The following is a 144,179-nucleotide window of genomic DNA, read 5'->3' as shown; positions in this document are numbered from 1 at the left end:
AAGTTGTCCATATCAGTGTGAAATCGTCTCCTTTTGTTGGTTATATGGCCATGCATTGACATTATGTGTTTGACATTTTGGGTTGGCAAATTTTGTGCATGTAATTTGGTACGAAGGGAGGGTGCTAGATCTAATGGTCGAACCCAACCACTGACTTCACATCGACTCTCTCGCTTGGAGGTTGTAAATTCACATGATCGGTGCTGAGAATTACCCTTGATACCCTAATTTTGATTCTCAAGAATGGTGTCAATAGGGTTTTAGAGGCCTCTTTGAAGAGCAAGCATTCATATTTGGTTTTAGACTTGATTCATGGCTTGGACCAGGACTCCTGGTTGAACTTTGTTGAAATAAGGATGCTGGAACTGTTTTAAAAATTTTCATTTTTTTTTTATTGTCGTGTGTTGTTGTAAATTTTTCTTCTTTTATATATTTATGTTTTTCTGAGGACGACCCTTGAACATAGGGTCAAAAAATTCATTCACATTAGATTTCCAATGTCTTATGAAAAGAATTCCCTATTATTCTTATTGTTTTTGATGTTTGTGATGGAGAAACAGTGTGGTCTTCGTCCACATTTAAATCACTTTGACTCATAAAAAGGCACTAGAACTTTTAGTTTCCAATTAAATTAGCATCTTAAAAATATCAGTGATGTTACTAGTTATGATAGAGCAGCACTGCTTATGATATTCTTTATATGGTCTTTTGATACAGATATGTATACGGTTATTTCAGTTAATTCATCCCCCTCAACCTTCCCTAAAACTTTCAACTTATTGCCTTTAGTGTCATAGCATTATAGTACTAATATAGTATATGCATATAGTATTGCTTGGTCACCCTTTTGACAGTGTACATGATCATGGTTTCTTTGGATCTAGTTCACATCTGCCTAAATATTTCATGAAAGTTACAAATCAATACCCTGAGCTTTTGTAATAGCAATAGTTGTAGTAGCATTAGTAGCAGCGTGCACGTATCATTTTTAGTTTTTTTTTTCAACATCCCCTTCAAAATCCAACCTTCCAACTTAATACACAAATCGATTCTTAAGATACGGTCTTTTGATGGTCTAAATGCACATAGTATCTTTTGATAGTTCCAATTTGCTATGAATATTCTTTCAAATTTTACCTTCATACACTTAGCCTTAATATTGCTAGTATCACAATAATTGTAGTGGTAGTAGTGAAGATGCATTGTTAGTGTTGCATTAGCAGAAGTAGTTGTAACAGTAGTAGTAGCAGTATTAATAGCAGTAGTGGAATGTACATCTTGCCTTTTGATCAGATGCATATCCCTTTCATGATGCCCCGGAAGTTTCACCTTGGCACGGTAAACCGTTCCAAAAATATTGCTTATTTGCGCAAATGACCCCCTTTTGACTTCCTTCCATCTTAATACTCCAAGCCTTACAAGGTATTGACATTAAATTAGTAATTGGCGTCGTTTTGTAGTAGTAATAGCATTAGTATAAGTAGTTGAGGTCATAGTGTTATTAGTAATATGTATATATTATCTTTTTGTCAATTGATCTTCCCCTTTAAGTAGGCTATTATCTGAAGGTTCCAACTTAATACCGAAATCCATTCTTGAGATACGCTCTTTTGACATTCTGTATACACAGTTTTTTTTGCACTTGGTATCTACCAAGTGATATATAGCGATCACAAATTCTATCGGTCGGTCTGTTGGTCTGTCTGTCTGTGTGTTATAATTTTGTTCGAACTCCCACTCAACATTCTGTCAAATTTTAAACTTAATATGCTTAGCCTGAATTGTACTGCGATCATAGTAGTATTTGTAGTAGTAGGAACAGTAGAAGTAGTAATGGTGTATTATTATTAGTGGTAGTATCAGTTGTAGCAGCAGCATTAACAGCAGCAGTAGCAAGTAATGGCTTTTGGTCAACTGAATAACCCACTCAAGATAATCCCTGAAGTCTTCTTTTGATATGATAGCCCGTTCTGAAAATTTTGCTGATTGCCCTCAGATTTCTATTTCAATTTCCTCAGCCCTAGCAGTAATTGCTACAGAAGTAGTAGTTTTAGTGACAATAGTGTTAGTAGTAGCTGTGGTAGCAGTAAAAGCAGCGATAGTTGTAGCAGTATTAGCATGCAAATTTTGTCTTTTTGGTCAATTGATCAACTCTCTTATCATCTCCTGAAAGTTCTAAATTAATATGCTCAGTCCTTCCTGAGTTACGACCTTTTGACAACTCACAAATAGAAGTTCAAATGAGGATAAATCCTTTTAATAGTCAGTGATAAATTTTCAGAAGCAACACTAGATTTTATGGTCACATATGCAGTGACCGTCTTCGGTAATATTACTGATGACAGTCACTACATATGTAACCGAAATATCTAGTATTTTTTTGTGAAAAAATAGTGGGGTCTTCAAAATTATCTTTGACAACCCATATACACATAATGCGTTTTAATTTAGTTCAACACTCCTCTCAAAATTCCTTGAAAGACTCCTCTTAATACCCTTTGTATTCTGGGAAAGTAGTAACATAACATGCATACCTTTTCTCAATAACATATATTATTTAAACAATGAACAAATCGCTTAGCTTACAGACGTTGCCCTGAGGCCTCTGGGGGGGGGGGAGGTTTCTGTGGATATTCCAAACCAATAATAACTGAGCCTTTCGACAATGCTGAAAAAATAGAGTTCACTAAACTTTGTTTGGATGTTTGGTTTTGGGAAATGATGGGCGTGGAGAGTTGAAAAAAAAGATGCATTGTTAGTGTTGCATTAGAAGAAGTGGTCGTAACAGTAGTAGTAGCAGTTTTAATTCTGGTTGCTCTCAAATCACTTTTGACTTAAAAAAGGCCCTATAACTTCCAGTTTCAAATCAAATAAGCCCTATTTAAAGTTTATACGAAAAACCATTCCATATAGTTTTATCTTACGCCCCTAGGCTCTTTGTCTAAGCCCCCAGGGCATAACTCACTAGACTCACCCTGGGGCTCTTGAGGTTATGTCAATCCTGGAGGCATTGTTGTATTTAAGAATTAACGACACTTCTTGACTACTAAGGTCCCTGCGTCGGCCCTGCAGTGAATTCCTGCAGCGTGATTCGATCTCTGGGTCCCGTATTACCAAGCTAAGGTCAAATCCACTGCGCCACCACAGGACGGCATTGTTGTATTATTTTCGGACCATTTTGCTATTAAATGGATGTCTGACAATTTTAATCAGTGTTTTGTGACAGAGGGGTAGTTACAGGGGATACTAGTTGACCTCCATCACTTTTGACTCTTAGAGGGGAACTAGAACTTCCAATTTATAATGAGCCATCTCTAAAGTTTTTACAATCATCCCTTCCATAAGAACGTTAAATGCCCCCAGGGTTTAACTTACAACCGTTGTGCCCAGGCTTGGGTGGTTTGTAAAAACCCCACAAGCTTTGCTGTATGATCTTTGGACTGTTTTAAATAAAATGTCCATCTCAAAAACTATGTTGTCTGCATTTCGGGAAAACATAAGGAGGGGGGGGTGGATGTCCTCTGATTTCTTTGACTTTCAAAAAGTGCACTGAAACTACTAATTAAATTTCCAATGCAACCCCTCTGAAGTATATGAGACCATTCTTTCAATAAAAACCTTTCATACTCCCAGGGCTTAACATACAAACCGTTCCCTGAAGGCCGGGTTGTTGTCATCCTCAAAGACATAATATCTGGACCCTTCAACTACGCTGGATATGAACTGCTATCTCAAAATTTTGATTGGATGTTTTGGGGAGAATGATAGACGTGGAGGAGGCGGAGGCTGGCTGCTCTCCACACAAAGGATTCAGGATCCTTTGTTTGAGAGGGCGATGGTTCGAATCCTATTGTACCCAATAATTTAGTTTGGGACGGGGGTCAGTGGAGTGACTCTGTAAGCTCAGCCAGAGTCAACCCAGCTCTAAATGGGTACCTGCAGAAATCTGGGGAAGGTAAACAGGAAGGGTGTATGAAAGCACAGGATGGTTGGCCCTCAACCCCCCATTGCACTTCATGGCTGAAGGGCCAAGAAACGAAGATCAGCGTCACCGGTAAGGACTGTAAAGTCTGATGCCGTATTCTTTACCTCTTACCTTTATCTGGTTGCTCTCAAATCACTTTTGACTCTTAAACAGACCGCTATAACTAACGATTTCAAATCAAATGAACCTCAGATGAAGTTTGTACGACCAGTTTTCCAAAAGAACCTTATATGACCCCAGGACATAGCTTAAAAATCTTGCCCAATCTTGCCAACCTTAGAGAAATTGTTATATGTTCGTCGGACTCTTTAAAATAAAATAGCTGTCTCAAAATTTCAATCAGATACGTTCAGTGAAAGAGGGGTAGCCTAGTCGGAAAGGAGATGGGCTAGTTGCTCTCCATGACTTTTGACTCTTAAAAGGGAACTATAACTTCCAATTTTCAACCAAATGAGACTCCTTTAAACGTTATATAGCTATCTCTTCTTCAAAAACCTTAAGTGCTCCTGGGGTATAGCTTACAACCCCAAAAACATTGTTCAACCCGCAAAGCCTTGCAATACATTTCAAAATTTCAATTGAATGCATTTCGGGAAATTATGAGGTGTGTTTGTGTGGAGGGGGGTGCTCTATGGGGTAATCTTCAATGGGATAAATACCTCTAGGGCATAGCTTACAACCCCACAAACCTTGTTTTAACCCCCAAGGCCTTGCAAAATGATCTTTGGACTATTTTGAATAAAAATACTATCTCAAAATTTCAATTGAATGTGTTTTGGGAAATTGTGACGTGTGTGTGTTGGGTGCGGGTTGCTGCCCTCCGATCACTGATACTCCTAAAAAGGGCATTAGAACATCTGATTGCCAATCCAATGAGCCACCTCCAAAGTTTATACGCCCAATCTTTCTATAAGAACCTTATATGGCCCCACGGTCCTGGGCCTTACAACCGATATCCTGAGGGTTGTGGGGTAGGAGGTTGGTTATCCTCAAAAACATAATTTCCAGAGCTTTCAATTACGCTGAACCAAATGGCTATCTACAAATTTCAATTGAATGAGTTAGGAAAAATCTTGGGTGTGACAGGAGGGGGTGTGGGGGGCTAGCAATTTTTTGGTAGAAAAATTTATTCGTGAGATATATCGGTTTGAAATTTTAAAGGGGTTGACAACTTTAGTGGTATTTTTTAGGAGTATCAGTGGTCGGAGGGCAGCAACATGCACCCAGCACACACACTTGTTACAATTTCCCAAAAAGCATTCAATTGAAATTTTGAGATAGTATTTTTATTCAAAATAGTCCAAAGATCATTTTACAAGGCTTTAAGGGTTGAAACTAGGTTTCTGGGACTTTAAGCTATACCCAGGGGCATTTACCCCATAGAGGATTACCCCACAAAAGACCCCCCTCCCACGCACACACACACCTCATAATTTCCCGAAACACATTCAATTGAAATTTTGAAATAGCATTTTTATTCAAAATAGTGCAAAGATCATATTGCGAGACTTTGGGGGTTGAAAAAAGATTTGTGGGGCTGTAAGCTATGCCCCAAGGGCATTTAAGGTTTTTGCGAAAGGGAGAGCTATATAACCTTTAAAGGAGTCTCATTTGGTTGAAAATTGGAAGTTATGGTTTCCTTTTACGAGTCAAAAGTCATGGAGAGCAACTAGCCCCCCCCCTCCTTTCCGACTAGGCTACCTCTCTTTCACCAAAAGCATCTGATTGAAATTTTGAGACAGCTATTTTGTTCAAAATATTCCGACGAACATATAACAAGGCTTAAAAGGTTGGCACAACCCCTCTGAGACCTGAAGCAAGAGTTTTAAGCTATGTCTCGGGGTCATATAAGGTTCTTCTGGAAAACTTGTCAGATAAACTTCATCTGAGGTTTATTTGATTTTAAATTGTAAGTTATAGTGCCCTGTTTAAGAGTCAAAAGTGATTAGAGAGCAATCAGCCTACCCCTCCTCCACGTCTATCATTCTCCCTAACACATCCAATCAAAATTTTGATATATCAGTTTTATCCAGCGTAGTTGAAGGATCCAGACATTATGTCTTAGAGGATGACAAAAACCTAACAGCCCTCAGGGCACGGTTTGTATGTTATGCCCTGGGAGTATGAAAGGTTTCTATTGAAAGAATGGTCTCATATACTTCAGAGGGGTTGCATTGGAAATTTAATTAGTAGTTTCAGTGCACTTTTTGAGAGTCAAAGAAATCAGAGGATAGCTACCCCACCCCCCACCTTCATAATGTCTTCCCGAAATGACGACAACAGAATTTTTGAGATAGACATTTTCTTCAAAACAGTCCAAAGATCATACAACAAGGCTTTCGAGGTTGTTACAAACCACCAAAGCCTGGGCACAACGGTTACAATTTATGCCCCGGGGGCATCTAACGTTATTATGGAAGGAATGATTTTAAGAACTTTAGAGACGACTAATTACAAATTGGAAATTCTAGTTCCCCTCTAAGAGTCAAAAGTGATGGAGGTTAACCAGTATCCCCTCTAACTACCCTTCTTTCACAAAACACTTCTGATTAAAATTAAATAAAAAAAAACAAGTTATTTTAACTGAAAGTAAGGAGCGACATTAAAACTTAAAACGAACAGAAATTACTTAGTATATGAAAGGGGCTGCTTCATCATCAACGCTCCACTCTTTACACTAAAGTTTGACTCTTTCTCTCAACTCAACTTTTTAAAACAGTAAAAAACTTTAGCGTAAAGAACAAGGCGTTGATGAGGAAGCAGCCCCTTTCATATACGAAGTATTTTATGTTCGTTTTAAGTTTTAATGTCCCTCCTTACTTTCAGTTAAAAAAACTTGTTTTTTTATTTAATTTCTGATCGTTTTGAATTAATGCATGTTTTGATTTTGGCTCTCCGCAGAGGAATAATTAAAATGAAATTTGCATTTTTATTTTTTTGGCTAAATGGCTTTCTCATAGTTTTGATCGAATGATTTTGAGAAAACAAGGAGCAGGAGAGGAATTCTAGTTGCCCTCCGATTGTTTGGTTACTTAAGAAGGCAACTAGAACTTTTAACTTTTTACGAATGTTTTTATTAGTAAAAGATATACGTAACTTATAAATTAGCTTACGTAACGAACTTCTGTATTCTCATGTTTTTATTACATTCTAGCTGTTTGTGTGGTGCTTCGTGCCACACCAACACCTAGTTGGTGGGGGCGCTTCGTAACCTAGAAGGCAACTAGAACTTTTAACTTTTTACGAATGTTTTTATTAGTAAAAGATATACGTAACTTATAAATTAGCTTACGTAAAGAACTTCTGTATTCTCATGTTTTTATTACATTCTAGCTGTTAGTGTGGTGCTTCGCGCCACACCAACACCTAGTTGGTGTGGGCGCTTCGCACCCCCACCCCCCCCAAGCCCCCCACGCGCATAAGTCGTTACGCGCCATATTAGTTAGGTGCCATTGTAGTTGTGTCCCTGTGTCCCACCTGTGAATATAGATATATATATATATATATATATATATATATATATATATATATATATATATATATATATATATATATATATATATATATATATATATATATATATATATATATATATATATATATATATATATGGTTATAAATAAGTAAAAATACTTGCGAATATACAATATTCTTGGCTTTCCCATGGTCTCTGCATATACAAAGCCTTATATACTTTTAATGACGACATATGAAAACGCTCTTTTTAAAAACAAACAAACATGCATACATACAACTTATTTTTTTATAGATAGATAGATAGATATACATATACAATACAAATTAACTACGTAAAACTTGCGAATATGCAACATTCTTCGGGGACCCATTGTTAGTGCATATAAATAGATTGTCAGGCTTACCGACCCTCGAACATGCAACGTACAATTGTCCATGGGAAAAACAATCTGTATTAAGATCTACACCGCATTTTTCTAATGATTGCCCTTGAGCTTTGTTGTTGGTGATTGCAAATACTAATCGAGTTGGGAATCGCAATCTTTTAAATTGAAAAGGCAGATCCGTTTAAATCATGGGAATGCGAGGAATAAGAACAGCCTCACCCTCAAAAGGCCCTGTCAAGATTGTTGCCTCTATTGCGTTTTCCATTCTTTTTTTTTTATGGCAAGTCACGTGCCATTGCTAAGCTTTGGTGGGTTGATGTTTCGTAACAATATTATTAGTACGCCTATTTTTAGTTGTAGCACGTATGGTGGAAACCCTGGGAGATCCAGGGAATTTAAGAATTCAGATGGATAATTACCCGCCTCATTTGGTTCCAGAACTGTGTCGACTGACTTGTAAAGGACTGCCTGGTCTCGAATCGTGGTCAAAACAATATTGTTGATTTCGTGGACGTCTTTATTCTTGGTTGCCAGAATCGCTCGTTCACTTAGCCATTTATGATTTGTATAATTGGTTAGAATATTCGGAAATACTTTTTCAACCAATTCATTTTTGGACGTCACTAAATTACAGAATTCAGCAGGCAGTTGTATACGTCCTGAAATTGAGTCTACTGGGAGCTTTCCGTTTCCAATTGCCAGCAATTGATCTGAAAATGTTTGACCAGAGTCATCGTTTGTCAATCGGACACGCACATTTGTAGTTAATTTTAATGTCTTTACGTGTATTAGAAATTTTCCAACGCTATGTCAATTGCCAACGCTATGTCATTTTTTGATCGAATTGATGCCAGAATCAATTTTATCACAAATGTTTTACCACTACCTCCTGGCGCATCCAAAAAGAAGATTTCTCTAACGTTTTTATCGATACAAAGCATTATCTTATCATAAATGTCCTTTTGATCAGACGTTTTGATCAACTTAGAAATGTTATTTTGTACATACAACAATAGATCACTCGTGCTGTAACTTTATTCACGATCCAATTCTACACATGTTGAAACAGCAGCGTTACGATTAGGTGAAGGCATTCCCAAACCCTGAAGAGGTTTGTTTGCCATACATACCTATAAATCTTCAATAATAACTAAAGTGTAGTTATAAATTTCTGATGTAAAATCAAAAGTCGAATCTGACGTCTCTAGCCGTTTTCGATGGAGTATATCCTCGGCCATTTTTTATTTACATTTTTCCCATAGCTCTGTAGGAGCTGAAGGAGAGCAAGTTGTTAGTATGATTCCAAACATTGCACGAATTTGACTTGGAGTTGACGTTTTGCACGCGTCATTGATGCAGTTATCCTAGTGTTAGTCATTCTCCGATTCAGAGCTTGGCATGCACTATGGTAAGTGTCATGTATAATACCGTTTACAGTTCTCAAATACTCAAAGGACGTCGGACCGGGTACATTCACAAAAAGCAGGCGGAGAAAGAAGCATTCATGGGGTGAATGGTGTAGAGTCTTCCTATCGTGGTATCTTTGAAGATGGTAGGTTGGCCATCGACTGACTTACCCTGTTTTCGACGTTCAAATACTTTATTTTTAGCATTCCACATGTAATACGAAGGCACTTCAGTATACAGCAGTTTTTCTGCAAAAGAATAATTTTGACATAACGAAAAGAAAGCAGTTAACGTTGCATTTGGTGGATTCAGGGCTCTTTGTCGCACGTTGGATTCCGAAAAATAAACACGTTGTTCATTCTGTAAATGTACCGCTAAGTGAACAACAGCTGGACTTCTTTCATGTATCGGAAATGAAAGAATTCGCAGAACAGCTTCATTGCTGCTAATGTATCTTCCAGCCTGATATTGTACGATTTCATCGATATCACTGATTTCGGACTGCAAACCAAAAACTGCCATGTCCCTGCCTTTGGTGACGTATTTACATATGTATTTCATTGCCTTTACGGAGTTACAGTATTCAACGTTTATGTGTGCATTAAATGTTTTTGACAATAAAGGTGAATATGGAACAACCCAATGATTATCTACTTCGATGGTGGTACCGTTATACTTCTTTATTAATGCTGTTTTACCGCCATCTTCAGTAGATCTTCTTCTATATTGTGGGTAACCATCATTGCCAGTAATTGTGCTGGGTACTAAAAGTCGAGGACATTGATTTGTGCACCTTCCTTTGGCCATGCATGGTGATTTTTCATTCAGTGCACCGCAAGGTCCATGTATCAGATTTTTTATAACAATATCATATAAGCCCTTATCGACATTTTCATCAGGAATTTCAGCGGAAATCACATTGTCAATTTCATTAGAAGTAATTTTATCACGTAGCCAGATTAAAATATGTGCGTGTGGCAATCCTCGTTTTTGCCATTCCACTGAGTATATCCAGGATCGCACTGACCCAAACACTTTAAGTTTTACTATGTAGTTTATCAGTGATTTCAACTTTTGACGGAAGACACAGGCCGTAATGTCATGTCTGTGAGCCGCCGATTGTCCTTGAAGTAAAAGCTGCCGTATCTCGTCCCAAGATTGATTACATGTAAATGTAATAAATAAATCTGGACGACCATAGAGACGAATATACGCAATAGCATCTTGAGCATATTCATGCATATGACGGGGACTGCCAGCATGTGATGAAGGTAAAATCGTTAATCTTCCAACGTTTGTGGTATTACCGTCATTTACAACTGCATCTCACAAATGAATGTATTGTTCAGAGCGGAGCTTGGTCTGATTCAGACGGATAAATAGCAAACGTTTTGATTCAATTTTTGCATATATATCAACGATGTATTGGTGAAACAATTGATGGCATTTTAAAATATAATTGTCTTCATCCTGACGAATCATTAGTCTATAGGAATAATAATGCATTGCACCGCATTTCTTATTCATTTCTTTGTTAGTGGCTGGATTCATCAATTTAATATTAAAGTGATAGCCGTCGGCTCCATCCCAAAAAATGATAAGATATTGTAAGGCATCGTAGCATCGATGAGTTTTAGCAATTCTTACCAACTGAGTGTTTCGCTTATGAAGAATAATATCTCGAGGTAAAAACTGATCACCGACCATAACGACTGCCACTTGTCGATAGTTGGAGCATTGTATCTACACACATGTTGGCCAGTAGGCGTTTTATCAGCGGCAATAACAATTTTATGCGTATCAGTAGGCATCAAATCGATTGCCGTTTGGAACAGACGCACTAAATTATTATTTTCGTGGAAAATATGGTGCAATTGGGAAACGAAATTCCTTTCAACGTTGGGAGAAATTTCGCAACGTGCATTCAATTCAGAATTTCTATCACTGATGAAGTACAGTTGTAAAAATTTATGATTTTCACCTGAGAATAGTAGAAGGGACCCTGCTCTATGATAAATTTGCCCTTTTATTTTGAAAGTAGGCATAAATTGATCTTGATTTTCGATTTGGGCACCAAACAGTGTCATTTGGAAACATGAGTTATATTTTCTGATGTTTAAAAAAAACGCTTAGATTCTGACGTAGTTCCAGCAAGCAAAGCCTTCGATGGCTCTGGTGGTGCAGCCAGTTGAGGAAGTTTAACTTTTCCTGAGGCGCAACACATTCCCATTGTTACACCATTAAATTTCAAGGCCTTGCAATAGGGACAAATTTTAGACTTAGTCCCGATGTGAACACATCAACTCAAGCTATAATCATCGAATGAGCTGTATCTGAATGCCAGGCAAAAATTTTCAGGTTGCTCTTGTGATTCCTCGGCACGCTTTCTTTCGGTGATTTCTCTTTGAGACGCAAGCCTGTTTTCAGGCTTTTGTTGTGATTCCTCGGCACGCTTTCTTTTCATACTTTCTCTATTAGCCGCAAGTTTTTTGGCATTAACTCTTTGAACAGCTTCCTCGGCTGTTTCTTCTGCCATTGTAGGATTTATACTAAAATTTTTCTTTGAATTAATTCTTTGAGCAGCTTCCTCGGCACGCTTTCTTTTGGTAATTTCTCTTTGAGACGCAAGCCTGTTTTCACACTGTTGTTGTGATTCCTCGGCATGCTTTCTTTTCTTACTTTCTCTATTAGCCGCAAGCCTTTTGGCATTCTCTTTGAGCAGCTTCCTCGGCTGTTTCTTCTGCCATTGTAGGATTTATACTAAAATTTCTCTTTGAATTAACACTTTGAGCAGCTTCCATTGCTGTTTCTTCTGTCATTTTAAGATCCATATTAAAAATTTCTCTTTGAAAGGCCTTCTTATACACTTATAATGACGTCATATACAGTCGACAATCATGACGTCAGTCGACAAACAACTTCATGACGGCATACGGCTCAATCCTTATAATGACGTCAGTCGACAAACATGACGTCAGTGGACAAACATGACGTCAGTACAAAAACAACTTATTTATATATATATATATATGGATATGAGGGGGTGCAGCCCCTCGTCAGTATCTCGCTCTTTACACTAAAGCTTAAATTTTGTCCCAATTCATTAAGAATGATCCCTGAATCACAAAAGCCGTAGAATAAATAGTTGAAATTACTACAAATACTTTGGCGTAAAGAGCGAGGTATTAGGAGGAGGTGGGCCCCTCATATGCGTCATAATTTCTTTTCGTTTTAAGTTTTAATGCTGTTCCCTACTTCCAGTTGAAAAAACTTTTTCATATTTATTTTTTCCTTGTTTTTTTTTTAAATAATACTAGAAAATCCTTCGCTCCCTTCATGGAAATTTTCTTCCCCTATGACAAATTCCTTGATGGAAATTTCCCTTAACATATCCCCCTCTTCTCAACCCCTCCCCCCAACCAAAAAATCCCCCTGAAAACGTCTGTAAACTTCCCAGTACCCATTACTATATGTAAGCACTGGTTAAAGTTTGCAACTTGTAGCCCCTCCCACGGGGACTGTGAGGGAGTAAGTCGTCCCCAAATACATAGTTATACGGTTTTTCGACTGCGTTAAATAAAATGGCTATCTCAGAATTTTGATCTGTTGACTTTGGGAAAATAATTAGCGTGGGAGGCGGCCTAGGTGCCCTCCAATTCTTTTGGTCACTTAAAAAGGGCACTAAAACTTTTCATTTCCGTTAGAATGAGCCCACTCACAACATTCTAAGACCACTGGGTTGATACGATCATCCCTGGGAAAAAAAAAACAAAACAAAAAACAAACAAACACGCAACCGTGATCTGCTTTGTGGCAAAAAATACAAAATTCCACATTTTTTTAGATAGGAGCTTGAAACTTCTATAAGAGGGTTCTCTAATTTGCTGAATGTGATGGTGTGGTTTTCATTAAGATTCAAGGACTTTTAGGGGGCGTTTCCCCCTATTTTCTAAAATAAGGCAAAATTTCTCAGGCCCTTAACTTTTGATGGGTAAGACTAAACTTGATAAAACTTATATATTTAAAATCAGCATTAAAATGCAATTCTTTTGATGTAACTATTGGTATCAAAAATTGGTATCGATCTTTTAGAGTTTTGGTTACTATTGAGCCGGGCTGCTCCTTACTACAGTTCGTAACCACGAACTGTTTGACAGTAAGATATCCATTTAAAAGTAAAATGCACCGAAGAAAATATAACAATGCCTCCAGGGTTGACATAACCTCAAGTACCCCGGGGCAAGGTTAGTGAGTTATGCCCTGGGGGCATATAAGGCTTTTATTGAATGGGTTTCTGTATAAACTTTATATGTGGCTCATTTGATTTGAAACTGGAGCTAATAGGGCCCTTTTTAAGAGTCAAAAGTAATTCAAGAGCAGCCAGACCCTCCCCCCTCCTATTCCCATCATTTCCCAAAATCAAATATCTAAATAAAGTTTTGCGACATCTATTTTTTCAGTATTGTTGAAAGGCTCAGTTATTATGTGTTTGGAATGTCAATCCCCCCCCCCCCCTGAGGCCTCAGGGGAACTTCTGTAAGCTAGGTGATTTGTTCATTGTTTACATAATTTATGTTATTGAGAAAAGGTACGCATGTTATGCTACTACTTTCCTAAAATACAAAGGGTATTACGAGGAGTCTTTCAAGGAATTTTGACAGGAGTGTTGAACTAAATCAAAACGCATTATGTATATATGGGTTGTCAAAGATATGTTAAAGACCCCAATGCCTTTCCAAGACGATAAATAAAATTTCAAACGAGGATAAATCCTTTTAATAGACAGTGATATTTTTTGACAAAAAACACTAAATATTTTGGTTACATGTGTAGTAACTGTCATCAGTAATAATAACGATGACGGTCACTGCATATCTGACCAAAATATCTAGTGTTGTTTGTGAAAGTTTATCACTATATTAAAAGGATGTATTTTTATTTGAACTTTTATTTGTGAGTTGTCAAAAGATACTAACTCAGAAAAGACTAAGTATATTAATTTAGAACTTTCAGGAAATGATAAAGGAGTTGATCAATTGACCAAAAAGACAAAATTTGCATGGTACTACTGCTACAACTATCACTGCTTTTACTGCTACCACAACTACTACTACCACTATTATCACCATAACTACTACTTCTCTAGCAGGTACTACTAAGGCTGAGAAAATTGAAATAAAAATCTAAAGAAAAACGTTGAGGGTAACCGGCAAAATTCTTAGAACGGACTATCATATCAAGAGGAGACTTCAGGGGGTATCATGAGTGGGTTATTCAGTTGACCAAAGCCATTAGTTGCCATTGCTGCTTTTAATGCTGGTGCGACAACTGTTACTGCTAATATTAATAATACACCATTGCTGCTACTACTGTTCCTACTGCTGTTCCTACTGCTAGAAATACTGCTATGATAGTATCACAATTCAGGCTAAGCATATTAAGTTTAAAATTTGACAGAATATTGAGGGGGGGAGTTTGAACAAAATTAAAACACACTGTGTCCATGCACATTGTCAAAAGAGCGTATCTCGAGAATTGATTTCAGTATTAAGTTGGAACTGACAATACTCAAAGGCGGAGATCAATTGACAAAAAGGTAATATATGCATCTTACTAATAACACTACTATCTATGCTACTTATACTAATACTATTAATACTACAAAACTACGCAAATTATTAATTTAATTTCAATACCTTGTAAGGCTTGGAGTATTAAGATAAAAGGAAGTCAAAAGGGGGTCAAATGCACAAATCAGCAATATTTTTGGAACGGCTTACCGTGCCAAGGTGAAACTACCGGGGCATCATGAAAAGGATCTGCAACTGATCAAAAAGTAAGATGTACATTCTACTGCCGCTATTAATACTGCTACTACTGCTGTTACTACTACTACTACTACTACTAATGCAACAATTACGCTGCAACTTCACTACTACCACTACAATTACTGTGATACTAGCACTATTAAGGCTAAGTGTATGAAGGTAAAATTTGAAAGAATATTCATAGCAAATTCGAACTAACAAAAGATACTATGTGCATTTAGACCATCAAAAGACCGTATCTGAAGAATCGACTTGTGTATTATGTTGGAACGTTGGATGTTGAAAAAAAAACTTAAAAATGATATGTGCAGGCTGCTACTAATGCCACTACAACTATTGCTATTACACAAACTCAGTGTATTGAGGTGTAACTTTCATGAAATATTTAAGCAAATGTGAACTGGATCAAAATGAACCAAGATTGTGTATACTGTCAAAAGGGTGACCAAGCAATACCCATAATACTACTATAATGCTATAAACAATTTATGCATAAAGCAATACTATAATATACTATATGCATTTAGACTGTAAAAAGAGCGTATCTCAAGGATTGATTTGTGTCTTAAGTTAGAACATCGGGTATTGAGGGGGATCTGAAAAAAAAATAAAGATGACATTTGCATACTGTTACTAATTCTACTACTGCTATTACAACTATTGCTACTGCACAAGCTAAGGGTATTAAGGTGAAGCTTTCAAGGAACATTTAGGCAGATACTGAACTTAATCAAAACAAACTATGATCATGTAGATTTTCGAAAGGGTGACAAAGCAATATCACAATAACAGCTTGCATTATTAAGTTAGACTTTTCAGGGTAAGTTGCGGTGGATTTTGAACTAGCCAGAAGACACTATGTATGCTTTTAATGCTACTTCCATGGTTACTATAACTAATAGTTTTGTGCCACTCTTATTATTTTTGTTTATAAAGATCTCTGTGCTAGATTAGGTGCTGAGGCCTGTCAATGCTTGTGTCCTTACCACCCTTTGATTAGACTATATTAATTGTATTGTTTGTGTTATTTTGTTTTTCTTCGCTTAATGTTTTTACTCCGCTTAAATTGTCATTATTATTAATTATTAATAAAAATAAGGGCAATAAGTTTAAACTCTTAGGGGGTGCTTAGGGGATGTTTCAATTAACTGAAATAACCAGATACATGACTGTTTTAAAAGACCATATAAACAATATCATAAGCAGCGCTACCCTATCAAAACTAGCAACATCATTGATATTATCAAAGTACTTTATTGATTGGAAACTAATAGCTCCAGTGCCCCTTATAAGAGTCAAAAAGATTTAAATAGGGACGAAGACCACACTGCCTCTCCATCACAAACATCTAAAATAAAAATAACAGTAGGGAATTGTTTTCATAAGACAGGGAATTTTAATTTGAATGAATATTTCGACCCTATGTTCAAGGGCCGTCCTCAGAAAAACATAAATATATGAAAGAAGAAAAATTTACAATAACATGTGACCAATAAAACTAAAATGATTTTTTTTTTAAACAGTCCCAGCATCCTTATTTCAGTGAAGTTCAACCAGAAGTCCTGGTCCAAGCCATGAATCAAGTCTAACACCAAATATGGATGCTCTTCAAATGGGCTTACAAAACCATATTCACACAATCCTAGAGAATCAAAATTAGGGTATCAAGGGTAATTCTCAGCACCAATCGTGTGCATTTACAACCTTCAAGTGAAAAAGTCGATGTGACGTCAGTGGTTGGGTTTGACCATTAGGTCTAGTACCCTCCCTTCGTACCAAATTAAATGTACCAAATTATGCCAACAAAAAATGTCATACACATAAAGTCAATGAATGGCCATAAAACCAACAAAAGGAGACGATTTCACACTGATATGGACTACTTTTAACCTCCATCCCATAAAAATGATGAAGATTCACCCTCGGAGAGGGTGTATCCCCTGAAAAACCATCTGTTGGTTCTATTGAAAGGAAGCTCAACAAATATTATTCTAGGGGAGGACCATGTAAATGGATGACTAGTGGTATATCAATCAATTTGTCTTAGTAGTGTTTCGTCATGAAAATCATCATAAAAAAACGAGATGAAGGTATCCTTGCCAGTGGTTAGTCCCAGGCACATTGTCACTGCAACTTGAGCTAGGTTTTAATTTAAAAAAAAACTAAAACATACAGAAATCTAACCATTATTTTGGTTTTAAAATTATAAATCTAAATGTATACACGAAGGGGTAAGGGTGGCAAGTTATCAACCTTGTCTTCTGATCTTGAACAGTTTATTAGGACCAACCTCCCCTTTCGGTATCATTAAGGTGTCATCGCAAATGTGGAAAAATACCTCAAGCTGATGAAATTATCTCTGCTCATGGTATCAGCCACCGGGGAATATCGCATTCCATTCTCCCAGTACAGTCTAATAGCCGGAAGTTTGAGAATTCTCATAAGCATTTGAACTCCAAGAAATCTGCGCAGCTCCTAAAAGGAAAGTTTCAGGGCAAGATTCTTCTTTTTCATGGTATTCAGATTCGTTTGGTCCACACTGTTTGAAAGAATATCTTCTGTGATAAACATTTGGAAGAGATCAAGGGGCGTTTGTACCTCGTCATAGTGTGGCATAGAACCCTTCCATGTAATATCTGGAGGTTTGGGCTCCGTTTTTATTCACTTGTATTGCTTTGCCTCCTTCGCTACCTTCTTTTTTCCTACTGGTTTTGCCTCACCTGACCCGAGGAGCATCAGTCGGAGTTACTAGACTGGCCACTGCTTTGGAAGGAGCATTTTCTTGAGCTCTTGTAAGGACAAAGGGTTCAGCAGGTGCAGTAACTGCTACTGACTGTATTTTAGAAGAAGCTGACACTGGTGCTGATCATGTGCTGGAAGAACTGTTTGACACTATTATACCATTCAAGCCCGGGAGAGGCAAATCGAATTGATCCTTGTCATCACCATTGTCTAACTCGAACCTACCAAGCATTACTAAGGGGATTTCGTCTGTGTGGTCGATATCCTCTTCATCTCTTCTGTCTTCATTGCCATAACAGTTGAAAGAACGTAAAGGCTGAAATTTTTGATCTGGATTGTCTGGTGCCCAGTATGGGTCGTCGTCGTTGGAAGAGATATCGAGATCTAAATCACAATCAGGTATGAATGAAAGCCTTGCTGCTGCTTCTGCAGTCATTTTTTTGGTACCTCTTCTACTTCTTTCCTTGATCAGTCTCTCTTCCAAGGACTTGGGATCATTACATCTCATGGAACCAGAGCTCGTGCTTGTATCAGCTGAAAAGAAATTCAAGGTAAATGCATCATTTAATAATAACAATAATAATAATATATGGCAATAAAATAGGCCATTGGCCTTAACGCTTGCCTGAAGCATCCCATAAAATAGCTTTTTTACCCTTGTTTCAGTAAAAAGGAGGAACTAAAGGAAAATGTGCCAATTCTCTATCATAAAAATGAATTGCTGCCGCGTTTGCAGTACAAATCTGCCTAGGCATGGTGTGGCACTGAATGCCTGACGTGACCATTTGGTAACTGATCATTAGTAACCTTGTTTACGGCTAAACTACAACTCAGAATTAGACTTGTGATATCTCATTCGAAAGAACGCATTCCTAGCAAAAAAATAAGATCGATTCGATTAGCATTTGCAATCACCATTAACAAAGCTCAAGGTCAATCATTAGAAAAATGTGGTATAGATCTTAATACTGATTGTTTTTCCCATGGACAATTGTACGTTGCATGTTCGAGGGTTGGTATACCTGACAATCTATTTATATGCAGCGACAATGGGACAGCGAAGAATGTTGTATATTCGCAAGTTTTACGCAGTTAATTTGTATTGTATCTATCTATCTATCTATATATATAAAAACGAGTTGTGTGTATGCATGTTTGTTTGTTTGTAAAAAGAGCGTTTGCATATGACGTCATTATTAGTACATACGGCTTTGTATATGCACAGACAATGGGAAAGCCAAGAATGTTGTATATTCGCAATTTTTACGTAGTTTAACTCCTGCAGACGAAATGAATGCTTGCCTGAAAAATTCTAATTTATAGGCACACGTAAAAATATTAAAATTAACTACAAATATGCGTGTCCGATTGCAAAACGATGACTCTGGTCAAACATTTTCAGATCAATTGCTGGCAATTGGAAATGGAAAGCTCCCAGTAGTGGGAGAGCCAAAAATGTTGTATATTCGCAATTTTTACGTAGTTAGAAACACATATATAAATCTATCTATATTCACAGGTGGGACACAGGGACACAACTACAATGGCGCTTAACTAATATGGTGCGTAACGACTTACGCGCGCGGGGGGGATTGGGGGGGTGCGAAGCGTCCCACCAACTAGGTGTGGGGGCGCCACCCCAACAGCTAGTATATATATAAAAATAAGTTGTCTGTCCGTTACGCCAGATTATATCTTATCTATATATAAAAAAGAAACTAAACTGAAAAGCAAACTGAAACTAAAAATGTAGAAACTGGGAATTGCATAAATATTTCTATATATTTTGACAATAGATTAAATTAATTCGAAAACCTTATAACAGATATTTATAATTTTGAGGTTTATTATAAATTGTTGAGTGTCAGCATGCTTGGCACGTAAAATTTTTTCTAACAGTCAATGTTAGAATGAACACTGACAAATTGAAAAACATTGAAAAAAAATAGAATGTTACCAAATCCTACAACAGAAGAAACAGCCGAGGAAGCTGCTCAGAGAATTAATGCCAAAAGGCTTGCGGCTAAAGAACACAAAACTGCGCAATTAGAAGAAGATCAACCTGGACAGCGAGAGTCAAAACGTATCAAAACTGAAAATGATAGCGATGATGATTGGGTTTGGGATTTTGACTTGGATAAGGTTATCAATGCCTACCAGATTTTACTTAAGAAAACAAAGGTTCGGCGATATGTATTTACATCTGACAAATAAAGAAGAAAAAGAAAACTGAAACTACAAATGTAAAAACTGGGAATTTAAAGTAATTCGAAAACCTTAAAACAGATACTTAAAATTTCAGGTTTATTATAAATTGTTGAGCTTTAGCATACTTGGCACGTGAAGATTTTTCCAACTGTCCATGTTAGAATGAACAATGAAAGACAGACCAACAGAATTTGCGATTGCTATATGTCACTTGGTTAACACCAAGTGCCATAAAAAGGTAAAAAACTAAAAAGAAAAAAAGGTAAAAAAACTAAAAAAGCTGCAAAACTAAAAAAAAAGAAAAACTGAAACAGAAACTATATCTATGTCTATATATATAAAAATAAGTTGTATGTCTGTTGACTGACGTCATGTTTGTGTGTCGACTGATGTCATGTTTGTCAACTGACGTCATTATGAGGATTGAGCATTATTCCGTCATGAAGTTTTTTGTCGACTGACGTCATATTTGTCGACTGACAAAATTACAGACCGGGACACCGGGACTCAAAGGACTACCGGGAAACATGGAATATAAATGACGAACGGGACACTCAAAGAGAAATTATAGACTGGGACACCGGGAAACAAATAACGACCGGGACACAGGGAATATAAATGACGACCGGGACACAGGGACAGAATTACAACGGGGACACCGGGGGGCACAGGGGGGATATATAAATGACCACCGGGACACAGGGAATGTTCAATTAGCAATCACCATCAACAAAGCTCAAGGGCACATTCGATTAGCATTTGCAATCACCATCAACAAAGCTTAAGGTCAATCATTAGAAAAATGTGGTATAGATCTTAATACTGATTGTTTTTCCCATGGACAATTGTACGTTGCATGTTCGAGGGTCGGTAAACCCAACAATCTATTTATATGCAGCGACAATTGGACAGCGAAGATTGTTGTATATTCGCAAGTTTTACGCAGTTAATTTGTATTGTATCTATCTATCTATCTATCTATATAAAAACGAGTTGTGTGTATGCATGTTTGTTTGTTTGTAAAAAGAGCGTTTGCATATGACGTCATTATAAGTACATAAGGCTTTGTATATGCACAGACAATGGGAAAGCCAAGAATGTTGTATATTCGCAAGTTTTACGTCGTTCAAAACACATATATAAATCTAACTATATTCATAGGTGGTACACAGGGATCAACCCCTGCAGACGAAATGAATGCTTGCCTGAAAAATTCTAATTTATGGGCATACGTAAAAACATTAAAATTAACTACAAATATGCGTGTATGATTGCAAAACGATGACTCTGGTCAAACATTTTCAGATCAATTGCTGGCAATTGGAAACGGAAAGCTCCCAGTATACTCAATTTCAGGACGTATACAACTACCTGCTGAATTCTGTAATTTAGCGCCGTCCAAAAATGAATTGATTGAAAAAGTATTTCCGAATATTCTAAACAATTATAAAAATAATAAATAGCTAAGTCAATGAGCGATTCTTGCACCCAAAAATATAGACGTCCACAAAATCAACAATATTGTTTTGACCAAGATTCGAGACCAGGCAGTCCTTTGGATCTGCCTTTTCAATTTAAAATATTGCAATTCCCAATTCGATTAACATTTGCAATCACCATCAACAAAGCTCAAGGTCAATCATTAGAAAAATGTGGTAGAGATCTTAATACTGCTTGTTTTTCTCATGGACAATTCTACGTTGCATGTTCAAGGGTCGGTAAACCTGACAATCTATTTATATACAGTGACAATTGGAAAGCGAAGAATGTTGTATATTCGCAAGTTTTACGCAGTTAATGTGTATTGTATCTATCTATCTATCTATAGAAAAACGAGTTGTGTGTATGAATGTTTGTTTGTTTGTAAAAAGAGCGTTTGCATATAACATCATTATAAGTACATAAGGCTTTGTATATGCACAGACAATGGGAAAGCCAAGAATGTTGTATATTCGCAAGTTTTACGTAGTTCAAAACACATATATAAATCTAACTATATTCATAGGTGGTACACAGGGACAAAACTACAATGGCGTCTAACTAATATTGCGCGTAACGACTTACGCGCGCGGGGGGGCTTGGGGGGGGCCCAAGTGCCCCCACCAACTAGGTGTTGGGGTGGCGCGAAGCGCCACCCTAACAGCTAGTATATATATATATATATATGACTGTATTAAAAGACCATATAAACAATATCATAAAGAGCGCTACCCTATCATAACTAGGAACATCATTGAAATTATCAAGGCACTAATTTGATTGGAAACTAATAGCTCCAGTGCCCCTTATAAGAGTCAAAGTGATTTAAATAGGGACGAAGACCACACTGCCTCTCCATCACAAACATCTAAAATAAAAATAACAGTAGGGAATTGTTTTCATAAGACAGGGAATTTTAATTTGAATGAATATTTCGACCCTATGTTCAAGGGCCGTCCTCAGAAAAACATAAATATATAAAAGAAGAAAAATTTACAACAACATACGACCAATAAAACTAAAATGAATTTTTTTTAAACAGTCCTAGCATCCTTATTTCAGTGAAGTTAAGCCAGAAGTCCCGGTCCAAGCCATGAATCAAGTCTAACACCAAATATGGATGCTCTTCAAAGGGGCTTCCAAAACCATATTCACACAATCCTAGAGAATCAAAATTAGGGTATCAAGGGTAATTCTCAGCACCAATCGTGTGCATTTACAACCTCCAATTGAAAGAGTCGATGTGACGTCAGTGGTTGGGTTTGACCATTAGGTCTAGCACCCTCCCTTCGTACCAAATTATGCCAACACAAAATGTCATACAGATAAAGTCAATGCATGGCCATAAAACTAACAAAAGGTGACGATTTCACACTGATAAGGACAACTTTTAACCTCCATCCCATAAAAATGATGAAGATTCGCACTCGGAGAGGGTGTATCCCCTGAAAAACCATCTGTTGGTACTTTTGAAAGGAACCTCAACAAATATTATTCTATGGGGACCTTGTATATGGATGACTAGTGGTATATCAATCAATTTGTCTTAGTCATGTTTCGTCATGAAAATCATCATAAAAAAACGAGATGAAGGTATCCTTGCCAGTGGTTAGTCCCAGGCACATTGTCACTGCAACTTGAGCCAGGTTTTAATTTAAAAAAAAACTAAAACATACAAAAATCTAACCATTATTTTGGTTTTAAAATTATAAATCTAAATGTATACACAAAGGGGTAAGGGTGGCAAGTTATCAACCTTGTCCATTGTTTACATATAAAATTGGTTATTGGGAAATATACGGACGTTTTTCAAGGGGATTTTTTCTGTCAAGGGAAATTGGGGAAGGATGTTACATAGGAGGATCTTTTCATTGAAGAATTTTTCATTGGTGAAATAGACTTTATCTCTGAAGAAGGTGCCAGATTTTCCAGCATTACTTAAAAAACTATCAGAAACTAAATAATAAAAGCAAGGTTTTACAAGCAAAAGTAAGGAGCAACATAAAAAATTAAAACGAATAGAAATTATTATTTATACGAGGGGCTTTTGCCTCTAGTCAATACCTCACTCTTTACGCTAAAGTTTTTTTTAGTACTCTCAAAAGAGTAATAAAGCTAAATGCGTAATAAAGCATTTATGTTGTAGCTTTAAATACATTAGAAACAAAAGAGGTTTCGTCTCCTCGCCCACTTTGTTATACCCTGTTATTCATCCGGTAAAAATTCATGTAAGTGCTTATGGTGACTGTCAACCTCAACTAGGGTTTGGGAGGTTTTTTTAAAGAATTTTCATAGGTTATCAATTTTGGTATGGAATGAGTGAATGGAAAGAGCGTCGCGGCTAATTGACTGAGAATAAATAATTGCCGGGATTGTATTACTTTAAAGGTGCGTATAATAAAAGAGAAATTGGAATAACATGTTTAGACAACAACAGTGTTTGAAAGGGTAGATTAGAACTATCAAATGCGGTTAAATTGCCTTCCAGCTTCATAGGTCCTTCTCACACGTTTTTTTCTATACAAATATGAGGTACACGAACAACGGTTTGTCGATGATATTTGTTCGGAGGGGGGGGGGGGGGTCTTTTCAAAAACTTTAAAATTACTTCGAAATTTATTTATATGTATTTTTCTCAGATTTTTACGAGTCGGGTAAAAATATCAGGGAAGGGATCAAACCCTGTAGCTTCCGTGGATACGGCAGTTTATACTGATAATCAAATAATATCACACACCTTTTTTCCAATAAAACTAACGGCTACAGAGTACTGTATTAATATATCAAGCAGACCATAATATCCATTTATTAAGGGGGGGGGTGAGGTTAGGCCAACGTTTTCAAATTATCTATGAAAAGTACTTGAGAGAAATTTGTAGAGGGTTTATGTTTATGTTCTATTAATAGAAATAATGTGATAGAAATTAGGAACTCCACGTAAAGAGCGAGGGTTTGAACTGCAGCCTTCTTATTTAGGAAAATTTAATCTTTATTTTGAAAAGCAAACTCACTAAATTAGCCCAATTTCTAAAAGTAAAGCTACAGAAATTCGGTTCGTAGTATACCAAAGCTGGTAGCCCACTCCCATTATTAATGATAGCACTTAATATTACATTCGAAATAAAACAAAACATAAGAAGACTATCTTATGGAATTAAAATCAAAAAGTGGCATTAAAAGTGAAAGTATCATTCATGTACACGATCCTGCGTATGAGGGGGGTTTGTTCTCCCACCTCTAAAATTCCCATTCTTTGCATTATTCCCGCTTGCGATTTTGACTCATCATCACCAGTACTCCAAGAATGTTTGCTCTAAGTTAATAACAGTGTGAAGTTCCTTTTCTTTTCTTTTTGCTTTTTTTTGTTTTGTTTTTTTTTAGCGTCAAGTATGGAAGATCTTGTTAATAATAACTGGTAATCAAGACATTCTAACTAACAACTCACTTCTATATAGCAGCCTAAAATACTTTCAGTAAAGCTCAAGGCTAACTTTAGCCTAAGAGGGGGGGAGTGCTGATGGGTGGTAATGTTTGCTTTATTACCTTAAAAATATATTCCTGAAGTATTTTCTTCACTTATGTGAACATTCCATTTTTCAGGTTATTGGTCTTACTGAAACATGGCTAAATGAGCATAACTCTGCTCTCTTGGATATTCCAGGGTATACATTTTATCATAGGAATCGTCAATTTAGTCAACATGGAGGTATTGGAGCTTATATACGGAGCGATATCGAGGTTTTGGTAAAAAAAGATCTAGTACTGTTTCGCGAGACGTTATTTGAGCCACTTATCCTTCAGCTCAGGCTTATGCCAAAACATGTTTATGTTGTTGTACTATATAAACCACCATCTGGGTCTATACCGGCCTTTTTGGATATTTTGGAGGAACAGTTGGATAAACTACCGACTGGTTCGCACCCATTCTTCATGCTTGGGTACTTTAATATTGACCTTAACGATATGAATTCGAATACTCCTATGGAGTATTCGAATACTCCAATACAGCTTTGCATGTCATTAAATAAAAAAAATAATGTTTTTAGCTGAAAGTAAGGAGCGACATTAAAACTTAAAACGAACAGAAATTACTCCGTATATGAAATGGGTTGTCCCCTCCGCAATCCCTCGCTCTTTACGCTAAAGCTTTTAATTGTTTTAAAAAGTAGAATTGTGGCAAAAAGTCAAACTTTAGCGTAAAGAGCGAGGGATTGTGGAGGGGACAACCCATTTCATATACGGAGTAATTTCTGTTCGTTTTAACTTTTAATGTCGCTCCTTACTTTCAGCTAAAAAAAATATTTTTTTTTTGTTTAATTTCTGAACGTTTTTGAATTAATGCATGTTTGGTTTTGGCTCTCCGCACATAAATTATTAAAATGAAATTTGCATATTAATTCCTTTTTTGGCTAAATGGCTTTCTCTTAGTTTTGATCAGATGATTTTGAGAAATAAGAGGTGAGGAAGGAGGCCTAGTTGCCCTGTAATTTTTCGGTTACTTAAAAAGGCAACTAGAACTTTTAATTTTAACGAACGTTTTTATTAGTAAAAAATATGCGTAACTTAAGAATTAACTTACGTAACAAACTTTCATAACCTTATATTTTTATTATGTATACGAGGGGGTTTGTACCCTCGTTAATACCTCGCTCTTTGTACTAAATCGTAAGTTTTGTCCCAATTCTTTAAGAATGACCCCTGAATCAGAAAGGCCGTAGAATAAATAGTTGAAATTACTAAAAATACTTTAGCATAAAAAGCAAGGTATTTATCTCCTCCTAAATACCTCGCTCTTTATGCTAAAGTATTTTTAGAACCCCTCATATGCGTAATAATCTCTGTTCGTTTTAAGTTTCAATGCTACTTCTTCCTTTCATTTGAAAAAAACGTTTTCATGTTTATTTTTCATTGTTTTCTTATAGTAATGCTAGAGAATCCTGCGCCCTTTTCATTGAATTTTTCTTCCCCCATGACATATTCCTCCAAGGAAAGATCCTCCAACATAGCCCCCTTTCCTCAGCCCCACCCCCAAATAAAATAAAATCCCCCTGAAAACGTCTGTACACTTCCCAATAACCATTACTATATGCAAACACTGGTCAAAGTTTGTAACTTGCAGCCCCCTCCCCCAGGGATTGTGGGGGAGTTAGTCATCCCCAAGGACATAGTTATTATGGTTTCCGACTATTTTGAACAAAATGGCTATCTCAAAATTTTGATCCGTCGAATTTGGGAAAAAAATGAGCGTGGGAGGGGGCCTAGATGCCCTCCAAATTTTTTGGTCACTTAAAAAGGGCACTAGAACTTTTCATTTCCGTTAGAATGAGTCCTCTTGCGATATTCTAGGACCACTTGGTCGATACGATGACCCCTGGGAAAAAAAAAAATAAAAAAAAAACAAACAAATAAACACGCACCCGTGATTTGTCTTCTGGCAAAAAATACAAAATTCCACATTTTTGTAGATACGAGCTTGAAACTTCTACAGTAGGGTTCTCTGATACGCTGAATCTGATGGTGTCATTTTCGTTAAGATCCTACGACTTTTAGGGGGTGTTTCCCCCTATTTTCATAAATAAGGCAAATTTTCTTAGGCTCGTAACTTTTGATGGGTAGGACTAAACTTGATGAAACTTATATATTTAAAATCAGCATTAAAATGCGATTCTTTTGATGTAGCTATTGATATCAAAATTCAATTCTTTAGAATTTTGGTTACTATTGAGCCGGGTCGCTCCTTACTACAGTTCGTTACCACGAACTGTTTGATATAGTTTATTTCCCACTATTAATATTTGTACGCGTGTTACCACTTTAACAGCAAAGCTACTTGATAATATTTTTTCTAATTCTAAATTTTCAGATCCAGGGGTTATTGTTACTGATGTTTCTGACCATTTTGGGATTTCGGCAAGTTTTAAAGTTTGTTTCCCGAGGCAGCAAGGCCCTAGACTGAAAATGAGTATGTCACCTGTGCTCAACCAGGGTAACTTAGAAAAGTTTAAAGAAGAGATTTCTAATGTTGATTGGAATAATGTAGTTGAAAATCTAGATGATAGAAATATAAGTTTTCAGATTTTATGATACATTGATCTCTATTTTGAGTAAAACTTGTGTAACGAATCGGACAAGGTCAAGAAAAAAGATGCTAAAAAAGCCGTGGTTGTCACCTAGTCTTTTGCGGTGCATAAATAAGAAAGAAAAGTTATATAGGGATTCAATAAGGAATGAAAATGATCCAGTTTGCACAAGAGTTTATAAAAATTATAGAAATGCTCTTAATAAACTTTTGAGAAACGCGAAGAAAAAATATTTTGAGTGTAAATTTAAAGATGCTTGTGGTAACCCAGCTAAAACATGGAAAATTATTAAAAGAATTATATCTTCAACAGATCCGGTTCTGCCTGATGAAATTACTAGAAGTGCTGGGTTAAAATCGAATGAGCCTGATATAATTTGTAATGCCCTTTCGGAACATTTTGCAACTGTTGGGGCTCGTTTTTCTCGTACAACAGTAGCTTCTGATAATAATCCTCCGCTTGGGACTTTTATGGGTACTTCTGTCGATGTATCAATGTATCGAAGACCTGTCACTCATGATGAAGTTTGTAAGATTATCTTTGAGATGAAAAGTTCTTCGACTGGGAGTGATTCCATTAACCTTCTTGTTTTAAAAGCCACTTTTCCAAGCATTTCACATATATTAACGTCCCTTATTAATGCTTGTTTTAAGCAAGGGAAATTCCCCCATTGTCTTAAAATTGCAAGGATTACTCCTGTGTTTAAGGGTGGTAACAAGAATGATTTGGGGAATTATAGACCAATTTCATCATTACCTGTTGTTTCACAAGTTTTAGAAAAATGTATTAATATTAGAATTTATGAACATTTGGAGCGTCATAAACTTCTATATCCAAATCAGTTTGGTTTCAGGAAGGGCAGAACAACAGAAATGGCGATTTCGTTTATTGCTACTATAATTAATAATACTCTTGATAAAAAGCTTAGGGTAGCTGGTTTATTTTTGGATTTAATTAAGGTGTTTGACACTGTTGACCATCGAATATTATTAAAAAAAAATGAGAATTTTATGGATTAAGGGGTGCTACATTGGGTTTGATTTGCAGTTATCTTCAAAATAGACAGCAGTATGTCAATTTACATGGATTTTTGTCTAGTAAAAATGTTGTTAATTGGGGGGTTCCCCAAGGATCCGTACTGGGTCTGAGTCTGTTTTTAATTTTTATTAATGATTAACCGCATGTTGTGAAAGCTCTGCCCAGAATTGACAACTTTGTTGACAACGGTCGGAGTAAGACCCAGCTTACTATGCCCTTATTTGCTGATGATGCAACCTTGGTTTGTGTTGCCCTTACAGAACAACTGCTCATGTCAACGTTTAATGCAGCTATGAGCAGGATATGTACATGGCTTAAAATAAACCACCTTGACCTGAATATAGATAAGTCAAATTTTGTTATTTTCTTTCGGTCTCCGAATTTTTACCCTTGGTTTAAGGATTTCGGAGCGGGGAATTATTAAACGAACAAGATTGACCAAATACCTTGGAATCAATGTTGATGAAACCCCATAATTTAAAGATCATGTGAAGTCAGTTTCGAAAATATTGTCACGTAACTTAGGTATCATGCGCAAATTAAAACATATTTTCCCCCAAATGTTCTACGATTGTTATACTTTTCCCTGATTCACCCTTACATTTTGTATTGCTCGTCGATTTGGCTTGGTACTTTCCCTTCGATAGTTCGTCCAATCCGGGTGATCCAGAATAATTCTATCCGTGTTTTTTGTGGTGTTGGGAACCAGGAGTCTTTGAGGTCTGTGTATAGAGATTTAAATACAATGCCTGTGGCTGGATTAGGTGATTTTTATACTTTGATTTTTATATATAAGTATTACAGTGATAGCCTTCCTGACTGTTTTACAGGAATATTTTGTGAGAGGTCTGATGTTCACCACCACATTACTCGGATACGAGGTAATACTGAGGTTCCTCGATTAGTTTCAAGTAGGTCTTCTTTTATCACTTATTTACAGAGCTTCAAAGCTTTGGAATAAACTGAGTGTAGATATTAAGGAAATAGGCAGCCTTGGCCAGTATAAGTCTGATTGACGTGTGGAGTTGCTCGGTAGGTATACTTTTGAAACAGATTAACTAAAATGAATTTTACATAGGTTATTCATTTGTAATATTTATGTATTTTTTTGTTTTTGTTTTTTGTTGTCTTGGGGTCACGCAAGGTAGTGTATTGTTTATGTTTTTTTTGTTTTTTTTTTTGTTGATTTCTGTATATGGTCTCACTCTCCATATTTTTTTATTCTCCATATTGTCTCTTTATTTTCTTTGAATTTAGCACAGCCTCGCAAGCTTCGCTTATGTTGTGCTATTGATTAATAAATGTTTATTTCTTTTTCCCCATGATATATTCCTCCAAGAAAAGATCCTCCCACATAGCTCCCTCCCCTCAACCCCACTCCCAAACCAACAAAATCCCCCTGAAAACGTCTGTACAGTTCCCAATAACTATCACTGTATGTAAACACTGGTCAAACTTTGTAACTTGCCGCCTCTCCCCCAGGGACTGTGGGGGAGTAAGTCATCCCCAAAGATATAGTTATTATGGTTTTTGACTATGTGGAACAAAATGGCTATCTCAGAATTTTGAGCCGGTGACTTTGGGAAAAAAAATGAGCGTTGGAGGGGACCTAGGTGCCCTCCAATTTTTGGGCTACTTAAAAAGGGCACTAGAGCTTTTTATTTCCGTTAGAATGAGGCCTATTGCGACATTTTAGGCCCACTTGGTTGATACGATGACCCCTGGGAAAACGAAAAAAAAAAAAAATAAATAAATAAACACGTATCCGTGATTTATCTTCTGGGAAAAACAACTAAATTCGAGGTTTTTGTAGATAGGAGGTTGAAACTTATAAACACGCACCCGTGATTTGTCTTCTGGCAAAAAATACGGAATTCCACATTTTTGTAGATAGGAGCTTAAAATTTTCGCTGTACGGTTCTCTGATTCGTTGTTTGCGATGGTGTGATTTTTGTTAAGATTCTATGACTTTTAAGGGGTGCTTCCCCCTATTTTCCAAAATAAGGCAAATTTTTTCAGGCTCATAACTTTTGATTACAAAGACTAAATTTGATAAAACTTATATATTTAAAATCAGTATGAAAATCCGATTCTTTTGATGCATCTTTTAGCATCAAAATGTCTTTTTTTACCCTGTTCCTTTTATTTTCGGCTCAATTTTACAATATTTTCTAGCAAAATGGAATTTAATTCCTATTTGTTTCTCAATCAATTTTTTTTTTATTACATTTAACACGTTTAATGAAGTGGAAAATACATGGTTTATTGCAATTTAAGTGAGCTGGAAGTGATATCTCAGATTTTTGTTAAATTTGATTTTTTTTAACATTTTAAGATTTTACCCATAAATTTTGAATATTTCCACCATCCAATTTTTTTTGTTGAAGAAAGTGATATTTTTAATGTAAAATTACTTAACTGACGCATAGTCACGTGCCCCAGCAGAATTATTTTCAGAAAATAGGATGGGGCTAAGTCACTAAATAATTTTCTTAGAAAAGCAAACATTAAAAGGGTTTACTACAAGAGAAGCCATGTCAAAGAAGTAGTACAAAATCCTCATATACCATTTCTTTGAGCTGGGTCAGTCCTGTAAGGCTCCAGGAACATGTCAGCAAGATCTACACCCTCCATTGAATTGTTGTAGTCACGGACGACTCGGGGGCGATCAACTTCGACGTATTTCCGAGATGTGCCATCCCATCTCTGACACTTATTAATTGGGGTGACTGCATAGTATGATAAAGCCAACTGGACTGGTATGTTGTCATAACATTTTACTACCGATACTTCTGAATGTCTTTCAAAACGGAAGTCCACTGACCCTTTTTCATGTTGGCGTAGGTATCTAGAACAGCACCCCTCATTTTTTTGCTGCGTATCGTACCAAATGAATCGATGCCATATTCAACCTGGAGCTTGTGAATGAGATCGATGCCAGCATAGAAGTTATCAAAGAACAGCTTGAAGTTCATGAACTTCGGCATATTTTCTACAAGCGGAAGGACAACGTCAGTACCTTCGCCAAGTTCAGAAATTTCAATAGCTCTTTTTCCGGTATATATCTCTGTGTCACACACTATTCCGCTGATGCCGGCTCTCGTGAAAACCTTTACACCCCACGAGTGGGGCTTGTCCTTCAAGTACTGTCAAAATCCAATTCTTTCTCTGAATGGGATCATCTGTTCGTCAATACTTTGGATCTCTTCAGGGTCTATTTTCTTAGATTCTCCCTGAATGCGTCGTATGGCCTTCTGATCTTGAACAGTTTATTTGACCAACCTCCCCTTTCGGTATCATTAAGGTGTCATCGCAAATGTGGAAAAATACCTCAAGCTGATGAACTTATCTCTGCTCATGGTATCAGCCACCGGGGAATAGAGCACAAAAGAGGGTGACTGCTAGCAAGAGATTATTTCGCATCCTTTCCAAATGGAATCAAGGCATTACTGTGAAACTGTTTAGAAATTGTGAAAGTCTTCTTTCGGGAGGTTAGTGTATTCTTGAAGTTACTCAAAAACGGGAAAGTAGCTGCACATAGTGACATCCCTCCCGAGCAATTGAAATATAAAAGAAAAACACATGCTGGCCAAATATTGAAACTAATTAATGAAGTATTGGAGTATTAGGCTGTCCTTTCCAAATGGAATAAAGGCATTACTGTGAAACTGTTTAGAAAGAAGGAAAGAAGTTAGGTGATAGCTGGAAAGGTACCACAATCCATTCAGTTGGAGGCAAAGTCCCCTATCAGAATTTACTAGAATTCAGACTCAAGTGGGCTTTATATAAAGGGAAAAACGATATGGCTTCCATCTAAACCGTTCTTAATATAATTTGACACACGTGTATACAAGTAATAACGTGCATAACCGTTTTGATAAGCGTGTGCTATTCTAAGCTTCATTCATAACTTCATTTACTCTCGCTGCGTCTATACTGAATGATTTAATGAGCCGACCTTTTCTCCTTGAACAGGTCTTGTCGGCACAAATAGCAAATGATATTGAACCTTGTGTGAATCAAGTTAAATTTAAACAGTTGAGAAACAGTGCTTATGTTCGATGTTTGCAGTTCAACCCCGTGGAATCTGAAATACTGAGTTTATGTGCCTGGAATTAACACCTAACCACGTGCTATGAGGATGTGTTGCAATTTCTCTCTGATTCTCAAGGTAAAGTTAGTTTTATTCGTATATGCGGAAGTTTTTTGAGTCAGGAACACTCTGTCTCATTGTATTCTTTTCCAGATTATAGTTTGGAAATTAAAAACCGGACGTCACTTTATAGAGGGGGAATTGCGTGTTTGATTTCTAAGTCGTTGACATACCATGTTAGAAATGATATTGATAGTTGGATAGAGGGTTAATTCGAAAGTTTTAGTCTGGAATTAGATATGGGAAGTAGTAAATTTTTGATTAGTGTTGTGTATAAGCCACCAAGTGCTAGCTGGGAAGAATTTGAACGTGAGTTTGATCAACTTGATTGTGCAGTGTCTCGGACAGGTTTAGATTTTAATTGTATGGGTGATTTCAACTTTGATCTGCTTACTGGAGATGAAATTCTGAAGGTTGTGAAAACAATCAAATCGAATTCAGCAGGGACAGATGGCATTAATCTGAAAACTTTTAAGTCAGTGATGTGTTATTTAATGCCATGTCTAGTCCATATAATCAATCTTTTCCTCCAAACCGGTATATTCCCTGATGCGCTTAAAAGGGGTAAAGTAAAGGTGGCTCTAAGCTAGAAATTGAAAATTATAGACCCATATCAATCCTACCCTTGTTTTCGAAAATATTTGAAAAAATTGTACATAAAAGGCTTTATGATCACCTTATGAAAACGGGGATGTTAAGTGAAAACCAGTTTGGCTCTAGGAAAGGTCATTGGACGTCCGACGCCGTGCATTCCCTTTGTGATATTGTAAATAAATGTTTTGAACGTGATGAAATCCCTTTGACCGTTCTTATCGATTTTAGAAAAGCATTCGATACAGTTGATTTTAATATACTACTCAAACGTCTACAATCCCTTGGAGTTCGTGGTAACTATTTAAAGTGGTTTAATAGTTTTTTAAGTGGTAGATCTATTCAAGTTGTATTAAATGATCTGTTTTCTTCTCCTTTTCAAGTGAGGTGTGGTGTACCTCAGGGGTCTGTTTTGGGACCACTTCTGTACCTTGTGTATGTTGATTCAATGCGTTTCTAATTACCTGAATGTTGTATTACGACTTTTTCAAATGATACAGCTTTAACTATGTCTAGTCAATCTGTCGATGATTTGTTGTTGAAAGTTAATAGGGTATTAAAGGCATTTTTTGTATTTACAAGTTTGAGCCTTTTGTCAGTGAACGTTAATAAAACTAATTTTATGATTTATAGGAGAGTTGGTAAGCCTCCATGTGTTGATAAAAAGATATTTTTTAACGGAAGGCCTTTGTCACAGGTGCACGAAGTGCGTTATTTGGGGTTCCAGGTTGATTGTAATCTATTTTGGAAGAACCATATTGATCTTGTTGCAGCTAAAGTTGCTAGAGGTTTGGGAATTTTGCGTCGATTAAAGCATGTTTTACCATTAGCAGTTCTTTTATTATTATACCACACCATTGTTAAGTCTTATATTTCTTGTGATTGTGTCCTTTGGTCTAGTAATTTCTATGCAAATTTTAAAAAAGTGCAGATCCTACAAAATAAAACAGTACGTCTTCTTGGTAATTATGTAGAAAATGTAAATGATACCGCGTCATGTTTTAAGAAATTACGAGTGCTTAACATTGGTCAGATACGAGATTATAAAGCTGCTGTTTTTGCGCATCGATGTTGCAATGACGTATGTCCTCCAGTTTTTACCATTTTTTTTCGAGTAAATCGTTCCCTCCATGGGTATAAGACTAGAGAGGCAGATAATTTTATTGTTGAGTACCGAGACACCACATTTTTTATTAAATTAGGTTGAGAATCAGAAGATTGCAACCGTCCAACATCAGGCTCTTTGAGCCTTCCCCAGGGTGGTTGTGTGTATTTATAGTTTTTGTAATTTAGTAGTTAATAAAGAAAGTTCACGTTAAGCGATATCGACAGTCAGACAGTCATCCCATGTAGCTTATGCCCTCCACTTAAAGTAAGGTTGCTAAATGCCGTTGAATGATTTGACTATTTCTCTCATAGTTTGACTTTAGATGCTTGTTTGGCTCTGATTCTAGGCGAAATTATTGGTCTCATGTTTCAATTCTAAATTCTTGGTTCAACCTGCCTAAGACCAAATATATTGGATAATTTTCAAATATATTTGCCCAACCCAGCGTGATGAACAGTGAATCCTCTCATAGAACCTCAGCAGGGTGAGATGAGAGCCTGACTGATGTTCCATTGTAATAGAAAATTTTCGATTATAACGGAAGAACCGCTCGTGAATAACCTGACAGAACCTCAACAGCTTGACTCTAGTTTGGCATTGTGGAGTGACATGCATGAGAGGTGTAGCATAAGTGGGAGATGGTAACGACGGCAATGAAAGGGGGAGGGAATTAATGTCAGATTTTTCTTCTCACTCAATTGGACTATCTGTCTTGGCTTTTTCTAAAATTAGCCATGACTTGTATTTTGTAACATTTTTAATCAATTGTATTTTTAAGCTGGGAGTGATATCTCTGATTTTGTTAAATTGAATTTTTTAACATTTTAAGATTTTACCCAAAAATTTTGAATATTTCCACCATCTGAATTTTTGTTTCAATTAAGTGATTTTTTAAATGTAAAATTACTAAACTGGCGCATAGTAGCGGGCTCCAGCAGAATTATTTTCAGAAAATAGGAAGGGGCCAAGACACTAAATAATTTTCTTAGACAAGAAAATATTAGAAGGGTTTACTGCAAGAAAAGTAATTCTTAAAATTTGCACTTTTGTTTTTGAAAGTCAAGGTGGAAGGGGTTGGAGGAAGGAAAGACGACCCTTTTGTGGCCAAGCCTATTGTATAAGAGTGCAGACGCCTATGCTAAGGGTACGCTAAGCTTTAGCGTACAATCTTGCAACACGCCAAAATAAGAAAACTTTGACTGTTAGGTTCTTCAGCGTTTTACTGATACACCTTCATTGGAGCCATTCTGCAAAGCTTCTAAAGTGCCTTCTAACATCTAAATAAAATCAAAGATTATAGCTTTAAAAAGAAGGGATAGCCCTCTCCCCCCTGCTTTTCTAGAAAGTTCAGAATTTTAGAACTGAGAATTCCGTATTTTATGGTTCCAGACATATTTCCCATTGTTCACATCCTTCAATTTTATTTCTGTTCCCATTGGTAAAGATAATTTTTTTTTAAATCAACGATTTCAACTTAGCTGATTAAAACCAATTGTTAGCCCGAAACTAGTTGATTACACAGCCCTAAATACGGGTAAACACATAAAATTAAAGAAGAAGAAAGGGGTTTTAATTTCAACAAAGTAATGAACAAAAATAAAAACAAAACTACCATTTAATAAAAAAAAAATATATACTCCGAATATTTCAGCCCCAAGTCCAAGAGTCTTTCTAAACAGAAAAAAAGAAAAGGTACGACAAAAAGGGAAAAAAATATTTTTAAAGCATAATGCACACACAAAAATAACAAAAAACACTACAACTAAACACATGAAAAAGAAGAAAAATAATGACAATAAATATATAAGAAACTCACATTATAAACAAACTTCCAGCACTGATGAAATGGATAAACAATGTGGTCTAAGAAATTATTTATGGGTACACACACAAAAACAGAAAACTGAAAAGAGTTCAGGCTACGGCTACTCTCTGTTATTTATACCATTCTTTCACTCTAAATATTAAAGATCTAAAATATCTTAACCACAGTCTACAAACAAATAAGCTTTTAAATGAGGATACATTAATTTATTTAGACAGTGAAAAAAAAATACAGAAAACCAGATCAATTAATAATTATTTTTCTTTGTCAATTCGCATGACAAATTTCAGCATGGAATTGGCATTTTATTTTCTTCTTTAATATTGCCCAAAAGTAAAACAAATTTTCAATGAAGGTGGCCTTCCGTGTCTTCTAATTACAAACGAAATGTTGAGTTTACAGTTGTTTACTTAGTTGGTCTCATTTCCTCATATATTCGACATAACACCTTAAATTAGGCATTCTTTTCTTAAACCACACTGTTGCTCTATGACAACAAATAAATGTTCAAATGGGGATGAATACGTTTATTTAGACAGTCAAAAAAAAAAAAAAAAAAAAAAAAAAAAACACAAATATCCAGATATTTCGATCACATATTGAGCGACCGTTATCAGTAGACTTACTAAAATATTATAATTAAGACGAACACTTATACACAACAAGATAAAAAGCTTTTCGGGTTATTCAAAAAATAATGAACTTCCGGATTATTCACTAAATTATTTTCAGAGAGAGCTCAATAACATAGTTTAATCAAAGTCTTGATGTAAATTTCCTTATTTAATCTTGACCAAAAGTAAAGCAAATTTCCAATGAACTAAACTAAGAAAAATAAAAACCAATATTATTTTTGGTTTACTTTTAAAAGCTTTTAAAATCCGTTGGAATCAATTTAAGCTATGTATTTAGTTTTAAGTAAATAATACTGGACTCAAATCTCTAAAGTTATTTGATTGAGTGGTATTACATTTGCACAAAGGGTTTTTTAGCCTACAGAGGTGTGAAAAGGTGGTGGCCCACATCTTACTTGTGTTAATTTATGTATATTTTAAGTTTACTTACTATAGAATACGTCTACGCCTATTGGCTTCTGCTCATTAGAGATTTAATTTTGTTTTTCATTTTTCAGAGAAAAATCTCATTTCAAAAAATTATTAATTTAATTACTAGAGTTTGTCATAGGCTACTGAGAAATTCATATGCTGATGCTATTGTACACTATAAATAATTGTACTTTTTGGCCAGAAAATTCTCATTTATAAGGACATGATTAATGCTTTCTAACGTTAGTCTTTTGTCTACGCTGCTTTAAAATAAATAAACGGACTGAAAATTTTTAAATTAAATTATTAATATTTAAATTAACTATTAAACAATTAATGATAGTTTTTTAAATAAATGTGCTAAAACTCATCAAATTTAAAAATGTTGATGAGAAAATGATTTCTTGCAGCGCCTACAGCACTCCAAACAGCCTGGGCGATAGGAGAAACTAATAGCAACTTTTAGTTGATACAGCTAATTTAATACAATAACCGGTTGAAACCAGTTGATATTCTTTTTTCTAGCTAAAAGATTAGTGAAGAAATTGCAAAAGCTACGCAGAAATAAACCTTCTGATAAACAAACTAACAATACTATTAATTGTAAAGTTCTGTCTAAATTTTATTACTTAAACGTCCCTTGTATCATATCTGCACAAAACGGGAAATTCCTTCCCCAGTAATAACATTTATAAAGTAGAAACTACTTTTACAAATTTTACAAGATAAGTCATGACAACATATTGGATATATACAAATTCCAAAATGCTGATAAATCTAATAACAAAATTGAATTCTTTCCTCTCTGAATGAATATTACGCAAGACTGGTACTCTTCCCGAAGGAAAAATAATTTTTATCGTTATTTATTGAAATCTCAAGTAGCTTTGCGAAAGACTTGGATAACTCTTGGACCTTTGTTCTGTCAAATGAGTTAAAAATGGCTATAGCCAGGCTATATCATTCAAAACTTTCGCATAGAGTTGAGTGAGAAGAATCCATTCAAAACTACTTTTGTATAAAGTAGTAAAATACCAAAATGTCAAAGCTTCATTCTTTAGAACTAAATGGACCTGTCTCATTTCAACAATAAGAATACTACTAATAAAAATTCACTGCAGCAGTAAGCCACAAAAAACTAAGACAAGTCACACTCTCCTCATTCTACCCAATCTTTTCAAAGCTGCACTCTTAGCCCTCTCATAAGTAATGTTCCCCTCCTGCATGTGTTAGAGTGAAAAACCACTCACGATAACATTCACCACTACAATACAAGAAACCTTCAACACATTCCTGTGAAAACATCATATTTGGAACTTCTAGTAAACATTTAGAAGTGAATTAAGTTATGCTTTAGCAATAAAAAAGATTTGTCTGTGACTACATGCCATTTTTGATCCATTCAACAACAGGATGGCCAACAGAGAAATAACTTTTTTTGTCCTGATAGTTATTGCCATGTTTCTACTCTTAGAATACGATTGTTGGGTCATGGGATAGACTAATACAATGGTCACTCATTAATGTCAGCTTACAGTATTGGAATTTTGTTTGCTAAGTTATTAGGCTCTGCATCACTATTGCACTGCCTATTTATTGCTTCAGCTACCGTGGATTTTGTGGCCAATAGCACCTTATTACTCATCTGTCTCTATTCAGATTAGAAACGAAAAACATAAGCCTCGTGAAAGAAAAAAAAAAGAAACCAAGAGACAAATTTTTATATCAAAACAAATTTCTTTTCTTAGACAGAAATAGCAAATATTTACCACACAAATAGCCCTACCCCTAAGTCACCTTATCATTGAATCTTTCCCTGTAGTCTATACAAGTCATGAAGAAAAAATGGGTTAGGGATTGCACACCTCTGGCCTACCCCTTTTGGTTTAGGCTTGAACATTGCCCTCCTCACTACTGTTGTGTAATATTCACGTTTTTGCTTACCCTATAATGTAAAACCAAGAGTAAGGTTTAATTTTTCCGTAATATTTCATCTTGTATTTTAGTTTCAATACGAACCAAAAGTAAAAAAACGAATTAAACAAACATCGTCACAGGGAGGTAACTGTTTTCAAGGAAATTAGCTTAGGAAAAGAAAATTTGGTACTTTAAAATCATTCTCAAAATTACAAAAATATAGATTCATCGGTATTTCTTTTACTACGCTACTTTTATTGAGAAAAAAGAAGGAAAGCGGTTTCATTAAAAGAAATAAATACAAGAACAACCGACCCGAAGTTTATAAACTTACATTGGTAATCGTTATGCTTTACAAAACCCTGAATACGGAATCAATAACAACCATTTCCACCCCCCCCTCCCCCCCCCCCAAACGAAAAAAAATCTAAATAAAACAGCAAAACATATAAAAGATATTAAAGACCTAGGTGGATGTCAAAGACACAAAATAAAAAATCATTCATCTACTCTATCAACCACAAGATTGCTAAGAAAAGTTGAAGTTTATTTACCAAAAACGGGTATTTCTCTTTACCTTATGGACAATAAAACTGATTTTAGAGAGTTTTTATCCATGTTTAATAATTATTACACGAGAAAAGAAAAACAAGTCGGTTTGGTCGGTTTGGTAATTTTCCAGTCATGGAAAACACCCAGAAATTGTGGGAACAAATAAAAAGTCTTGGAAACGTTTTGTTGTCCTGGAAAATAATCTCCTCTCCTTGTGGATGAACGCAAACGGGTAAATATTTAATGCATTCATAGCGGTTTCTGTTAACATCTTTGTCATCGTGGTGACATAAACTGAGCATACAATAGTAATGTTTGATAAAATCCTTTAGGCTCTTCTTAATGCTTGACAAAATTCGTCTGCACTGCACCAATCAGGTTTTCTCTGTCCTGCCTCAGAGTTGGACAAAATCCTTACGCTGTATAGACACCATCAAGACTAAATATTGAGATTTCTTTAAAAAAAATATTGCAAATTTCCTTGAATAATCATAAATATGGCGCTGACACCGGAAAGTAGATTTGAGGCTAAATCTGTTATGTCGTAAAATTTTTGCATACTAAATCTGCCAACAGAAATATATTTTTATTTCATTTTTTTTTCAAGTTATTTCCTTCTGAAGGGTTGTCTCAGCAGAGTCACTTCGCTCTGGCTTCTGTTTGTTTAGCTGTATGTTATATTGCCCATGCTATGCTAGCTGGATTCAGTTGTACCTTGGCGTTTTCCATTTTCTTATTGCCTACCTTGAAAAAAGATGGTAAGAACTTGTAAGTATTACTTTGTTTGGGTTAGAGCGTTTCTGTGATATGTGCTTGCGTGCTATGCTTTGCATGTTAGGCTGTCTTGCCTCGATCACTTGTAAGATAAGTTAAAACAAAATGAGTTACTTTAGCAGATTTGAGTCTCATTTACAAAATGTGTTTCATCAGAAATACACTGTTAAAAACCAGCTTTATATTCCTGTTGAAATAACTTTTCCCACTTTTCCTGCTTAATCATCACTTTTCCTGCTTAAACAGAAATTTGAATATTTTTTTAATTTCCTATAGAATATTTTGTTAATTTCCTTCTTCATTGGCGGATAGGTTAAGGTATACAAAAAAGGATTGCTGCAAGTTGAAATTTTGTAAAATGTGCCACATAGCATCGCTGAAAGAGGTATTATATACTTCTTATTATTAGAAATTCCCAGTAAAACTACGATAGCGTAAGGTGTCCAGGCTGTCAGCCACGTTTAGATTAGGCCGAAAACTGTTTTAGTAACTTGAATTTCAAGTTTTTGACGATCTAAATTATCTGCCATATTTTCATAAATTTTGAATTTGCTCCTGTAAACTACAGAAACAATATTAATATATGAGAACAAAATAATAAAACATGGCACGCACCATGCCCCAAAAAAGAAGGCAAAAATAAAAATTCTGTTCTGGACATTATCAGTAAGGTAATCAAAGCTGCAACTCGTTAAATAACCCTGTGGTACGTATCGGCTTATTCCAAACAGAGGTAATGAAGCAAAACACAGTGAGTAAAACCATATAAAAACTATCTGAAGCATCGACTTTACTTGTGTTGACTTTCCTTCAAGGTCAAAGGGTTTTGATATGACCCGGTATCTGTTGTAAGCAAGAATTGCTAAGCTGATAATGGATGCTGTTCCTGCCAATCCACCAACGAAACCATAAATTTGGCATCCTGGAAAACATTTAATTAGGAATCAAAATTTGTAAAAAGCCTTTAATCAGACATATTATTTTTTATGATAATTATTTTGAAGCTGGTTTAAATTGTCAATATATTAAGTAGTATTTGTCAAAGAGGAGTAATTTTCCAGTACTTGGAGAAAGGAGGAAGTAGTTAGAGAGAGTAAGGGTAACAGATAATCATTAAACATGCTCCTTGTGTCATGTTTATTGGTGAAGATTGTTATGTTTATTTTGGTGAAGATCTGCCCATTTCATATTTTTTTTTCCATCAATTACAGGATTTAGGAAAAGAGTTATATTACAATAGTTTGGGATCAAGTGAGTCTTATCAGTAGGATCGAAATTTTAAGAGACAACAAAAATGATTGCAAAATCTATTAAATTGGGAATGACCGACAGAGAGATTTTTGTGCTTCATGTATTTTATCGTTTCTTTTTTAGCTATAGCCTATATGGCTTTGAAGTAATTAAATAAAAAAAACTAGTTTTTTTTACTGAAAGTAAGGAGCGACATTAAAACTTAAAACGAACAGAAATTACTCCGTATATGAAATGGGTTGTCCCCTCCGCAGTCCCTCGCTCTTTACGCTAAAGTTTGACTCTTTGCCACAATTCTACTTTTTAAAACAATTAAAAACTTTAGCGTAAAGAGCGAGGGACTGCGGAGGGGACAACCCATTTCATATACGGAGTAATTTTTGTTCGTTTTAAGTTTTAATGTCGCTCCTTACTTTCAGTAAAAAAAAACTAGTTTTTTTTTATTTAATTTCTGAACGTTTTGAATTAATGCATGTTTGATTTTGGCTCTCCGCACATAAATTATTGAAATGAAATTAGTATATCAATTTTTTTTTGGGTAAATGGCTTTCTCTTAGTTTTGATCAGACGATTTTGAGAAATAAGAGGTGAGGAAGGAGGCCTAGCTGCCCTCCAAATTTTCGGTTACTTAAAAAGGCTACAAGAACTTTTAATATTCAACGAACGTTTTTATTAGTAAAAAATATACGTAACTTAAGAATTAACTTACGTAACAAACTTTTATATTCTTATATTTTTATTATGTGTACGAGGGGGTTTGTACCCTCGTTAATACCTCGCTCTTTACACTAAATCGTAAGTTTTGTCCCAGTTCTTTAAGAATGACCCCTGAATCAAAAAGGCCGTAGAATAAATAGTTGAAATCACTAAAAATATTTTAGCATAAAGAGCGAGGTATTTATCTCCTTCTAAATACCTCGCTCTTTATGCTAAAGTATTTTTAGAACCCCTCATATGCGTAATAATCTCTGTTCGTTTTAAATTTCAATGCTATTCCTTACTTTCATTTGAAAAAACGTTTTCATGTTTATTTTTTCATTGTTTTTTTATAGTAATGCTAGAAAATCCTGCGCCCTTTTCATTGAATTTTTCTCCCCCATGACATATTCCTCAAAGGAAAGATCCTCCCACAAGGCCCTCTCCCATCAACCCCACCCCCCAAACTAAAGAATCGCCATGAAAACGTCTGTACACTTCCCAATAACCATTACTATATGTAAACACTGGTCAAAGTTTGTAACTTGCAGCCCCTCCCTCAGGGATCGTGGGGGAGTAAGTCATTCCCAAAGACATAGTTATTATGATTTTTGACTATGCTGAACAAAATGGCTATCTTAAAACTTTAATCTGTTGACTTTTGGAAAAAACTGAGCATGGGAGGGGGCCTATTTGCCCTCCAATTTTTTTGGTCACTTAAAAAGGGCACTAGAACTTTTCATTTCCGTTAGAATGAGCCCTCTCGCGACATTCTAGGACCACTTGGTCGATAAGGTGACCTCTGGGAAAAAAAAAACAAAAAAAAAAAAAAACAAACAAATAAACACGCACCCGTGATTTGTCTTCTGGCAAAAAATACAAAATTCCACATTTTTTAGATAGGAGCTTGAAATTTTTGCTATAGAGTCCTCTGATATTCCGAATGCGATAGTGTGATTTTCGTTAAGATTCTATGACTTTTAGGGGATGTTTCCCCCTTTTTTCCAAAATAGGGCAAATTTTCTCAGGCTCGTAACTTTTGATGACAAAGACTAAATTAATTGAAACTTATATATTTAGAATCAGTGTAAAAATTCAATTCTTTTGATGTATCTTTTAGCATCAAAATTCCGTTTTTTAGAGTTCCATTTACTATTGAGCCGGGTCGCCCCTTACTAAAGTTCCTTACCACGAACTGTTTGAATAGAATATAATTCAGTATTTCGGGGCTTCAGACATTATTACTCCTTTGCGGAAGTTAGGCTCAAATTGAAAAAGGATTATATTTTTTCTCTGGGCCCCTTCTACCTCTTAGTTCGTTTATTTTCCCGTTAGTTTTCACCTGTTTTCGCTTTATAGTTTTGTTATCTCTTAGCAGTTCTTTCGTTAGTTGAGTTATGGTTGTGGTATATATGTTTTATCGCTCGTATAGTTGTGTTACTTTCAAATTATACTCCATAATAGAGAGGCTCCGAACACCCAGCATTGTATATTAAGCTCTTAATTTGACGTTTTTTTCTAACGTGACCAGATTCGTCCTGCGCCCTTTTCATTGAAATTTTTTCCCCCATGGCATATTTCTCCAAGGAAATATCCTCCCACATAGCCCCCTCCCTCAACCCTACCCCCAAAACCAAAAAAATCCCCCTGAAAACGTCTTTACACTTCCCAATAACCATTATTATATGTAAACACTGGTTGAAGTTTGTAACTTGCAACCCCTCCCCCAGGGACTGTGGGGAGTAAATCATCCCCAAAAACATAGTTATTATGATTTTCGACTATGTTAAACAAAATGGCTATCTCAAAATTTTGATCCGTTGACTTTGGGAAAAAAATGAGCGTGGGAGGGGGCCTAGAAGCCCTCCAATTTTTTTGGTCACTTAAAAAGGGCACTAGAACTTTTCATTTCCGTTAGAATGAGCCCTCTTGTGACATTCTAGGACCACTTGGTCGATACGATGACCCCTGGGAAAAAAAAAAAAAAAAAAAAAAAAAAAAACAAACAAATAAACACGCACCCGTGATTTGTCTTCTGGCAAAAAATGCAAAATTCCACATTTTTGTAGATAGGAGCTTGAAAATTCTACAGTAGGGTTCTCTGATACGCTGAATCTGATGGTGTCATTTTCGTTCAGATCATATGACTTTTAGGGGGTGTTTCCCCCTATTTTCCTAAATAAGGCAAATTTTCTCAGGCTCGTAACTTTCGATGGCTAAGACTAAACTTGATGAAATTTATATATTTAAAATCAGCATTAAAATGCGATTCTTTTGATGTAGCTATTGATATCAAAATACAATTTTTTAGAGTTTTGGTTACTATTGAGCCGGATCGCTCCTTACTACAGTTCGTTACCACGAACTGTTTGACTATCAAAAAAGGAAGAAAATAGAGAAATCTTTTCGCAAAACAGTTGGAATTTAAATTTGAATGAATATTTTGTACCTATGTCTAAAGGCTGTCCACAGCAAAAAATATATATATATAAAAGAAAAAAGACTTAAAACACCATAGGACCAATAAAACTAAAATTAATCTTTTTTTAAACAGTCCCAACATCCTTACATCAGCGAAGTTCAACCAGGACTTATAAATAAAATATAATAATAATATATAATATAATAATATAATATAATATAAATAAAACAATAATTATTATTTATTATAATAATATAATATAAATAAAATAGGCGAAACAAGGCAATTCCTTGAAATTTAATTCATAAAATAAAAAAATATTCACTTCAATTCATTGACCAGGCCGAAACATTCATTCAAATTAGAATTCGACTGTTTTACGAAACAAAATTCCTATTGTTCTTCCTGTTTTGATCTTTGTGCTGGAAAGGCAGTTTGGTTTTTGCTGCTATTTATGGCTTTGAATCATTTAATATCAATCTATTATGTGTGCTTACATTTTATGCAATCATGTGAGTTATATTTTTTGTATTATGTACTTTTTTATGTTTTTTTTGGGCAAATGTTTTATTTTATTAACTTTATTGTTACGCATCATGTTTTCTTATATTTGTTATTGTCATTTCCTTTTATTTCATGTTATTCTCTGCCATTGCCCAAAGCGGCTCTAATTGCAATAAATATCTATCTATTTATCTATCAGTGGTTTGAAGGACTAAAATATCTGAAAATGTAATAATCGAACTGCAGACGAACAGATAACGAATATTGATAAAACCGTGTGTTTCAGTTAATTTTTGATTTTCTTATATTAGATATAATTCAAAACCCTAAAGTCAATTGGGTTTCGAGGCCAGAACTACTGCACATAGGAACAAACAAATGATAGGCAGAACAACAACGCTGCCTAAGGAAAAAGTGATATGGAATCCATTTATCATTTGTTTGTTTGTTATTTCTTTCCCTATGCCACTTCATATAGAAAGATGGATCTTATGGACTTGATTCAAAACTGAAAGTTCTTGTGCCCTTTTTAAGAGCTAAAAGTGGTTGAAGGGCAAGTAGTCCTCCTCCCATGCTCTCTCTTAGCCACCTCTCCCTCCCCCCCCCCGTCTTAGCTCCCTGAAACATAATATTAAAATTATGAGACAGCTGTTATGTTAACAATAGTTTAAAGATCCAATAAATATACTTCTGGGGATGACATAAGGGCCACTAGGACAAGAGCTATAAATCATGCAAGTTGCGCATTATTTACGTGTATTTATTGGGAAAGTGGCCTATGTTTGATACTCGGTGTTTTTTAGCTTGCAACTTTCAGAGATCGTTCTCTGCAAAAAAATAAACATTAATTTTTTTGGTAGTGAGAGGAGTTTTAGGGACTTGGAAGCTGGACCAAAACTCTTTGTTCCTAATTAGCTGTATTTTATAAGGGTTCTTACGGGTGTTGGCTATACTAAAATTTTCAACGTTTCCCAAAGGTATAGTCTAGAGACGACAAGCGGATCCACGTACCTGAATAAATAAAAAAGACGCTGTGTGCAACTACTTTATCAAATTATTTACAATATCCGGGGAGTAGTACAAGGGATCGAGATCAAACTTTGAAGGAGTATTAGAAAAGAGGAGGATGCTTGAAGTATTTTAATTTTAAATTTGGGAGAGGAGAGGGGTAAACTAGAAACATCTTATTTGTATCCATTTCAAGTAGATACCCTGTTCCTAATTATTCGGGAACGGCTTGAGGGATCGAGTTAAAAGGTAATTGTGAGCTAAGAAATTGGAGGGTAATCAAGAGAAATCAGAATTTAACTTAGGAGGGAGGGGAAGGGTCTAAGAAGACTTTGTTCAATCCAAGTAAAAAATACTCAGCTCTTTAGCTTCTATGAGATTTATAATTTAATGTGTATGATTGAGTGGCGAGATAGGAAAAGCAAAACTATGAGCTACCATAGTTACCATACCATAGTAGGAGCGGTGTTGAAATAACTGAAAAAAAGATTTGGATAAAGGTTTTAAAAATAACACATTTGTGATACATCAGAAGTGTTTGAGAGTATTCATTTTATAATTCCAAATAATATTTAGGGGGAGGGGGTTGAAGCAAATCAAAAGGTTGCAGGCGTGTCCAAGTGTTAAGAATTGTGCATCTGCAATGCTTCAGGAATGGGTAAAGTTATTAGATCTATAATTTCAGGCAATACCGATGGATATGTTGAACCAAATCGAGACCATGTGAATCCAAGTTGTGATAAGACATGGTTGCAATATTTCAGGAACTTTGAAGGTACTAAGTTGAAAATTTCTTTGAGTGGGAATGCTGAAATAATCAAAATACACTATATACATTCAAAAGCTATCAAATTACCATAGCTGCTGCATCACCGTAGCAGACATCAGTCCCTGAAATAGGAAACTCGAGTTCTTAGCACCCTTTATAAAAAAAAATTAAGAACAATCAAGTCTCCTCCAATCAATTTTGTTCAAAATGCCATTAGCCATTTGAACAAAATTGCAGAAAAGCTCTACAAATGCGCCTCCGGGGAATATATACCCCCTCAAATTCTCTGATATATAGACCGTAAATTCTGCAAATTTTCATTGTTCACAAATGTATTATACAATAGAGCAGAGGGAGGGGGGGGAATATGGTCCAGGACATTCGATCCCCTAGAAACTTGTGGGAAAAAATTTTTTAGTTTGAGCAAAGTGCAAACAATTTGTGGAGTCAAAGGATAGGAATCAAAAGTAATTTCAGAGAACTTCTATTATCAATGAGTTGAATTTTGAGTGAGCTCCAGCAGATCACATTTTAAGCCACAGAGTTCCCCAAGAGTGTTCTCTGGGAACAATACGTAGACGCCAAGTGAACCATTTTCCATGTAATTTTTGCTGTAGATTATTGTCATTGCTGTGGCACGATGTTTTTAACTATTAAAAAATGTCACTAGAACATTTGATATCAAACAGTTCGTGGTAACGAACTGTAGTAAGGAGCGACCCGGCTCAATAGTAACCAAAACTCTAAAAAATGGAATTTTGATACCAATAGCTACATCAAAAGAATCGCATTTTAATGCTGGTTTTAAATATATAAGTTTCATCAAGTTTAGTCTTACCCATCAAAAGTTACGAGCCTGAGAAAATTTGCGTTATTTTAGAAAATAGGGGGAAACGCCCCCTAAAAGTCATAGAATCTTAACGAAAATCACACCATCTGATTCAGCGTATCAGAGAACCCTACTGTAGAAGTTTCGAGCTCCTATCTACAAAAATGTGGAATTTTGCATTTTTTGCCAGAAGGCAGATCACGGATGCGTGTTTATTTGTTTTTTTGTTTTTTTGTTTTTTTGTTTTTTTTTTCTTTTCCCCAGGGGTGATCGTATCGACCCAGTTGTCCTAGAATGTTGCAAGAGGGCTCATTCTAACGGAAATGAAAAGTTCTAGTGCCCTTTTTAAGTGACCAAAAAAATTGGAGGGCACCTAGGCCCCCTCCCACGCTAATTATTTTCCCAAAGTCAACGGATCAAAATTCTGAGATAGCCATTTTATTCAGCGGAGTCAAAAAACCTTATAACTATGTCTTTGGGGACGACTTACTCCCCCACAGTCCCCGTGGGAGGGGCAACAAGTTACAAACTTTGACCTGTGCTTACATATAGTAATGGTTATTGGGAAGTATACAGGCGTTTTCAGGAGGATTTTTTTGGTTTGGGGGAGGGGTTGAGAAGAGGGGGATATGCTGGGGGAACTTTCCTTCGAGAATTTGTAATGGGAGAAGAAAATTTCCATGAAGGGAGAGCAGGATTTACTAGCATTATTAAAAAAAAAACAATTAAAAAATAAAAGTGAAAAAGCTTTTTCAGCTGGAAGTAAGGAACAGCAATAAAACTTAAAACAAACAGAAATTATTACCCATATGAGGGGCTCACCTCCTTCTAATACCTCGCTCTTTACGCTAAAGTATTTTCGGTAATTTCAACTACTTATTCTACGGCTTTTGTGATTCAGGGGGTCATTCTTAATGAATTGGGATAAAATTTAAGCTTTCGTGTAAAGAGCGAGGTACTGACGATGGGGCGAATCCCCTCATATATGTAATAAAAACATGAGAATACAAAAGTTCTTTACGTAAGCTAATTTATAAGTTACGTAAATCTTTTACCAATAAAAAGATTCGTAAAAAATTAAAAGTTCTAGTTGCCTTTTTAATTAACCAAAAAATCGGGGGGCAACTAGGCTTCGTCCCCCGCTCTTTTTTTCTCAAAATCATTCGATCAAAATTATGAGAAAGCCATTGAGCCAAAAAAAAAATATGCAAATTTCGTTTTGATCATTCCTCTGCGGAGAGCCAAAATCAAAACATGCATTGATTCAAAAACGTTCAGAAATTAAATAAAAAAAACAAGTTTTTTCAACTGAAAGTAAGGAGTGACATCAAAACTTAAAACGCACAGAAATTACTTCGTATATGAAAGAGGCTGCTTCCTCATCAACGCTTCGCTCTTTACGCTAAAGTTTTTTACTGTTTTAGAAAGAAGAATTGAGAGAAAGAGTCAAACTTTAGCGTAAAGAGCGGGGCGTTGATGAGGAAGCAGCCTCTTTCATATACGAAGTAATTTCTGTGCGTTTTAAGTTTTGATGTCGCTCCTTACATTCAGTTGAAAAAACTTGTTTTTTTTATTTAATCCATTCAAAAGCCCTTTACCAAATTTTTAGGACCAGTGGTTCAATACAGCAACCCCTCGGAAAGAATAAACACATCCGAGAGCTACATTCTCAAAAGAAAGAAAAAAAAAAGAGAAAAATTTAGTTTTATTAGACAAGAGCTTGAAACCTCTGCAATAGGGCTCTTTAATGTGCTCACTTTTAAGATTTACTCAATTTAATTCAGATTAACATTAAGATTACTTGCCCCCTTCGGTGTTTCCTCTCTTATTGCAAAACATAAAGCAAATTTTCTCATGCTCTTAGCTTTTGATTCGTATTTTTAAACTACGATAAATTTATATGTTTGGAATCAGCATAAAAATTTAATTTTGTTAGGTATATATAAATCAATCAATCAGTTTATTTCTGAACCTGTCAACAAAACAAATAAGGGTTTGTAGCCCTTATGACGGAACGAGACAAAAAATTAAAAGAGAAAATGAACAACAACAAAAAGAGATATTACAGTCAACACACAAACTTAACTATATACTATACAGAGAGGGAAGACCACTGGTGGTTGAGGCTTCTTTTGGGAGATTTGAAATCTTCCACTCTTTTATCAATAATATTTTCAGGCAGAATCAATTTAAATTTTTGTACCAGAGAAGAATTACTGGTCCAAGGAGGCAGATGCAGCAGATACTTGGCGAATTTAAAATAGATGTGGTTAACATATTTATTGTTTGAAAAAAATTTCCAAATTATCCAAAGTAGAATCAAAATTCTTTTTTGTAGTTTAAGTAACTATTTGCAAAATAAATATCGCTCTCAGTGAAATACAAATTAAACATTCAAATTTTCTCAAGAGGTATCAAACAGTTCGTGGTAACTGTAGTAAGGAGCGACCCGGCTCAATAGTAAACAAAACTCTAAAATACGGAATTTCGATACCAATAGCTACATCAAAAGAATTGCATTTTAATGCTGATTTTAAATATATAAGTTTCATCAAGTTTAGTTTTACCTATCAAAAGTTACGAGCCTGAGAAAATCTGCCTTATTTTAGAAAATAGGAAGAAACACCCGTAAAAATCATAGAATCTTAACGAAAATCGAGGCATCAGATTCAGCGTATCAGAGAACCTCATTGTAGAAGTTTCAATCTCCTATCTACAAAAATGTGGAATTTTGTATTTTTTGCCAGAAGGCAGATCTCGGATGTGTGTTCATTTGTTTGTTTGTTAGTTGTTGTTTTTTCCAAGGGGTGATCGTATCGACCCAGTGGTCCTCGAATCTTGCGAGAGGGCTCATTCTACAAGTTACAAACTTTGACTAGCGATTACATATAGTAGTAGTCACGGGGAAGTGTACAGACGTTGGGGGATGGGTTAAGAAGAGGGGTATATGTTGGGGGTATATGTGTCACCAAAACACATTTGGTGACACATAAATGAATTGAAGAACAGAACTGAAGCTGTTAAACTTTTAGAATGCTATGGTTTAATTTGTTGTTCACATAATTTTCTTAATTAGTGTCTGTTGAAAGTTTTAAGAGGGAATCCCCTATTTTATTTTCCCAAGACATTGCAAATAAATGTCTAATTATGAATAACAAAAGTTATCATAAATGGCAATGATTTCTGTTTTCGATTCTAGGACAACACACAGATGAAGCATTAGCTCTTCGATTTCTTGTTGACTACGACACAAAGGGCTCCGTCGTGTGCAACTTTGTCATGTCATCACAGTGGAACTACAACACTTATATCACAGATGTTAACAGACAGCAAATGGTAATTACTGATCCACTGCGCGTGTGTTATTCACTTTCCAAAAATAGGTTGTAATGCTTACGGGGTATAAGCATGGCCGATTTAAAGGAGCTTGCAACATATAGTTCTTGGTATATTTTTATTCATGTGGTTAAATTTGGAGCACAAGAAACATAGTAAAAAGTTGTTTAAAAGTTTTTGTCCTAGTCAGAACGCTGAATTGATCTCAAAATAACTAATATCAATAATAATGATCACTCAGATAGATCTACTGACTTCATTAGCATTATTAAAAATATTTCACCTTCTAAAATGGGAATTTCACCACAAAATATTGTGAAATTTTACTTTTTCGTGAAACTCAAGATTCAGCCTATTTGCGGTTGAATTTGGCACATTGTGCTAGATTTTTCAGTAATTCTGCTAAATATACCGATATCGCAGCCCCACCCTCCCATGAATTATGCCCCCACGTTTAAGCATTTCACTGTCTGTATAAATATCACTATACAGAATTATAAATTTCTCAACGAGATTAGAGATAAATCACATTAATTCTTTACAAGTGCAAAATTGGTTTCAAAATTGATATTTTGACATTTTTACAATTTCTCTTTTATCATACGCACCCTTAAAGTAACCAAAATGCCAGCAATCATTTATTCTCAGTCATTTAGCCATGACCGCTTCCATTCACTAATTCAATACCAAAATTTATAAACCTTGAAAATTCTATAAAAAAAAACTTCCAAACCCTTGTTGAGGTTGACAGTCACCATAAGCACTTACATGAATTTTTACTGGATTAGAAACAGTGTAAAACAAACGGGGCTTTTGTGTTATTTGTTAAAAACTAACTTATTTCACCAAAAATAAACTAGGTGTGTTTAGTGTTTCTTTTTTTTTCGTCTGGTATGCGAAGTATCCCAGAGACAAAAAACAGCAACGGTTCTTCACTTGATTTTCTCAAATTACAATGTCACCTCCAGGAGACGAAACCTCTTTTGTTTCTCATATATTTGAAGCTACAATACAAATGCTTTATTACGCATCAAACTTTAGCGTAAAGAGGGACGTACTGACTAGGGGGGAAAATCCCTCGTATAGATAATAATTTCTATTCGTTTTAAGTTTTGATGCTGCTCCTTACTTTCGATTGTAAAACCTTGCTTTTAAAATTAAACTTCTGATCGTTTTTTAAGTAATGCTGGGAAATCCACCACCCCCTTCAGGGATAAATTCCCTTCCCCCTATGAAAAATTCTTTGATTGAAGGAACCTTCCACATAACACCCTCCCCCAATCTCCCTCGACAGACAAAATTCCATTGAAAAACGTCTGTATATTTAAGTTCTTAAGCCGAACTGGCCAGACATGACAATAAACAATCAAGAGAGATAAAACTCTAAAAAAGAAAACTTCAAACGAGACGACGGCCAGTAAAATTAAAAGACTAAAACAACGCGGATATTTCGCCTGTATAAAACAAGGCGTCTTCAGCACAAGTTGCTCTTTGATTCTCATTGAAGTAACTCGCATAGCTGCTTTTCCCTACGTGGATAAGTAGCGACAATTGTATTTATTATATTTGGTGGTGTTTTTTATTTGTTTTTAGATTAGTTTTCTTTTAATTTTCTATCTTGTGCTGAAGACGCCTTGTTTTATACAGGCGAAATATCCGCGTTGTTTTAGTCTTTTAATTTTACTGGCCGTCGTCTCGTTTGAAGTTTTCTTTTTTAGAGTTTTATCTCTCTTGATTGTTTATTGTCTGTATATTTCCCAATAACCAATACTATCTGTAAGCAATGGCAAAAAAAAATAACTTGCCGCCCTTACCCCTTCTTATATGCATTTTTTGAGAGAGAGAGACACACACTTTTATTATACATATCATCAATATACAAAAAAAACCACATCAGCCACTTTAGAAAGTCAGAGACTTGTTAGTAGTGGCTAATAAACATTAATGAGCACCAATACCAACAACATTAACAAAAAAAAAAAAGACACAAAATGAAACAAAAAAAGTGGGAAAAAGAAAACAACAGGAAAACAAAAAATAAGAAGAGAGAAAAAAAAGGAAAAAAAACAACAACACTTAAAAAAACAAATCAATAAGCCATCCCATTTAAATTATTTATTTATTTTCTACTCAGAAGGTGATTCTTCAGTCTACTCTTAAACTGGCTAACATTTTCAGATAACCTTATACTCATTGGTAAAGAATTCCACACTACTGGTCCAGCAAACTTGGGACCAAAACTTCCCCTCTGAGAGCTGCGACACTCATATACCAAATCATCCATATTTCTAGTCTCATAACTGTGGTATGAAGAATTCCTTATAAGCATTTGACGAAAAATTTCAGGGGACAAACTATAAATACTCTGAAATACAAATATAGCAAGTTGATAATCATGAAGTTGGCTAACATTGAAGATCATAAGTTTCCTATAGCAATTAACTGTATCATTTTCACCATGGACATAATTTCTTAGTAGTCTAATAACTTTATTTTGTAATACCTGAACACGTTTAAAATTTGTATAAAATCCACCAGCCCATATCACACAACCATAAGAAATATAAGGCATGACAATAGAATGATAAAGAGTTAAAAGGGTAGAACGAGGTAACTGATATCTCAGACGCCGAATCAGTCCAAGCCCTCGAGATACCCTAGCTGCCACCTGATCACCATGTGCTTTCCAATTCAGATTTTGATCAAGCTGGAAACCAAGGTATCTCACCACAGCAACTCGTTTCAATGGCTTATTACAAAGAAGTATTTTTCCATTTAAATCAACTGGACTTCCTTTCCTACTAAATAATATAAAATGAGTTTTTAAAACATTCACTGATAAGCGGCTAATCTTTGTAAAAATTAAAAGATGACTTAAAGCTTGATTAATTTTCTCCACAAGATCATCAGCATTTCTTGCAGTAGCTGAAAATACCGTGTCATCAGCGAAAGAAGTATTAACAACACCCGGAACATAAAACCGCATAGTATCTACATATACAAGATATAATAAGGGGCCCAAAACAGAACCTTGCGGAACACCACAACTTATAAAAAATTTATTAGATATAACATCATCAGAACATACACGTATCGACCTCCCTATCAAATAAGATTCAAACCACTTTAAAATACTACCTGTGACTCCAAGTGACCTTAGCCTATCAATTAAAATTTTGAAATCAACCGTGTCAAACACTTTTTTAAAATCTATAAAAACCGATAAAGTCATTTCACCATTTTCCATTGATGTATTCAGAAAATCAAGAAAATGCTGCATAGCATGAACAGTAGAATGTCCTTTCCTCAATCCGAACTGACTATCACTTAAAAAACCATGTTTTGTTAACTGTGCATAAAGCTTTTTATGCATAACTTTTTCGTACATTTTCGAGAAAACCGATAGCAGAGAAATCGGTCTCCAGTTAGTCAGATCAGTCTTTGAGCCACTTTTGTGAAGAGGAATCACTCGCGCCTCTTTAAGCTTTTGCGGGAATTCTCCTGATTTCAGTGATAAATTAATCATGTAAACAAGGCATGGTAGGAGATAAACCATAATAAGCTTGAATGTCTTAAGGCTTATACCGTCACTACCTGAAGAGTTGGACTTAATACTATTTGCAATTTCTTTCAACTCCTGCATATTCGTTTCTTCAGCCTCCGTTACTACTCCCAGGCCTCTATCATCAACAAAAGCTTCCTTACTTGTTCCTTGACTCAGTGGCTGGTCTTCCTTTTGAACCACTTCACCAATCGTCGAGAAGTAGGCACCAACGTAATTCACAATTCTCTGCTTGCCTTCGTAGACTTTTCTATCCACTATTAGTGAAGTTGGTGTATTTTTCTTTTTGTCACTACCCAACACTTCTCTCAAAACCTTCCGTGTTCCCCTTGAGTCCCCCTTTGTTTCCCCAAGTTTCAATTCATAATAACTCTTGACACAAGATCTTCGTAATGTATTCACTTGATTTCTTATTTTTTTTAACTCTTCAAACATATCAGCACTTTGACAATCTAAAAATGACTGATACAGTAGATTCCTCTTCTTAATCATCTGAATAAGTTCTGATGTGACCCACGGCTTTCTCGGTGATTCCCTTGTATTTCTCAACACTTTTAGTGGACATATTTTATCATATATCGGCTGGAGAATATTCATAAAAATATCAAATGCACGGGATGCATCTTCTGTCTCATCAAAAACTGGTTTCCATGAAACCTTACTAAGTTCCTCAGCAAGTTTTTCCATATTCTGCTTCCTTAATTGCCGCATTTGCTTTTTTTCTACCTTTTTCTCCTTGGCAATTACTAGTGGCACAGAAGCTACAACTGGGAGATGATCCGAACATGGGAATACCAGAACATCAGCAGCACTAGATTTCAGGTACTTCGAACTAACGAAAATGTTATCTATTATAGTTGCTGAATGACTAGTTATACGTGTCGGGACCCCAACAAGGGGAAATTAATCATTTGAAACCATCAAATTTAAAAAATCAAGATTAATAGCATGTAAATCATACAAATCAAAATTAAAATCTCCCATACAAATAAAATCTAACTGGCTAAATACCGCAGCTCTCATTAATATCTCAAATCCTTCTGTGAAATCCTCCAAATGAGCACTTGGTGGTTTATAAGCCTCACTTACAATAAATTTTTCTGAATTAATAGCCAGTTCAAGAGTAAACGATTCAACCTTACCCTCTATTCAAACATCGACATCCCCCCTTTGACGGCAAAGTATCCCATTTTTTACAAGGAATGCTAGACCTCCCCTTGCCATCAGCTCACGGTTTTTCACAAATAATTGGTAACCTGGAAATTGAAATGAAGGCAGAAAATGCTCAGAAGTCAAAAAAGTCTCGCAAAAACCAATAACATCAAAATAGCTATTAGTTAGATCTAGCAAATGCAAGATATCATTTTAACTTGTGGTTAGATGACAGTTCCAATGGCATACACTAAAAATATTCTCACTTTTTTCCCATGACGACGACGTAACTGGAATATATTTACTCGATCTTTGGCAATAAAAATCAATTACAAAATAATCATTTGCTATTCCATCGCGAAGTATATCATTCAGTCGAAAAGGGTCAGATTCAAATTGTCGCAACCGATTCATGCCATTCAACTGATCAGACATATAATACGTAAATAATCAGTTTGCGAATCATTATAAACGCAAAGTTAACCTATATGATTTTTTTTTTTGCAATACGGGGACAGGTGGAATAATAATAATAAAAAAAATTGGGTTCTCCATGGGGGGGGGGGAGAGTGGCCAACAAGACAAATCAGAAACAAAACAACGGTAAAAGAAGATAAGCAAGACAATTCACAAAAAAAAGATCAAACAACGAAGACAAAACAATATTCGAATAAATACTACAAACGAGAAATAAAATAAGATACTAATCTAGAAGGTGTCTTCAACCTTCCGAAGCCTCCTAGAAGAAGCTTCACCTGTTAGGCAAGCAAAAATACGGCCTTGGTCCGACCAAACGTTCTTTGCTCCGAACTTATCTCTAGTACTGTCCAGAATAATCTTGCGCTGCTTCGTGAGATATTCATTCACAAAAACATCAGATTTCGCTAGCTTAGACTTCGCTTTAAAGACAGTATGCGCAACATCTTTATTAGAAAATTTGACAATCACAGGGGCAACTCGACTTTCATCACTAATCTGAGCTGTAGGGTTGGGTAAGCGAAAACGTTGCATAGAAAGAATTTGATCACTCATAAGAGCACTCAAGCCCATTTTGTCCTTTATTATATTGTGCATTGTTACTTTAAGGTCAACACCAGGAGCCTGTTTGACCCCTACGAATGCAAGGGAATCAAGCTGAACATGAAAGTTCAGCAGTACCTGGGTTGATACTATTTTTTTATGCTACCTTTTCTGTGACCAATTTCCCGTTGTCCTTGAGCATGTTTTGCTTTGTTTGTGCTAACTCTTGTTCCGTAGAAACTAACTTTTCAACAAGAACAGCTACCGATGATTTTTCAGAATTTAAGCCAGTTCATAATTTTATAATCATAGTAATGGTTAGTCGTTTATATGTATTAATTTTCTTTTTTTAGATTTATAATTAAATCCTAGCTCAAGTTGCAGCGACAATGTGCCTAGGACTAACCACTGGCAAGGATACCTTCGTCTCGTTTTTTATGATGATTTTCATGTGTTTGACATTTTGGGTTGGCAAATTTTGTACATATGATTTGGTACGAAGGGAGGGTGCTAGACCTAATGGTCAAACCAAACCACTGACTTCACATTGACTCTCTCACTTGGAGGTTGTAAATTCACATGATTGGTGCTGAGAATTACCCTTGATACCCTAATTTTGATTCTCTAGAATGGTGTCAATAGGGTTTTGGAGGCCTCTTTGAAGAGTAAGCATCCATATTTGGTGTTAGACTTGATTCATGGCTTGGACCAGGACTCCTGGTTGAACTTTGTTGAAATAAGGATGCTGGAGCTGTTTTAAAAAAATTCATTTTTATTTTTATTGGTCGTGTGATGTTGTAAATTTTCTTCTTTTATATATTTATGTTTTTCTGAGGACGGCCCTTGAACATAGGGTCAAAAAATTCATTCACATTAGATTTCCACTGTATTATGAAAAGAATTCCCTATTGTTCTTCTTGTTTTTGATGTTTGTGATGGAGAGACAGTGTGGTCTTCGTCCACATTTAAATCACTTCGACTCTTAAAAAGGCACTAGAACTTAAAGTTTCCAATTAAATTAGCATCTTGAAAATATCAGTGATGTTACTAGTTATGATAGAGCAGCACTGCTTATGATATTGTTTATATGGTGTTTTAATACAGGCATATAAACGGTTATTGCAGTTAATTGAAACACCCCTTCAACCCTCCCTAAAACTTTCAACTTATTGCCCTTAGTGTCATAGCGTTATAGTACTAATATAGCATATGCATATAGTATTGCTTGGTCACCCTTTTGACAGTGTACATAATCATTGTTCCTTTGGATCTAGTTCACATCTGCCTAAATATTTCATGAAAGTTACACCTCAATACCCTGAGTTTGTGTAATTGCAATAGTTGTAGTAGCATTAGTAGCAGGGTGCATATATCATTTTTAGTTTTGTTTTCAACATCCCCTTCAAATTCAAACGTTCCAACTTAATACACAAATCGATTCTTAAGATACGGTCTTTTGATGGTCTAAATGCACATAGTATCTTTTGTTAGCTCAAATTTGCTATGAATATTCTTTCAAATTTTACCTTCATGCACTTAGCCTTAATATTGCTAGTATCACAGTAATTGTAGTGGTAGTAGTGAAGATGCAGTGTTAGTATTGCATTAGTAGAAGTAGTTGTAACAGTAGTAGTTGCAGTATTAATAGCGGTAGTAGAATATACATCTTACCTTTTGATCAGTTGCAGATCCTTTTCATGATGCCCCGGAAGTTTCACCTTGGCACGGTAAGCCGTTCCAAAAATATTGCTTTTTTGGGAAAATGACCCCCTTTGGACTTCCCTCCATCTTAATACTCCAAGCCTTACAAGGTATTGACATTAAATTAGTAATTGGCGTCGTTTTGTAGTAGTAATAGCATTAGTATAAGTAGTTGAGGCAATAGTGTTATTAGTAAGATGTATATATTACCTTTTTGTCAATTGATCTTCCCCTTTAAGTAGGGTATTATCTGAAGATTCCAACTTAATACTGAAGTCCATTCTTAAGATACGCTCTTTTGACATTCTGCATGCACAGATTTTTTTGCACTTGGTATCTACCAAGTGACATAAAGCGATCACAAACTCTATCGGTCGGTCTGTCGGTCTGTTGGTCTGTCTGTCTCTGTGTTATAATTTTGTTCAAACTGCCACTCAATATTCTGTCAAATTTTAAACTTAATATGCTTAGCCTGAATTGTACTGCTATCATAGTAGTATTTGTAGTAGTAGGAACAGTAAAAGCAGTAATGGTGTATTATTATTATTAGTAGTATCAGTTGTAGCAGCAGCATTAACAGCAGCAGTAGCAAGTAATGGCTTTTGGTCAACTGAATAACCCACTCAAGATAATCCCTGAAGTCTTCTTTTGATATAATAGCCCGTTCTGAAAATTTTGCTGATTGCCCTCAACGTTTTTCTTCAGATTATAGTGATAATAGTGTTAGTAGTAGTTGTGGTAGCAGTAAAAGCAGCGATAGTTGTAGCAGTATTAGCATGCAATTTTGTCTTTTTGGTGAATTGATCAACTCTCTTATCATTTCTTGAAAGTTCTAAATTAATATGCTCAGTCCTTCCTGAGTTACAACCTTTTGACAACTCACAAATATAAGTTCAAATGAGGATAAATCCTTTTAATAGTCAGTGATAAATTTTCAGAAGCAACACTAGATTTTTTGGTCACATATGCAGCGACCGTCTTCGGTAATATTACTGATGACAGTCACTACATATATAACCGAAATTTCTAATATTGTTTTGTGAAAAAATATTAGTGTCTATTAAAAGGATATGTCCTCGTTTGAAAATTTTATTTATCGTCTTGGAAAGGCAGTGGGGTCTTCAAAATTATCTTTGACGACCCATATACACATAATGCGTTTTAATTTAGTTCAACACTTCTCTCAAAATTCCTTGAAAGACTCCCCTTAATACCCTTTGTATTTCGGGAAAGTAGTAGCATAACATGCATACCTTTTCTCAATAACATATATTATTTAAACAATGAACGAATCGCCTAGCTTACAGACGTTGCCCTGAGGCCTTGGGGAGGGGGTGTGTTGTTGATATTCCAAACAAATAATAACTTAACCTTTCAACAATGCTGAAAAAATAGATTTCACTAAACTTTGTTTGGATGTTTGGTTTTGGGAAATGATGGGCGTGGAGAGGGGGGATTCTGGTTGTTCTCAAATCACTTTTGACTTTTAAAAAAGGCCCTATAACTTCCAGTTTCAAATCAAATGAGCCCCATTTAAAGTTTATACGAAAAATCATTCCATATAATTCTATCTTACGCCCCTAGGCTCTTTATCTAAGCACCCAGGGCATAAATCACTAGCCTCACCCTAGGGCTCTTGAGGTTATGTCAATCCTGGAGGCATTGCTTTATTATCTTCGGACCATTTTGCTTTTAAATGGATGTCTGACAATTTTAATCAGAAGTGTTTTGTGACGAGGGGTAGTTAGAGGGGATGCTAGTTGACCTCCATCACTTTTGACTCTTAAAAGGGAACTTGAGCTTCCAATTTGTAATGAGCCATCTCTAAAGTTTTTACAATCATCCCTTCCATAAGAACGTTAAATACCCCCAGGGTATAACTTACAACAACCGTTGTGCCCAGGCTTTGGTGGTTTGTAAAAACCTCACAAGCCTTGCTGTATGATCTTTTGACTATTTTAAATAAAATGTCCATCTCAAAAATTATGTTGTCTACATTTCGGTAAAACATAAGGAGGGGGGGTAGCTGTCCTCTAATTTCTTTGACTTTCAAAAAGTGCACTGAAACTACTGATTAAATTTCCAACGCAACCCCTCTGAAGTATCTGAGACCATTCTTTCAATAAAAACCTTTCTTACTCCCAGGGCTTAACATACAAACCGTTCCCTGAAGGCTGGGTTGTTGTTATCCTCAAAGACATAATGTCTTCAACTACGCTGATAGAAGTGCTATCTCAAAATTTTTATCGGATGTGTGAGGGAGAATGATAGACGTTGAAGAGGGGGAGGCTGGATGCTCTCCACACAAAGGATTCAGGATCCTTTGTTTGAGAGGGCGACGGTTCGAATCCTAGTGTACCCAATTATTTAGTTTGGGACGGTGGTCAGTGGCGTGACTTTGTAGGCTCAGCCAGAGTCAACCCAGCTCTAAATGGCTATCTACAGAAATCTGGGGAAGGTAAACGGGAAGGGTGTGTTAAAGCACAGGATGGTTGGCCCCCAACCCCCCAATTGCACTTCATGGCTGAAGGGCCAAGAAACGGAGATCAGCATCGCCGGTAGGGACTGTAAAGTCTGATGCCGTATTCTTTACCTCTTACCTTTATCTGGTTGCTTTCAAATAACCTTTGACTCTTAAACAGACCACTATAACTGACGATTTCAAATCAAATGAACCTCAGATGAAGTTTGTACGACCAGTTTTGGAGAAGAGCCTTATATGACCCCAGGACATAGCTTAAAAATCTTGCCCAATCTTGCCAACCTTAGAGAAATTGTTATATGTTCGTTGGACTCTTTAAAAGAAAATAGCTGTCTCAAAATTTCAATCAGATGCGTTCATTGAAAGAGGGGTGGCCTAGTCGGAAAGGAGGGGGGCTAGCTGCTCTCCATGACTTTTGACTCTTAAAAGGGAACTATAACTTCCAATTTTCAACCAAATAAGACTCCTTTAAAACTTATATAGCCATCTCTTCCTCAAAAACCTTAAGTGCCCCTGGGGTATAGCTTACAACCCCAAAAACCTTGTTTCAACCCGCAAAGCCTTGCAATATTATCTTTGGACCATTTTGAATAAAAATGCTATTTCAAAATTTCAATATAATGCACTTCGGGAAATTCAATGGGATAAATACCTCTAGGGCATAGCTTACAACCCCACAAACCTTGTTTCAACCCCTAAAGCCTTGCAAAATGATCTTTGGACTATTTTCAATAAAAACACTATCTAAAAATTTCAATTGAATGCGTTTTGGGAAATTGTGACGTGAATGTGTTGGGTGCTGGTTACTGCCCTCCGATCACTGATACTCCTAAAAAGGGCATTAGAACGTCTGATTGCCAATCCAATGAGCCCCCTCCGAAGTTTATACACCCAATCTTTCTATAAAAACCTTATATGGCCCCACGGTCCCGGGCCTTACAACCCATATCCTGAGGGTTGTGGGGAGGAGGTCGGTTATCCTCAAAACATAATTTCCAGAGCTTTCATTTACGTTGAACCAAATGGCTATCTAAAAATTTCAATTGAATGAGTTAGGAGAAATCTTGGGTGTGACAGGAGGGGGTGTGAGGGGCTAGCCCTTTCAATTTTTTTGTAGAAAAATTCCTTCGTGAGATATATCGGTCTGAAAGTTTAAAGGGGTTGACAACTTTAGTAGTATTTTTTAGGAATATCAGTGGTCGGAGGGCAGCAACATGTACCCAAGACACACACTTGTCACAATTTCCCAAAACGCATTCAATTGAAGTTTTGAGATAGTGTTTTTATTCAAAATAATCCAAAGATTATTTTACAAGGCTTTAAGGGTTAAAACAAGGTTTCTGGGACTGTAAGCTATATCCAGGGGCAATTACCCCACAGAGGATTACCCCAAGAAAGACCCCTCCCCCCCACGCACACACACACACCTCATAATTTCCCGAAACGCATTCAATTAAAATTTTGAAATAGCATTTTTATTCAAAATAGTCCAAAGAACATATTGCGAGACTTTGGGGTTGAAAAAAGGTTTATGGGGTTGTAAGCTATGCCCCAAGGGCATTTAAGGTATTTGTGGAAGGGAGAGCTATATAACCTTTAAAGGAGTCTTATTTGGTTGAAAATTGGAAGTTATAGTTTGACTCTTTCTCTCAACTCTACTTTTTAAAACAGTAAAAAACTTTAGCGTAAAGAGCAGGGCATTGATGAGGAAGCAGCCCCTTTCATATACGAAATAATTTCTGTTCGTTTTAAGTTTTAATGTCGCTCCTTACTTTCAGTTAAAGAAACTTGTTTTTTATTTAATTTCTGAACGTTTTTGAATCAATGTATGTTTTGATTTTGGCTCTTCGCAGAGGAATAATTAAAACAAAATTTGCATATTTATTTTTTGGCTAAATGGCTTTCTCATAGTTTTGATCGAATGATAATGAGAAAAAACGAGCAGGAGAGGAATTCTAGTTGCCCTCCGATTTTTTGGTTACTTAAGAAGGCAACTAGAACTTTTAACTTTTTACGAATGTTTTTATTAGTAAAAGATATACGTAACTTATAAATTAGCTTACGTAACGAACTTCTGCATTCTCATGTTTTATTACATATATGAGGGGGTGCACCCCCTCGTCAGTATCTCGCTCTTTACACTAAAGCTTAAATTTTGTCCCAATTCATTAAGAATGATCCCTGAATCACAAAAGCCGTAGAATAAATAGGTGAAATTACTAAAACTACTTTAAGGTAAAGAGCGAAGTGTTAGGAGGAGGTGAGCCCCTCATATGCGTAATAATTTCTTTTCGTTTTAAGTTTTAATGCTGCTCCTTACTTCCAGTTCAAAAAACTTTTTCATATTTATTTTTCATTGTTTTTTTTAAATAATACTAGAAAATCCTTCGCCCCCTTCATGGAAATTTTCTTCCCTCATGACAAATTCCTTGATGGAAATTTTCCCCAGCATATTCCCCTCTTCTCGACCCCTACCCCCCCCCCCAATCAAAAAATCCCCCTGAAAACGTCTGTACATTTCCCAATACCCATTACTATCTGTAAGCACAGGTCAAAGTTTGCAACTTGTAGCCCCTCCCACGGGGACTGTGAGGGAGTAAGTCGTCCCCAAATACATAGTTATACGGTTATTCTATTACGTTGAATAAAATGGCTATCTCAGAATTTTATATCTGTTGACTTTGGGAAAATAATTAGCGTGGGAGGGGGCCTAGGTGCCTTCCAATTCTTTTGGTCACTTAAAAAGGGCACTAGAACTTTTCATTTCCATTAGAATGAGCCCTCTCACAACATTCTAGGACCACTGGGTCGATACGATCACCCCTGGGAAAAAACAAAAAACAAACAAACAAATAAACACTCATCCGTGATCTGCTTTGTTGCAAAAAATACAAAATTCCACATTTTTTTAGATGGGAACTTGAAACTTCTACAATAGGGTTCTCTGATATGCTCAATGTGATGGTGGGGTTTTCGTTAAGATTCAATGACTTTCAGGGGGCGTTTTCCCCTATTTTCTAAAATAAGGTAAAATTTCTCAGGCCCATAACTTTTGATGGGTAAGACTAAACTTGATATAACTTATATATTTAAAATCAGCATTAAAATGCAATTCTTTTGATCTAACTATTGGTATCAAAATTCCATTTTTTAGAGCCAGGCCGCTCCTTACTACAGTTCGTTACCACGAACTGTTTGATAGTGAGATATCCATTTAAAAGCAAAATGGTCCGAAGAAAATATATCAATGCCTCCAGGGTTGACATAACCTCAAGTGCCCCGGGGCGAGGTTAGTGAGTTATGCCCTGGGGGCATATACGGGTTTTATGGAATGGGTTTTTGTATAAACTTTATATGTGGCTCATTTGATTTGAAACTGGAACTAATAGGGCCCTTTTTAAGAGTCAAAAGTAATTTAAGAGCAGCCAGCCCCCCCTCCTATTCCCATCATTTCCCAAAACCAAACATCCAAACAAAGTTTTGCGTCATCTATTTTTTCAGTATTGATGAAAGGCTCAGTTATTATGTGTTTGGAATGTGAATCCCCCCTCCCCCTGAGGCCTCCCCCCCATTGTTTATATAAAATATGTTATTGAGAAAAGGTATGCATGTTATGCTACTACTTTCCTAAAATACAAAGGGTATTAAGAGGAGTCTTTCAAGGAATTTTGATAGGAGTGTTGAACTAAATCAAAACGCATTATGTATATATGGGTTGTCAAAGATATGTTAAAGACCCAATGCTTTTCCAAGACGATAAATAAAATTTCAAACGAGGATAAATGCTTTTAATAGACAGTGATATTTTTTGACAAAAAATACTAAATATTTTGGTTACCATGTGTAGTGACTGTCATCAGTAATAACACCGATGACGGTCACTGAATATCTGACCAAAATATCTAGTGTTGTTTGAGAAAGTTTATCACTATATTAAAAGGATGTATCCTTATTTGAACTTTTATTTGGGAGTTGTCAAAAGGTTCTAACTCAGAAAGGACTAAGCATGTTAATTTAGAACTTTCAGGAAATGATAAGGGAGTTGATCAATTGACCAAAAAGACAAAATTTGCATGGTACTACTGCTACAACTATCGCTACTTTTACTGCTACCACAACTACTACTACCACTATTATCACTAAAATTACTACTTTTCTAGCAGGTACTACTAAGGCTGAGAAAATTGAAATAAAAATCTAAGGAAAAACGTTGAGGGCAATCAGCAAAATTCTTAGAACGGGCTATCATATCAAGAGGAGACTTCAGAGGGTATCATGAGTGGGTTATTCAGTTGACCAAAGCAATTAGTTGCCATTGCCGCTTTTAATGCTGGTGCGACAACTGTTACTACTAATATTAATAATACACCATTGCTGCTACTACTGTTCCTACTGCTAGAAATACTGCTATGATAGCATTACAATTCAGGCTAGGCATATTAAGTTTAAAATTTGACAGAATATTGAGGGGGAGTTTGAACAAAATTAAAACACACCGTGTCCATGCACATTGTCAAAAGAGCGTATCTCAAGAATTGATTTCGGTATTAAGTTGGAACTGACAATACTCAAAGGCGGAGATCAATTGACAAAAAGGTAATATATGCATCTTACTAATAACACTACTGTCTATGCTACTTATACTAATACTATTACTACTACAAAACTACGCAAATTATTAATTTAATTTCAATACCTTGTAAGGCTTGGAGTATTAAGATGAAAGGAAGTCAAAAGGGGGTCAAATGCGCAAATCAGCAATATTTTTGGAACGGCTTACCGTGCCAAGGTGAAACTTCCGGGGCATCATGAAAGGGATCTGCAACTGATCAAAAGGTAAGATGTACATTCTACTACCGCTATTAATACTGCTACTACTGCTGTTACTACTACTACTACTACTAATGCGACACTTACGCTGCAACTTCACTACTACCACTATAATTACTGTGATGCTAGCACTATTAAGGCTAAGTGTATGAAAGTAAAATTTGAAAGAATATTCATAGCAAATTGGAACCAACAAAAGATACTATGTGCATTTAGACCATCAAAAGACCGTATCTGAAGAATCGACTTGTGTATTAAGTTGGAACGTTGGATGTTGAACGGGATGTTGAAAAATCCCATGATATATGCAGGCTGCTACTAATGCCACTACAACTATTGCTATTACACAAACTCAGGGTATTGAGGTGTAACTTTCATGAAATATTTAGGCAGATGTGAACTGGATCAAAATGAACCAAGATTGTGTATACTGTCAAAAGGGTGACCAAGCATTACTCTATGCATATACTATAATACTACTATAATGCTATAAACAATTTATACATATAGCAACACTATAATATACTATATGCATTTAAACTGTAAAAAGAGCGTATCTCAAGGATTGATTTGTGTATTAAGTTAGAACCTCGGGTATTAAGGGGGATATGAAAAAGAAACTAAAGATGACGTGTGCATACTGTTACTAATTCTACTACTGCTTTTACAACTATTGCTATTGCACAAGCTAAGGGTATTAAGGTGAAGCTTTCAAGGAACATTTAGGCAGATGCTGAACTTAATCAAAACAAACTATGATCATGTAGATTTTCGAAAGGGTGACAAAGCAATATCACAATAACAGCTTACATTATTAAGTTAGACTTTCCAGGATAAGTTGCGGTGGATTTTGAACTAGCCAGAAGACACTATGTATGCTTTTAATGCTACTTCTATGGTTACTATAACTAATAGTTTTGTGCCACTCTTATTATTTTTGTTTATAAAAAACTCTGTGCTAGATTAGGTGCTGAGGCCTGTCAACGCTTGGGTCCTTACCACCCTTTGATTAGACTGTATTAATTGTATTGTTTGTGTTATTTTGTTTTTCTTTGCTTAATGTTTTTACTCCGGTTATAATGTCATTAATATTAATTATTAATAACAACTAGGGCAATAAGTTGAAATTTTTAGGGAGTGCTGAGGGGAAGTTTCAATTAACTGAAATAACCAGATACATGACTGTATTAAAAGACCATATAAACAATATCATAAGCAGCGCTACCCTATCATAACTAGCAACATCAATCATATTATCAAGGTACTAATTTGATTGGAAACTAATAGCTCCAGTGCCCCTTATAAGAGTCAAAGTGATTTAAATAGGGACGAAGACCACACTGCCTCTCCATCACAAACATCTAAAAGAAAAATAACAGTAGGGAATTGTTTTCATAAGACAGGGAATTTTAATTTGAATGAATATTTCGACCCTAAGTTCAAGGGCCGTCCTCAGAAAAATATAAATATATAAAAGAAGAAAAATTTACAACAACATACGACCAATAAAACTAAAATGATTTTTTTTTTAAACAGTCCCAGCATCGTTATTTCAGTGAAGTTCAACCATAAGTCCCGGTCCAAGCCATGAATAAAGTCTAACACCAAATATGGATGCTTTTCAAAGGGGCTTCCAAAACCATATTCACACAATCCTAGAGAATCAAAATTAGGGTATCAAGGGTAATTCTCAGCACCAATCGTGTGCATTTACAACCTCCAATTGAAAGAGTCGATGTGACGTCAGTGGTTGGGTTTGACCATTAGGTCTAGCACCCTCCCTTTGTACCAAATTAAATGTACCAAATTATGCCAACACAAAATGTCATACAGATAAAGTCAATGCATGGCCATAAAACCAACAAAAGGTGACGATTTCACACTGATATGGACAACTTTTAACCTCCATCCCATAAAAATGATGAAGATTCGCCCTCGGAGAGGGTGTATCCCCTGAAAACCCATCTGTTGGTACTTTTGAAAGGAACCTCAACAAATATTATTCTAGGGGGACCATGTATATGGATGACTAGTGGTATATCAATCAATTTGTCTTAGTAGTGTTTCGTCATGAAAATCATCATAAAAAAACGAAATGAAGGTATCCTTGCCAGTGGTTAGTCCCAGGCACATTGTCACTGCAACTTGAGCTAGGTTTTAATTTAAAAAAAAAAACTAAAACATACAAACGACTAACCATTATTGTGGTTATAAAATTATAAATCTAAATGTATATAGGAAGGGGTAAGGGGGGCAAATTATCAACCTTGCCCATTGTTTACATATAGAATTGGTTATTGGGAAATATACGGACGTTTTTCAAGGGGATTTTTTCTGTCAAGGGAAATTGGGGAAGGATGTTACATAGGAGGATCTTTTAACAGAAGAATTTTTCATTGGTGAAATAGACTTTATCTCTGAAGAGGGTGCCAGATTTTCCAGCATTACTTAAAAAACTATCAGAAACTAAATAATAAAAGCATGGTTTTACAAGCAAAAGTAAGGAGCAACATAAAAAATTAAAACGAATAGAAATTATTATTTATACGAGGGGCTTTTCCCTCTAGTCAATACCTCACTCTTTACGCTAAAGTTTTTTTTAGTACTCTCAAAAGAGTAATAAAGCTAAATTCGTAATAAAGCATTTATGTTGTAGCTTTAAATATATGAGAAACAAAAGAGGTTTCGTCTCCTGGCCCACTTTGTTATACCCTGTTATTCATCCGGTAAAAATTCATGCAAGTGCTTATGGTGACTGTCAACCTCAACTAGGGTTTGGGAGGTTTTTTTCAAAGAATTTTCATGGGTTATCAATTTTGGTATGGAATGAGTGAATGGAAAGAGCGTCGCGGCTAATTGACTGAGAATAAATAATTGCCGGGATTGTATTACTTTAAAGGTGCGTATAATAAAAGAGAAATTGGAATAACATGTTTAGACAACAACAGTGTTTGAAAGGGTAGATTAGAACTATCAAATGCGGTTAAATTGCCTTCCAGCTTCATAGGTCCTTCTCACACGTTGTTTTCTATACAAATATGAGGTACACGAACAACGGTTTGTCGATGATATTTGTTCGGAAGGGGGGGGGGGGTCTTTTCAAAGACTTTAAAATTACATCGAAATTTATTTATATGCATTTTTCTCAGATTTTTACGAGTCGGGTAAAAATATCAGGGAAGGGATCAAACCCTGTAGCTCCCGTGGATACGGCAGTTTATACTGATAATTAAATAATATCACACACCTTTTTTCCAGTAAAACTAACGGCTACAGAGTACTGTATTGATATATCAGATAGACCATAATATCCATTTCTTAAGGGGGGGGGGTGAGGTTAGGCCAACATTTTCAAATTATCTATGAAAAATACTTGAAAGAAATTTATAGAGGGTATGTAACCATTGACCTCTCTTCGTTTGGGGAAATATATTTATATTAAGTGCGCAATACGGATGCAGAGGAATTGACAACTACCCTCTTCTTGTTGAAATGGTATTTATTTTTTTAGCATAAAACTTTACGTTCTATTAATAGAAATAATTTGATAGAAATTAGGAACTCCACGTAAGGAGCGAGGGTTTGAACTGCAGCCTTCTTATTTAGGAAAATTTAATCTTTATTTTGAAAAGCAAACTCACTAAATTAGCCCAATTTCTAAGAGTAAAGCTACAGAGATTCGGTATGTAGTATACCAAAGATGGTAGCCCACTCCCATTATTAATGATAGCACTTAAAATTACATTCAAAATAAAAAAAAACATAAGAAGACTATCTTATGGAATTAAAAGTAAAAAGTGACATTAAAAATTAAAGTATCATTCATGTACACGATCCTGCGTATGAGGGGGGTTTATTCTCCCACCTCTAAAATTCCCATTCTTTGTATTATTCCCGCTTGCGATTTTGACTCATCATCACCAGTACTCCAAGAATGTTTGCTCTAAGACAATAACAGTGTGAAGTTCCTTTTCTTTTCTTTTTGCATTTTTTGTTTTGTTTTTTTAGCGTCAAGTATGGAAGATCTTGTTAATTATAACTGGTAATCAAGACATTCTAACTAACAACTCACTTCTATATAGCAGCCTAAAACGCTTTCAGTAAAGGTCAAGACTAACTTTAGCCTAAGATTGGGGGGGTGCTGATGGGTGGTAATGTTTGCTTTTTTACCTTAAATATATATTCCTGAAGTATTTTCTTCATTTATGTGAACATTCCATTTTTCAGGTTATTGGTCTCACAGAAACATGGCTAAATGAGCATAACTCTGCTCTCTTGAATATTCCAGGGTATACATTTTATCATAGGAATCGTCAATTTAGTCAACATGGAGGTATTGGAGCTTATACACGGAGCGATATCGAGGTTTTGGTAAGAAGTGATCTAGTACTGTTTCGCGAGATGTTATTTGAGCCACTTATCCTTCAGCTCAGGCTTATGTCAAAACATGTTTATGTTGTTGTACTATATAAACCACCATCTAGGTTTATACCGGCCTTTTTGGATATTTTGGAGGAACAGTTGGATAAACTACCAACTGGTTCGCACCCATTCTTCATGCTTGGGTACTTTAATATTGACCTTAACGATATGAATACGAATACTCCTATGGAGTATTCGAATATTCCAATACAGCTTTGCATGTCATATAATTTATTTCCCACTATTAATATTTGTACGCGTGTTACCACTTTAACAGCAAAGCTACTTGATAATATTTTTTCTAATTCTAAATTTTCAGATCCAGGGGTTATTGTTACTGATGTTTCTGACCATTTTGGGATTTCGGCAAGTTTTAAAGTTTGTTTCCCGAGGCAGCAAGGCCCTAGACTGAAAATGAGTATGTCACCTGTGCTCAACCAGGGTAACTTAGAAAAGTTTAAAGAAGAGATTCCTAATGTCGATTGGAATAATGTAGTTGAAAATCTAGATGATAGAAATATAAGTTTTCAGATTTTATGATACATTGATCTCTATTTTGAGTAAAACTTGTGTAATGAATCGGACAAGGTCAAGAAAAAAGATGCCCAAAAAGCCGTGGTTGTCACCTAGTCTTTTGCGGTGCATAAATAAGAAAGAAAAGTTATATAGGGATTCAATAAGGAATGAAGATGATCCAGTTTGCACAAGAGTTTATAAAAATTATAGAAATGCTCTTAATAAACTTTTGAGAAACGCGAAGAAAAAATATTTTGAGTGTAAATTTAAAGATGCTTGTGGTAACCCAGCTAAAACTTGGAAAATTATTAAAAGTGTTATATCTTCAACAGATCCGGTTCTGCCTGATGAAGTTTCTAGAAGTGATGAGTTAAAATCGAATGAGCCTGATATAATTTGTAATGCCCTTTCGGAACATTTTGCAACTGTTGGAGCTCGTTTTTCTCGTACAACAGTAGCTTCTGATAATAATCCTCCGCTTGAGACTTTTATGGGTACTTCTGTCGATGTATCAATGTATCTAAGACCTGTCACTCATGATGAAGTTCGTAAGATTATCTTTGAGATGAAAAGTTCTTCGGCTGGGAGTGATACCATTAACCTTCTTGTTTTAAAAGCCGCGTTTCCAAGCATTTCACAAACATTAATATTCCTTATTGATGCTTGTTTTAAGCAAGGGAAATTCCCCCATTGTCTTAAAATTGCAAGGATTACTCCTGTGCTTAAGGGCGGTAACAAGAATGATTTGGGGAATTATAGACCAATTTCATTATTACCTGTTGTTTCACAAGTTATAGAAAAATGTATTAATGTTAGAATTTATGAGCATTTGGAGCGTCATAAGCTTCTATATCCAAATCAGTTTGGATTCAGGAAGGGCAGAACAACAGAAATGGCGATTTCGTTTATTACTACTATAATTAATGATGCTCTTGATAAAAAGCTTAGGGTAGCTGGTGTATTTTTGGACTTAATTAAGGCGTTTGACACTGTTGACCATCGAATATTATTAAAAAAAATGTGAATTTTATGGATAAAGGGGTGCTACATTGGGTTTGATTTGCAGTTATCTTCAAAATAGACAGCAGTACGTCAATTTACATGGATTTTTGTCTAGTAAAAGTGTTGTTAATTGGGGGGTTCCCCAAGGATCCGTACTGGGTCCGAGTCTGTTTTTAATTTTTATTAATGATTAACCGCATGTTGCGAAAGCTCTGCCCAGAATTGACGACTTTGTTGACAACGGTTGGAGTAAGACCCAGCTTACTACGCCCTTATTTGCTGATGATACAACCTTGGTTTGTGTTGCCCCTACAGAACAACTGCTCATTTCAACGTTTAATGCAGCAATGAGCAGGAAATGTACATGGCTTAAAATAAACCACCTTGACCTGAATATAGATAAGTCAAATTTTGTTATTTTCTTTCGGTCTCCGAATTTTTACCCTTGGTTTACGGAAATGATTTCGGAGCGGGGAATTATTAAACGAACAAGATTGACCAAATACCTTGGAATCAATGTTGATGAAACCCCATAATTTAAAGATCATGTTAAGTCAGTTTCGAAAATATTGTCATGTAACTTAGGTATCATGCGCAAATTAAAATATATTTTCCACCAAATGTTTTACGATTGTTATACTTTTCCCTGATTCACCCTTACATTTTGTATTGCTCGTCGTAAGGCTTGGTACTTTCCCTTAGATAGTTCGTCCAATGCGGGTGATCCAGAATAATGCTATCCGTGTTTTTTGTGGTGTTGGGAACCAGGAGTCTTTGAGGTCTGTGTATAGAGATTTAAATATAATGCCTGCAGCTGGATTACGTGATTTTTAGACGTTGATTTTTATATATAAGTATTACAGTGATAGCCTTCCTGACTGTTTTACAGGAATATTTTGTGAGAGGTCTGATGTTCACCACCACATTACTCGGATACGAGGTAATACTGAGGTTCCTCGATTAGTTTCAAGTAGGTCTTCTTTTATCACTTATTTACAGAGCTTCAAAGCTTTGGAATAAACTGAGTAAAGATATTAAGGAAATAGGCAGCCTTGGCCAGTATAAGTCTGATTTACGTGTGGAGTTGCTCGGTAGGTATACTTTTGAAACAGATTAGCTAAAATAAATTTTACATAGGTTATTCATTTGTAATATTTATGTATTTTTTTGTTTTTTGTTTTTTGTTGTCTTGGGGTCAAGCAAGGTAGTGTATTGTTTATGTTTGTTTTTTTTTTTTTTTGTTGATTTCTGTATATGGTCTCACTCTCCATATTTTTTTATTCTCCATATTGTCTCTTTATTTTCTTTGAATTTAGCACAGCCTCGCAAGCTTCGCTTATGTTGTGCTATTGATTAATAAATGTTTATTTCTTTTTCCCCATGATATATTCCTCCAAGAAAAGATCCTCCCACATAGCTCCCTCCCCTCAACCCCACTCCCAAACCAACAAAATCCCCCTGAAAACGTCTGTACAGTTCCCAATAACCATTACTGTATGTAAACACTGGTCAAACTTTGTAAGTTGCCGCCCCTCCCCCAGGGACTGTGGGGGAGTAAGTCATCCCCAAAGATATAGTTATTATGGTTTTTGACTATGTGGAACAAAATGGCTATCTCAAAATTTTGATCCGTTGACTTTTGGAAAAAAAATGAGCGTGGGAGGGGCCCTAGGTGCCTTCCAATTTTTTGGCTGCTTAAAAAGGGCACTAGAACTTTTCATTTCCGTTAGAATGAGGCCTATTGCGACATTCTAAGACCACTTGGTCGATACGATGACCCCTGGGAAAAAGAAAAAACAAAAAAAAATAAATAAACACGTATCTGTGATTTATCTTCTGGGAAAAACAACTAAATTCAAGGTTTTTGTAGATAGGAGGGTGAAACTTATAAACACGCACCCGTGATTTGTCTTCTGGCAAAAAATACAAAATTCCATATTTTTGTAGATAGGAGCTTAAAATTTTCGCTGTACGGTTCTCTGATACGTTGATTGCGATAGTGTGATTTTGTTAAGATTCTATGACTTTTATTGGGTGCTTCCCCCTATTTTCCAAAATAAGACAAATTTTCTCAGGCTCTTAACTTTTGATGACAAAAACTAAATTTGAAAAACTTATGTATTTAAAATCAGCATGAAAATCCGATTCTTTTGATGTATCTTTTAGCATCAAAATGTCTTTTTTTACCCTGTTACTTTTATTTTCGGCTCAATTTTACAATATTTTTTAGCAAAATGGAATTTAATTCCTATTTGTTTCTCAATCAATTTTTTTATTATTACATTTAACACGTTTAATAAAGTGGAAAATACATGGTTTATTGCAATTTAAGTAAGCTGGAAGTGATATCTCAGATTTTTGTTAAATTTGATTCTTTTAACATTTTAAGATTTTACCCATAAATTTCGAATATTACCACCATCCAATTTTTTTTTTGAAGAAAGTGATATTTTTAATGTAAAATTACTTAACTGACGCATAGTCATGTGCCCCAGCAGAATTATTTTCAGAAAATAGGATGGGGCTAAGTCACTAAATAATTTTCTTAGAAAAGCAAACATTAAAAGGGTTTACTACAAGAGAAGTTATTCTTAAAAATTGGTACTTTCATTTTTGAAAGTCAAGGTGGAAGGGGGTGGGGGAGAGAAAAACGGACCGTCATCGGTAGAATTACTAAAATATTATCATTAAAACGAATACTTATACACAACAAGATAAATAACTTTTCCGGTTATTCAAAAAATAATAAACTTCCGGATTATTCACTAGATTATTTTCAGAGAGAGTTCAATAACAAAGTTCAATCAAAGTCTTGATGTAAATTTCCCTATTTAATCTTGACCAAAAGTTTTTATGTTGGACAGACCTAGCATGCACATGTAACCAACGGTGTCAATTTAGCCCCAATCAGATTTGTAAAACCACTTTGTTTTGACTGTACTGCTGATACAAGTTGGCTCCACTTCAAACTTACAGATAAGTGGAAAGCGGTCGGAAGCGGAAACCCCAGTGTCCACGTGGCTCAAACCTACTGGTCTGAGGCCTTCACAATAGAGAAAAAAGTCTAGAGAGCTGGTGGAACCCGAGTTATGTTGGTAGGTAAAATCGTGGTCATTGTCAACGACTTGAAACCCAGGTAAAGCAGGTAGGAGCAACTGTAACCTAGCGTTAGATCTTTCGGCCATGTTGCAGTTAAAATCACCAGCTATTATGATACTACCATATTTGTCACAACTGTCATGAACAACTTTCACGAGTTTAGCACAGGTGCTGCTGAATCGCTCCTCAGACGCTAGGTCACGATAATCAGTCGGCATATAAACAGAAAATACACAAGTCTGGCCGACTTTCACAGCAACGAAAAGGTCGTTTTCAGCAATGGATTCAGTGGACCACCGTGAACTTACAAGGACTGCAACGCCCCCAAGGGGCCTCCCTTTTCCGGATCGAACTGCAGGAACTGCAAAAACACGGATACTGTTATTGTATTTTAGTAGGGACATAGAGTGGGACGTCAGAAAATGTTCTTCTAAGCAGAGTACATCATTGGAAAAGAGTGCACTTTCTATGAATGATAAATTCTCAATGACAGCCCCATTTACGCTCCACGTACAAACTCTAAGCAGGGAATTCGTCATATGTTACTCAGGGGCACATCTGATACTTGGCACTTGATGCTATAGCATGGGTGATCAGTAGAACCACAGAGCGCACACTTTATTACACCAGAACAGAGACTGTCTTTTGAATTACTGTGATTACCGGCACACCAAGAACAACAGGAGTTCTTACACGCTTTCGTGGAATGTACATATTACTGACAGTTATAACAGTGCATAGGAAAGAACCTGTATTCCTCAATTCGGTGCCTCTCGTAACAAAAAACAATAGGGTCCATACAGGATGTCTGTAAATCAGCTTTCTGCTCAAACGCTAGTTTGTATAAACGAGTCTGACGTATTTTCTCGGCTTTCACACAGTTCTGAATCATCGCACATAAGTCCAAGTCAGAAATGTCATCAGCCACGTGGCGAATTACGCCTAAATGTAAGGCTTTCAGTTTCGTATCTTGAGCAGAATTAGCAAGGGAGGCTGCAGCTTTCTTATCGTCCAACCCAATACGCCATTCTTTCCGAAGGGGTTTTAAGTCAAGAATATGGGAGCAGCATGCACTGTCCGTAAAACTTTCAAGATAATCCTTATGCTGCGAGGGTTTATCAAGCCCTTTCGGTGGCTGCTTCAGGATGACCGAGTAAGTTGGCTTCACGACGTAAGTTGGCCTACTGATAGGCTCTGTGATGTTAGTGATGTCACATGTTCTTTAAGGTCTACAACAGCACTGCAAACTTCATTCATTTTTCTGGTAAGTTTGGCTGTTATCTCTCCAGGAATAATCGGAACCTCATCAGGTGCATAAATGACAAATTTGGGAAGATGAGTCTTATTCTCATCGCAAGTTCGAACAGCTTTTATCAGATTTAAGACAATGTCCTGAGGTTTCAAGTTTTATATTGAGCTGACGCACACGTCAACATTCCAGCAAGAGGTCAAATCAGTTCTTTGGCTTTAGCTACAGCATCTTGCTTATAATACTGAACAGCTTTGGCCACAACGTCATCATTTTTATTCCCCACTTTGACTGCACGAGTCACAAAGTTCAGAATTGGATTGTAAGCAAGTTCTTCGCTTTTCTCCGTAGAGCCCTTGCCGGAACTGCTCAGACTCTGAAGTTACTGAAATCACCCAGGAACAAGGAAAGCGAAAGGAGCCCCTCAACTATTCCCCGCAATTTACGGTTAACTGAAAACCGGTGGATACAGTACGGCACTTCCAGGGTGTTCCTTCCCCTCTGGTGCTGAGAAAAAAGTCAGCACCTTAATAAATGGAACAAAGATAGCGCTATATGACTTTGGTAATATAGAAAGCGAGCTAGTCTACTTTAGAAAAAAGTTGGCGCTAATGAAAACACCCAGAGAGGAAGTCCTATTCTAGGGACTAGAGAAAATCTCTCAAATAAAATTGACTATAAATCTATTATTAGAGGGTATAAATCAATGTGAGGATAACCTCAAAGCAATACAATAGCCTAATCCCATTAACCCTTTCAGACCTGAACCAAGAAAGGAGTTGCGTAAAAATTCTGAAAATAGCAGAGAGTGATCCTGGAGGTCCAACTAGAACATATTTATATTTTTTAATTTTTATTTCATTCCATATCCAAAATATAATGGTTACCTTATGGTCACGTGGGGTATATACAGATACTATTTTAGGTGAAAATTTGTGACACTGTTGCGAACTTAGTTCAAACATAGTCGAACTTTGCGCTTCGAACACATGATTCAACTGGTTCCACCCCTAACAAACTTCACATAGCGACACCTTTCCTTTTCAGTCATATCCGGAAAATGCGATGTCTGGTCAAACCTCACTGATTCCGAAGGCATCCCGTCTCGCGAGGTAGTCGTATTGCGCTTGATCACTAATAAGGATGGTTTTCCAATTCGAGGTCTTTGAGATACGCCAGTAAGAACCAACCCACGAGCAATTTCCATTTTGAAGTAGAGCACAGACATGTGCTGAACATTGATCTGCTTGTGCTGTCGGCGGTGTATCATCCAGGCGTTGTTCACAGCCATGTCAAAGAAGTAGTACACGATCCTCATATACCATTTCTTAGAGCGAATGTTAGTCCTGTAAGGATCCTGGAACATGTCAGCAAGATCTACGCCCCCCATTGAATTGTTGTAGTCACGGAAGACTCGGGGGCGATCAACTTCGACGTATTTCCGTGATGTGCCATCCCATCTCTGACGCTTATCAATTGGGGTGACTGCAAAGTATGATGAAACCAACTGGACTGGTATGTTGTCATAACATTTTACTACCGAGACTTCTGAATGTCTTTCAAAACGGAAGTCCACTGACCCTCCATTCTTCTTCATGTTGGGGTAGGTATTTAGAACAGCACCCCTCATTTTGTTGCTGCGTATCGTACCACATGAATCGATGCCATATTCAACCTGGAGCTTGTGAATGAGATCGATGCCAGTATAGAAGTTTTCAAAGAACAGCTTGAAGTTCACGAACTTTGGCAAATTTTCTACAAGCGGAAGGACAACGTCAGTACCTTGGTCAAGTTCAGAAATTTCAATAGCTCTTTTTCCTGTATATATCTCTGTGTCACACACTATTCCGCTGATGCCGGCTCTCGTGAAAACCTTTACACCCCATGAGTGGGGCTTGTCCTTCAAGTACTGTCGAAATCCAATTCTTTCTTTGAATGGGATCATCTGTTCGTCAATACTTTGGATCTCTTCAGGGTCTATTCTCTTAGATTCTCCCTGAATGCGTCGTATGGTCTTCTGATCTTGAACAGTTTATTAGGACCAACCTCCCCTTTCGGTATCATTAAGGTGTCATCGTAAATGTGGAAAAATACCTCAAGCTGATGAAATTATCTCTGCTCATGGTATCAGCCACCGGGGAATATCACATTCCATTCTCCCAGTACAGTCTAATAGCCGAAAGTTTGAGAATGCTCATAAGCATTTGAACTCCAAGAAATCTATACAGCTCTTCAAAGGAAAGTTTCAGGGCAAGATTCTTCTTTTTCATGGTATTCAGACTCTTTTGGTCCACACTGTTTGAAAGAATATCTTCTGTGATAAACATTTGGAAGAGATCAAGGGGCGTTTGTACCTCGTCATAGTGTGGCATAGAAAACTTCCATGTAATATCTCTAGGTTTGGGCTCCGTTTTTATCCACTTGTATTGCTTTGCCTCCTTCGCTACCTTCTTTTTTCCAACTGGTTTTGCCTCACCTGACCCGAGGAGCATCAGTTGGAGTTACTAGACTGGCCACTGCTTGGGAAGGAGCATTTTTTTGAGCTCTTGTAAGGACAAAGGGTTCAGCAGGTGCAGTAACTGCTACTGACTGTATTGTAGAAGAAGCTGAGACTGGTGCTGATCATGTGCTGGAAGAACTGTTTGACGCTATTATTTCATTCAAGCCCGGGAGAGGCAAATCGAATTGATCCTTGTCATCACCATTGTCTAACTCGGACCTACTAAGCATTACTAAGGGGATTTCGTCTGTGTGGTCGATATCCTCTTCATCTCTTCTGTCTTCATTGTTGAAACAGTTGAAACCATATCAGTTGAAAGAACGTAAAGGCTGAAATTCTTAATCTGGATTGTCTGGTGCCCAGTTTGGATCGTCATCGTTGGAAGAGATATCGAGATCTAAATCACAATCAGGTATGAATGAAAGCCTTGCTGCTGCTTCTGCAGTCATTTTTTTGGTACCTCTTCTACTTCTTTCCTTGATCAGTCTCTCTTCCAAGGGCTTGGGACCATTACCTCTCATGGAGCCAGAGCTCGTGCTTGTATCAGCTGAAAAGAAATTCAAGGCCAATGCATCATTTAATAATAACAATAATAATAATATATGGCAATAAAATAGGCCATTGGCCTTAACACTTGCCTGAAGCATCCCATAAAATAGATTTTTTATCCTTGTTTCAGTAAAAAGGAGGAACTAAAGGAAAATGTGCCAATTCCCTATCATAAAAATGAATTGCTGCCTCGTTTTGTGTACAAATCTGCCTAGGCATGGTTTGGCACTGAATGCCTGACGTGACCATTTGGTAACCGATCGTTAGTAACCTTGTTTACAGCTAAACTACAACTCAGAATTAGACTTGTGATATCTCATTCGAAAGAACACATTCCTAGCTAAAAAAAAATAAGATCATAATCAGGCTCTGAACATACCAGAAACGTCCAGGTCATCGAGGTGAAAATCTGCACCTTTCGAGATTTTATGTTTTGTCTAAACTTGGACGCTCAATCGACCGCTCGGGTAAAGCCTTGAGGGACAATAAATTCAAACGTGATAGAGTCAAGCAAGCGCTATCTAGTGGAAAAGAAGTCACGGGTTTGACTTTGTCGAGTCGAGAGAAAAAATAGGAGGCGAGCGGTATCCGTATGGTGACCACAGGTATGAAAGGGTTAACCGCAAACAAGAAAACTCAGCTGCAATAACTCTGGATTATGTTCATGGATCATTACTTACAATATTATCCATAACTGCTATTTGAGTATTTTTAATGCAGTTTTGGGAACATTTATTTGTAAATGCAAGTGTCAAACCTATTCAAAACCTTATTATAGGCAACATCAGTTTTATTACTTTCCTTGGCTATTGCTAGAGTAGCTCTTTATGAGTATAATAAAAGAGCTCTGAAACTGTTAGTAAGAATATTTTGGAGGAAATAAATATCACAAGTAATTCTTAAGCATGCTCAGTTTAAAATAACAATTTTATACGAAAGGTTAGTTGAACATCTAAAGTTTAAAAACAGCTAAAATTAGCGTTTAAAGTTTAAAAAGAGCTAAAATTAGAATGTCAAATTTAAAAAAACCAAAATCACTGCCAGTGCAGAAATCAAACCTTAAAACGAACAAAATACAATACACACTGAAGTAACGCGTAAACAAACCGATTTTTGGCACAAAAAATGGTGATTGCTTCCTCCCAACAGGCGTAGTACAGTTTTTAGTTTACTGAAAACTAAAAGTATTTTTTCAATTGAAAGTGTTGATTAACCAATAGATTTATTTTAATTTTTGAATAGAAGAAAACTTTGATGAGAATTAGTAGTAAAATGGACTACCAGAAATAAACTAAAACTATTAACTAACTTTGGTGATTATAGAACAATCAATCAAATTCGTATTTTGTCTCACAGGTATGTTTTTTACTTCAGCTTAAATTGACTAGGTTATATGTAAAAATATTTAAAGAGCAGGTCAGAAGCTTCTTAGTACATAATGATGAAATAATAATTGACCTGGCTGCATTTTCCACGCACTGGATCGACCGTTAAGTTAAAAAAAAAAGATTGTGGATGGATTTAAGTTTAAATTTAGATAAGTGTTATGTTAAAACATATTAATATTCCAAAATTTGATTTACTGAAGCAGTCATCATTTTTAATTTTTTGTGAAGCTAGATGGCAATAAAATTTATTTGTGGATTTGATTATACTCTAGTTCAATGAATTGATAACAATCTACAGAAAGGTACCCAAAATAACAATTTACCTTCATTCTCTGACGACTTTCTATAATGAATCCCTATGAGGTATATCTGATGAAAATCATCAGATCCAATTCTGATCATCATTAAACTTAACTTTCAAACACAATATTACAAATTCTATATTGGAACCTAGTGTTAAGAAATTTAGGTTCAACTCGAATTAATAGATGAAAGTGTTGGTTGTTTTTCTGGAAAATCAGTATATTCTGTTAGTTCTTTGTATTTAATAATATAATCAATACTCAGGCTTCGTTGAGATTTTGTCAGCTTAAGAAAACTTATTGTTAATAAGCTATTCTAAAGTGTCACTAGTCATTTAATGTAGTCAAACTTAATGCATACAGTACCTAGGAATCATCAAGTGAATTTTTAGGTTCTTAGTATTGCCATATAAAATTAGAGATAGTTTTGTATTTCGTTTGGTTAGATAAGCATGTATGCAGAGATAGATTTGAGTTATCATAATTTATTAATGTTTCCTTAGCGTCTTTTGTATTGAAGATAGATATATACCTGTATTTACTTAGTTGTAATTTACTGTTGTAAATTATTGAAAATTTACTTAGGTGCCAAGTCTGAACACTCTTAGAGGGACTGTTTTATATACATTTATATATATATATATATATATATATATATATATATATATATATATATATATATATATATATATATATATATATATATATATATATATATACATATATATATATATATATAGGTGGTACACAGGGACACAACTACAATGGCGCGTAACTAATAAGGCACGTAACGACTTACGCACGCGGGGGGGGGGGGGGCGCGAAGCGCCCCCAACAACTAGGTGTAGCCACCCCAACAGCTAGTATATTATATATATATATATGTATATATATATATAATATATATATATACATATATATATATATATATATATATATATATATATATATATATATATATATATATATATATATATATATATATTTATATATATAGATATATATATATATATATATATATATATATATATATATATATATATATATATATATATATATATAACACTTGAAGAAAAAAATTTATCCTAATGAGTTGAATCTGTCCAACACGTGGGAGAAAAACCTCCTTAGGAATCAAAATAATATATAACTGTTAAAAATGGAAATCAATTAAAAATTGACATGATACCAGTGTATATGATATTCCATGAAGGAACACCAGGGGGGACTCTATAGTGATTCTATGTCTTGGTGATATTATGATATTTAATCAAAGTTGAGACGGCAAAAGCAGAAACTAGCAAAATAAAATTGAATGATAAAAGCTTTGGAAGTGGTTTCCATGGAAACTGGATTACATGTAAGAATTTATTTGCATCTTGCCTCGACACGATTCTTCATCATCCTGCCAGTGATTTTACAAGTTTGTTTGTGAGTTTGTTTTTTTTTACAATTGCCTTATACCTTAAGAACATATGGCTTCTTTCCACAATAAACAGTGCTGCTACCTATGCATGAAGAACTAGTGAAAACTAATCATATAGATATCTCTAATAGTTGTAAAAGAATCAATTGTCCCTTAGATTGTCAATATTCTTATTAACATCGGTTTGTTTGTTCTTTTTCTTTTTTTTCTAAGTATTTCACATTACTAGTTATTTGTATCTTGTTCTGAGGATAACTAAGTTATAAATATTGACAAGGAGCTGGTAAAAACTGTGTCATCAAAAACATATAAAGGTAGAACGGACAAACAGTATGTTATATCTCCATCAAAAAAAATTTCTTGAAAAACATTTGATTCATTTCTTATTATTTGAAATGTAAAAAAAGTATACCTACACAAATTTGAAAATTAATTAGAACAAGGTAAACAGTTTCTTTTCCGAGACTTTCGTGCCTTGATATTTGAGGTGATTCCTTCAAAACGTATTAATCTGACATTTCTATTTTGCCTAAAATATTATCAAAAGTTAGCCCGAGGAGGGATTACCTACCTTAGGTGAGAAATTTCCATTGAATCCTTAAAAATACTCCTTCGGTATGGCCTTTATAGTAGCTTAGCTAATATTGCTTCTCTTTATTTTAATGCAGTATTATTAGTTAAGATGGTACATTAATGAAGATATAAAAAGTAGAATTGCTAGGGCACACGGGTTTTTTACTGTTTAATGAATTTCGGAAGAATAGAAAGCAATCCTCTGATCAAGACTATAATATTGGAGGCTATAGTCATGACAGTGGTCAAGTATCATTCAGAAACACGAGTTGCTCACAATTCTGAGGAAAACTTGCTATATTTTAACTAAGGAATTTTCTACGGCTAGTCTTAAGAATTTTTTTGACTGACGGTTAAGTTCTAAAGGAACAATAGATCGGTTCAACTTTCCAAAGCTATAATAAAAGGCTGGTTTAGATGGCTAGACCAAGTCTTACAAATTAAAAAATGAAATATTGAGAAAAGTTGAGCTTTTTTGCCATCTGTTCGTTAGGCCATTGTCTCCAAATGAAAAAGGAAGAGGTCACAAAAAAAGATTTGAAAGAAATCAGAACTATACTTGAGAGGGACAGAAGTTAAGCTTCAAGTAGATTTGTGTGAAGGAGGAGCATGCACTGAGGATAAGAGAATATTCACCCTAAGATTATTCAAAAAGACTCCCTCCCCCATTTCTCGATCTGTATAAAGACTTATATAAAAAAATACCCAAGAATGAACTACTGTCCCAAAAACATCTGGGAGAGCGTCTTTTAAGATCATAGTGCACTTTAACGGAAAAATGCTTGCTTTAAAAATTAAACGTAACTTTACTTTCAGTTTTTTTTGTGCAATATATGACCGAAAAATCTACCCTCTCATTTGAGTACTTATATAATGAGCTAGCCCAAATCTACAAAAGCTCACAAAAACAACAAGAAAAGGTGAGTCTTCTTACAGCAGCCGACGGACGACACTCAGCCACTCTTTTTGAAAATCTTATGAAGGGTAAGATCTTTCGAATATTAAACAAACAATTAGCAAAGCCTTTTAATTCCTGATCCGAACAGATACTGGTAATCAGTAAACATAACAAGAAATAAGAGCTCATATGGCACTTGTGACGAGGCGAAAAGAACTAAGAGCCAAGATATCATATGGTATGAGCTCTAACAAAATTCTATGAATCAATAGATTGATTTTAAAAGGAAAATAAGAGGCTTAATGCCGGTCAGGATTTAAAATAAGAGCTCTGAGTCACGATGTCCCTCTAAATATCAAAATTCATTAAGATCCGATCACCCACTCGTAAGTTATAAATACCTAATTTTTTCTAATTTTTTCTCTCCCTTTAGCCCCCCAGATGGTCGAATCTGGGAAAACGACTTTATCAAGTCAAATTGTGCAGCTCCCTGACACGCTTATTAATTTTCATCGTCCTAGCACGTCCAGAAGCACCAAACTTGCCAAATCACTGAACCCCCCCCCCCCCAACTCCCCCAAAGAGAGCGAATCCAGTACTATTCTGTCAATCACGTATCAAGGACATTTGTTTATTCTATCCACCAAGCTTCATTCCGATTCCTACACTCCAAGTGTTTTTCCAAGATTTCCCCCTCCAACTCCCCCCAATGTCAAACGATCTGGTCAGTATTTGAAATAAGAGCTCTGAGACATGAATTCTTTCTAAAAATCAAATTTCATTAAGATCCGATCATCTATTCGTAAGATAAAAATACCCTAATTTTCACGTTTTCCAAGAATTCCGGTTTCCCCCTCCAACTTCCCCCAACGTCACAGGATCTGGTCGGAATTTTAAATAAGAAATTTAAAGTACAAGATCCTTCTAAATATAAAATTTTATTAAGATCTGGTCACCCTTTCCTGAGTTACAAATACCTCAATTTTCAAAAGTACCCCCCCTCCTCCAATTCCACCAAAGAGAGCAGATCCGGTCTGGTTATGTCAGTCACGTATCTTAGACAGGTTTTTATTCTTCCCATCCAGTTTCATCCTGATCTCACAGCTTTAAGTATTTTCTAAGATTTCCGCCCCCCCCCAATTACTCTTGATCCGGTTGAGATTTAAAATAAGAGATCTGAGTTACGAGGTCCTTCTAAATATGAAGTTTCATGAAGATCCGATCACTCCTTCGTAAGTTAAAAGTACTTCATTTTTTCTTATAGATCGGATCCGTTCCAATTATGTAAATCACACATGTTAGACTTCTGCTTATTTTTCCCACCAAGTTTCATCCCGATCCCTCCAATATAAGTATTTTCCATGATTTTAGGTTCCCCCACCCCAAACTTCCCACAACGTCACCAGATCCAGTCAGGATTTAAAATAAGAGCTTTGAGACACAATATCCTTCTAAATATCAAATTTCATTGAGATCCGATAACCCGTTCGTAAGTTAAAAATACCTCATTTTTTCTAATGTTCAGCATTAACCCCTCCCCCAACTACCCCAAAGAGAGTGGATTCGTTCCGGATGTATCAATCATGTATCTAGGACTCGTGATTATTTTTCCCACCAAGTTTCATCCTGATCCCTCCACTCTAAGTGTTTTTCAAGTTTTAGGTTTCCCCCTCCCAACTCCCCCCCCCCAATGTCACCAGATCGGGTCGGGTTTAAAATAAGAGTTCTGAGCCACGATATCCTTCTAAATATCAAATTTCATTGAGATCCCATCACCTGTTCGTAAGTTAAAAATACTCATTTTTTCAAAATTTTTCAGAAATAACCCCCCCCCAACTATCCCAAAGAGAGTGGATCCGTTCTGTTTATGTCAATCATGTATTTAGCACTTGTGTTTATTTTTCCCACCAAGTTTCATCCCGATCCCTCCACTCTAAGTGTTTTCCGAGTTTTAGGTTTCCCCCTCCCAACTCCCCCCCCCCCCAAATATCACCAGATCCGGTCGGGATGTAAAATAAGAGCTCTAAGACATGATAACCTTCTAAACATCAAATTTCATTGACACCCGATCACCTGTTCGTAAGTTAAAAATACCTTATTTTTTCTAATTTTTCAGAATTACCCCCCCCCCCCCCCCAACTACCCCAAAGAGAGCGGATCCATTCCGATTATGTCAATCCTGTATCTGGGACTTGTGCTTATTTTTCCCATCAAGTTTCATCCCGATCCCTCCACTCTAAGTGTTTTCCAAGATTTTAGGTTTCCCCCCTCCAACTCCACCCAACGTCATCAGATCCGATCGGGATTCAAAATAACAGCTCTGAGACACAATATCATTCCAAAAATGAAATTTCATTAAGATCCAATCACCCATTCATAAGTAAAAAATACTTCATTTTTTCTATTTTTTCCGAATTAACCGCCCCCCTACCCCCCCCCCCCCCAGATGGTCAAATTGGGAAAACGACTAATTCTAATTTAAGCTGGTCCCGTCCCTGATACGCCTGCCAAATTTCATCGTCCTAGCCTACCTGAAAATGCCTAAAGTAGCAAAACCGGGACCGACAGACAGACAGACCGACAGACAGATAGACCGACAGACAGACCGACAGAATTGGCGATTGCTATATGTCACTTGGTTAATACCAAGTGCCATAAAAACTGGTAAAATATTTGCACTTAAGTAAAATAATCATCTATATTGTATAAAAATAAGTTGTTTGTCGACTGACGTCATTATAAGGCGTCATGTTTGTCGACTGACGTCATTATAAGGATTTAGCATTATAACGTCATGTATGTATTTTGTATGTTTGTATATGACGTCGTTATAAGTTGCCGTCATTATAAGTATATAAGGCTTTGTATATGACGTCATTATACGTATATAAGGCTTGCGATTCAAAGAGAATAATTAGTATAAATTCTACAATGGCAGAAGAAACAGCCGAGGAATCAAATCGTGCCGATGAATTAAACAGGCTTGCGGCTCCAAGAGATAATGCCAAACAAGAGCAACGTAAAAACAGGGTTGCGGCTAAAAGAGAAAATAACAAAAGAAAGCCTGCCAAGGAATCACAAGAGCAACGTGAAAACAGGCTTGCAGCTCAAAGAGATAATGCCAAAAGAAAGCGTGCCGGGGAATCACAAGAACAATGTGAAAACAGGTTTGCGGCTCAAAGAGATAATGCCAAAAGAAAGGGTGCCGAGGAATCACATGAGCAACATGAAAACAGGCTTGCGGCTTCAAAGAGAAATTACAAAAAAAAATCCTGCCGAGGAATCACAAGAGCAACGTGAAAACAGGCTTGCGGCTCAAAGAGATAATGCCAAAAGAAAGCGTGCCGAGGAATCACAAGAACAACGTGAAAACAGGCTTGCGGCGACCGGGAACCGGGACACAGGGAATATAAATGACGACCGGGACACAGGAACACAACTACAATGGGTACGCCGGGGGGCAGAGGGGGATATCTAAGTGATGACAGGGACACAGGCAATACTCAATTAGCAATCACCATCAATTGTGGCAAAAAGTCAAACTTTAGCGTAAAGACCGAGGGATTACGGAGGGGACAACCCATTTCATATACGGAGTAATTTCTGTTCGTTTTAAGTTTTAATGTTGCTCCTTACTTTCAGCTGAAAAAATTAGTTTTTTTTATTTAATTTCTGAACGTTTTTGAATTAATGCATGTTTGGTTTTGGCTCTCCGCACATAAATTATTAAAATGAAATTTAAATATTAATTCTTTTTTTGGCTAAATGGCTTTCTCTTAGTTTTGATCAGATAATTTTGAGAAATAAGGGGTGGAGAAGGAAGCCTAGTTGCCCTCCGATTTTTCGGTTACTTAAAAAGGCAACTAGAACTTTTAATTTTTAACGAACGTTTTTATTAGTAAAAAATATACGTAACTTAAGAATTAACTTACGTAACAAACTTTCATAACCTTATATTTTTATTTTGTATACGAGGGGGTTTGTACCCTCGTTAATACCTCGCTCTTTACACTAAATCGTAAGTTTTGTCCCAATTCTTTAAGAATGACCCCTGAATCAGAAAGGCCATAGAATAAATAGTTGAAATTACTAAAAATACTTTAGCATAAAGAGCAAGGTATTTATCTCCTCCTAAATACCTCGCTCTTTATGCTAAAGTATTTTTAGAACCCCTCATATGCGTAATAATTTCTGTTCGTTTTAAGTTTCAATGCTACTTCTTCCTTTCATTTGAAAAAACGTTTTCATGTTTATTTTTCATTGTTTTAATGTAATGCTATATAGTAATGCTAGAGAATCCTGCGCCCTTTTCATTGAATTTTTCTTCCCCCATGACAAATTCCTCCAAGGAAAGATCCTCCAACATAGCTCCCTCTCCTCAGCCCCACCCCCAAACAAAATAAAATCCCCCTGAAAACGTCTGTACACTTCCCAATAACCATTACTATATGTAAACACTGGTCAAAGTTTGTAACTTGCAGCCCCTCCCCCAGGGATTGTGGGGAGTAAGTCATCCCCAAAGACATAGTTATTATGGTTTTCGACTATGCTGAACAAAATGGCTATCTCAAAATTTTGATCCGTTGACTTTGGGGAAAAATGAGCGTAGGAGGGGGCCTAGATGCCCTCCAATTTTTTTGGTCACTTAAAAAGGGCACTAGAACTTTTCATTTTCATTAGAATGAGCCCTCTTCCGACATTCTAGGACCACTTGGTCGATACGATGACCCCTAGGGAAAAAAAACAAAAAAAACAAACAAATAAACACGCACCCGTGATTTGTCTTCTGGCAAAAAATACAAAATTCCACATTTTTGTAGATAAGAGCTTGAAACTTCTACAGTAGGGTTCTCTGATACGCTGAATTTGATGGTGTCATTTTCGTTAGGATCCTACGAATCTTAGGGGATGTTTCCTCCTATTTTCCTAAATAAGGCAAATTTTCTCAGGCTCGTAACTTTTGATGGGTAAGACTAAACTTGATGAAACTTATATATTGAAAATCAGCATTAAAATGCGATTCTTTTGATGTAGCTATTGATATCAAAATTCAATTTTTTAGAGTATTGGTTACTATTGAGCCGGATCGCTCCTTACTACAGTTCGTTACCACGAACTGTTTGATAGTTTTGTGCCACTCTTATTATTTTTGTTTATAAAAAACTCTGTGCTAGATTAGGTTCTGAGGCCTGTCAACGCTTGGGTCATTGCCACCCTTTTATAAGACTGTATTAATTGTATTGTTTGTGTTATTTTGTTTTTCTTTGCTTAATGTTTTTACTCCGCTTAAACTGTCATTATTATTAATTATTAATGACAGTAAGGGCAATATGTTGAAACTTTTAGAGAGCGCTGAGGGGAAGTTTCAATTAACTGAAATAACCAGATACATGACTGTATTAGAAGACCATATAAACAATATATAATATAACTAGCTGTTGGGGTGGCGCTTCGCGCCACCCCAACACCTAGTTGGTGGGGGCGCTTCGCGACCCCCCCCAAGCCCCCCCGCACGCGTAAGTCGTTACGCGCCACAATAGTTACGTGCCATTGTAGTTGTGTCCCTATGTCCCACCTGTGAATATAGATATATATATATATATATATATATATATATATATATATATATATATATATATATATATATATATATATATATATATATGGTTTTAACTACGTAAGACTTGCAAATATACAACATTCTTTGCTGTCCCATTGTCTTTGCATATAAATAGATTGTCAGGTTTACCGACTCTTGAACATGCAACATATAATGGTCCATGGGAAAACAATCTGTATTCAGATCTATACCTCATGATTCTAATGATTGCCCTTGAGCTTTGTTGATGGTGATTGCTAATCGACCATTCCCTGCCCCGGTGTCCCGCTCGTCATTTATATCCCCCTGTTTCCCCCGGTATCCCCGTTGTAGTTGTGTCCCTGTGTCCCGGTCGTCATTTATATTCCCTGTGTCCCGGTCGTCATTTGTATCCCGGTGTCCCGGTCTGTATATACATTCGTTTTTTAGTTTTGTTTTTCTCCTTTATTTTTTTCCCTTTTTTTTCTTTTTTAGTTTATTTAGATTTTTAGATTTTTTAGTTTTTTTATTAGTTTTTAGTTTTTTTTTCTTTTTAGTTTTTTTGTAGTTTTACCTTCTTTTTAGTTTTGTTAGTTTTTTTTTTTACTTATGTCCTGGTCGTCATTTATACTCCCTGTGTCCCGGTGCTTTGTTGATTGCTAATCGAACATTCCTTTTGTCCTGGTCGCTTTCTCTTTGAGTGTCGTCATTTATTTTTTTCTTTTTTAGTTCTTTTAGTTTTTACCTTTTTTAGTTTTTTTTAGTTTTACCTTTATTTTAGCTTATTTTTCAGTTTTTTCCTTTTTTTTAGTTTTTTTTGGTTTTTAGTTTTTTTAGTTTTTTACCTTTGTTTAGTTTTTTTAGTTTTTTCAGTTTTTTAGCTTTTTTATTTTTTTTATTAGTTTTTAGTTTTTTTGTAGTTTTTGCCTTTTTGAGCTACTAGAAGCTCAAGTGCGAAATATGTGTGAAGAACGTTTTACCTTTACTATATCATTGCAAAAATGAAAATAAGAAAATTTAATTGCGGTCTATTATATTCACTAATTTAATTTTTTATGCCTTACTAAGGTTAAGAAACTTTAAATTCCTCATAGAGGAATGGGGTTGACATGTCATTTGCCATCAAGAATCCAAACTGTAAATTCATTGTTATTTCTCGAATAACTTACCGTTTTTTCTAACTCATGTATATTCCGTTTCAGACTTATACTTTAATATCATGATCTAGTGAAGGCAAGAACCTGAGATAGTAGGACAATGAAAGAGCCGTTTTTCGACGCCTGTGAGAGGGAGATTTAATGGCATTGCCCTAATCTGAAAACAATCCGTTCTTTTGAAGCTTTGAAGGGCATTTCGCTAAAAATAAAAATTTTCTGGTAACTATTAAGAATATTGATGATATTACTCGTCTTTAAAAAGTAAACCATTCCTTTTGGGCTGAAAAAAGGGGGTCCCGCAGTCCAATGGTTGTAGAGACCTCCTGAGCCCTAAAAGAAATGGACTTTTCTCCATGCTATTAGCCATTAGTAGAGTATTGAACATAAGGTGGTTTTTAAAAATCCTGGGTTCTGCTGTTGAAAAGTATTCTGCTGTTCCCTCTAAGAAGGGGGATTTAAGGGTATTAACCAATAGGTTTTTTATGACAATGAAAATACACCATTCTTTTCAGGTTAATAGCGGGCCTCTGACCCACTAGATTAATATTCTCTTCACAGTTTCAAATCATAAATACTTCATGGAGTAAATTTTGTTATTCTTATCCAGGCTGCCAATGATCATCTCTTAGTATGGATGCTTTCATCCCCATACTCTCTTTCAGTAAGTTTCTAAGGCTCTTTAAAACATTATAATACATAAAACGAAAAGAGGATGAGCCCTACCCACGTTTATGTGTTAATTTCTGGTCTTAAATACTTGAATGGTAGTGTAAGAGCTATGGACCCGAAGGCTCAATTTGGAGGCCCATGTATGATCATTAAATTCTTAACTGGTAGTGTGTTCTCAATGCATCCGAAGGGCCACTCTTAAATATAGCATATTCTTTTTTCAGACTACGATAAATTTCATCGCAGGATGAAATCAATAGAGTTGCAGTGAACAAATGACCTCTTATTGTTTTATAGGTTCACATGCCGGCATTATCATGGGAATTCCACAAAAATCTACGTGGGGCCCAATTGGAAACTGAACATGGGGGAGATTATAGTGTGGGGGGAACACGGTTAATGTAAGTCTTCCTATGTTTGATTTAGAGGCTTTTGTGCGGTAACTCGGCTTCGACAACGACTAAGAAAGGGTTGACTAGGAACCACCAATCGAAGACGAATAAGTACCCGTCCCGCAAAGTTTTAGGGATGAAAGAGAACTAGGAAAAAGCAAAAGTGTTTCACAGCACTTTTCGCCTGAATACTATTTGGCTGATACCGCTTTGCGTAATATTTATGTTTATAAAGCATAGTTTGGAGACCCCTTCGACAGTCTTACAATTGGTAGTATCCACACGTATCCGTTAAACATAGGCACGCTTCTATCACAGAAATATTTTGGGGCTTCTCAAAAAATACATTCGAGGTGCGGCAAAGTGGGACAGCGTGAAAGCATCCATTGCTCTCCATCCATTTTGTCCCCTGGGGTAATCGTATAAGCCCAAAGTTCCAAGAATGTTGCAAGAGGGCTAATTTTGCGGGAATTAAAAGTTCTAGCGTGCTTTTGAAGTGACCAAAAAATTGGAGGTCAACTAGGACCCCTCCCACACTCATTTTAGAGTTTTTGTTCTTATTAAACTGCCTTTTTGATTCAGGGGTCCATCCTTATGGAATTAGAACGATGTTTGAACTTTAGCATCAAGAGCATGGTATTGACGAGGGGTTAAAACCTTCATATTATGCACATGAGGAAATTTGCCCCCTCGTCAATATCTCGCCCTGTACGCTAAAGTTCGAATTTTGTATTTTAATTTTGTGATTAAGCCGATATAAGCAATATTTGTTTGTGTTATTTTCCGGCCAATCTTAACATCTAATTTCGTCTTAAGAAAATTAATAAGGCAATTGGAGACCACAGAATCAATTGGGGAGTAAAACCTCTTCTAAACTTAGATTATGCTGATGTTTAAGCACATTAGATGCAAGTTTCAGCAAAATGAATGAATTTTTAGAGGTTTTGCGAGTTCAGGGTGCTAGAATTTGAAAAATATTATTAAGAAAACTAGGTCACTACGGCTAGGAATAAGTGAAAATGAAAAGATGACGTTGGGTAACAAAAATATTGATCAGGTGGATAGCTTCACTTACCTTGGTAGTATTGTTAGTAAAGACGATGGGAGCAGTGAAGATGTCAAAAGTAGAATAGCTAAGGCTCAGGGTGTTTTTTCACATTTAAAACAGGTTTGGAAGAATAGAAAAATAAGTCTACAAACCAAGATTAGAATATTGGAAGCAACAGTGATGACAGTGGTCAAATATGGCTCTAAAGCATGGGCGCTCCCAAAAGTGGACGAATATTTACTAGATGTTTTCCAGAGAAATTGCCCACTGATTGTTCTGGGTACCTGGCTGACTGACCACATTTAAAACAGTAGGTTGTACGAAAAATATGGTACAATTCCTTTTTCTAAGGCTATAATGAAAGAAAGGTTGAGATGGCTCGGCCAAGATCTGCGGGTGAAGGATGACAGATTGCCGAAGATTGTCCTTTTTGGCAAATCAGCTGGGACTACACGGAAAGAAGGTCGTCCTCGTCGGGGGTGGGAGGTTTTCATAAATAAAGATTTAAAGGAAATGAGAACTTCCGGGGAAGGTGCAAAGAAGGAGGCCTTGAATATATTAGGTTGAGGAGGAGCGTGCGTAGCTTTGTTGGCCTCAGGTGGCTTGGTGCTGCTTCGAGTTATTATTATTATTAATAGTAGTAGTAGTACTCTTAGCCTTAGAATTATCTGTAGTAGTTGGAGTAGCAGTAGTAGTGATAGTAGCAGTGGATTTTGAACCGATCATTAGTGCAGTAAACTCAATTCATCAGTAGTATAGTCAGGTAGTTAGAACAGAAGTATTCCCTACCATTTTTATCTTAATACCCTAAGTCATTCCTGAAAAACGACCTTAAGAAACCAAAATACAGATAGTAGGTTTTGATTTACTTAAACTTTACCCTCTATATTATCTTCAATATTAACCTTTGTACTCTTAACCTGAGTAGCAGTAGTGTCATTCTAGTAGCAACAGGAGTAGTGGTAGAAGTAATAGTTTTGTATTCGTAGTAGTATTAACTGTAGAAGCAGTAGTATTAGTAGCAGAATACCTATATTGGCTTTTGGTCAGTTAAAAATACCCCCTTCTCATACCCTAGAAGTTTCAACTTGACACCCTATGCCTTTCTTAAGATATTACTGATATGTAGCCTAATTTTGACAATTTTCATGCACATAGTGTGTTTTGACCTAGTTTAACTTTCCTTTCACCATTTTCTAAAATTTTCTCCTTGATACCCTCAGTCTTAGTTGAAGTCACTGCAGAAGCTGTTGTCGGAGTAGCAGAAATAGTTGCAGTGGTATTACTAGTAAAAGTAGTAATATAGTAGTAGTGGTAGTAGTAGTAGTAGTAGTAGTAGTAGTAGTAGTAGTAGTAGTAGTAGTAGTAGTAGTAGTAGTAGTAGTAGTAGTAGTAGTAGTAGTAGTAGTAGTAGTAGTAGTAGTAGTAGTAGTAGTAGTAGTAGTAGTAGCAGCAGCAGTAGTAATAGTAGTAGTAGTAGTAATAGTAGTAATAGTAATAGTAGTAGTAGAATTAGTAATATTTGGAACAGCGTGCAAACTTTTTCTTTTTGTTCAATTGATTACCCCGCTCCTCATTACCTGAAAGTGCCAATTTAATAGCATCAGTCATTCCTGAGTTTAGCTCTTATGATAACCTGTATGCATATAACTTGTTTTGATTTAATTCAACATCCTCTCAACATTCTCTTGCAGCTTCTCATGAAAGCCCTTGAACTTCTTGAACTCTAGAGGTATTTTTCTTTACACACCAAGACCTTTCACATATGTGAAAATGGCTATCCTAAAATTTTATTTTACCTGTTTGTGGAATCAGTTGGTGCTGGAGGGGGATTAACCACCCTCCAATCACCTTTCACTCTTCCAAAAAGGACTAGAACTTTCTATTTCCAGTCAAATGAGCTCCTTCCGCTATTTCTATGAGTGAAGCCAATAAATAATTGGCTAAGTGCATAATTTACAATCCTTGTCTTAGAGCTGTTACTATTTGCAACTTAGAACTTTTGATTATTGATTATTTGATTTGATTATTGATTATTGATTTGATTATTTTGAACAAAAAGACATTTTCAAAAATTTAGTTGGTTTTGAAAATGGCATTTAAAAAGGACAAGGACCAGTCTTCAACATTCCTCTCAGCAAGTTCTCAAAGATCTCAACATAATACCTTCAGCTGCTCCTTAGATATTGCTGATACGTCCTACTAACAATCAGCATGCTCATAGCATGTTTTGAATGTGTTCGACATCCCTCCGAATATCACCTTAAATTTTCACCTTAATATCCAGGATCAAAATGCCCCATAATTCTAAAATTTTATTTTACCTGTTTGTGGAATCAATTGGTGTTGGAGGGGGATTAACCGCCCTCCAATCACTTTTCACTCGTCCAAAAAGGACTAGAACTTTCTTTTTCGAGTCAAATGAGCTCCTTCCGCTATTTCTATGAGTGCTTCTTTCTTTTATGCAAAGTGCGTTGGTGAAGAGGAATACGAAAAATTTTGTCCACATCGCTCCTAATTTAGGCAGCACTATTGTGCTGCCTATGACATAGAAGTTAAAATATTAGCCATAGTTTTTTTCTTGAAATCAACGAAAATTATTTTGTCCAACTTGAGAAAATCAAGAGCTCCTAAATTTTAACAAGGATTTCAAGAATCCTCCAAAAAATTAACGATGCCACAATAAACCTTAAAAAGATGTGGTTTTTGAAAATTACTCAGTTTGGTAAGTCTGCTTACAAACAGATTTTCTCACTAAAATTAGAATTTCACTAGAACAATCCAGCTCAAACCAGCCACTAAAGTGACATTATGAGATGGTCATGCCATCTGGAACAAAAAGTTTCATTTGCAACTTCAAGGACACTGTTAAATTTTCAGCCTTGGAATATCTATTGATTCTGTTCAAATCTTGCCGAGCATAAGCAAAAATATCAGAAATTAAGGCTGTACCGTATTCAATTAATCTGTTTTAATTATTGGTCGTCGTACAACCGTTGAACGATGAGGGTACTACCAACAGTGCACATTAACAAAATGAAAAGGTTCACCTTGGGGAGCAATAAGCTCCCGAACCACCATGATCAAGGGCAACATGGCTAGCGAGTGGAAACAAGTATACTTTAAAGCAATAAGACTCTTTGACAGAGACGGAGCACATGTCATGTCATTCTAAGCGAGGATTCACATATTCGACAGGTTGAAGCAAAGGCATTGACCTCTGAAATTAAAATGTGATGTTTTAAGGTCATTAGTGATGAAAGACTTCAATAGACCTATGAGTAAAGTTAACTCATTTAATATAATCCTGGAACTAAACAGGAATGATTCAAGAGAAAAAAAATTGTATGTATGGAATTTGTTCTACTTTCTGATTCTTAGTATTGGGAAGGCCTACTACACTATGAATGTGCAAGCAGGCCGAGACATTATTGGTGCTCGTCTTGTTCCAATTTAAGATTATCTTTTGTGATAAACTGACTTATAGTACTCATACCACAAAATCTGGCAGAGACATATCTAAGACAAAAACAGGACCTTCAGCCTCTAAGAGCGGAAGATTAGATTCGCCAGCTGCTTTTTAGGTGAGGACTAGAGTATATACACTGAATTACATTCAACTATTTTATATCTTAGTCATGAAAAGGTTAAGGCAAAGGGTCAATTTCACCGAAAATTTTTAATTTATCCACTCTGTTTGTTGGTATGACACCATATATGTATTAAACTAATCTGTTTTTGGTTTCTCAAAGCGTCTTTTTCTCTTTTTTTTGCATACTGCTGTACTGGTTTTTCCAGAAGTCAGTAAGTCGGATAAGCCTTCTATGACTGGAGAGTGTGACGACAATGCTAACATTTTTCCTTTGTAATGTCGTATTTTCTTATTGTTAGGTCTATATCATGTTTTCCAAAACTATTACGTTTTTTGTTTGTTTTTCTTCATACCCTTGGTAACAAACAAAGATGAAGCTTAATTAACGGAACTCATAGTTGATAATATTTTTATTTTACCAAGAAGTGAAATATCTTAGACATTTTAAAAGAATGAAAATATTTGTAGATTTTAAGTATGTAACTTGAAAAATAGTTGCAGCTTGAATTAAATAGTAACGAACTATAAACAATGAGATAATAGTGACCAAAGCAATGACCAAGTAATAGCGACTGAGCCTTAAAACTAAATACGTCAAAACAACTTGCTTTCAATGGTGATTCTATGTATATTAAGTTTATTATATTTAGGGTTAACTATCAAAGTTACAAGCCTGAGGAAGTTTGGCTGATTTTCTAAATTGGGGAAAAACACACTTAATATGGCGCCATGATAAAAATCACACCATCCAATTCAGTATATGAGAAAACCACGTCGCAGAGCTTCGAGCCCTAAAACTACAAAATGTTACATTATTTTCCGAGAACGATCACAGATGCGTGTTTAATTGTTTGTTTCTTTTCCGTGGGTGCACCTGTACTGTACCCTTGGTCCTGGAAAATTGGGATAAGGCTCATTCAAATGGAAGTTCAAATTCCGGTATTATTTATAGTAGAAAAAAGACTGCCACAGTCATATGCAATTTAATGTTGCTTTGTTACACAAAACCAAAAGAAGCACAAGAGACCATTTCAAACTATCGTTTGAGACCTTTTAGAGTGCCAATCGATAATCGATTTATAATATGAAAAATTACATATTGAGCTTCCTAGTTTCAGAGGCAGTTAAACCTTGGTAAGACGCATTGACTCTTAAAGATGCAAGTAGTCCCTACCACAGGGAAATCAAATAGGTTGAACAAGGTTATCAAAATAAAATAAAAAACTTCCATTTTGTGTGTTTGTGCATTCGATAAATTGCAAAGCCTTTTCGAATATGCTTGCATGCACCAAAATGGTGACTTCTCATATCTAAACAACGTTTCCATCTCATTAAATCGTCTAGTGTCGCTTGCTCCAATTGTCAATAAGTTCTCGCCATCACGCTAAGCATCGAATCTGATTACGTTCTCTTCTGTTTCTTCGATTTAATCTGCTCCTTCAAGACAAGGAACAGTAATGCAAACATTGTAAATTAATGCTTGATTAAAACTCATTTCTTTTAAATCTATAATGAAAGAAGGATTTATTCATTAAACAGATAATAAACTAAAAATGGTTACTACCTCCCCTAAAAAGCAGAGTTTGTCCGATGGGGAGATAGAGAAAACATAATACTTAAAATAAAAGAATACTAGGCCATCGACACCACTAATACCACCACACTCAACTATAAATATAAAAAACAACATCATTACTTTAATTTTCCTCTGGGAACTAAATATCATCATAACCCCCACAATAAATGAAATAAACGAATGAATCAAAACTCATTATCTACAAAAAGCGGTTCCTTACTGGTTTTTCGAAATATAACCGGGTCTCCAATACTCCTTATATTACTCGTCAAACTATTCCATTTTCGTGTACCTCTATATAAAACGGAAAAACATGAATGGGAAGAAATGCATCTAGGTACACTTAAATCAACACTACCTCTTGTATCGTGTGAAGGAACAAAAGACCAAACGCACAATAAATCACTAAAACAGCGTGAAACAGCGTAAAAAAGCACAATAATCACTAAAACAGGTTGAATATCTTGCAGTAATCCAAAAATAAACCACAATACATAAAATCCACGGAGGCTCGCAGTTGGCAAAATTTTCAAGGTTGGATAAAATTCCCGAACAGATTGACGAGGAGGAATTCCTGCTTAAATCCTAAATGCGTGATTTTGTAGAACTCTTATTGGTTTAAGGATAGATGGAAAAGTGGAGAGCCAAACACTTGAACAATAAAGCATATTCGGGTGTATAAGAGAAAAATAGAGATGGCGGAGGACAGATTTAGGAAAAAAATGTTTAAGTTTCTTCATTATACCTAGATTTCTTACCAGAATTTTTCTATTTAAAGTTACATGCTGTTTAAAAGATAAAGTTTCATCAATTACATTCCCGAGGCATTTAAAAGAAACAGTCCGTTTTATAACTCAATTAGACATATTTAATTCCTTAATCCATGGGTAAAAATCCGGCGATTCTGAGAAAATGACAAAATTGAACTTGGTTATATTTATCCTTAGTTTATTTACCCTCAGCCAGGTTACAATTTTGTCAATTGATTCCCCCATTGACTTCTCAAGCAGCTGCAATGTCTTAGCTGTAGTAATTGCCGTTGCGTCTTCAGCAAAAAGCAAAACTGTTTCATTAGTGGGGTTAACCGTTAGTCCATTTATTCTGTAGTAAAAATTATTTAGAGAGTTTGTTAAATCATATATAAATATCAAGAATAATATAGGAAAAGGAACTGATCCTTGCGGAACGCCTATTTCAAAACAGTTTTTCTCCTGAAGAAGAATCATTTAGTTGAACATACTGATAACGATTACTTAGAAAACTTCTTAAGAAATTAGACGCTTTCCCCTCAGAACACCTCGCACTTTTTAAGAAGAAGTTCATGGTCCACCATGTCGAAGGCTTTTATCAAATCTAAAAATACTGCACCTACATGTAAACCTTTATCTAATACCACATTGATAATAGTTGTCAAATGAATCATTGCCTGTTCCGTTGTTCTTTTTTACGGAACCCAAATTATGTCTCTACCAGTAACTTATGATCCTCCAAAAAACTCATCATTCTAGTACTAAAACACTCCTCTAAAACGTGGGAAAGTGTGGGTAAAATACTTATCGGTCTGTGATTTCCTGGGTCAGTTTTAATACCACCCTTATGAATTGGGGTTACACCGGCAACTTTAAAACAATCTGGAAATATCCCTGGACGAAAACACTTGTTACTTAATTAACATAAACTTTAGATATAATAGGGAATATAAACTTAATAGTTTCTAAAGTGATTTGATCACTACCAGATGAATTGCTACGTAACCCTTAATAATTTGTTCAATTTCATCAACTGTTACAAGTCTAAGATGAAAAGATACATCAATCGGGTCTCTCAATAAAGACTCATATAGCGGATCACTAATATAAGGCACAATTGACATTGCTAGATTTTGACCAATATTTGAAGTATAACTCTGAAATTCATTGCATATATCATCTTCCAAATTCAAAGTCTCACCCTTTGCACTAATTAATTCTATGGGAACACTATTTATTTTTAAATCAATTACTTCTTTTATTAATCCCCAAGTTTTTTTAGGGCATCCTTCCACCTCCTTAAACTTCTTCTCAAAATATTTCTTTTTTTCATTTCTTAAAACGGTATTCAATTTATTTCGATATGCTTTATATAACTCCTTATTTTTTTGTGTTGGGTTAGTTATTTGAGATTTAAACAATTTATCTCTAAAATTTATTTGTTTCAATATCACTGGACTGATCCAAGGTTTTTTGCTTGATTGTTTTCTATTCGATGTTTTCAATGTAAGAACTGACTAGTCAAACTCTGTAATTTTTCATAGAATAAAGAAAACCTCGAATTAGCATCCTGAATATACCCTACTACTTCATACCAATCAACATTTTTCATATCATTTTTCAATTTTATCAGAGCAGTTTGGGGGATTACTGGAATCCATCTTGGTCTTTTGCCTTTATCCTCTTTTACTGCAGCCCTGAAACTAGCTGAAACGCTAAAGTGGTCAGATACATCATTGATGTGGACCCTAGGAAAACTCAAAGGAACATTAGAAAAAATATTGTCCAGAAGCCTAGCCGATATTCCCGTAATTCTTGTAGGGATATTCATACAAGGATTAAACCCATTAGATAGACTTTTATTAACAAAGTCAGTATTGGCAGACTAATGGTCTATGAGGTCAATATTGAAGTCCCCTATTATAAAACATGGCATAGAGGAAATCGGAAGTTTCATCAACTGTTCTTCAAATAGGTCCAAGAAATCATTGAGAAGGCTCTGTGGAGGTCCGTAAACAACAACGATATAAAATTCAATTTCCCAATTGAAACTTGCAGAACCAAACATTATCTCTGATTACAACTTGATACTCAGCCTGTATATAAGCTGCTAAACCACCGTGTTGTTAAATCTTTCGATTTCTTACATATAGATTGTAACCTGGAATATCCGACAATTGAGAATTATGGTCATTCAACCAAGTTTCAGTTAGAGCAATTATATGAAAAACCTATTATACATATATTATATGTATTATAATTATTATAATTATAATTATACATAAAGTTCAGTCCCTGGCAATTCAAATGAAAAATATTAAGGGTAGGACGGCCCTCATCCCGATACAGAGGTATAGTATCATCTTTAAAAGTATATCTTGATGGCTCATTTGTGAAAATTTCCATAGTAATAATGTCTAAATTTTAGTTAATTATTTCATTAAACTGGCTTGAAAAATCAACCCCTCAGCCTTCAAGTTGAAAAATATTACTAGTCCCGGAGGTAAAACAATATCTCTAACCATTATCAATAAAAGTTAATGCGTGAGATGATACAGGGTGGCGGCAGCAAAAAAGATCTTCTTTTTTGAGAAGATCTTCAGATCTTCAAAAAAGATCTTCAGCATAAAAGATCTCAAAAAAGGCATCAACTAAGTAAATATATAGGCCTAGACAAACACAAAAAAAATATATATAAGCCATTCTTACATAATCATAATAATAATATCACCCAAACGCATCAGACCGCATAGGACCCACTAAAATAGTTTATTCAACTTAAATACATATCAAACACTCATACTATCAAATAAACTAGTCATACATATAAACACAGCTAATAAAATATAACACATCTAAAGAGTATCAACACAAGGTATAAACACATATGACAAACTGATCTATTATCATGTGAGGATTTGCGATTTCACCGTCATGTTTCTTTTCAAGATTAGTAATTAAGGCCGTGATTAAGTGAACTTGAAAACATCGAGCTTCAAAATTGAAGTGAGGTTAGCCTTCTGTCTTTTAATTCTCTAGAGACCGTTGGTTGTCAAAACTTCAAATAGCACCAATTATCAAGTCTTGTCAAAGGTTTTGATTGACAGCTTCCTTTGGTGAGATGTTTCAGCCGAGAAATAGTAATATATTTGGCTGGGTAAAAATAAAATTTTATTAGTTAAAGTAAAATAAAAATTTTAAATTTTAAGATTTAAATTTTTTTTAATTCTTTAATTTTTTTAATTTTTTACTTAAAATTTAAGTAAAAATAAATTTTATTAGTTAAAGATATACGCAACTTACAAATTAGCTTACGTAAAGAAACTTCTGTATTCTCATATTTTTATTGCTTATATGAGGGGGTTCACCCCCTCGTCAGTACCTCACTCTTCACGCTAAAGCTTAAATTTTGTCCCAATTTCTTAAGAATGACCCCTGAATAACAAAAGCCGTAGAATAAATAGTTGAAATTTCTAAAAATACTTTAACGTAAAGAGCGAGGTAATAGGAGGTGAGCCCCTCATATGCGTAATAATTTCTGTTCCTTTTAACAGAAATTATTATGGAATATTTACAGGAATTAATATTTACAAGAAAATAATAACAGGGATATTCTGATCCTTTCAGTTGAAAAACTTTGCCATATTTATTTTTTCATTGTTTTTTTAAATAATGCTAGAAAATCCTGCGCTCCCTTCATGGAAATTTTCTTCCCCGATGACAGATTCCTCCGTGAAAAGTTCCCCCAACATATCCCCCTCTTCTCAACCCCTGCCCCCAACCAAATGAAAACGCCCCAGAAAACGTATGTACACTTCCCAATAACCATTACTATATGTAAGCACTGGTCAGTGTTAGTAGCCTGTAGCCCCTCCCACGGGGACTGTGGGGGAGTAGGTCATCCCAAACGGCATAGTTGTAAGGATTGTCGACTACGTTGAATAAAATGGCTATCTCAGAATTTTGATCCGGTGACTTTGGGAAAATAATTGGCGTGCGACGGGGGCCTAGGCGCCCTCCGATTTTTTTGGTCACTTAAAAAGGGCACTAGAACTTTTCATTTCCGTTAGAATGAACCCTATCGCAACATTCTAGGACCACTGGGTCGATACGATCACCCCTGGAAAAAAAACAACAACAAAAAAATAAATAAATAAACACGTATCCGTGATCTGCCTTCTGACAAAAAATACAAAATTCCACATTTTTAAACAGTTCGTGGTAACGAACTGTAGTAAGGAGCGACTAGGCTCAATAGTAACGAAACTCTAAAAAAATGGAATTTTGATACCAATAGTTATATCAAAAGAATGGCATTTTAATGCTGATTACCCATCAAAAATTACGAGCCTGAAAATATTTGCCTCATTTTAGAAAATAGGGGGAAACACCCCCTAAAATTCATACGATCTTAACGAAAATCACACCATCAGATTCAGCGTAACAGAAAACCTTGTTGTAGAAGTTTCAAGCCCCAATCTATAAAAATGTGGAATTTCGCATTTTGTGCCAGAAGAAAAATCACGGATGCGTGTTTATTTGTTGTTTTTTTTTCCAGGGGTGATGGGAAATTGGAGGGCACCTAGGCTCCCTCCCACGGTCATTTTTCCCCAAAGTTACCGGATCAAAATTCTGAGATAGCCATTTTATTCACCATAGTCGAAAAACCCAATAACTATGTCTTTGGGGACGACTTGCTCCCCCGCAGTCCCCGTGGGAGGGGCTGTAAGTTACAATCTCTGACCTGTGTGTACATATAGTAATGGTTACTAAGAAGTGTACAGACGTTTTCAGGGGGATTTTTTGGTTTGGGGGGGGGGGGGGGATATTTGAGGGGAGAGGGTTACCGGGGAGGATTTTTCCATGAGGAACTTCTCATGGGGGAAGAGACTTTCAATGGAGGGGGTGCAGGATTTTCTAGCATTATTTAAAAAAAAACAATGAAAAAATAAACATGAAAAGTTTTTTTTTCTACTGAAAGTGAGAAGCAGCATTAAAACTTAAAACGAACAGAAATTATTACGCATATGAGGGGTCTACCTCCTCGTAATACCTCGCTCTTTACGCTAAAGCATTTTTAGTGATTTCAACTATTTATTCTACGGCCTTTGTGATTCAGGGGTCATTCTTAACGAATTGGGACAAAATTTAAGCTTTATTATCAAGAGCGAGGTATCAACGAGGGGTGAGCCCCCTCATATACGCAATAAAAATATACGAATATTGAAGTTCGCTACGTAATTTAATTCGTAAGTTACGTATATTTTTTACTTACGAAGACGTTCGTAAAAATAATAAGTAAATGATGCCTTTTTAAGTAATCAAAAATAGGAGGGCAACTAGGCCTCCTCCCTCGCTCCTTTTTTCTCAAAATCTTCCGATGAAAACTGTGAAAAAGCCATTTAGCCTCAAAAAATTAATATGCAAATTTCGTTTTAATTATTTATATGTGGAGAGCCAAGATCAAACCGTGCATTAATTCAAAGACGTCCAGAAATTTAAAAAAAAAAGTTTGTTTAAATGAAAGTAAGGAGCGACCTTAAAACTTAAAACGAACAGAAATTACTCCGTATATGAAAGGGGCTTTTCTTCCTCAACGCCCCGCTCTTTACGCTAAAGCTTGACTCTTTCTCTTAACTCTACATTTTAAAACAGTAAAAAACTTTAGCGTAAAAAGCGGGGCGTTGAAGAGAAAAAGCCCCTTTCATATACGGAGTAATTTCTGATCGTTTTAAGTTTTAATGTCGCTTCTTACTTTCACTTAAAAAAACTTGTTTTTTTTTTTTTTTTTTTTTTTGTTTAATTTTAGATAGGAGCTTGAAACTACAGTAGGATTTTCTGATACGCTAAATCTGGTGGTGTAAATTTCGTTAAGGTTCTATGATTTTTACGGGTTGTTTCCTCCTCACCTGTGCTTCCAAACTTAAGTCTCTAGATCGTGCACGAAAAATGCAGGATCAAAAATCCATCGGCAATCCTTCAATTCGTCGCAATCCAAGTTTCTACCACCAGTCACGATCCGGTAGGGCAACGGGGAAGAAGCTACGGGATCCTACTCTGCCTCAAGGTTTGTCGCTTGACCTAAATCTCTTGACTTGTCTAGTTCTTCAGCGTACCGCATTATTAGGTATTTTGGATATTTACATCTACCAAGCTCCAAATACTTTTTACAAAGGCGCTGTCTATGTGTGGTAATACTTTTAAGATGTATACCTCGCTTTGATTTAATTTTCCCCATGATTTCGGCTTTGTGTGCACAACTTTACTGAAGGCTCCTGACTATTTCTCATTTCTAGGTTTCTTCATTGCATTGAAATAATTTATGAAAATTTCACACTCTATTAACAAGCAGCTGATTATACCAGCTTGTCATTTTGGTCTCTTGGGGGTATTATCGGCGATCTGAAACGATTCTTTCTGGCAACCGACTTGTAAAAATTTCAGGTAGCTGAAAATATTCTAGGGGACTGTTAGAAAACAGGAAAATAAATCGAAAAATGGTTCCAATCATCTTACAGGTTATTGTCTTCTGCTCATGATAGTACCGATTTTGTTCTAAAAGCAATATCCTTTATCGAGTACACTTGCGAAAAAGACCTAGACATTTTCTAAGATTTCTAAGCAATTAGAGAAAATAGAGCAAAATCCTTTCAAACATTTTGTAGCATCTTCAAGAAGCTATGGCCTGATATTAAAAGCGTCATCTTCCGCCAATGAATACTTGAGTACTTTTTAAAAATAAATTTTCAATTTAACATGGGATTTTCGAGTTCCATCAGTTCACTTAATCACGGCCTTAAACTTAATGCTTCACTGATTTTTAATTATTATTTGATCCACCTCGCCGTTTGATAATTAGGCAGAGGTGTAGACCTTTGGACAGCCAAGAGTCAATTCTAAAATTGTGCAATTTAAATGTCAAATTAAGCGATTTCTTGCAAACGTCACGAATCGACTTAGGTGCGTCGTCTGTCAAAAAGTCCTCCAATTTTTTGTTTTTCAGTTTCTTAGCGTTCGTCAAAATCTCATTCCTGATTAACTTTGACAACAATTCAAATTTTTAGAAATTCACATTTTCCCGGAAATCCACAGACTTAGCTGTGCTCAGGGCTGGTAGATCAAAGCCTTCTGTAACAACATTAGAAAGTACTTCATGTGCTTTTACTTCATCTTGAACTTCCACATTCTACATCCATAAATGTTTATCGTTTTCTTTGCTTTCTAGTTTCACCAGAGTAAGCAATATATTGTTCATATGGGACTTAAGCGCTACATTTTCCTCCACCACCACAGAAATTTGGTTTTACCGACATTAAGAATCAGGGCCTAAACTGAGAGCTCTTATCCCAAAGGTTACTGGACAGTCTCATGCACATATCAATGGGAATTAAAGGCTATCTGTTTTTGAAATAGCAATAGAGCTAGTAGAGAAAAAAATACTTCTTACTTACTGGTCTAGAAAACAAGTAAGAATGCTCATAAGCTGGTGAAACAATTTCAGAGGTTTGCCATTGATGCGCTACATAACAGAGATCTTCTGCACAATAGTTCTTAATCTTTTCAAAGACTATCAGTTTTGAGTGACGACGCATTGATTTTCAAGGACAGACATGTTACATACCAAAAAAACTGTAATTTCAAAACTTTGTTTAATAAAGATTATTCGGCTGAACCAAAAAATAATAAGTACACAGGTGTATAATTACGCAACAGCCATTATAAGGGAGCACCTATCAATCTTTCTGTAGGTGGGACAAATGTACTTGAAGGCTCAAAAAGTGTACTTTTAAACCTAACTATCCATCAATTAATACAGAAGGTGGTTTGCAAACATTTTTGTAGATACCCGATCAAAAATTCCTCTTTTTTCCAATGCAATAACTTCTTTTACATTAACCATGACCAAAATTCATAACTTACAATCCTTGCCCCCAGAAGCTTTGAGGTTGTCATTCCGGAGGCACAGTTATTTGACCTTTAGACTATTTTGAATAAGACGGCTCTTTCAAAACTGTGATAGGAATTTTTGGGGGGCGGGCAGCCAAAAAGGACATGAAACGGGACTGAATGTCCTCCTACCACTTTTGAACGTCTCCCTCAACATGTCCTGAAAGTTTCAACTTGCCCTCGGCCTTTCTGAAGATATTGCAGATGTTCCTTTTCAATGAAATTGAGTTCCATAGTGTCTTTTAATTTATGATCAGTGAAACTTTGATCAGCGTAAATAATTGGCTAAATGCATAATTTACAATCCTTGTCTTAGAGCTGTTACTATTTGAAACTTAGAACTTGACTATCTAGAACTTGATTTATTTTGAACAAAAGAACATTTTCAAAAATTCAGTTGGTTTTGAAAATGGCATTTAAAAAGGACAAGGACCAGTCTTCAACATTCCTCTCAGCAGGTTCTCAAAGATCTCAGCATAATGCCTTCAGCTGCTCCTTAGATATTGCTGATACGTCCTACTAACAATCAGCATGTTCATAGCATGTATTAAATGTGTTCGACATCCCTCCGAATATCACCTTAAATTTTCACCTTAGTATCCAGGATCGAAATGCCCCATAATTCCAATAGAAAACCTCATATGGTAACAATACACAACTTGCATAAATTAAAAACCCTTGCTTCAGAGGCTGTGGGGTGTTCCATCCTCGGAGGTATATTTATTGGACCTTTGGACTTTTTGTGAAAAGATTGCTTTTTCACAATTTTTTAAATGTTTTGGGGGGAGGGGGAGCCGAAAAGGGGCATGGGAGGAAGCTGTTTGGCCTCAAACCACTTTTCCACACCCCGCTCAACATGCTCGGAAAAGTTCAAAGTTAATACCCTCAGCCTCTCTTAAGAAATTGTGGATTAATCTTTTTGATAAACTAAATATGCACGTGGTCTCTTTTGGTTTAAGTTTAATGCAGGCTACCCTTCGGCATTTAGAGAACCTTCCCCTTAATAATCTTTGCCATTTCGGACACACAAAGAATAAGAATATCCCCCTTTATCAAGTGACAAATCCTGCATGTAAACAATCGGCACTGTGTATAATTTATGATTCTTGCTGCGGCTTATTGGGAGGGGGCAAGGTATCCCTGGAGACAGACTTTTTTAAACTGTCGACTATTTTGAATGGAATGGCTTTTCAAAATTTTGACCTGTGTTGAGGAAAAGGGGTATTAATATGAGCAGATGGGTGATTGCCCTCCTCTCACTCTTCAACATCCCCTTAATGAACTGAAAATTTCAACTTGAAACTTTCGGCTGTTCCTTGGACATTTCTGTCTTTTTGACAACGAGCCTGCATATAGTGCGTTTTGATAGCGTTTGAAATCAGCCTCAACCTTTCCTTAAAGTTTCACCATAATACTCTATCCTTTTTCTAGACCAAGGATCGAACATTCCCCCTTTTCCCAATAGAAAACTTTATAAGTTAACAATAAACCACTTACAGCTCTTGCCCTGAGACTTGTTTGCGGTAATGTCAAGCACAAAAGCATAATTATTTGACCTTTGGACTATTTTGAACAAAAAGACTATCTCGGAATTGAGATCGGATGCCTTTAGTCCAAAAAGAGGTAGGGGGGCTTATTGTCCTCCTATCTCTTTTGACTCTGAAAAGTTGTGGAAGAACTTTTAATTTATAATCAAATGAGCCGTGTCCGAGGATTATACAACCATCCACTTTCATATGAAGTGGTTTTTGGAAAAAATATCAATAAAAATACACGGAAACCGTATGGCTTTTTGCTATAGGTAGTGATGGAGTGTTATCTCTGAATGATATGGGTAAGAAACCTTCCAGTAGTCTCCTGGGTATGAACTGTCAGTTTAGACCACCTATCCTCAATGTCGGTATAGTCAGATTGGACATTGGTTGGGTTGCTAGTCAGCTCGGATAGGTCCTAAGCTCAGAATTCTCTTGTTAATTTGGCAACTGTGAAATATCCAGAAAACCCAGTTGTAGATTTTCTTCCTCGTTTTTTGTTGTTGTCAGCCGTTGGTTGAGCTAGCAAACAACAAAAAGTGATCGGAACTTTAATTGAGCCTGCCATTTGCATCTCCATAGACTCTTGCGTTTGGGCTTGATCTTTTCCAGCGTCTTTAAATCGGGAAGTGGCTAATTTGGGCTTTCGGAATCCCGTCATTAGGCTTCCACGCCAAGAGAACGTGATTATTATGCTCAAGTTTTGTGTTTAAGAGGTAAGGTGTTACTAATTACCAAACAGAAATATTACTAATGCTTAATTTTGACTAATTGCTAAAGCGTATAGAGGAAAACTTAAGCTTTTTTTTTATAGGGTTGAACATATAGATATTGCTGATACACGCTTTTTCCAACCTGCATGCACATAGTACAGTCTGATTTAGTTTAATATCCCATTGTCATCCCATTCAATTTACCCCTTAATATCCTTGGCCGTAGTAGTAGTAGCAGCAGAAACATTAGTAATCGTAGTAGAAGCAGTAGTAGTAGCATTAGAAGTAGTATTAGTAGTAGTATTCACGTCGTGCCTGTCATTTAGTTTAGCATCCCTTCTAATCAGGGTTGCCAACTGCTGACGTCAAAAAAGAGTGCAAATCAAGGCCAGTAAAGAGTGAAAATTGTAAAAAAAATTGCAAGCCAAAAATTTGCGCTCGCGCAAACCCTGTCACCGTTTTAACCACTCTTACGCCATTTACAAATAATTGTCTATTATCCTATGATCACTAAACATATTACTTTTTAATTTCGCAAATGTATTTAAAATTAAGTTAGGAGGACTCCCTACATCAATCAAACTCTAAATACTGGGTTAGATAATGATTTTCAATTTTTTTTTTTTTTTAGCTTAAAAGGAAATGATCTGCTTGAAATATACTGGTGTTTATTTTGATTGCTTGGATCTTCAATTGAACCACAGTTGACTTCATCAAATATTTAGATAAAGCTACAATTACCATTACAATTTACTATTTCCATTCCATTTACCTACGTTTCAAGTACCGCACCTTAGCTACGAAAAAAAATGGTGAAAAAATTCTTACGTCACGCAAAATAATTCTTCTTCTTCCTCCATTGGATTTTCTCCTTCTTTCATTTTCTAGTCAATTTATGTCCTATTCATATATGAAATCAATATTTTTCTGGGAGATTCCAAAAAAATTGGATAGCTGCTTGTTTCGCGAATGTACTGGTTTGCTTCGAGTACATTAAGTTTGAGCACTTTCATGGATATAAATAAATGTGAATGAGACATGTGAAAGGGGTATTTTAGATGTAAATAGAGAAAAAGGTCTTTCTGGGATGTTTATCCTAACAACAAAGAAATACAAATTTAAATTTTATACTACAGATAAACCACGTCAATAGCTTGCAAAAATGTTCAATGATACATGTGATATAACATTTAATTTTGATGCATTTGCAGTATCGATCAAGGAGAAGTCGGAGCTCATCAATACCTACACAGAATTTCGTAAACAATAATAAAGTTAATAGACGAAATTTTTATTATATCTTCAAGGAATAGTTCCCAGCGCATAAAAAACATTAAATCACAATCTACTCTCAGCTCTTTGTACAGCTACAAGGATTGTAGTCGTAAGCAGTTACACTCTTTACAACTACAAGCATATGCTACCTCAAAGGATTTAAAAAAAAAACCTAGGAGGATACGACAATCTTCAAGGCAGAAGTACAACCTTGTAACAAGAAATGTAAGGAAAAATTGACTTTGGAGCGGTCCAAAATTTCAAAAAGATAATAAATTGAAAAAAAAGAACACGGACAAAAAAGAAGCTATAAGAAAATTACTTAAATATTGCGATTTTAAAAGAAGGACGGGTGTTAATATACCACGCCCCTACACTCTGTACATGATTGCTTAAAACTATGAGTAGTGAAATCAAACAGTTCGTGGTAACGAACTGTAGTAAGGAGCGACCCGGCTCAATAGTAACCAAAACTCTAAAAAATGGAATTTTGATACCAATAGCTATATCAAAAGAATCGCATTTTAATGCTGGTTTTAAATATATAAGTTTCATCAAGTTTAGTCTTACCCATCAAAAGTTACGAGCCTGAGAAAATTTGCGTTATTTTAGAAAATAGAAAAATATTATTTTAGAAAATTAGAAAATATTGTAGAAGTTTCAAGCTCCTATCTACAAAAATGTGGAATTTTGCATTTTTTGCCAGAAGGCAGATCACGGATGCGTGTTTATTTGTTTTTTTTTTTTTTTGTTTTTTTTTTTTTCCCAGGGGTGATCGTATCGACCCAGTTGTCCTAGAATGTTGCAAGAGGACTCATTCTAACGGAAATGAAAAGTTCTAGTGCCTTTTTTAAGTGACCGAAAAAATTGGAGGACACCTAGGCCCCCTCCCACGCTAATTATTTTCCCAAAGTCAACGGATCAAAATTCTGAGATAGCCATTTTATTCAGCGTAGTCGAAAAACTTTATAACGATGTCTTTGGGGACGACTTACTCCCCCACAGTCCCCGTGGGAGGGGCAACAAGTTACAAACTTTGACCTGTGCTTACATATAGTAATGGTTATTCGGAAGTATACAGGCGTTTTCAGGAGGATTTTTTTGGTTGGGGGGAGGGGTTGAGAAGAGGGGGATATGCTGGGGGAACTTTCCATCGAGAATTTGTCATGGGAAAAGAAAACTTCCATGAAGGGAGAGCAGGATTTACTAGCATTATTTAAAAAAAATAAATAAAAAATAAATGTGAAAAAGCTTTTTCAGCTGGAAGTAAGGAACAGCAATAAAACTTAAAACAAACAGAAACTATTACCCATATAAGGGGCTCACCTCCTTATGATACCTAGCTCTTTACGCTAAAGTATTTTAGTAATTTCAACTATTTATTCTACGGCTTTTGTGATTCAGGGGTCATTCTTAATGAATTGGGATAAAATTTAAGCTTTAGTGTAAAGAGCGAGGTACTGACGATGGGGCGAATCCCCTCATATATGTAATAAAAACATGAGAATACAAAAGTTCTTTACGTAAGCTAATTTATAAGCTACGTAAATCTTTTACCAATAAAAAGATTCGCAAAAAATTAAAAATTCTAGTTGCCTTTTTAATTAACCAAAAAATCGGAGGGCAACTAGGCTTCGCCCCCGCTCTTTTTTTCTCAAAATCATTCGATCAAAATTATGAGAAAGCCATTTAGCCCCCCCCCCCAAAAAAAATATTCAAATTTCGTTTTGATTATTCCTCTGCGGAGAGCCAAAATCAAAACATGCATTGATTCAAAAACGTTCAGAAATTAAATACAAAAAAACAAGTTTTTTCAACTGAAAGTAAGGAGTGACATCAAACTTAAAACGCACAGAAATTACTTCGTATATGAAAGAGGCTGCTTCCTCATCAACGCCCCACTCTTTACGCTAAAGTTTGACTCTTTCTCTCAATTCTTCTTTCTAAAACAGTAAAAAACTTTAGCGTAAAGAGCGGGGCGTTGATGAGGAAGCAGCCTCTTTCATATACGAAGTAATTTCTGTGCGTTTTAAGTTTTGATGTCATTCCTTACTTTCAGTTGAAAAAACTTGTTTTTTTGTATTTAATTTTCTTTAAGGAAGCGGAAGCAAAATGGATTTATCATCTTTCAAAACAGCTTACAAAATTCCGCCTAGGCTCTAACTCATATAGATAAATTAATAGTTAAAACTAGCATTCAAACGAGATAGAAAATATGTATGAAATGGATTATTTTGATATTTTGTAACCATAGTATTTAAATAATCAATTGAAGAATCATAAGTTCCATAAAACATTATAGAACAATAAACGTTAAAATACAACTGACACACAATGGGTAATATGTAAGTCTAAGAAATAGGCAAGTTTAAACAATGACATATTTGTTTTTGCTCTCTTACTATGTAAAAAAAAATTTCTACAGTAGAATCATCAGGGAAAATAAATTCATTCACCTGAGCATTAGGAAGGCCATTCTCGCGCAAATGAATGTTAAACTTGGAATCAAGATACAACTCTAATTATAGAGATAAAGTTTAACTTTAATCCCCTATCCCAATGTGCAAATATACTCCCTGAATTGGCATATAGCGATGTGGTGAAATGAATTTGCGCCAAAAGTGAATATTATTTTGGAAAGAGCCTAAGAAAAGGCATCGAGTGGTATGATCACTTTATTCATAGGTCAATAATATAAACTGCCCAATATTTACCCAGTTTTGTTTGTCATATTCAATTGGCTCCAATATTTTTGGCCCTGGATTCATTTCTGAAAGTGGTATTCACCTAACTCAACTGTTTTCTGAGATAGCAAGAAATATATAAACTACAACTTTAGGCTACCCCATATTTTCCTAATGTACCTTTATGTCATTTTGATAGTATGGTTCCTATTCAAAGCAAATTCTTGGACCCGTGGCTAGTAAGATAATATTTTAATTGATGATACATTGGCTATCCCAGACAGAGATGGGTCATGCGCAATTTAAAATGGTGTATAGGCCTAAATTCTTTGCAAAATTTTATCAGTTTCAGAGTAGACTTTGAAAAGGTTTGTTTTGGTTGTTGCTTCTCTATCGCCTTACTGCTTGTTGATTACTCACTTTTCTATTTCCAAGAAGAATGGTTTTGACCAGCAACTTTTAACACTCTTATATAAAATTTGATATTGAACCTACCACGTTTTCACTTGTTATTTATTCTTTAATCTACTTCTTCCTAAGCGGTTGAAAACACCAGAAAGACGCCTAAAGGACAGCCCAGGCAGAGATAATAGAGATCATACCGGCTAACTGTTCTATTTTTGGTATTTAAATAAATTAATTTGAATTTTTTTTACTTAATACTTTTTCTATCATTATTTCATAAAAGAGTGCAAAGAGCAAATAATGGGCAAAAAGAAGTGCATATCCGACCCGTTGGGTGAAAGAGTGCAATGAAAAAAAGAGTGCATTTCACACGGAAGGTTGGCAACCTTCCGTTGCCAACCCCAAGGTTGGCAACCAACACAAGTTGGCAACCCTGCTTCTAGTACACGCTTTAAGTTCAACTCAATACTACCAGTATTCTTAAGATATTGTTGATACGCCCTTTCGACAATCTGCATGTACATAGTGTGTTTTGATTTAGATTAGAACTCCTCCTAAAAATCCTTACCTCGATACTTGTAGTATGTTTGGGCACAATAAGGATCAGACGTGTACATCTTTCCCAATAGCAAGTGCTGTATTCAGATTACAGCGGTAACTAGCAACCTAGTAAGAAATGATCACACCTCATAGCACAAACTAAAATAACTCATAATTCCTAAGAATAGAGTCAGATCAAAACAAGAAGTACACTATTAGTACCACCTTGTCCAAAGCCCTGTATAGAAGTTTTGCCGTCTCTTGGCTTGAACAACAAGGAAATTATATTGGCTTGAAAATCAAGAAAAATGAGTGCAACCACGATATTCTGCATATACATCAGATTTTTTTCTTTCTGTTTTTTTTTTCTCTTGAGCTAGCTGGGCATTGGAAAACCATTAAGAGCTGTATAATAGTTTATTTGAAAAGAAATTGCTACGTCTAGTGCCTTTTGCTATTAAAAATAGATAATTTTAAAATTGAAACAATTTTGACAAAAAAAAACTGCATTTTCTTGTACAAGCTCGATGAATGACGTTATAATCATATAGGTTATAACCCTAAATGAGGTAATAAGTGAATGCAATATTTATTCACACTTAAATTTCGACAAGATAATAATATAAGACATACACAATTACAAAAATCAATTTTTTACGAAAAACTGCCTTGTTCTATAGCACTGTAGTAGCAAGTGTTATTTTTAACACTGTAAAAACACATGTAGATATAGTTATGTAAAATAGAGTAGTTTATTTTATAAGCAAGGGGCTAATTTCATAACCTACAACAATGCCCAAGGGATTTGGGGGAAGGGTTATGGTTATAATCAGAGAAATAGTTATTGGATCTTCCAGCAATGCTAAACGAAATGGATATCTAAAAATTTTTAATTAGAAGCTTTTTTGACATACCTATGGTGGGAAGGGGACCTATTACCCTTAATTTGTTTATTCTTAAAAAGAGCATTATAAGTTTCAATTTCCAATCAAATGGGCTCCCTTGAAGGTTTCTATGATTATTAATTCCATACAAAGGACCTTCGTGAGAAAAAATAATTAAATAATGCTCAGAGCCTACTTCACTCTTCACTTAGGCAACGCTATTACGCTGCCCATGATAAAATGATAATTAATTATTTAATTATGTAATAATCTATAATCTTCAAATTGGTTCTGTTTCTTATCACCCCATTATGAACCCAATTTTAAACATTTTATAGGCTATAAAATGTCAGACAAGGATTCTAACGGTCCTCAGGGACTTGGAGAAAGAGAAAGAAAAAATTAAATCCAGGAATGACGGTTTAATTTGCAATCTAAAACATAAATATGTCAGCTAAGATTTCAAAGTGCCATTTGTATTAATTGTTCTGACGCATGGACGTTAGTCTATATGTTTTTTTGGGGTAGAGAGGGGGCGTTGGGGACTATTATCCCTTATAGGCAGCGTAATAGTGCTTCCTAAGTAAAGAGCAATTGGGGCAAAATATGTTTTTTTTTCTAACCAAGGCACTTCCTATCAAAGGAAATGTCATAGAAACTTGAAAAAGGGCTCATCTGATTGGAAATTGAAAGTCCTAGTGCTGTTTTTATAGCATTTGGTATTAACCGAGTGAAATATAGCAATCGAAAATTCTGTCGGTCTGTCGGTCTGTCTGTTGGTCTGTCGGCCTGTCGGTCCCGGTTTTGCTACTTTAGGCACTTCCAGGTAAGCTAGGACTATGAAATTTGGCAGGCATATCAGGAACCAGATCGGATTAAATTAGAAAAAGTCACTTTCCCGATTTGACCATCTGGGGAGGAGTGGGGGGCCGGTTAATTCGGAAAAAACAGAAAAAATGAAGTATTTTTAACTTACGAACGGTTGATCAGATCTTAATGAAATTTGATGTTTACACTTAGAGTGGAGGGATCGGGATAAAACTGGTTGGGAAAAATAAGCACAAGTCTTAGATACATGATTGACATAACTGGAATGGTTCCGCTCTCTTTGGGGTAGTTGGGGGGGGGGCTAATTCTGAAAAATTGAAAAAAATAAGGTATTTTTAACTTACGAACGGGTGATCGGATCTCAATGAAATCTGATATTTAGAAGGACATCGTGTCTCAAAGCTATTATTTCAAATCCCGACCGGATCCGGTGATACTGGGGGGAGTTTGGGGGGGACCTAAAATAGAGTGGAGAGATCAGGATGAAACTTGGTGGGAAAAATAAGCAGTCTTAGATATGGGTCTAGTCTTAGATATGGGATTGACATAATTTGAACGGATCCGATCTATTGAGGGGGGGGGGGGTTAATTCTGAAAAATGAGAAAAACTAACGTATTTTTAACTTACGAAGGAGTGATCGGACCTTCATGAGACTTCATCTTTAGAAGGGCCTCTTAACTCTGATCTCTTATTTTTAATCTCAACCGGATCTAGCGTCATTGGGGGGGGGGCAGTTTGGGGGTGGAAATCTTAGAAAATACTTAAAGCGGAGATATCACGATGAAAATGGATGGGAAGAATAAAAACCAGTCTAAGATACGTGACTGACATAATTGGACTGGATCCACTCTCTTTGGTGGAGTTGGGGGGGGGGGGGTAATTTTGAAAAATGAGGTAGTTGTAGCTTACAAACAGGTGACCAGATCTTAATGAAATTTGATATTTGGAAGGATTTTGTACTTTAAAGCTCTTATTTTAAATTCTGACCAGATCCTGTGACAATGGGGGGGGGGGGAGTTGGAGGGGGAAACCGGAATTCTTAGAAAACGTGAAAATTGGGGTATTTCTATCTTACGAATAGATGATCGGATCTTAATGAAACTTGATATTAAGAATGATCTTATGTCTCAGATGCTCCATTTTCGACTCGAATTGGATCCTGGGACAGAGGGTTTGAGGAGGGAAACAGAAATCTTGGAAAACGCTTATAGTGGAGAAATCGGGATGAAACTTGATGGGAAGAATAAGCACAAATTCTAGATACGTAATTGACATAATTGGAACGGATCCGTTCTCTTTGGAGGAGCGGGGGGGGGATGTTAACTTGTAAGAATTTGAAAAAATTGAGGTTTTTTAACTTCAGAAAGGGTGACCGGATCTTAATGAAATTAGATATTTAGAAGGAATTCATGTCTCAGAGCTCTTATTTTAAATCCCGACCAGATCTGTTGACATTGGGGGGAGTTGGAGGGAGAAATCGGAACTTTTGGAAAACGCTTAGAGTGGAGGAATCGGGATGAAGCTTGGTGGATAAAATAAGCAAATGTCGTAGATACGTGATTGCCGTAACCGTACTGGATTCACTCTCTTTGGGGTAGTTGGGGGGAGGGGTTCAGTGCTTTGGCGAGTTTGGTGCTTCTGGACGTGCTAAGAAGATGAAAATTGGTAGGCGTGTCTGGAAGCTGCACAAATTGACTTGATAAAGTCGTTTTCCCAGATTCGACCATCTGGGGGGCTAAAGGGAGAGGATAAATTAGAAAAAAATAGGTATTTATAACTTACGAGTGGGTGATCGGATCTTAATGAATTATGATATTTAGAAGGATATCCTGACACAGAGCTCTTATCCCGACCAGCATTAAGCCTCTGATTTTTATTTTAAATCAATCTATTGGTTCTTAGAATTTTGTTAGAGGTCATACCATGTCAGCTCTTGGCTCTTAGCTCTTCTTGCCTCGTCACAAGTGCCATATGAGCTTTTAGCTCTTATTAAGAGTTGAAAATGATCGAAGGGCAAATAGTCCCCGGTCTATACCCTTCATTTCCCCAAACACATCCAATCAAAGTTTTCAGATAGCCATTGTTTTCAGCATAATTGACAGGTCCAATAATTATTTCTTTTGGGTTGACAACCCCCCCCCCCCACCACAGTCTTCAGGGCAAGGGCTTCAAGTTATAATAGTTGCCCCTTATCAGCGAATAAGGTTCTTATGGAAGGGATGGTACTGTAAACCTCCGACGGGCTCATTCAATTGAAATTCAGAGATTGTAGTCCCTTTTTAAGAGTCAAAAGTGATAAGAGGGCAACAGCCTCCCACGGCCTCTTTTCTCCAAATGCAGTTCGATAGAAATTTGAGATGGTTTTTTTGTTCAAAATATCCTGAGGATCATATAAAAAACCCTTTCGGGGTTGAAACAACCCCCATAGCCTGTGGGCACATAAGATTTTTATGGAAGGGGTGGTTGTATAAGTTGTAGAGGAATTTCGTTTAATTGGAAAGTAAAAGTTCCAGTTCCCTTTAAAAAGATAAAAGTAATTGGAGTGCAACTAGGCCCCCACGCCCAATAAATTGTAAGATAGCTATTTTGTTCAAAATAGTCAAAGAATATATAATAAAGTATCCAGGGTTGACACAACCCCTCAAATCTCAGGGGCAATGGTTTTGAGCTGTGCCCTGGGGGCATATAAGGTTTTTTTTACGGAATGGGTGGTCACATAAACTTTGTATGGGGCTTATTTGATTGGAAATTGGAAATTATTGTGCCCCAGTTAGCCTTGGGGAAAAGGGTTATTAGTTATGCCCCGGGGCATAAAAAGTTATTATGGTGGATTCGGTTGTATAAACTTAAGAGAATGCTCATTTAATTGAGACTTGAAAGTTCTAGCTCCCTTTAAAGAGTCAAAAGTGATTGTAGGGCAACCAGGCCCCAAGCCCATCATTTCCAAAACAAACATTCAATAAAAATTTTGAGAAATTATTTTTCTTCAGCATTGTTGAAAGATCTAGTAAACATGCCTTTGGGGATATCAACCCTCCTCAGTCTCAGGGCAAGGGCTGTAATTTAGGCAATTAGTTCATAGTTACCATACAGTTCTGTTACTGACAAAGGTATGCATGTTTGACCTTTACTTTTCTTAAAGATGAAATGAATTCAGGTGAGCCTTTCAACGAGATTGTTGAGTGGAGTCTTTAAATCAATCGAAACACGTTATCTGCATATAGGTTGTTAATAGGTTTTAACTCAGGAATGACTGAGCATATTAAGTTGGAACTTTCAGGGTATGATAAGAGAGATGATGAATTGACCAAAAGGAAATGTATGCACGCTTCTATTTGTAATAGTACTACAACAACCACCACTACAACTGCTATCACTACTAACACAAAAATTATTGCTTCTGTAGGGATTATTACCAAAGCTAAGGATCTTGAAATTAACATCTTAGGAAACATTGAGGGAAAAGCTGAACTAAATGAAAACATACTCTGTGCATACACATCGCTGATTCAGGCCTTTCAGTAATATTTTTGGAACACCTTATCGTATCAAGATGAAATTCCTAGGGCATCATGATTGGGATGATTTAGCTGACCAAAAAGCAACATGTAACTGCTACTTCTGCTATTAATATTGCTGCTACTATTCTTGCTACCACTACAAAAACAAAACTATTATTGCTTCTATTGCACTTACTACTAACACTTTCATGACATTAGTACCATTAAGGCTGAAGAAGATGAAAATTTTACAGAAGATTGAGGGTTGAGTTCGAAATAAATAAAAACACATTGTGTGCATCCCGATTGTCAAAGGGCGTAACTTAAGAATTAATTTGGGTATGAAATTAGAGCTATCAGAGAATGCTTGAAAGGGAAAATCAATTGACTAAAAAATAATATGTTCATGCTACTGCTATCACTACTACCACTGCTACTTTTATTGCTACTGCAGCTACTACTGCTACTGCAACTAAACTGTTCTAGCTACTATTTCCATTGCAACTACTTGTAGGAGTAAGAGTACTAAGATGAAAAGAGCGTCAGAAGAAGGTCGAAAAAGCACATCAGCAATAGTTTTGGAACGGCTTACTGTATCAAAGTAAAACTTCCTGGGTATCATAAGAAAGATGTTCCACTGACCAAAATGCAACATTTATATACTACTGTGTTATTAATAATGCTGCCTTTTCTGTTACTGTTACTCCTAATGCAACATTATTACTGCTACTTCTTATTCTACTACCACCACCATTACTACGATATTAGTACTATTATGGGTAAGTTTCTGAAAGTAAAAATTTGAGAAAATATTGATGGGACATTTGACTTAAATCAAAAGATACTTTAGGCATGCAGATTGTCAAAAGAGCGTATCTCGAAGTTGGAACTTTCAGAGAATGCTTGAAGGGGAAGGTCAATTTACCAAAAGGCAATATGTGCACGCTACTACTAATATTACTACCGCTGCTACATTTACTACTACTACCACCCCCACTACTACTACTACTACTACTACTACTACTACTACTACTACTACTACTACTACTACTATCTTACGACTTTTACTTTTGTAAGGGGCTCGATATAATACCACCTGACTTTTATTGCTGTTAATGGTCATGCAGTTAACGAGACACCACTCCTGTACTCTATTCAGAAGGGTTTGAGTAGAGGTGACGACGGATGGTAAATTAGGACCGGTGATGAAAAAGTTGCTATCGTCAGCAAAAAGTAGCCTACTGGGTGCACAAAAATGTTATCAATTAAAGTAGCGGTAGACCTCATGGGATCAACTCTAGTAGGAAAAAGGATTGTGGGAAGAAGACCACTTGAGGTAAATATTTCAAAGAAGGTATTACAATCATTGTTATGACTAACATTTAATAAATTACAATTGAAGTCCCCAAAAACTATTGCCTTCTTTTGTGGTAAATTAGTAAAACTAGAAAAATCATCAAACAGATTACAAAAGAAAGGTGTCGGAAATGAGGGTGGTTTATAAAATAACGAAAAGATAAAAGAATTCTCGTCTACACTTATGTCGACTATTATTGAATAAATGCATCTATTATTTATAGGTTGCGAGAACAAGAATTCACAGTCTAATAGTCTGGTGAATTTTAGACTTGATCGGATGTAAAGAGAAATGCCGCCAGAGGACTTGTTTAATTTTCTTTCAATATGAATAGCTTGAAAGCCTGTGAGGGAAAATTCATTAGTATCATCAATTTCTGAAAGCCAAGTCTCCATTATTCCAATTACGTCGAAAGGGCAGTAACCATTTGTTAAAATTAAATCTTTCAAATTAGCCAACTTATCCCGTATGCTTCTGATATTAAAGCAAACATTAAGTTTGGTCTCTTCCATTAGCTTAGGTTTTACATTTTTCACAAAATCAAAAGTGTCGAGATATTTACAGTTAATTTGGTTTAAAGGGCTATCGGTGCTAGCTAAGGTGTTGGTGGACAGATTATTTTGGTCATCGTAATAATTAAAAACAACATTATTGCACAATGATAAATTAGTGAGAAACGTAAAATCTTGTACAGTACTTGTACTTGTGTTTGTTTGACTGTTCATTTCTTAAGCAGTAGTTTCTGTGCTTCTGAACATTTATACGAATAACAGGGTCGGAGGAGCCACAGAGAGCACATTTCATGACAAGTTGACACGGGTTTTCTTTGGAGTTCTGGTGGTCACCAGCACATTTAGAGCATCTCGGGGATGCTTTACAATTATTTGCAGTATGGCCGTAGCACTGGCATTTGTAGCAATGGGTGTGCAAAAGCTTGTACTCAGTTATGGGTAGACACTCGTAACCAATAACAAGGGGATTCTCAGTGGCATACTTTAGGTGGTCACGTGACTCAAACTTTAATCGAAAAGACCTCGTACTTCCTAACTGAACAACTTCTGTACAGTTATTAGCGAGATCGCATAGGTCACTTTTAGATGTTCCGTCAGGCACTCGGATTACTATACCGAAAAAGACAGGACTCCTCACTTTAGCATTAATGGATTGGTCTGCTTTGCTTAATGTATCTGCCAAAGTATTGGCGGCACCCTTGTCCGACAGAACTACTTGCCATGCATCCCTCCTAGGCCTCAAAACAACTATGCTTGAACTGACGCCCCCACAAGCTTTATCCAGGAAATCTTTTCGAGTGTCAGGATTATTCAAGTTTTTTGGTGGATTTTTCACAATAACTCAATAGGATGGTTTTGCGGGTTGGGGAGGTTTCATTTCAGGAATAGTTTGCACGACTGACCTTGCTTTATGGTGCTCAGCGAAGTTTTTAAATTCCATGTAGAGTTCATTAGCCTTTCGAGTTAACATAGCTGTTGTTTCCCCTGGCTCGAAAATCAGATACTGAGGTAGGCTGATCTTTTTCTCGTCACAAAGATCAAAGGCTCGAACCATATCGCTTACATTATCAGTCACTTTGGGGCGCTCAGTTACCCTAGTAATAGAGGCGTAAGCCCACAAAATCTTCTTTGCTTCAATTAACATCTCTCCTTTGCAAAAATCGCAAGCAATTTTTACAATATTATCAGCTGAACAACCTGCATTTCTAGCCCGTGAAATGAAATTCAACACGGGATTCAAGACAAGTCTTTCACCTGGCATCATCCGGTGAAATGATAAAATATCATCAAAATTCGTGGGCGGGGCCACAATAGTTGTCAGTAAGGGCAATAGCAAATCAAGTTGCAATATTCACAAGATGTATATTCACAAGTTGCGTACACAACTTTTATTATCCAAAATATCCAATTATTCAAAGCAAATTGTTCACACTGCTATACAGCACTTTACACAACTTCAATAGTTGCGTACACGATTTTAATTATCCAATTATCGAAAGCAAATTGTTCACAGCACTATACAGCATTGTACACAATTTCAATAGTTGCGCAATGAAATAAATATCAAACAATAATCCTCTGTAAATTGACCAACCAATATAAACTGGTTTTGATCCATCAAACAGTTCGTGGTAACGAACTGTAGTAAGGAGCGACCTGGCTCAATAGTAACCAAAACTCTAAAATACATCAAAAGAATCGCATTTTAATGCTGATTTTAAAATATATAAGTTTCATCAAGTTTAATCTTACCCATCAAAAGTTACGAGCCTGAGAAAATTTGCATTATTTTAGAAAATAGGGGGAAACACCCCCTAAAAGTCATAGAATCTTAACGAAAATCACACCATCAGATTCAGCGTATCAGAGAACTCTACTGTAAAATTCCAAGCTCCTATCTACAAAAACGTGGAATTTTGCATTTTTTGCCAGAAGGCAGATCAAGGATGCGTGTTTTTTTTTGTTTTTTTTTTGTTTTTTTTTCTTTTTTTTGTTTTTTTTTCAGGGGTGATCGTATCGACCTAGTTGTCTTAAAATGTTGCAAGAGGGCTCATTCTAATGGAAATGAAAAGTTCTAGTGCCCTTTTTAAGTGACCAAAAAAATTGGAGGGCACCTAGGCCCCCTCCCACGCTAATTATTTTCCCAAAGTCAACGGATCAAAATTCTGAGATAGCCATTTTATTCAATGTAGTTGAAAAACCTTATAACTATGTCTTTGGGGACGACTTACTTCCCCACAGTCCCCGTGGGAGGGGCAACAAGTTACAAACTTTGATCGGTGCTTACATATAGTAATTGTTATTGGGAAGTGTACAGGCTTTTTCAGGAGGATTTTTTTGGTTAGGGGGAGGGGTTGAGAAGAGGGGGATATGCCGGGGGAACTTTCCATCGAGAATTTATCATGGGAGCAGAAAATTTCCATGAAGGGAGAGCAGGATTTGCTAGCATTATTTAAAAAAAACAATTAAAAAGTATATATATGAAAGTTTTTTCAGCTGGAAGTAAGGAACAGCATTAAAACTTAAAACAGAAACAGAAATTATTACCCATATGAGGGGCTCACCTCCTTCTAATACCTCGCTCTTAACGCTAAAGTATTTTTAGTAATTTCAACTATTTATTCTGTGGGTTTTGTGATTCAGGGGTCATTCTTACTGAATTGGGACCAAATTTAAGCTTTAGTGTAAAGAGCGAGCTACTGACGAGGGGGCGAACCCCCTCATATATGTAATAAAAACATGAGAATACAAAAGTTCTTTACGTAAGCTAATTTATAAGTTACGTAAATCTTTTACTAATAAAAAGATTCGTAAAACATTAAAAGTTCTAGTTGCCTTTTTAATTAACCAAAAAATCGGAGGGCAACTAGGTTTCCTCCCCCGCTTTTTTTTTCTCAAAATCATTCGATCAAAATTATGAGAAAGCCATTTAGCCAAAAAAAAAATAAAATATACAAATTTCGTTTTGATTATTCCTCTGCGGAGAGCCAAAATCAAACCATGCATTGATTCAAAAACGTCCAGAAATTAAATAAAAAACAACAAGTTTTTTTAACTGAAAGTAAGGAGCGACATTAAAACTTAAAACGAACAGAAATTATTTCGTATATGAAAGAGGCTGCTTCCTCATCAACGCCCCGCTCTTTACACTAAAGTTTTTTACTGTTTTAAAAAGAAGAATTGAGAGAAAGAGTCAAACTTTAGCGTAAAGAGCGGGGCGTTGATGAGGAGGCAGCCTCTTTCATATACGAAGTAATTTCTGTTCGTTTTAAGTTTTAATGTCGCTCCTTACTTTCAGTTAAAAAAACTTGTTTTTTTTTATTTTATAGGTCAAAGACTGAATGAAGACTGATTTCATGGAAATCTTCACTTTCAGATTTCACTGAAAATCATGGAAATAATTTGTTGAGGATTAGATATCATAGTACCACATTGCTGTATGCACGTCGATCAATTGTTTGAGATTAAGTATATAGAGAAAAATATATAAAGTTTGGGTTTCTGACAGGTTTTTAGGTCTCGCAGGGCGATGAACAAAAGTAGACAAAATTCCAATTGCCTTATTCTGAATTATCTGAAGAGGTTGCAGATGGACCATAAATGTGTTGAGATAAACTATGGGGCAATAATTAAAATATGATTCAATTAGAGAATGGTATAAAATTTTAAGGATGGAAAAAGGAAACACCTGTTTCAATCTATGAATAACAACCTAAGTGATAGGCAAGTTTCAATCTCAAATAATCAGAATGCTTACGGAAAGATAAAAGCTCATGGAGAATAATCCCATAGTAACGAAATGGGTGTACTCTTTTTATCCTACTTTGATTTACACTTAAGTCATCTATGGTAATTTCATTTATCGCTCGCTGTGACCACCCGAAAATCATGAACTCAGTTTTAGAAAAGTTCGGAGCTAGGCAGTTACAAGCAAACCATTTATTCAAAGATTTCATTGCTGTCACCATTTTCTCAACCAACAAAGATGGGGTTTTAACTTTTACTGTCACAGCCGTATCATCTGCAAAAATTACTGCTAACCCTTGGCCTTAGTAGCAGTAGTAGTAGTACCAGTTGTAACAGTAGCAGCAAAAGTAGAAATTAGTAGTAGAAGTAGTAATAATAGTAGTATTAGTAGTATCAGTAGTTGTAGTAGTAGTAGTATCAGTAAAAGCAGTAGTATTAGGATGCAAATATTGTCGTTTGGTTCGTTCAACATCCCTCAAAAGTTTCCCTGCTAGTTTCAACTTCACACACCAAACTGTTGTTAATAAGATATTACTGGGACTTCTTTTGACGAATTCCCTGAAAATTTCACCTTCATACTCTTAGGCATAATTGTAATAATACTCACAGAGTAGTAATAATATTAATAGCACTAGTAGTAGTAGTAATAGTAATAACACTAGCGCTAGTAGCAGTAGTATTATTAAGAGAATGCGGTTTGGTCAGTTGGACAAACTTGTTATCACGTCTTGGAAGTTTCAACTTCATACAATTAGCCGTTCCTTGACAATATGTCGAAGCTTTCAAATTCTTTTTGTGCTTGAGCATCTGAATGAACAAAATTGTTTTCTTGTTTTTTTACTTTATCTTATGGTTTCTTATTGAGTCTCGCCAATGTTTGTCTAATTTATTGTTTACATAGTATTTTTTAATAGGTTTTCTTACTTTCTTACTAATTTCTTGGAAAAATATTTTTGATTGGGAATCAAATCAAAACTCTTTGATTGTCATGCTTATTAAAAGGCAAACAATTTCTGAATAACATAGCGCTGACAAATAGAAATCCGACTATGACTAGTTTTTTTTTTCACAATTATTCAATATCCTGGATCTTTGAAACTTTATTTGTAAAATATAACAATGACTTTGAGTTTGGCATAGGTTTTGCCATGGATTTCATCAAGTGGAATAACCAGCCATCTAAGGTGCAGGTGTGGAATTCCTATGTACTAATGGGCTTAAACTTGAACGTGCTTTTGAAAATTTTCGTAGGCAGCTGGTGAGCTTTACGAAGGGTCCTGATATCATTTAGGAATAGCAATAAGTATGGAGTTTGACTCTCAATTCAAGAGGCTATAACTCAATAAATAAAAATTTTAAAGAAGAATGAAATAACTGAGACATGATTCAGTATGTAAAAAAAGACATAACAGAGGATTAGTTTAACAAGAAATATAGTTTACACCTTCTAGTCATAGAAAACCTATCCGTGCTACTGACTTCTGTAAACATCAGTACAGCTGTATGCAAGATGAAGAGAAAAACACCGCTTTGAAAAGCCGAAAACAAGTTAGTTTAACAGAACAGTGATGACATACTGGCAAACAGAGTGTATTTTTTTAAAGGTTTAGGTGAAATTCACCCTCTGCTTCAACCCTCTCATGCCTAAAATATAAAATGAGTAGATATTATTCAGTGTATCTACTCTAGTCCTCACGTGAAAAATAGCTGGAAAATCAAATCTTCAGCTCTTAGAGGCCGAAGGTGCTGTTGATGTCTTAGAGATGTCCCTGTCATTTTTTTTATTCGAGCACCAACAGTAAGTTTATCACACAAGATAATCTTGAACTGGAACAAGACGAACACCAATAACGTATTGGCCTGCTTGCACATTCACTAGTGCAGTGGGCCTTCCCAATACTAAGAATCACAAAGTAGATGATTCTAACGAGTCTACTTTACCTGTAGGTCTATTGAAGGGCTTCATCACTAATGACCTTAAAACATCAGTTTTTATTTTTACAGGTCATTGCCATTGCTTGCAACTGTTGAATATGTGAAACCTTCCTTAGAATGACAGAACATGTGCTCCGTCACTGTCAAAGAGCTTTAATGCTTTATAGTTTAACTTTTCCACCCGCTAGCTGTGTTGCCTTTGACCACGGTGCTTCAGGAGCTTATTGCTTCCCAAGGTAAACCCCTTCATTTTGTTAATGTACACTGTTGGTTGTGCCCTCATCCTTCAGCTGCTGTATGACGGCCAATAATGAGAACAAGCTAGTGAAATACGGTACAGCCTTAATTTACGACATTTTGGCTTATGCTCGGCAAGATTTGAGCAGAACCGGTAGATTTTCCAAGGCTGAAAATTAACAGTCCAATAAAAATCCAGATGGCAAGACTACCTCATAATGTCACTTTGTTGGCATGTTTGAATTGAACTGTTTTAGTGGAACTCTTATTTTAGTAAGAAAATCTTTTCGTCAATAGACTGAGGAATTTTCGAAAATTGCTTTTTATAAGGTTTATTGTGACATCATTAGTTTGTTGGAAGATTATTGAAATCCTATTATTATTTATTTTTAATAAAAAAATTCACTAGACGTAGCAATTTCTTTTCAAATAAGCCATTATACAGCCCTTTATGGTTTTACAATGCCCAGCTAGCTAAAGAGAAAACGGAAAGAAAAAAAGATGATGTATATGCAGAATATCGTGGTTGCAGCCATTTTTCTTGATTTTCAAGCCAATATAATTTCCTTGTTGTTCAGGCCAAGAGACATTAAAATTTCTATACAGGGTTTTAGACAAGGCGATTCTAATAGTGTACTTCTTGTTTTGATCTGACTTTATTTTTAGGAGTTATGAGTTATTTTAATTTTTACTATGGGGTGTGATCATCTCTTATTAGATTGCTAGCTACCGCTGCAACCTGGATACAGCACTTGCTATTGGGAAAGAGGTACCCGTTTGATCCTAATTGTGCCCAAATATGCTACGAGTATTGAGGTAAGGATTTTTAGGAGGAGTTCTAATCTAAATCAAAACAAAATATGTACATGCAGATTGTCGAAAGGGCGCATCGACAATATCTTAGGGATACTGGTAGTATTGCGTTGAACTTAAAGCGTTTATTAGAAACAGGGTTGCCAACTTGCACACCTTTCGTGTGAAATGCTCTCTTTTTTTTCATTTCACTATTTCACTCCACGGTCCAGATTTGCAATCTTTTTGCCCATTATTTGCTCTTTGCTCTATTTTACACTCTTTTGTGAAATAATGATAGAAAAAGTATTAAGCGAAAAAATTCAAATTAATTTATTTAAGTACAAAAGATAGAACAGTTAGCTGGTATGATCTCTGTTACCTCTGCCTGGGCCGTCCCTCAGGCGTCTTTCTGGTATTTTCAACCACTTAGGAAGAAGCAGATTAAAGAATAAATAACAACTGAAAACGTGGTAGATTCAATATCAAATTTTATAGAAGGGAGTTAAAAGTTGTTGGGCGCAGCCATTCTTTTTGGAAATAGAAAAGTGAGTATTGTGAGTATTCAACTTGCAGTAAGGCGATGGAGAAGCAACAACCAAAACAACTCTTTTCAAAGTCTACTCTGAAACTGATAAAATTTTGCAAAGAATTTAGCCCTTTGCACCATTTTAAAGTGTGAATGACCCATCTCTGCCTGGGACAGCCAATTTCTCTTAAATTAAAATCTTATCTTACTAGCCACGGGTCCGAGAATTTGCTTTGGATGGGACCCATACTATCAAAATGACATAAGGGTACATTATGAAAATATGGGCTAGCCTAAAATTGTAGTTTATACATTTCTTGCTATCTCGGAAAGCAGTTGAGTTAGGTGATTGCCACTTTCAGAAATGAATCCAAGGCCAAAAATATGGGAGCCAATTGAATATGACAAAAAAAACTGGGTAAATATTGAACAGTTTATATTATTGACCTATGAATAAAGTGAACATACCACACGATGCCTTTTCTTAGGTTGTTTCCAAAAATGATAATCACTTTTGGCCCAAATTTATTTCACCCCACCACTATATACCAGTTCAGTGTATATATTTGCACATTGGGGATGGGGGTTGAAGTTGAAATTTACCTCTATAGTCAGAGTTGTGTCTTGAATCCAAATTTAACATTCATTTACGCGATATGACCTTTCTACTACTCCTATGAATGAATTTATTATCCCTGATGATTCTAGTGTAGAAAATAATCTTCTTCTTTTTACATAAGAAGAGATCGTAAACAAATATGTCATTGTTTAAACTTGTCTATTTCTAAGACTTGTATACTGTCCATTGTATGTCAGTTGTATTTTAAACTTTATTGTTCTATAGAGTTTTATGGAACTTATGATTCTTCAATTTATTATTTAAATACTATGGCTACAAGAGATCAACATATTTAAATATTTTTTAACTCGTTAGAATGCTAGTTTTAATCATTAATTTGTCTATATGAGATAGAACCTAGGCGGAATTTTGTATGCCGTTTTGGAGGACGATAAATCCGTTTTGCTTCTGCTTCCTTAAAGAAAACTTCACTATTGATAGTCATAAGCAATCATACACAAAGTGTAGGAGGTATTGTAAATTAACGCCCGTCCTTTTTTTTAAATCGTAATATTTTCGTAATTTTTCCATGGTTTCTCGATGTTTGATTTCTTTTTTTTTAAATTTGTGCTCAATTTGAAAGTTTGGACCACTCCAAAGTCAATTTTTGCTTACGTTTCTTATTACAAGGTTGGACTTGTGCTTTGAAGATTATCGTATCCTCCTAGTTTATTTTTTTTTTTAATCCTTTGAGGTAGCATACGTTTGCAGTTTTAAGAAGTGTAGTTGTTTACGACTAAATTCTTTGTAGCTGTAAAAAGAGCCGTGAGTAGATTGTGATTTAATGTTTTTTTATGCGCTGGGAACTATTCTTTGAAGATATAACAAAAAATTCGGTCTATTAACTGTATTATTGTTTACAAAATTCTGTGTAGTTATTGATGAGCTCCGACTTCTCCTCGACCGACACTGCAAATGCATCAAAATAAATGTTATGGCATATGTATCATTGAACATTTTTGCAAGCTATTCATTTGGTTTTTCTACAATTTAAAATTCAAATTTGTATTTCTATGTTGTTGGGATAAACATTCCAGAAAGACCCTTTTTTCTTATTCACATTCAAAATAGCCCTTTCGTAGAAATCTTGTGTCATTCGCATTTATTCATATTCATCAAATTGCTCAAACTTAATGTAGTCAAAGGAAACCAGTACATTCGCAAAACAAGCAGCTATACACTTTTTGGGAATCTCCTGGAAAACTATTCATTTCGTATATAAATAGGACACAAATTTACAAGAAAAGGAAAGGAGAAAATCCTGTAGAGGTAGAAGAAGAATTATTTTGTGATACGTAATAATGTTTTCATCATCTTTTTTTTTCGTTGCTAAGGTACGGTAATTGTGACGGAGGTAAATGGAATGGAAATGGTAAATTTTAATGGTAATTACCACTTTATCTAAATATTTGATGAAGTCAACTATAGTTTAGTTCAGTTGAAGATCCAAGCAATCAAAATAAACACCAGTATATTTTAAGCAGAGCTTTCCTTTTAAGCTAAAAATAGAATGAAAATCACTATCTAACCCATTATTTAGAGTTTGACTGAAGTAGGGAGTCCTCCTAACTTTATTTTAAATACATTTGCAAAATTAAAAGGTAATATATTTGGCTGATAATTATTTGTAAATGGCACAAGAGAGGTCAGAACAGTGGAAGGGGTTACGCGCGCGCAAATTTTTTGACTTGTAATTTTTTTAACAGTGGGCAATCTTTTTTGGCCTTGATTTGCACTCTTTTTGACGTCGGCAATTAGTAGCCCTGATTAGGAGGGATGTTGAACTATACTACTACTATTATTCATTCTACTGCTACTACTACTACTACTGCTTCTACTACTAGTACTAATTTTTCTGCTGCTACTTCTACTACGGTCGAGGATATTAAGGGGTTAGTTTTATGGGATGACAAGGGGATAATGAACTAAACCAAACCATGCTATGTGCATGCAGGTTGTCAAAAGCGTGCATCAGCAATACTATACGATCAACCCTATAAAAAATAGCTTAAGTTTTCCTCTATACGTTTTAGCAATTAGTCAAAACTAAGCGTTAGTAATATTTCTGTTTGGTAATTAGTAACAACTTACATAGTAAACACAAAACTTGAGCATAATAATCACTTTCTTTTGACGTGGAAGCCCAATGACGGGGTTCCGGAAGCCCGAATTAACCATTTCCCGATTGTTAGACGATGGAGAAGATCAGGTCCAAACACAAGGGTCTATAGAGATGCAAATGGCAGGCTCAGTTAACAGTTCCGATCATTTTCTGTTGTTTACTAGCTCAACTAAAGGCTGACAACTACAAAAATCGAGGAAGAAAACCCAAAAACTCGATATTTCACAGTTACAAAGTTAACAAGAGAATTCTGAACTTAGGACCAATCCGAGCTGACTGGCAACCCAACCAATGCCCTATCTTACTATACCGACATTGAGGATAGGTGGTCTAAACAGACAGTTCATACCCAGGAGACTACTGAAAGGTTTCTTACCCATATCAATCAGAAATAACGCTCCGGCACTGCTTATAGAAAAAAGCAACACGGTTTCTATGTGTTTTTATTGTTGTTTTTTTTTTCAAAAACCACTTCATATGGGAGTGGATGGTCGTATAAACTTCGGACGCGGCTCATTTGATCGTAACTTGAAAGTTCTTGCACAATTCTTAAGAGTCAAAAGGGATTGGAGGACAATAAGCCCCCCTCCTATACTCTTTTTGCACTAAGAGCGTTCAACAACGTACTTAATGCCGTCCTGGCTGAGTGGTTGGCACACTGGCGTGGAATTTCTATGTCCAAGGGGCACGGGCTCAATCCTAGTTGTGACCAGTTACTTAGTTTGGGACGGGGGTCAGTGGCGTGACTCTGTAAGCTCAGCCAGAGTCGTCCCACCTCTAAATGCGTACCTGGAGAAATCTGGGGAAGGTAAGCAGGAAGGGTATGCGAGAGCACAGGATGTTTGGCCCCCAACTACCCATTGCATATCCTGGCTGAAGGGCCATGAAACGGAGATCAGCACCGCCGGTTCGGACCTTAAGGGTCTATTGCCGTCTTACTTACTTACTAACTAAGGGCGTTCGATCAAAATTCCGAGATAGTCCTTTTGTTTAAAATAGTGGAAATTTAAATAATTATGCATCTCTGCTTGACATTACCACAATAAATTCCCAGGGTTAAGAGCTGTAAGCGTTTTAAGTGGTCTATTGTTAACTTATAAACTTTTTTATTGGGAAAAGGGGGCATGTTCGATCCTTGTCACAAAAAGGATAGAGTATTATAGTGAAACTTTAAGGAAACGCTTAGGCTGATTTCAAACGCAATCAAAACGCGCTATGTGTAGGCTGGTTTTCAAAATGGCAGCAATGTCTAAGGAACAGCCGAAGGTTTCAAGTTGAAATTTTCAGTTTATGTGAGGGTATTTTGAAGAGTGAGAGGAGGGCAATCACCCCTCTGCCCGTATTAATACCGCTTCTCCCCAACACTGATCACCATTTTGAAAAAGCCATTCTATTCAAAATAATTGAAAGTTTCAAAAACTGTGTCTCCAGGGATGCCCTGCCCCCTCCCAACAACCCGCAGCAAGGATTATTGTTTAAGCACAATGCCAATTATTTACATGCAGGATTTGACACAACGAAAAGGGGGGTTTTGCTATTCTTTGTGTTTCCGAAATGGCAAATATTATTAAGGTGAAGGTTTTGTGAATGCTGAAGGGTAGCCTCCATTAAACTAAATAAAAAGACACAATGTGCATATTCAGTTTATCAAAAAGATTGAGATCCCCTGCCCTTTTTGGCTACCCCTCCCCCAAAGAAATTTGATCCAAATTTTGAAAGAGCAATCTTGTCACAAAAAGTCAACAGGTCCAATAAATATGCCTCCTGGGATGGCACACTCCACAGCCCCTGAAGCAAGGGTTGTAATTTGTATAAGTTCTGTGTTGTTACCATGTGAGGTTTTAACCTGGATACTAAGGTGAAAATTTAAGGTGATATTCGGAGGGATATCAAACACATTCAAAATATACTATGTGTATGCTGGTTCTCAGTAGGACGTATCAGCAATATCTAAGGAGCAGCTGAAGTTATTATGTTGAAATCAATGAGAATTTGTTGAGGGGAATGTTGAAGACTGGTCCTTGTCCTTTTGAAATTTCATCTTTTCTCAAAACCAACTGAATTTTTGAAAATTTCATTTTTTCAAAATATTCAAGTTCTAAATAGTGAAGAACTAAGCTCTGATAACTTTGCCTCCAGGGGTCCCCCACCCCTCACAGTTCTAAGACAAGGATAGTAAATCATTCAAATAGCCCATTATTTACACTGATCAAAATTTCACAGATCATAAATTAAAAGACACTATGTAACTCAATTTTGTTCAAAAGGAACATTTGCAATATCTTAAGAAAGGTCAAGGGCAAGTTGAAACTTTCAGGACATGTTGAAGGAGACGTTGAAAAGTGGTGGGAAGACATTCAGTCCCATTTCATGTCCTTTTTGGCTGCCCGCCCCCCAAAAAATCGTATCAAAGTTTTGAAAAAAGCCGTCTTGTTCAAAATAGTCTACAGGTTGAATAAGTGTGCCTCTGGAATTACAACCTCAAAGCTTCTAGAGTAAGTGTTGTAAGCTATGAATGTTGGTCATGGTTAATGTAAAAGAGTTTTTGTATTGGAAAAAAGAGGAATTTTTGATCATGTATCTACATAAATGTTTACAAACCACCTTCTGTATTAATTGATGGATATTTAGATTTGAAAGTGCAATTTTTTAGCCTTCAAGTACTTCAAGCGAATAAACAATTACGTGACCAGCCCTGGAAAAAAGACCTTGATAAAGCGACAAAATTTAATTACAATGGAGTTTTCTTCAGTGACGATGTTAGTAAAACTTGCAGGGAAATTCGCGCTACGCTGAATCAAAAAAAGAAAGAAATGAAGGATAAATGTTTTATTGCATGGATCCCACCCACGGTACCACCCACATTATGCTACATAGACCAAGATGGAGTGAAACAAAAAAAGAAGTGGTATAACGTCCCACCAGTCGAATAATTTGTGTTATTTTTTTATTTTTTTTTCTCATTATTAGTGATTTGTTAGGATTTGTTCATAACAGTCATTATATAAATGCGCAAATATGTGTTGGTGTGCCCACATTGTTGCCAAAATATGCGTGTTTCTCTGTTGAATGAAAAAGAATGAACATACCTCCACCAAAACGCAATGGATTTCTCTGACGTATGCGGTTGTTATATGTGATTAGCTTAGTTTTCTTTTTTCAGTGGTCTTTTGTTAAATTATTGATTAACTGGAGTGAGGCTTTTTTGTTGATTTATGATATTGAGTTTACATAATTTACCTGATCTTGCAAGCAGAACTAAACTGTTAGAGGAAAATCCTTTTGATATACTGGAATGCTTGAAAGATGTGAAGGATGATGAAGCAGTAATTTTGGAAGATAGCCTGAAAAACAAATATTCATTTATGGATGATTCTATCCCCACATGCAGTAATGTACGTTTTTCTAGCTTTAACTGCAGAGGTTTACTTAATAGCATTGAGTTCATAAATGACATAATTAATAAAAATAAAATTGAAGCTTTAGTGGTAAACGAAACTTTCTTAAATGATAGAAATATTAATGATGTAAAGTTTTTGATTATGATTTTGTTCACGAGAATAGAAAACACCATCAGCATGGTGGATTAGGATTTATCATAAGAAAAGAGTTAAAATCGAAAAGAAGACGAGACTTAATGATTTGGAATGTAGAAATGATTTTTGAAACGTGTATTTCTGGAATGTGAAGTTAATAAAAAATCAACAATCATGATATCTTTATATCGTCCACCTTCCGGAAGTATAGATCAATTTTTGATGCAATTTGAAATTCTATTAAATAAAATATCACAGATGAATAAGCAAATATTTATTTTTGGTGATTTCAACCTAGACCTAATGAAAATTCAAGAAAAGCAAAATGATTCGAAGATAAGAGAATTTTTAGAACTAATGCTTTGTCAAGGACTGCTCCCATCATGTCTGATTCCAACTCGAATAGATGATATTGGAGCAATATTAATTGATAATATTTTTTCTAATAGTATTTGTTTTTCAACTTTTGTCATATTAAACGATATTTCAGATCACGGTGTGATAATTTCTGAATTTAATTTGGCCAGATCTAAAAAAAAATAAACGTAATGAAAAAACAGGTCGTATAATAAATGATGAATCAATTGCGCTTTAATTTCCACTAGAATGATTCCTTTCCCGATTTTCTCTGACTATTGGTTCGATCGTTCACCCCTGGAAAAAAAATAAACACTCATCCGTGATCTTTCTCTTAAAAAATTATTCAAAAAATCAAATAAAAATTCAAATAAAAATTTAAATTCCACATTTTGCAGATGTGAGCTTGAAACTTTTGCAGTAGAGTTCATGGATACTTGGAATTTGATTGTGTGATTTTCATTAAGATTCCTTGACTTTTAAGGGGTTTTTATCCCCTTTTTTTAAATCAAACAAAGTGTTTAAGGCTCTTCGCTTTTGATGGGTTACACTGAACTTAATAAATCTTATATATTTGAAATCAGCAAAATAAGCCATATCTTTTGGTATATCTTTCTGTATCAAAATTCTGTCAATATTCCTTTTTTAGAGTTTCGGTTACTATTGAGCCATGTCGCTCGTTACTTACAGTTCGCTACCATGAACTATTTGAAAATTTTAGCCCGGTGCTATAAAATTACAGATACTGGCAGAACATTTAAAATCTTTCACTCTTTTATTGATAATTGTGGCAGAAAAGATGAGTTTAAATTGTCTAGCTTTTTACCTCTAGTGTATTCTATAATACATATTTCTCATAAAACTCTAGTTTAGCCACTTTTTGTTATTCTGAAAAAGGGAGCTAGGGAAATAAGATGGGGATAAACATACTTGTCCTGAGAATATATTTCGAGGCGCGTACCAAACATATTCTATCACCCTTTAAATAAATAAGCGCGGAACTCTGTATTCTCAATTGATTTTTCCATTGTGGTCTGAATTTCAAATTCTTGGTCTGGAATTGAGGCACTAAAATGGTCAGACGAGTGGAAAATGGCAAATCTTTTAAAAGCTTTTCATTATTCTCGCGGAAACTACTTCCCAGTTATAATACTTGCATGCCAATTTAAGTTGGTTATGGAGAGTTTCTAACATCGAAATAGAAGGCATGGGTGCCATGAGTTAGATCTAAGTAGGTGCATGTTGATATTAGGTTCAAGTTACTTGGAGAAACAAAAAATGTTTTTATTACAAGAATTTTGATGATATGCTTGAGGAAAGGAGCACCTATGCATGAGCTACTAGAAGGTCAAGTGCGAAATATATGTGAAGAATGTTTTTCCTTTACTATGTCATAGCAAGAATAAGAACGCGAAAATTAAATTGCGGTCTATGATTTTCAATAATTCAAATTTTTCTGCCTTACTCAGATTACGAAAGTTTTAATTCCTCATAGAGGAATAGGGCTTACAAATTATTTGCCATTAATAGTCCCATATCCTTACGAAGATTTTTGGGGGACCCCACCATCAAGATGTGTAGGAGTGAGTTAGTGGCAAGTTAAAATTGAGTTGGGGACATCTTGAAAATAAGATGTAGTTTTTCACTGTATGGAAAACTAAAATTTAATTTCTTTTCAGTGAAAACCCTGACCAATACGATCCCCAAAAGAGGGCGAGGATTGTGCCTACCACCCATGCACCAGTTTCACTACAAGGGGAGAATGCTACCCCATCTTTGCTCCATATGAAAGAAGGTGAAGTTGCCAGGCCTTAAAGACATGTGCCTTATTATAGTGAAGCTGCTGGACCTTCTAGGCCCCCATGCAAGGTCAAGATGATACCCCTTCGCCCTCCAAGCCCCATGCCAGTGAAGCTGTTGGGCCTTCTCTGATCCCCCACCCCTTAGCAAAGATGTTGAGTTTTCTTCTCCCAACCAAGATGGAGATTTTTTTGTACGGTGAGCACAATTCAAAACCTATATTAATTCAGAAATATTCAGAAAGTAAATAAAAAAAGAAGTTTTTTTTTTACTGAAAATAAGGAGCGACAATAAAACTTAAAACGAACAAAAACTACCCCTTATAGTACACGGGATGTCCCCTTCAACGCCCCACTCTTAACACTAAAGGTTTTTATTGTTTTAAAAAGTAGATTTGTGAGAAAGAATCAAACTTAAGAGTAAAGAGCGAGGCGTTGAGTAGGGGACTGCCCATCTCATATACAGAATAATTTCTGTTCATTTTACGTATTAATTACCCTCCTTACTTTCAGTAAAAACATTTTTTCTATTTAATACCTTGAAGAATTGACCTATTTTTCCATTTTTAAGACTAAGGACGAAAACTTTTTTCTCAATTTATGATAGCGTCCGGCTAAGATTTAATATAACATCTGCATAAATAAGAGAGAAAGGTCCAGAACTTTAAATATGCAACTCATCCGTAGCTCATCCCAACATTTTCCTGAAATTTTAACCTTCACAACCTTAGCCTTAGATGTAGCAGTAGCAACAAAAGTGGTAATAGAAGAATTACTAGTTGTAATATCAATAAGATTAGTGGTCGTACTAATAGTAGTAGCAGTAGTAGCATGCATATTCTGCCTTTTGATCAGTTGAATATCCCCCTTAATAAAACACGAAAGTTTCAAATTGATAGTATAAGTCGTTGCTATGATATTGCCCATACACCCCTTTGGTAACCTGTATGCTCAGTGTGTGATTTAAATTAGATCAATTTCTCCCTTAAAACTTACTTAAATTTCACCTCAATGCTCTTAGCCTTAGAATCAGCTGTAGCAGTTGGAGTAGCTGTAGTAGTAATAGTAGCAGTGGATGTTTAACCGATCATTAGTTCAGTTAGTTCAACTGATCAGTAGCAGAGTAGCATTGTATGAGCACTAGCGTGCACGTATTGGTTTTTGGTCAATTGATCTTTCCCCTAAGTATTCCCTGCCATTTTCGGCTTAATACTCTAAGGCATTCTTGAAAAACGACCTGTTGAAACCAAAATTCAGATAGTAGGTTTTGATTTACCTCAACTTTCCCCTCTATATTATCCTAAATATTAACCTTTATACTCTTGATCCGAGTATCAGTAGTATCATTGTAGAAGTAGGAGGAGTAGTGGTAGAAATAATTGTTTTGCATTCGTATTAGTATTAAGAGTAGGAGCATTAGTAGCAGTATGCACATATTGCATTTTGGTTATGTGAACATTCCCCCTTCTCATACCCTACAAGTTTCAACTTGGCACGCTAAGCCTTTCTTAAGATATTGCTGACGCGTTCTTTTGACAATTTTCATGCACATAGTATGTTTTGATTTAGTTCAAATTTCCTTTCACCATTTTTTCAAATTTTCTTCTCGATGTCCTCAGCCTTAGTAGTAGTTACTACAGAAGCAATTGTCGCAGTAGCAGCAATAGTTGCGGTGGTACTACAAGTAAAAGTCGTAATATAGTAGTAGTAGTAGTAATAGTAGCAATAGTAGTAGTAGTAGTAGTAGTAGCAGTAGCAGTAGTAGTTATAGTAAGTAGTAGAAGTAGTAGTAGTAATAGTAGTAGTAGTAGTAGTAGTAATAGCAGTAGTAGTAGTAGTAGTAGTAGTAGTAGTAGTAGTAGGAGTAGTAGTAATAGTAGTAGTAGTAGTAGTTGTAGTAGTAGTAGTTGTAGTAGATGTAGTAGAAGTAGTAGCAGTAGTAGTAGTAGAAGTTGCGTGCAAATTTTTCCTTTTTGTCCCAGCAAGACGAACTTAAGACCCTTAGTCGTTCCTGAGTAATGTTCTTATGACAACGTGCATGCATATAACGTGTTTACCATGTTTCAAAGTTTCCTCAAGTTTTCTCATCGATACTTTCAGCTTTAGTAGCAGTCGCTGCAGAAGCAGCTGTTGTAGTAGTAGCAATAGTTGCGGTGGTACTACCAGTAGCAGAAGTATTAGTGATTGCACTAGTGGTAGTACTAGCAATAGTAGTAGTAGTAGTAGTAGTAGTAGTAGTAATAGTAGTAGTAGTAATATTAATAGTAGTAGTAGTAGAAATAGTAATAGTTGTAGCAGCGTGCAAATTTTTCCTTTTTGTTCAAATGATTACCCCCCTCCTCATTACCTGAAAGAATCAACTTAGTACCCTCAGTCGTTCCTGTGTTCAGCTCTTATGACAACCTGTATGCACATAATTTGTTTTGATTTATTTCAACATCCCATCAACACTCTGTTGCAGCTTCTCCTGAATGACCTTGAACTTTTTGAACACTAGAAATATTTTTTTTACATAGCATGACCTTTCAAATATGTGAAAATGTATATCTTAAAATCTTATTGGGTGTGTTTGTGGAATCAATTGGTGTTGGAGGGGGGATTGACTGCCCTTCAATCACCTTTCATTCCTACAAAAAGGACTAGAACTTTCTATTATTCAGTGAATGAGCTCCTTCCGAAATTTCTATGAGAACTTGTCTTATGCGAAGGGCTTTGATTAAGAAAATTAACAAACATTTTTGTCCACATTGCTCTTTACTTAGGCAGCAATATTGCACTGCCAATGACATAGAAGTTAGAATAGTAGCCCTAACTTGTTTTAATTATTGGGCGTCGTACAACTGTTGAAGGATTAGGGCATTACCAACACTGCATATTAACAAACTGAAAGGGTTGACTTTGGGAAGGAATAAGCTCCTGAAATACCTTGATCAATTGCAACATGGCTAGCAGTTGGACACAGTTAAACTATAAAGCAACAAAGCTCCTTAACAGCAACAGAGCATATGTTCTGTCAGTCTAATCGAGGATTCACATATTCGACAGTTGAAAGCAATGGCAATGACCTATAAAAATAAAAACTGATATTTTGAGGTCATTAGTGACGAAAGACTTCAATAGACCTATGGGTAAAGTAGACTCATTTAATATACTCCTGGAACTATGACGGAATGCACCAATAGAAAGAAATAGTACGTATATAATTTGTTCTACTTTGTGATTCTTCGTATTGGGGAGGCCCACTGCACTAGTGAATGCGCAAGCAGGCCAAGGCATTATTGGTGCTCGTCTTGTTCCAGTTCAGAACTATATTTTTTGATAAACTGACTTTTATTGCTCGAACCACAAACTATGGCAGGTACATCTCTAAGACAACAACAGCACCTTCAGCCTCTAAGAGCTGAAGATTAAATTTTCCTGATACTTGTCACATGAGGACTGGAGTAGATACACTGAACTATATCCACCTACTTTATATTTTGGGATGAGAACGTTAAAGCAGAGGCTCAATTTAACCTTAACTTTTAACTTTATACTCTCTGTTTGCCAGTGTGTCATCACTGTTTCATTAAACTAATCTGTTTTTGGTTTTTCAAAGCGGTGTTTTTTTTTCTTTTTCTTGCATACAGCTATACTGATGTTTCCAGAAGTCAATAACACGGATATGTTTTCTATGACTGGAAGGTGTAAACTATACTTGTTGTAAAACTAATCCTATGTTATGCCTTTTTTTACAAACTGAATCATGTTTCAGTTTTTTCATTGTTCTTTAATTTTTTTTTTTTTATTAAGTTATAACCTCTTGAATTGATACAGTTGAATTCCATATCAAACCCATCAGTAGATAGGAATTCCAAACCTGCCCCCTAGATGGCTGGTTTTTCCACTTGATAAAATCCATAGCAATACTTATGCAAAACTCAAAGTTATTTTTATATTTTACAAATAAAGTTTTAAAGATCCAGGATATTGAATAATTTTGACAAAAAGCAGTCATAGTTGAATTTCTATTTAGCAGTGCTCTATTATTGAGAAATTGTTTGCTTTCTAAGAAGCATGACAATCAAAGAATGTTGATTTGATTCCCAATCGAAAATGTTTTTCCAAGAAATTTTCAAGGAAGTGAAAAAAAACCTTTTAAAAAATACCATGTAAACAATAAATTAATCAAACATTGGCTAGACGCGATAAAAACCCATAAAATATAGCGAAAAACAAGAAAACAATTTTGCTCATTCAGATGCTCATGCACAAAAGGAATTTAAAAGCTTCGACAAATTGCCAAATGTTAAATGAAATTCCTTGGGATATGTATGATACGAAATTATAAATAAAAACATTAAAGGCAGCACCTTATTGAGGTAAAAAAATGATGATAATCATTCAAATATGAAAAGGATGAACCTTGTGTCCAAAAAGACAGTGAAATTTAGAAAGACAATAAGCCATATATGAATATAGAATATTAAAAATATCTATCCTTCACTTCTTCATGATAAAACGACAATATTTTTCGACACTTATTTTTTTATACTCACCTTAGCATGGAAGCCAAAAGATTTCAGCTCCAAAATAGTACCATGAGCAAACATAGCTATACGTTCAGTGACCCTCCAGAAAGCTGGGGCGTAGCTTGGACTAGAAATTAAGACCTCTAATTCTAGTTGTTTGCTTATTTCGTCTGTTAGCTCTTCAGTTTTAAGTAGAGCAAAGTAAATAAGCATCTTTTTTGGCTTCTATTTTTTGCAATAGAAGAGAATGAATCATGATTGACGAGTGTTGTATTTGAAAGAAAATTAGAAAATTGTCTTTTTTTCCAAAAAGTTGTATACGACCCCGAATTAGCCAAGATGAAAAGTAAAAAAAATATTATTTTTTTTGTTTTTGTTTTATTTCAATCAATCAGTAAATCATACATACATAACATACTAAATATACAAATATCTCGGAGGATGGCGAGCTTGTCTTGTACAGATGTAAACAAATAAAGAGATAAATACATGAAAATGAAAGACATAAAAAAAAATAGGTGAAAGACAAAGAAGAAAAGAATCAGTATATGAAAGTATAATTAACTTACCCCATCTAAGCAAACACCCAACCCGACAATACTTAACAAAGAAAATTGAAAAGAAAACTCTGCGCGTACCCAGGTGCCGAATAGGGAAAAGTCCAAAAGATTTGTTGGTTACCTCCACTAGGAGGTGCAAACTAAGCGAGACCTAGTTTCTGGGCGTCGATAAATAGAAACTAGGGTACCCTTGCCTGGTGGCCGTAAAAACAGGTGGAGGAGAAAGAAGGCCCCTCGAATGTACAATCAGCAGGGCCACTGGCGTTTGGACACGTCCCGTGAGTTACAAACCTTCTCATAACAATGATTTAAATTGGATCCTCTATAGGAGGACAACTGCGACAGGGTGTAGAATCCCATGTTCATGGATAACGACCGCTGTAAATTTGCTATGTGCCCCACCTAGTTTGTATCATCTGATCACAGTTACCAATCCCAAGTCTGGATAAAGGGCGTAGGATTGGGCGACAGGCTTTTCCCTTGTCCCCTGGACTTGCTTCGGCAAGGGAAACTATCTTACAATGACAATTGTCAACCCAGCCTTGGATATTTCTTCCCATTTACGAACCGACCCCAGCATGTCCCCGGACGAAGGTGGTCAAACCACCCGAAAATTGAATCTCCTTTAAAGAGTGGTATGTTGGACAGACTTTGTCAGCAACGACCACCTACGAAGTATGACTTCCCAGTTGCCTTTTTCACACCTGGTTGCCAAGCGGACACTTCATTGATTTGTATGTTAGCCGACACTCCGGCTCGGATTCTTAACGACTTTGAATCAACACCAGCATTGGCTAAAAGTATCCAAGAGGAAGGTCCAAATTCCGGTGGAGTGATAGTCTTGGTATTCTTCTGGACCAAGCTGCAGTTTTGCTTTCTTATGCAGAGGCTCTAGCTGCAGACCGCCCCAGGTGGAGAAAGCTGACAACACTCTCAATGCCATCCCGTTATGAAGATTAAGAAGTAAAATGAGCAACAGGACAAGAAAGGTAAAATCAAGATCCAGTAGAAACCCCAAATAAAATTGACAACGGTCAATAACAAATAACTATCTTGAAGAAAATATTTTATCTTATTTTGAAAATATTAAATGGCACATCAAAATCAAAAGCAGACTGGCTTTGTTTCCTTACATCGATCACACTGCTACCCTCAATGCTTAAAACTACTGTAAAAGCCGATTTCTTTGATATTACTATCAGAACTCCCATTTTAGGATTTTGGCCACTATTACCACAGGTCACTTCTTACTCACGGTTCATTACATGAACTGTTTGACTCTCTAAGTTTTTCTATTTGATCTGAGCTTTAGTTATACAAGATTGATTTAGTACCGTTCTGAATTTTTTATATTTTGCTGGTGCATCCTAAATACATCGTAATGTCACGTACTTCTTTAACTTCAAAATTAATTTTTAGTTGTAAGAAATTTACCAGCAAGTGTTCCATTTTCGTCGAGGCCTCCGGCACTGAGGCAGCCTTTAAATTCCAAGCAATAATGTTATCCTTCTTTTCCAAATTCTCTAATATGAGGACCTTATCAGTTAGAGGGCCTAATCCATGGGTTTCTTTCATTCTTATATCTTTTAATTCTGCCCGAATCTTTGTAATTGTAACCGAGTGGGTAGCAGTTTTAATTTCAATATCATTCACTTTGGAGGTTAGACCACTAATGTCTGAACGGATTTCGGATAATTCAGATCTCAAACCTTGTATCTCCTCCCGCGTTGCTTTAACTGTTACTAAAATCTGATGGACCGAACTGGTCAGTGCATCAATCGAATCACGTATTGTCCCTTCGGCTGTTGAATCTTGCACAGATAATCGTGTGGATTCCATATCATTACGTCTCTTTTTCCTGGTCATAATAACTATTCACAGATGTTCACAAGATTGGCATAAAATAAGTCAAAATGCGCGCTCTCCGATACTGAGATGGTAACTCGAGGAGAGCATTGAATGAACTGACATTCAACAAGACTTTACAATTCGTCAAATGAACAAACACACAAAACAGAAGTTTTTTTATTATTTTGTTTTAATAACCTTATTGAACCTAAGTGATTTCCCTGTTGTATGGACTACGTGCATCCTTAGGAATCAATGTGTCATACCAAGGGTTTAACTGCCTCTGAAAGTAGGTAGCTCAATGTGTTATTTTCCCATACCATAAATCGATTATTCACTGGCTCTCTAAACGGTTTCAGAAGATAGTTTGAGGTACTCTCTATCGCTTCTTGTGGTTTTGTGCAAAAAAAAATTAAATTGCACATGGCTGTGGCACAGTCTTTTTTCTACTATAAATGGTACCGAAATTTTAACTTCTACTTGAATGAGCCTTTTCCGATTTTCCAGGATCAAGGGTTCAGTAGAGGAGCACCCGGGAAAAACAAAAAATAATTAAACACGCATCT

At 35.8% G+C, this 144,179-nt stretch overlaps 1 long non-coding RNA gene across 1 annotated transcript; it reads right to left on the bottom strand.

The window, feature by feature from the left end:
- Positions 1–97,485: 97,485 nt before the first annotated feature.
- Positions 97,486–136,194, bottom strand: LOC136036003 (uncharacterized). Its single transcript, XR_010619598.1, has 2 exons — positions 134,243–136,194; positions 97,486–98,024 (listed from the first exon to the last, which is right to left on the bottom strand). It is a non-coding gene; the product is annotated as an uncharacterized LOC136036003 (long non-coding RNA).
- Positions 136,195–144,179: the final 7,985 nt, after the last annotated feature.

The sequence above is a fragment of the Artemia franciscana genome, chromosome 15 (genome assembly GCF_032884065.1).
Source record: "Artemia franciscana chromosome 15, ASM3288406v1, whole genome shotgun sequence".
NCBI classification, from domain to species: Eukaryota; Metazoa; Arthropoda; class Branchiopoda; order Anostraca; family Artemiidae; genus Artemia; species Artemia franciscana.
The sequence above is the reverse complement of the archived record's forward strand: the minus strand, read 5'-3'. Positions and strand labels throughout refer to the sequence as shown.